The sequence below is a fragment of the Rana temporaria genome, chromosome 6 (assembly GCF_905171775.1).
Source record: "Rana temporaria chromosome 6, aRanTem1.1, whole genome shotgun sequence".
Classification (NCBI taxonomy): Eukaryota; Metazoa; Chordata; class Amphibia; order Anura; family Ranidae; genus Rana; species Rana temporaria.
In genome coordinates, this window is record NC_053494.1 from 169,538,907 (window position 1) to 169,666,540 (window position 127,634).

The 127,634-nt window shown below is 44.6% G+C and overlaps 1 protein-coding gene across 3 annotated transcripts; it reads left to right on the forward strand.

Moving 5' to 3' along the window:
* The first annotated feature begins 22,056 nt into the window (after nucleotides 1-22,056).
* On the forward strand, nucleotides 22,057-98,658 carry LOC120944038 (FAST kinase domain-containing protein 1, mitochondrial-like). Of its 3 annotated transcripts, XM_040357800.1 has the most exons (16): nucleotides 22,057-22,442; nucleotides 25,075-25,264; nucleotides 26,097-26,559; nucleotides 27,045-27,113; nucleotides 31,934-32,059; nucleotides 42,510-42,908; nucleotides 47,711-47,827; nucleotides 51,328-51,459; nucleotides 59,453-59,927; nucleotides 64,771-64,885; nucleotides 69,848-69,976; nucleotides 75,973-76,104; nucleotides 78,517-78,630; nucleotides 83,285-83,426; nucleotides 93,376-93,490; nucleotides 98,501-98,658. In XM_040357800.1, exons 3-16 carry the CDS (start codon nucleotides 26,228-26,230, stop codon nucleotides 98,591-98,593), a joined length of 2,490 nt encoding a protein of 829 aa, XP_040213734.1. In that variant the 5' UTR covers nucleotides 22,057-22,442; nucleotides 25,075-25,264; nucleotides 26,097-26,227; the 3' UTR covers nucleotides 98,594-98,658. The 3 variants fall into 3 exon arrangements, with proteins under 3 accessions (XP_040213734.1, XP_040213732.1, XP_040213733.1); XM_040357798.1 differs by lacking the exon at nucleotides 25,075-25,264; XM_040357799.1 differs by lacking the exon at nucleotides 25,075-25,264 and having other exon boundaries at nucleotides 22,057-22,224.
* Nucleotides 98,659-127,634: the final 28,976 nt, after the last annotated feature.

Below are 127,634 nucleotides of genomic sequence, written 5' to 3' on the forward strand. Positions count from 1 at the left end.
ATGCTCTGTAATTAACACTAAGCATGATTGTTGATTATTGCAAACAAGTTATTCTCAGTTAACAAATTGTAATGCCACCATCCCCTAAATCTTCTTAAAATCAGTGTTCTCCACAATCCTAATATACCTGTTGGTCGTGGTGGGGAACCATGCTCACTTAGTTCATTTGCCAAGTGTTTGCACAGAGATCCACTTTTCATGTGTGGGTTAGCACCCCAAGTGGTTGGAGGCCTAAGCATTACTTTGAGCACCACACCGGAATAGGGTGACCACATGTCCCGGATTGCCCGGGACAGTCTTGCATTTTGCAGGTCTGTCCCGGGCACCTTGATTCCAGGACAATACAGTGTCCCAGAATGAAACTGACACAGCCACCCCCCAAGCCAAACTAATGCCCCAAAAAAGGCTGCCACATCACCGCTTTACTCACTGAAAGTACTTGTCCTGGCCGGGAATGCCTAAAGGAGCACAGTCCCTGCCCCCTGCTTGTGATTGGAGAAATTATAAATCCCACCTCTTGTGTCCAATCACTGTGCTGTGATTCGTTACACCACAAGCTGGTTTTTGGAAAGGGGTGTCCCTGAATGGTAGTTTGGAAATGTGGTCACCCTACATCGGAAGGATAACATCTTTCCACCTGCCAGTGACACCTGTCCCATCACTGACTATGAAGCTATTTTGAGGGAAAAATAATTAAACATTGATTTTCCAAAACCAGTTCCTTAATACATTACACTTTACACTTTGTTCAGCTCAAAGACATGGAGGGAAACTGCTGTATAATTCCCAAGGCTTTGCATACTCATGGTCCAGGACCAGTCCATAGGTTAGCTCTGCTAAACAGGGGGTCCTAAACTAGGTGTCAGGTAGACCATACAGCCACCAATCCACCCCTTTGATGGAGCATCCATTACCAGCCACCATGCCTCCTTTCCCAAATCAGCTGCTTCTCCTTCCTTAGTTACTTGACACTCTCTATTACCCAAAAGGTTAACACAAGATGTATATTTCATTCCCCATTCCCATATACCAGGGATATGCAATTAGCGGACCTCCAGCTGTTGCAGAACTACAAGTCCCATGAGGCATAGCAAGACTCTGACAGCCATAAGCATGACACCCAGAGGCAGAGGCACGATGAGACTTGTAGTTTTGCAACAGCTGGACGTCCGCTAATTGCTTATTCCTGCCATATACTGTAGGATTTCAGACACTTGTCATTCCAGTCAAGTCACTTAACCATTGTAGCCGAGGGCTGGGCTACAGCAATATAGAAAAAAGAGACATTACCTTTCCTTCTTTTCTCCCTCTACTGTGATATTGATGTTGTGCTGCACCATTCTTCTCCAGCCAGCAGGGGGAGAGCTAGAGCCAAACAAGCCCATAGACTTCTATGCAAAGCGCTGAGAATGCTGGGGGTTGTGGTTTGAAAAGACAGCAATATAATGGCAAGAAAGGACTTCTTACAATACATACCCCAATAGGTACTGTGTGGTGGGAGAATTGGAAAGAATATGTTTATTAAACTGCCCAGGAAAGTTCTTCCTCTTTGTGCTGAGAGAACCGAGGAGAGCATATCTGCTGCATGCTGACCACACCTGTAATGGGCCAGACCAGCAGGGACTGAGCCTGAGATCTGGGAGTGGAGAGTAGAGCATTCTATGGAGAGACTGAGCCGGCTCCCTTTCTACAGTGAGAGATCACAGCCGCACCACAGGGACCAGTGGGAGGGCACTGCCCATTGTTCACACTGCTAGCAGCGATAAAGTTACTAGAGGCAGGACATTGAATATAATGCACCTATACCGTACCTTGACTGCATCTTTACCGCTCCTTTACTGCATCTTTTACCGCAACTATACTGCATGCTGGTTTACAGTGTTGTTAAGTGCACCAACGCTTATGAAAAAGGGCCCCAACAATAGCCAGCAGAAGAACAACCTAGGGACTGCTTCTCCAGTAAAACCATCCTGCAAGTCCCCTTCTCTCCTTTTCATTTCTATGGACAGTGCACATCCAGTTGATCGAGGCCTAGCAAAGTCGCAATTATCACACTTTGGCAGTATAGTCTCTTCTATTTAGTAAATCAAGCTTTACTACTACCCATTGCTGCACTTTAGACCTCATGTACACTACAGCTGCTAAACTGACATTTAGGAGCAGTTGGGCTTTCTTTCAGTTCACATGCTGCCATCTAGTGACCTTTTGTATTAATGCATTTGTATTTCTATGTTTCTTTGTCTGATTTATGACACACTTCCATTCTATGTAATGCTCCACCTTTCTTCCTGAATTTTGTACTTCCTGTGTAATGGAGACAGCTATCAGGGCACATGTAACATGGGCATATGTATTCTGCATAGTAAGCTACAGACAATATTATCTTTTGACCGCATAAGTACCACAACCTATTCATTTGTTGTATCCTGTAATCTGCTGTAACCCTGATGTTTCCAGATTAAAGCACCTCTGCGTCTAGAATCGGTACTTGGTGAGTTCAAGCTATCTGATGAAGATTGTCCTCAGTGATTATATCTGCTTATAGAGGTCTCACAAGGGATAGATCGCTTCACAACAATCGGAGTCAGAATACTAATAATAAAGCTCCAGGTGCAGATCGGTTACCAGGTGAAGTCTTTAAGGTTTATCAAGCTAATTTGTTGCCTGTAATATTAGAGGTACTTAATACAGCATTTGAATGTGGCTATCTACTACCTTCTATGAATGAAACAATTATCATAGTTTTGTTAAGATCTACTGCAGTAAATATAAGGCGTTTATTTCTTAAAGCGGTGGTTCACCCTTAGAGTGCACTTTTTAGCCTTAGATTCCTGCTCGTTTTGTCTAGGGGAATCGGCTATTTGTTTTAAAATATGAGCAGTACTTACCCGTTTACGAGATGCATCCTCTCCGTCGCTTCCGGGTATGGGCTGCGGGAATGGGCGTTCCTTCTTGATTGACAGTCTTCCGAGAGGCTTCCGACGGTCGCATCCATCGCGTCACGATTTTCCGAAAGAAGCCGAACGTCGGTGCGCAGGCGCAGTATAGAGCCGCACCGACGTTCGGCTTCTTTCGGCTATGAGTGACGCGATGGATGCGACCGTCGGAAGCCTCTCGGAAGACTGTCAATCAAGAAGGAACGCCCGCTCCCGAAGACCCATACCCGGAAGCGACGGAAGAAGATGCATCTCGAAAACGGTAAGTACTGCTCATATTTTAAAACAAATAGCCGATTCCCCTAGACCAAACGAGCAGGAATCTAAGGGGGAAAAAAAAAATTTTAAGAAATGGGTGAACTCCCGCTTTAATTTGCAGGTTTTGTCTGAAAACCTGGGTAATAGAGATTTATTGTCGATTGATGCGGCAAAAGCTTTTGATAGCCTATAATGGGATTTTTTATGGCATTGTCTAGAAAAATTTGGCTTTGGATGTCAGTTTATAAGCTGGATACAACTCCTCTATGCTAGCCGGGTGGCATGGGCACAGGTAAATAGACATGTATTGGAGCCTTTTTCACTGCAACGAGAAACAAGATAGGGATGCCCATCATCACCTTTGCTTTTCGCTTTGGCCCTTGAACCTCTGGCTGCATCTGTCAGTCAATCATAAAATATTATTGGGTTTCCTAGACTCTTAGGAGAGGATAAGATAGCTTTATATGCTGATGATACACTTTTATTTTTTGTAGACACTTTGTCTTCTCTAGAGGCAGTAATGTCTTTAATTAATACATATGGCTCTTTTTCAGGTTTCTTTAATAAATTGGAATAAATCAGTTCTTTTACCTGTGGACCCCTGGTGACCAATCTGCCAACTTCTGCTTCTCGGATTGCTGTAGTCTCTACATTTAATTATCTAGGTGTACAAGTCACCTCACAAGTGAGTACATACGTAGAGAGGAATTTATTCCCACTATTTAAGTGGTTTGGGCAAGTGGGGAAAATCTGGAGTAAGTGTCAGAAACCATGAATCAGACCGAGATAATAATAAAAAGATAAACAGAGTAAGCTTTGTCCAAACATAGCCAGAGTTCAGGAATCGGATTGGATAGTCGGGGAGCCAGAGATAAACGTAGTAGAACAGCAAGCAGGATCTGGAGCCAGAAGGAATGTCAGCCAAGCAAGTCTTCAACAGGAACATAGGAGATAGTCTCTGTGATGTTGACCAAGGCGAAGGCAGAGATCATCTGAGCTGGACGGCTTAAGTAGGCAGGCCTGATGAGCAGGATCATCAACAGGTGAGTCACTGTGGATATATAGGAGCTGGCAATTAACCGACATCTGAGCAGCCAGCTCAGAGAAGGAAGGGCTGAGCCCAGCCCTGACAGTATGTTGCTTTTAACAATAATAGGTAGAGTCAATTTGATAAAGATAATATGGATTATCAGATATAGTATTACTAATTACTAGATATATTATTACTAATTACTATATCTGTTACACAATTGTTCTGTACGGCTTCCTCGGAAATTTTTTAAACAAATGGATACCTTGTTTAGAGATCTTATTTGGAGATATAAACATCCCTGGGTTAGACTGGAAATTTTCCAGTTGCCTACGAATGAAAGAGGCTTGGCTGTTCCTAATGCCAGGTTGTATTATCTGGCATCCCAACTCCAGCAATTGTATGGATGAAATGTTATAGATTATGAGGGTCTCATACAACAATTTTTTTTTTTTCAATTGCTGATAGACCCACCGGTGCAGTTAATAGTAGCTTACCATTTTTACAGTAAATGGAGCTGTCCCACATTTTATACGATACATAAGATTTCGACTACTATTCAACAAGATACTCATTATGAGGGATATACTCAATATATGCCCATATGGAATATCCTACAATTGCCTGAGGTGGCACGGCTTGAAAATTTAGATTTATGAAATAGGCTGGCATCCTGCTTCTTAGTCCACTTATTGATAATGAGGTTCTGCAATCATTTGATAAACTGAAAGCAGCCTTATAGGGGACTTAGGACAATAATGGCTCATTCACATTTGCGGTTTGGGGGAACTTATTTACATTTGCGCTTTGGGGAAGCAGTAAAACCCCATAGTTGAGATGTGTTTCTAGCACCCCCCCCCCCCCCAAACACTGGTGTAGCATCGGTGTCCATGCTCCAGGGCGCCCATGTGACCTCCTTGTCACATTCTGTTTTAAACTTGGACATGAGGCGTAGCAGGAGCGGCATATACAGGAACCTATCCTCTCCATTTTCCTTCTGCAAACACTGAAAGCCGTACACTTCTCCTCTCCCTCACACTGGCATTTATCAGCTTCAGGAGGAACATGTTCACTATGCTGTTCAAAATAAAAAAAATTTAATTGTGAACAATTGAATTTCATTGTGGCCTGCGACCAGTTACCAAACCACGTGTCTCTCGCTCTTCAAAAGGTTGAGCACCCCTGCTTTAAAGGGGTTGTAAACCCTCTTTTTTTTTTAAATAACAAACATGTCATAATTACCTCCACTGTGCAGTTCGTTTTGCACAGAGTGGCCACGATCATTGACTTCTGAGGTCTCCTGGCAGCGCTGGTAGCTCCTCCCCTCATCGAGTGTCCACATTGGAGGAGGCTCTCCTAAGGTGGACACTCCGTATGGGCTCGCTCCCGAGTCCTGCATTTGTGTACATTCACACAGAATTCAGGACTCGACCCCACCCTCCGCCGTCTACATCATTGGATTTGATTGACAGCAGCTGGAGCCAATGGCTGCGCTGCTATTGATCTACCCAATCAAGAGCCAAGACAACAGGCAGAGAGGAAGAGTGCGCCTCCGCCGAGGGAACAAATGGGCTAAGGTGAGTAAAACAGGGGGGGGGGGGTTAAGGTGAAAAAACTTGGAGGTTTCCAACCCCTTTAACTTGTGAATGTGAATAATAAAGTACACTGTTACACGTACGGAGAACATGGGAAAATATTCCATCACAATCAACACATTGATGAGCCTTGATTAGAATCTTAGTATCTGCCATGTGTCAGTTTCCTGGTACTGGAAGAAAAATCGTGTGTACGTGTTTCATAATCATTCTTGTTTGTACATTCACCATTCACCATTCAAAAGAAAAACAGAGGACAAGGGTTTCAAACAATTAATCTTCTAAATGTCCTGGCCATAATAATCTTCAGTTTTAACTATTTCAAAAACTAAAATAGGATTTATAAAGGGCTTTAACACTAAACGTACACAGGAGCAAGGAAAGAGGGGCACTAGTTCAACTGCCAAAAATAACAATAGGAATGGAATGATAAACAACATAAAAAGAGAGAGTCCTTTGATCCTTGAAAAAAAGTCCATATAAAAACACAGTGGCATGAAGTTTACATCATGGTAGCATCAGCAGTATCTCTTCCAAGCAGGATCTGGGGAGGATCCCACCAGCAAACCAAGTAAAAACAAAAAGAATGAGAGAAAAGTGCCACTAATTAAGTGTAGCAACTATCAAAACATATTTGTGAAATGAAAAACAATATATATATGTAGCGGCCTGCTACTTTTATAGCTGGCACTGCCTTAAATTTAGAGGGTAGTCAGAGATTTAACTACCTCTGACTGTATTGTTTTGTCAAATTTGGGCTTCTGTTCCAGCCGTGGCTGTACTGTGAGTGACCACTATTGTTGTCTGGGGTGTTGGTACCACCCCAGGCCAAGGGTGGCAGCAGTCAAGTCAGGGTGTATTGGGTGTTCTTCCTCGGCAGCCAATCAGTGGGAATTGATCGCCTCGCTGTGCATGCGGAGAGTATTTAAGGGACAGATGTCATTAGTTCTGGGTCGTCGTTGTCCGTTCCTGGTCAGTCGTCCCACCACCCTCCTGGCCGGGGGTGCGTGTTCAAGTGTTCCTGGCTTTGGGACCACGTTGGTCCGGAGCTGTGATCTACCAAGTAGGCCCGGTAGTTAGGCTGGGTCTGCACTTGCAGAGTGGTCCTGTGCTGTCCGTCCTTAAGGGAGGAAGCCACTTAATAAAGCGCCTATTCTGGAGAGCACCGAGCAGAAGGCTGGTACGCTCAGGAGAGGCCTTGAAGGATGCACTAATACTGAGAGTCCAAGTGAAGGTCGCCTGTCAGTTCTGAGTTCACAAGAACCTATTTCAAGAAGAGATCCGGGTGCTTAATCCTGTGCTGAGAGGATTCTGTACTGAATATATCTCCACCTTTGGGAAGGTCTGCGGCAGAGACTTTACCAAGTTCCGTGTGGCACCCTGGCTGCTAGGTTAGTGAGAGAGGCCTATCCAGGTGCACAGTACCCAGAGTGGCTAGAGTGGCGATGAAGGCTGCATGGCTGGGAGCAGGAGTGCTTCCGATCAAAAGTTATACACCTGAACCTACTACTTATTACCCTTCCACCTCTTTAACTGCTATTTTTATTCTTTTACCACGTTTGGTAAATAAAGCACAGAAAAAGAAAAGCAACGTGTGGACATTGAACTCTTTTTTCAGCTCTTATCAAGTACCCTGGACGGTGAAGGAATAGAGGTAACATGCCACCCAAAACAAACCAGCAAACCAGCAGCTCCTTCGGGAGTAGTGCTACATATATATATATATATATTCACTTTTGCAAGATATTAAAAAGCATATGGATAAGTCTCCAGCAGGTGGCAACCTTCCAGGTGGTCAATGACGAGCAAGCCCCTCCAGGTAGATGTGATGTAGCAAGCTTGGAACCAGGAAGTAAACCAGGGAAACGCCAGTCAGAGCCAACAAAAACAGCAGACTATCTGTGTATGTAACATGGTAGATAACCACTGTGGACAGCAAGGAAGTGTTGTAGGACCACAAAATGAGTGTGGTGGTGTCATGTGATATAAATAGGCGTGGTTACATGTTTCAGGACGTGGCACCTTTGTCAAACCCTGCATCCTATGCTCAGCCTTTCCAAGGTATCTCTATAAACGATATAAAAAACCTAGTGTTTTGGTAATGTTGATAAACAAATAGTAACTAACAAGTTTTCAAGTAGCAAACAGTTACAGAATGGTAACAAAGGTGCAGCCTTCACAACACAGCCGATGAATGATACATTTCCGTTTATGTTGTTAAATAGAGATGGCCAGATGTTCGAGTCGAACGTAAGTTCAACTCGAACATCGGGTGTTCGTATGTTTGTAGAACAAACAAACATATGGGTCACTTGCAGGACGTTTGCCTGCCGCGGTGCACCCCATAATGTACTGCGAGATTGCAGTGCATCGAGGGCTGCTGATTGGCCAAAGCATACACCTGACCTGTATGCTTTGGCTAAAAGCAGCGCGATGTGCTGTGAAAATCATGATTGGCCAAAGGCAGGGTGCTTTTGGCCAATGATGTCTCAGGGGCTAAGTCCACGCCACACACTATATTAGGCTGCTTACACAGCGGCCATATGTAGTGTGTTATAGTGGAGAGAGATGAGGCAGGTTAGTTAGTGGATTCAGTGTGCAGTCAGTGTAGAATAAATAATACAGTGCAGTCAGTGTAGAATATATAATACAGTGCAGTCAGAGTAGTGCAGTCAGTGTAGTGCATATAATACAGTGCAGTCAGTGTAGAATATATAATACAGTGCAGTCAGAGTAGTGCAGTCAGTGTAGTGCATATAATACAGTGCAGTCAGTGTAGTGTAGTGTAGTGTATATAATGAAATGCGGAGTATATAATTCAGTGCAATACAGAGTATATAGTGCAGTGCAGAGTATATATTACAGTGTACTGAAGTGGGTAAGGGGAACCCTATGACAGAATTAAGAAAAAAAACGGAATGGGTTCCCCCCAAATCCAGGCCCTTTGTGTCTGGTATAGATTTTAAGGGGAACTCCATGTCAAAAATGTTTTTAAAAATGGTGTGGGGTCCCCCCTAAAATCCATACCAGATGCTTACCCCAGCTGGGGTTACTATTATTTCAGAACCTACCGAAGACTTTTGGATTACCCTTGTATCCTTTGGGTCGTTTGGTTTTCCCACAAAATTGGGATATCTATGCCTAACTGAGTATTGGTCGTGAATAACTGGGTCCAGTGGTTCAGTTCTTGGTTACTTCCATCCAGATTGCCTCAAGGAGTACTCTGAGTTCTTCTTGATTCCTTGGATCATCCGGTCTACCCACCAAATAGGAACACCCATGTCTGATTGATCTGTTGTCGCTGACAGTCGGATCCAACTGTCACCGTGAGTTTCTTCATCCATTTGTGGTGGACATTGTCATTATACAAGCCCCTTTTGTGGACTTAGTTCTCTAATTTGATTCATTAATCTTTTTGTTCCTTCACTGTTTAATTTACCCTGCTGGGTTGATATTGTTAGTGATTTATATATATTTCACTGTTATATCACTTTTAGCACTACAAATTTACTTCCACTAGTATATTTTCTACTCTGCGGTTGTGGTTCATTCTATGTTGGAAAGACAAAAAATGAACCGTGTAAGAGAATCTATAGGCATATATTAAGTATGCAATCCTCCAATCCTGAATTACCCCTTGGCAGACACGTTTTAGTCATGCATGAGGGGATTTTTCTTTGGGTTAAATTCTGGCCTTTGGATCAGATCCACTCCAGCACCAGAGGGAGGGGATTTGAACAAACTTCTCCACCAGAGGGAGCTGAGGTGGATTCTCTCACTTAAAGGGGTTGTAAAGGTAAATGTTTGTTCACCTTAATGCATCCTATGCATTAAGGCAGGGGTCTCCATACTTTTCAAACAAAGGGCCAGTTTATTGTCCTTCAGACTTTAGGAGGGCCGGATTGTGGCCAGCGGGGGTAGAAAATGTCCCGGGCCCAGCATTGGTGAGAATAAATATGGCCTCAGAGTTTGCAGTCAGTAGGATAAGGAGTAGTGCCCCTATTAGTAGGAGTAATTGTGTCCCATCATTGGTATCAGTGAAATAAATGGTGCCCCCTTGTTGGTGTCAGTGGGAAGAATAGCCTTATATCAGTGGGAGGAATAAAGCCCCAAGGGCCGGATAAAGGCTAGCAAAGGGCCACATCTGGCCCTCGGGCAGCAGTTTGGAGACCCCTGCATTAAGGTGAAAAAACATCCGACGGTACCGGCCACCTCCGAACCCCCGTTTTACTTACCTCACCCCTCGAAAGTCCCGCGCGCGTCCCCATGATCCTCTTTGGTTCCCAGCCTGGCCGTTGATTGGCTAGGCTGGACGGATTGAAAGCAGCGCAGCCATTGCTTCCGATAGCGCAGCGCGCCAGGAGGTGGGGCCGAGTGATATGCCCGCCGCTGTATCACGGGAGCGCGCCCGCAAAAGCTTTCCACCATGCAAGCTCGGTCGCATGAAGGTGGAAAGCTCTTGCGAGGAGGAGCCGAGACAGCCGCCGAGGGACCCCAGAAGACAGCGTTTGGAGACACTCTGTGCAAAACGAGCTGAACAGTGGAGGTAAGTAAAACATGTTTGTTATTTTTTTTTTAAAAACATTTTTGCCTTTAGTGTTCCTTTAAGGCCACCAAACATCCAGGCCTCAATGAAGCTGTCAACTACAAGCCCTTTTTGGAGGGCTTTGTTTCTGGAGGAATGGAAAATTTGTCCAGTTTTCTGCACCCCCCTTTTTCACATTCTTCACTTTCCTTGTCATGTCCCCTTTTCTCATATGTATGTGGTTCTGTGATGGCACACATGCCAATTTGTGGTGAAGGTTTATTATTATGTTCTATTATATATATATATATATGTATTATTTTATACTTATAATATACATTTTCTGTCCTCTTCCCTTTTTTTATTTTATTTCATCTTTATTCATTTTTACATTTATTATTTTTTTTTTTTTCAGTCCTCTTCCTGCTTGGCTTGGGGCGACCATATTGGATAGTGAACCCGGCACGCCCGGGCCAGAGAGATTCAGGTGGTCTCTGACGCAATGGCGCCGTGTCCCCCTGTGTCATTCCCGCCTGCATCGTATCAGCCTTTCTCTGTGCCTCCCATTTCTGGGTTTTGTTCTCTGACGCACCCGTGACCTTTGAACATCATTTCCATCTCACTCCCTGCCGTCCAGACGGCTTCGGTGGCCACGCCCATGGGTTGGGATGACTATCGTGTCTGCGGGTCCCAAGTGTGTGTTTTCGCACCGCACACCACGCACTGTTCAGTTGGGGCGGTGCAGGGCGACGCGGTGCACTCCGTTCCTGGGGGATCGACCATGGCAGCACCTCCATTGGTGCTATAGATGGCGGGTAACTGTTTGGGTGAAGCCCCTCTCCTCCTTCCTCATTAATAGCTACTCCAATCGACACGCAGGTGTCTTCATATATAGACGGTCCCTCCCAGGCAGGAAGTGATCCAGGTGTGCAGGCTGCATTACGCAGTGAGGATTCTTTTTAGCCGGTACGTATCCCTTCGCTTTAATGAATATGACCAGTGCCTTCAGCTGCGATTATTAGGAGGAAGGATTTCCATCCTCCTCTTTTTCCACCACTGCACTATGTTTACATTTTATCAAAATGTATATTCTTTATTCAGTGCTATTTGGTGAACCACCGGCGTTCAGCCAGTTCCCTCTTGGACTCTATATAGTGTGGAGGATTTTCCCACTGAGAGCACCATTCAAGCCACTTTGGTCTGTGATACTTATTGACTAAGGGAGCTTTAAAGGCACCAACGACTACCTTCTGAGCTGAGGTTCTTTCCGTCTCCTATGGAGTAATCGACTCTAGGATACGGTGCATGGTTTAAACACATATTTACCCTACTTATATACATGTATTTTTATATATACAGTATACACATACTTTCCCCTCCCTTCCCTGAGTTCTAAGCACTCCGAAACGTGTTGGTTATGGTTTTCTGTATCACCCTCCAGTACCACCATTGAGTAGCTTCATTTTTTGCCTGTCAAAAGAATGTTTCTATGTAATTGTATATATGTAATATTTTACATCTTTTATCGACTTTTGATAATAATAAATACTTTATATTCATATCTTGTTATTTGATGCCAATCATGCAAACAATGCAAGTTTAACCTTAAAGCGGGAGTTCACCCATTTAAAAAAAAAAAAAAAATCTCCCCTTAGCTTCCTGCTCGTTCGGTCTAGGGGAATCGGCTATTTATATTAAAATATGTGCAGTACTTACCCGTTTTCGAGCTGCATCTTCTTCCGTCGCTTCCGGGTATGGGTCTTCTGGAGCGGGCGTTCCTTCTTGATTGACATTCTTCCGAGAGGCTTCCGACGGTCGCATCCATCGCGTCACTCGTAGCCGAAAGAAGCCGAACGTCGGTGCGGCTCTATACTGCGCCTGCGCACCGACGTTCGGCTTCTTTCGGAAAATCGTGACGCGATGGATGCGACCGTCGGAAGCCTCTCGGAAACCTGTCAATCAAGAAGGAACGCCCATTCCCGAAGCCCATACCCGGAAGCGACGGAGAGGATGCGTCTCGTAAACGGGTAAGTACTGCACATAGTTTAAAATAAATAGCCGATTCCCCTAGTAATAACGAGCAGGAAGCTAAGGGGGAAAAGTGCCCTCTAAGGGTGAACCCCCGCTTTAAGAACCGTAAGGATTTCACTTCTTTTTCGACCAACAAATCTTACACCATTAAGAACCTGATTACTTGCATTAGGATGGGTGTGGTCTATATGCTGGAGTGCGATTGTGGACTCCAGTATATAGGCTACACCTCACAGGCGTTGGGAGTTCGACTGGGCGAACATCTTAATAATATCAAGCGGGGTCTACGCAACCACAGTGTCTCTAGACATTTCAGACAGTGTCACAATAGAGACCCAAAAAGTTCTGGGGTATAGAAAGAGTGGATCGACATTGGAGAGGGGGCAATTACATTAGACATATTAGCCAAAGGGAATCATACTGGATCGTAGAGGCTAAAGTTCTTGCCCCTGAAGGACTCAATGTTGATTTCGATCTTAATTGTTTTCTTTCGGACAAATAATTACTTTAATTTTATGATTTTATACTTAGTTTAATAAACAATTTTAATTTTACTTTATGAGATTATTATAATATTTTTCAGGTTATGATTTTTTAGTGTTATATGTAATATCATTTGTATAGATTTTGATTTATTGATATATTGTAATGTTTTTCCAGAGATGGCACCAATTCAATGTTGTGGGATACAATTTTTGAATCTGTCCACAAGATGGCGATATTTTTAACATTTAATATTCTATATAAGTAATTTGATATTGCTATATAATTATTATATGGTTATTTTGGATGAATCGGTAGAAATACTGATTGTTCTTAAGATTATATGTTTACTTTTAGAAAAACGTTTTTTTTGGTCGTGGAAAATCATCGTTTATGCCAATATTATGCGTGAACAATAAAGTTGTCCGCACTTGATTGACGCCAGATGTTGTTTCCGATGGCATTACGTCGTTCCGGGTTTCCTTGGACGACCCGTTTTTTCCATGCCGGCGTAATCATGTCGTTTACTGCGATCGTTCAGACAACCAGAGACTATATTAAGGTAAGCTAGTGACTTATTAGGCCCCGCCCTGCTGAGGAAGTTGCTACAACGTAACGCGTACGGGGGAAGGAGCCTGAAGTCGTTTGCTGCCATCTCTGATAAAACACACGCTGTGTGTATTTTTATTCTGCCATTTATCCATTGGGCTAATGTGAGTAGCCTGTTATGCCTTTAAAATACATTTTAAGCCAATTTAAACAGAGAGCACTTAGATCTGTTTTTTCCTCTTATTCATGTTCCAAATTGGCAGCAAATGCCGGCAATGGAACCGTCCCAATCAGTGTGGCACCATACTGATTAGTTTCAGTACTACTTTTGGTGACTTAGGAGTACGATTTCCATAGACCTCTGTGCAGCAACCCACACAGATGTCTCTGAAATCGCCACCCAAAGTCGGGACTGCTATGCAGGAATGAAATTATGTGAGTTTAGCTGAACTTGCATGATTTTATTCCCATTGTCAGTGTGAACCTGGACTGAAGGAGGGCAGAAAAAGTGTGACCTCGTGAAAGCTATGCTAGAAATCATAGAGCAGCTGCGTGCCATCGGATAGGCCATCAAAGATAACCATATTGTTGCCCTGCTCTTCTTCAGCCTTCCAGAGACATATACTGCTCTCATTAACGCTTTAGAAACCAGACCCAAGCAGGAACTAACACTGAAATATGTCAAAGGCAAATTAATCAATGAATATGACAGAAGGAAAGAAAATACACACCATGATGACACATGATGACACAAGATGTACAAAGGCACAAAGCAAAACAAAGAAAGCAGAACCTGTTTTTGCTGTAAAAGGACCGGTCATTTAAAAAAGGACTGTTCTATCTGGAAAGCCAAGCAGCAGAAGCTACAGCTATCCACAAAAGAAAGAATCAAAGCAGCCACAAAGGAAACTGCAGACACACCATACAGTGGCACCGTTAAATTGACACAGAGCAGTAAGCCTTGCGGCTGGTGCATAGACTCAGGTGCGACGAGCCACATGACTAGCGATGAGACCTTCTTCACAAACATTGATTACAGTGCAAAAGACAAAGTTTTCCTAGCAATCTGGAAAAGCATCACTTCAGAAGGTAGAGGGCAGGGCTTCCTGAACTGCATTACACCACAAGGGTAAACAGAGTATCCTTGTAAAGAAAGTGCTGTATGTTCCAGAACTAGAAGACAACCTTCTATCAGTGAACAGTCTTGCAAACAACGGTCTCACAGTTAAGTTCCAAGATGATGAATGCACAATGAACAATTCACAATAATAAGCGATTCCTCGCAAAGGAAAAACTGGATGATCACCTATACAGGCTCATCACCATAGACCAGCAAGCCAATATAGTCTCTAATAACCTACACAACAAAGTCCAGAAGCTCTACAGGACATTAAAAAGAGAGGCTTATCAGAAGATTTGACAATAATGCCTTGCAACGTGCTCATGAAAAGCAAATGCTGTATTGAAGCAAAAGCCACAGGTGCCCCCCTTCCACAGACATCTCATAGAAAAACTACCCAGCCCCTACAGCTTATACACAGTGACATATCAGGTCCAATGAAAACTCCCACGTCAGGCGGGAACAGATATCTACTGACTTTTATTGAAGATTATTCCAGCTACACAACTACTTATCTGATGAAACACAAGAATGAAACATCAGAGAAACTCCAAAAGTTTGTTGCCATGTCTAGCAACAAAACGGAAACCAGGAATAATATGCACCGACAATGCTTATGTATTTGCCCCGAAAACATAAGCAAAGAAGTGGCCTCATACCTGAAGAGACAAGGAATAGTACACCAAACAACCACACCATACACTCCTGAACAAAACAAAATGGTGTAGCAGAAAGGAAATATTGCACTCTTATAGAAATGGCCAGATGCATGTTGTCGGATGCCAACCTACCTCAAAAGTACTGGGGAGAAGCAGTCATGACTGCTACCTACCTACAGAACAGACTACCCTCAAGAGTCATTAAAAGTACTCCATTCGAAATGTGGCATGGATCAAAGCCTAGCATAGGGCACATCAGAGTGTTTGGATGTAAAACATATGAACAGAGCACAGAGCCATAGAGGGCATTCTAGTAGGCTACAGTGAGCAAACAAAAGGTTACAGAATCCTACACCCAAAGACTGATAGAGTGACAATAAGTCATAGGCCCGGATTCACATACATCGGCACATATTTATGCCGCCGTAGCGTATCTTCTTTACGCTACGCCGACGTAGCGCACAGAGGCAAGCACTGGATTCACAAAGCCAGTGCTGCCAAATCTGTGCTGGGTTTCTTAGGCGTAAGTCGTCGTAAGTGGAAGTGGGCGTGAGCCATGCAAATGAGGCGTGACCCCATGCAAATGATGGGTTGAGTTTCAGACAGATACGTATATTGAATGGCGCATGCACCGTCCCGTGGATGCAACCCAGTGCGCATGCTCAGAATCACGTCGGAACTACTCCCTAATATACGCCGGATTACTGCCTATGGCGTGAACGTAACCTACGCCTAGTCATATTCACATCCTACGTAAACTACGTAAAATACGTCGGCTTGTGTTCCCTGCAGCAGCCATTTGCATGGATGCTGCTGACTTACACCTGCTTTATGGGGCATAACTTTGCGCCGGACGCAAGACTTTACGCGCACTGCGTCGGACGGACGTATATTCGTGAATCGGCGTATCTCCCTCATTTGCATATGTGAATAGAAAATCAACAGGTGCGCCAAGTACGACCAGCGTAAATATGCGCCCACGATTCGCCGGCGTAGGAAAGTAACGTCGGTCGGATGAAGCCTATTTTCAGGCGTATCTTGGTTTCAAAGTCCGGCGCATAGATACGACGGCGCATATTTACACTTATGCGGCGTATCTGTAGATACGTCGGCGTAAGTGCTTTGTGAATCAGGGCCATAGTGTTTATTTTGATGAGAGCATTTTACCAAAAACACCAATCTCTGAAAGCTATGAAGTGGATATGCCAAACAAACCAGAAGAAAAGGTCGATCAAAACAAACATGTGCAAGAGTCAGAGCAAGAAAATAAAACCTGGACACTCTCAGAGCTCTCTCCTAACCACAGAACCATAGAAAGTAAGTGGACGTTCAAAGTAAAGTCAAACACAGAAGGAAATAGCCACAAATACAAAGCCCGACTAGTTGCCATGGGTTACTCCCAGAAATTCGGTAAAGTATATGATGAAACATTCGCTCCCGTTGTAAAACACTCCACCATCAGAGCGCTTCTTAGGCCCCATACACACCCATACCCCATACACACGATAGAATTTATCCGCGAATACGGTCCGTGGATAAATCCTCTTGAGGATTTCAGCAGATTTTAATGCGATGGAGTGTACTCACCATCGCATTGAAATCCGCGCCGAAATCCTCTGGCGATGACGTGTCGCGCCGTCGCCGCGATTAAGACGCGGCGACGTGCGCGACGCTGTGATATAAGGAATTCCACGCATGCGTCGAATCATTACGACGCATGCGGGGGATCCCTTCGGACGGATGGATCCGGTGAGTCTGTACAGACCAGCGGATCCATCCGTTGGGATGGACTCCAGCAGATGGATATGTTCTGCATGTCAGCAAATATTCGATCTGCTGGAATCCATCCCAGGGGAGATATATCCGCGGAAACAGATCCGCTGGCGTGTACACATCATAGGATCTATCCGCTGAAACCCATTTGCTGGGATTTATCTGCGGATGGATTCTATGGTGTGTACGGGGCCTTAACGTTGCAGCCGGGAAGGGCATGCAAGTCAAACACCTAGACATAAAAACTGCTTTCCTATATGGAGACATTAAGGAAGATCTCTACATGGAACAACCACCAGGGTTTGAACAAGGAGACCACCTTGTGTATAAACTTCATATGAGCATCTACGGTCTTAAACAATCTGCAAGGTTGTGGAATGAGAAAGCAAAAGTACTTACCAGAGAGGGATTTTTAAGAAGTAAAGCAGACCCCTGTCTCTACTCCAGAAATCAAAAAGACAGATGGATATACATCCTTATCTATGTTGATGACATTATAACTTGTTTTGAACAAGAAGTCGATTACAATCAGTTTACAAGCTGAAAGGAAATTCTCAACCAGTCTCAGAAAATCTCTTAAATCTTGGAACAATTCCATATGAAAGATGCATAGGAAGTGAAAACGTCTATGGAACCAGGCTATCAAAAGAGCAATGAAGCAGAAAACTTGCTACAATGACATGTATCACAGAGCAATTGGTAACTAAGCTGCTTTATTTTTCCACTGTGACAAGACCAGACATAGCTGCAGCAGTGGACATACTATGCAGGAAAGTCTCAGCTCCCTGTCAGCGTGGCAAGAATGCAATAAAAAGAGTGATGCAATACCTCAAAGGAACATCTCAGATGAAGTTACGGCTACCATCAACATCAGATTCAAAACTGTCGGATATGTGAATGCTGATTGGGCCGGGGGGCTGTACAGACCGCAAATCCACAAGTGAATTCATCTTCCACTATGGGGAAGGAACCATAAGTTGGTCTAATCGAAATCAAGTAACATTGCAGCAGCACACACATTTCAAGAAGCAGTATGGATTTGTCAACTTTTTGTGGACAGTGGGGTATACATGTAAAAACCAATTCCCATTTTGAAAGACAACCAGGGATGTATAAAGCTTACGCAATCAGAAAGGGTCATTTCTAGAACCAAACACATTGAGGTCAAGTGACACCTGTTGAGGGAAAATCAAGAGCAAGATGTTATTGACATGCAATACTGCCCGTCAGAGGAGATGACTGCTGATGCACTTATCAAGCCTTTATTGAAGCAACGTCATAATTATATCCAGCAGAAGCTGAATGTAATTTGACAAAGCACATGCTGTTGAGAAGGGGTGTTGGAAGAGCAACAGAAGAAGCAGTTCGTTGCGATGGTCTCAACAGGGGTTTGCAGGCAATTTGGGATTGGAAAGGCATCTATCTCCAAGAAGGTGAACAGATCTGGCAGGTCAGCAGGGTGAAACAGGGCAAAGGAAGATGGACCTTTCCTCACAGTCAGCGAGATGGTAAAACCCCACCTATATGTACAACTCAGCTGCCCAAGCAGCAATGCCCTACATTGCAGAGTAGCCCTGGACAGACCTGGTAGTATTTTCACAGAGGCCCCATCAAAGTTAATCTTACCTACCTCCCATGCTTTCCAAAGAATAAGCTCCTTGTGAGAGTAGCGATGCAGGTGGCATACAACGTCCCTGGGTCTGTCGGAAATTCCGACAGCAAATGTCTGATGGAGCATACACACGGTCGGAATATCCGACCAAAAGCTCACATCGAACATTTGTTTTGGAAACTCTGTGACTCTGTGACGAATGGAAATCACTCCCAGCACAGGACTTATTGTAGAAGGGTATGGTAGGGGTAAGAAATAAAAAGCTTCTTGGTGCAGTATATCAAAGATAAAACGTCCCTTTATTTTGATATTCAGGGTACTGACATCCAAACAAACTTTTCCAAGTAGTAAAACAGTTTAAGAAACACTGCTGTCATCCAGCCGTGGCTCGAGACAGTCATCTGGGGGCATGGTGACGTCAGATAATGTTGCTCCACCCGACGCTGCATTTCTCCATATGAGGCTTCGACAGGGATAGGAGGCAAAATGGCAAAAGGGACGTTTTATCTTTGATATACTGCACCAAGAAGCTTTTTATTTCTTCCCCCTACCATACCCTTCTACAATACGTCCTGTGCTGGGAGTGATTTCTATTCGTCGGGAGTAATCCTGTCCGTGGTACGATCACATGCACTTGGTCCAGACGCCTTTGGTGGAGGAAGATCGGATCGGATTAGAGGAGAAACGATCGGTTGCTGTGGATCCCTGTGGAGACTCGCTGAGCCTTTATGATCTCTGTGATAGGGATCCAGCAGATCCTCCTTATACACCATTTCTGCAGATTCTGGACGAAGAGTCGCGTGTCGCGTTCCAAAAATAGCCGAACAAGGAATCGGCTATAGCGTATAGCGCCGTATAGAGCCGAGTCCCAGTCCGGCTATTTTCGGAACGCGTGATGCGCCTTAGCCGCACGTCAATCATCTACGCCTCTTCATAGGAACGCCTATTCCCCGCGGGAGTCTGAAAAGAAAAACGATTAAATGGTATGTACAGCGAAAAAAAAAAGAAAAAAGAGCGTACTGTACATGTCGGCAGTATGCTGGATGGAATGGTATATAATTGTTTTAGGGTGAACCTCCGCTTTAAATACCAACAAAAGATAGCTTTGGCTGTCTCAACAAAAATTATTTAGTGGGGTATTAAACCTAGAACCAAAAATGTTATATATTACAGTTACCAATTCCTAAGTCTAGGTTCACATTTATGCAGGCTGCGCTTGATTTTTCCAGGACATTTTTAAACTGCAGTTTGATGCGCTTTTGCATGCAGTTTTCATGCATTTCACCGTTGTTTTTCTCTTTAACCACTTCAGCCCCGAAACATTTTTCCCCCTTCCTGACCAGAGCACTTTTTACAATTTGGCACTGCGTCGCTTTACCTGACAATTGCGCAGTCATGCAATGCTGTACCTAAATAAAATGTGAGTTTTTTCCCCAAATATTGAGCTTTCTTTTGGTTGCGCTATAAACAAAAAAGAGTGTCAATTTAAAAAAATATATATTTTTTACTTTTTGCTATAATAAATATCCCCCCCAAAAATGTTTTTTTTTTTTTTTTTAAATCTTCATCGGTTTAGGCCAATATATATTCTTCTACATATTTTCGGTAAAAAAATCGCAATAAACGAAACTTGATTGATTTGCGCAAAAGTTATAGCATCTACAAACTATGGGAAAGATTTATGGCATTTTTATTATTATTATTATTTTTTTTACTAGTAATGGCGGCAACCTGCAATTTTTATCGTGACTGCGACATTGCGGCAGACAGTTTGGACACTTTTGACACATTTTTGGGACCATTGACATTTATACAGCGATCAGAGCTAGAAAAAGGCACTGATTACTGTGTAAATGTCACTGGTAGGGAAGGGGTTAACACTAGGGGGTGATCAAGGGGTTAAATGTGTGTTCCCTGGATGTGTTCTAACTGTGTGGGGATAGGACTGACTGGAGGAGGAGACATATCATTGTTCCAACTTAGTAGGAACAAACAATATGTTTCCTCTCCTCTGACTAAACAGGGATTTGTGTGTTTACATGCTGTGTCTCATGCCCGCAGGTGGCCGGCGTGGATCGTGCCTGCCTGCCACGTGCGTCGTGTCCCCCGTCTTACCGTCCTACCGGGCGCCCACAGTGACAATGGAGAGTATGGGGAGAAGTGCGGGGCTTCGTCCCCCGCATCGCTGGACTCTGGGACAGTTAAGTGTCCGATTATTAAAAGTCAGCAGGTGCAGTATTTGTAGCTGCTGACTTTTAACCACTTGAGACCCGCGCTATAGACAAAAGACGTCCACAGCGTGGCTCTCAAGTGCCGAGTGGACGTCTTTAGACGTCCTTTTATGTGCATTACCCGCGCGCGCCACTGGGGGGCGCGCAGCGTGTAAACACTGTCCCGGCGCATCGCCGAAGAGCCGATGCGTGTACCTGGCAGCCGCGATGTCCGCCAGGTACACGCGATCGTCGGTTACACAGCAGGGACGTGGAGCTCTGTGTGTAAACACAGAGCTCCACGTGCTGTCAGAGGAGAGGAGACCGATCTGTGTCCCTTGTATATAGGGACACAGCATCGGTCACTAGGGTTGCCACCTCATCCCTTTAAAAAGGAACACATATTAATTACACAGGTTCTGTGGCTAATTAAGGTGGTAATTAGACTCATTTGGTGCCTTACCTGCATTAAATTAACCTCAGAACCTGTGTAATTCATATGTGTTCCTTTTTAAAGGGATGAGGTGGCAACTCTATCGGTCACCTCCCTCAGTCACCCCCCTCCCCCCACACAGTTAGAACACACCCAGGATACACATTTAACCCCTTCCTCACCCCCTAGTGTTAACCCCTTCCCTACCAGTCACATTTATACAGTAATTAGTGCATTTTTATAGCACTGATCGCTGAATAAATGTGAATGGTCCCAAATTTGTGTCAAAAGTGTCCGATACGTCCGCCGCAATATCGCAGTCTCAATAAAAATCGCAGATCGCCGCCATTACTAGTAAAAAAAAAAACGAATAAAAAAAAATCATAATTCTGTTCCCCATTTTGTAGGCGCTATAACCTTTGCGCAAACCAGTCGCTTATTGCGATTTTTTTTTTTTTTCATGTGAGATCAGCAGGTTTGCAGCTGATTTTAAAATTCAACAGCTGAACAGTCCGTCGGATTTCTAAATACTGTATTTCATCTTCTAAGCTCCGTTTACTGTTAAAAATAACTGTGAAATGCAAAACTCCGTTGGGTGTTACAAGATGTCTGCTTGCCCTCCTCTTCGTATATTGTTAGTGTGAAGGATTGCAGGGTGTAGCAAGATGGAGGCAACGAAACGTCCTTGGTGCTAGAGACATGGGAGGAAAGGGAATTCAAAGTGAGGCTTGGCTCTAGACAGGAGAGGAAGGAGAATTCAGAATGAGGCTTGGTTTTGGAAGAGCGAAATGTAAATGCAAAGCGATGCTTGATTCTAGACAGGGGAGGGAAGTAAAGTAAAAATGAGGCTTGGTTCTAACAAGGGGAGGAAAGGGAATTCAGAGTGAGGCTTGGCTCTAGACAAGGGAGGAAATTGAATTCAGAGTGAGGCTTGGCTCAGGAAGTATGCGGTGGTGGAAGGTTTTGAATGCAGTAGTTTACTATTGGAAGTTAGAGGATTCTGCTGTAAGGTATTGGGGATCTCTTTTATTGTTTAGCAGACATTTTTTTAAACTAGTGTTCTGTATATATTTGGAAAGTAACTCTGTGTGACAGTTTGCTGCATGACTTTCAATGACATCAGATGTGGAACAGGAAGTGAATGCCAGACTAGTTAGTGCATGCTTCTGCTGTCAGAGATCCCATCTTCCATGCTACTCTGCAATAACTGGGAAGTCTGCATGTATTTGTAAGTATTCCAAAATACTGAACATAATGAGTGTCTTCTATTTTTTTTATAATCACAGCGCTAATTTAATGATATCCAGGGAAAATCCTATAAAATAATTTTTAAGATATCATAATCCTGTCATGATACAAATTGCTATGCATGGTCATACACTCGTTGTTGCTGTTTTTTTTATGATAAAGCAGCTCCAGTGCCTGATAAACAGACTGTCCTCTGCCAATAAGTTGCAGATAAAGACTACTGCTTTCTGTAGTAAGCTGGCCATACACTATACAATCTCTGTACAATCTCCTTTACATTCACAAAAACAAATTAATAGGACATCTAGGGATAGTGTACGCCATCTAAAAGAAGTACAGAATACGGCATTTCTCTGCACCGAAATGCACTAAACTTGCATGAATGCTCACGTGTGCATGACAATGCAATTTAGTAAATAAAATGAATTGAAATGAAAAAAATTATTACAAAATCGTACCGCAAATGCTTTGCAAACACACATGCTGAAACGCACGGTGAATGCAGAGATTGTGATTTAAATGACCCCCTAAATTACCCATTAAGATTGTTTTAAATAATACAGCAAAGTCACTGGTTGATAGTACATCTTAAAGTGATTCTAAACAAGTTATACTTACCTGCTCTGTGTAATGGTTTTGCACAGAGCAGCCCTGATTGTCCTCTTCTCAGATCCCTGAGGCCTCGTACACACGACCGAACATGTCTGCTGAAACTGGTCCAAAAGTGGAACTTCCGCTTTAAGCACTACTCGCCCCCTGACATGCCATTTTTTGAGGGGAGAGTGTGCACCTTATTTTTAGAGGGACTTCCTGTCCCACTCCCTACTTCCTTATTTTGGCCACCTAGGCAACTCCTCCTCTCGCCCTAGGTGGCCCCTCCCTGCCAGTGATCTCCTGTGACACAACACAGGTCCCAGAAGATCGGCTGGCCAATAGCATAGCGCAGTGCAGATCGCGCATGCGCAGTGCGCGCTCAGCTGTGAAGCCGTAAGTTGTCACGACCGGGTTCCCACAGTTGCTATGATGGCGCAGGTGAGCCTCCGGGTGGCCGCATCGCTGGACCGTAAGTGTCGGTTTATTACAATTCAGCAGCTATGCTTTTTGTAGCTGCTGACTTTTAATAAACGAAAAAACGGGAGGAACTCCGCTTTACTGCATAATATAATGCATAAAGTTCACCTTTTAAAAAATAAATAAATGCACATCTGTTTGCAGGTAAAAAAAATGTGCATATATTATTTTTTTACATGGAGCCTGTAAAGCATCAGCAGATTGAGGGTGCCATGCAGAACTCCTGCAGACTTATCAGTGTTATAGCAGTGGTAACTGCTCATACCTCATACAGGAAGAGCGAACTACCAGAGCGCTCAACAACGCCATGGTCGTTCATTGAGAACTGCAAGCCGCAAAGGCTGTTGGTACTTGTAGTTTCCCATTCACAGAACTCTGTGAGTAAATAACGTGGCCAGGCAGGCTTTAAAAAAATAAATAAAATAATAGACAGCAAGCAGGGGAAGAAGATACCCCACTTGCTGTCACTAGAAGCGGGTAGCGTCTGCGGGAGTGGGAACATGTTCTATTTTCCACCCTAAAAACGGGTAGAACATGTAACATGTTCTCAAGGGTGAACCTATCCTTTAAGGTAAAAAAACCTTATGCCTTCAGAACCAAAGGCAACTTTTTTTTTTTTTATTATCGGTGTCCTGATTACCAGTGCAGTGCCGCCTCATCAGTGCCCATCAGTGAAGAAGAAAAATTGCCTGTTTGCAAAATTTTATAACAAACTATGAAAAGTTTTTTTTTTTTAAACATTTTTGATCTTTTTTCACTTGTTTTGTTTAGCAAATAATAAAAGAACCCAGTGGTGATTTAAATGGCACCAAAAAAACTATGTGTATGAAAAAATGTAAAATTTCATATGGGTACAGTGTTGCGTGACCACGTAATTGTCATTCAAAAGCCTCATGCACACGATTGGACTAACATCAGACTTTTCCGTGGATTTTTGTCCGAAGGGGCGTTGGCCATGAACTTGTTCTGCATACACACGGCAGAACATTTTCAGCCAACATTCACCAAATCACATGGTTTTTCAGCTCTTTACCGCCACCCTTTGGGCAACTTCTGCTATTGTTGTCTGATGTTTAGCATTGGTTCTGAGTATGCGTGTTTGTACTTTTGGATTTTAGTCCGATGAACTTGTGTTCACACGATCGGATGATCAGACGCAACACATTTGTTGTCGGAAAGTTTGAGAGCATGCACAGTGAACATTTGTCCATGGAAATTCCGACAACAATTGTCCGATGGAGCATAGAGATGGTCGGATTGTCCGATAAAACATGTCCGATCGTGTGTTTGGGCCTTTAGTGTGACAGCACAGAAAGCTGAAAATGTGCCTTGGCAGGAAGGAAGGGGGTAAAGATGCCTAGTAGGCAAGTGGTTAAAGGTGACCTTCACTCACTTTTTCTTTTTTGAAAAATCCTGCTTCTTTAGTCCCTCTTTTTAATAAAAAACGTGTGTGTGTGTGTGTAATATTAAATATATAATAATTATTTTTTTGTAATACCTTTTTTGGGACCAAAGCTTGCTCTTCTGGTTTTCTTGTCTAGGTGAGAATAACATCCCTCCAGGTGCCTGAATCCTCTTTAAGGCAATCTAGAACACAGTGTGCGTGCCATCAGTAGGTTGGCTGCAAAGACCCAGAAGAGACAGCTGGCTCCCGATGACACAAGCAAAGCAGATGGTGGCATGGTGGTCTTTGGCAGAGTACAGCAGGACAACGCTGGATTTGCTGGATGTGTAAGTACTGTATTTATCGGCGTATACCGCGCACTTTTTTGCCCTGAAAATCAGGGCAAAATCGTGGGTGCGCGGTATACGCCGATACCCGCTTTCCCGTGCTGAGTTTTGAATACTGCGCCGACATATACCGAGCGCAGTACACTCGGGTATAGTCGGGCAGTCTCGGCTCCTTCCGCGCTCACGTCCAGGACGTCAGCGTGGGTAGCCGAGCATTGCCGACAATACACGAGTGTACTGCGCTCTGTATATGTTGGCGCAGTATTCAAAACTCGGAGCGGGGACGCCGCCGAAGAGGACACCCGACCCGCCGAAGAGGACACCCGAAGCCACAGAAGGACGCCGGACCCGACGAGGCCGCCGCGCAAGACACCAAAACTGTAAGTACAAAAAAAAAACGTTTTTTCCACAGGATTGGGGGCCACTTTAGGGGTGCGCGGGATACGCGGGAGTGCGTTATACCGCAATAAATACGGTATGTGTTTTAAGAGTAACCGAGGATATCGGGTAATAGAGGAAAGAACAATAAAATAACACAGGCAGGGTAAAGTTCCTCTTTAGGAAATTTGGCTTCCTATGTCACCTCTCTGCTTTGGATTAGCTCTGGCGTGGTCAGATCCTGGTTCAAACTCACCTGAGCAAAACCGCCAAGAAACAGTCGCTTACGCGGACGAGGCGTTCCCTGCAGGTTTGTGTGCGGCTGCTGGGCATGGAATGCCTTGGTCATTTATGATTGGCACAGTACAGATGACAGCTTCCTGGCAGGATCGCTCAGTGTTTATTATAACTATTATGAAGCCCATTGAACTCTTCATTATCCTTTTCTTTCCAGGTAGATACATTTGAAGCATTCTCACAAGACCTAAACATATCCATGAATTTAAAGCTTGGAAGATTGCAGTACAGCAAAATGAATGTTCCGTTCTACTGGATCTTATAAGACTGTCTCCCTGTAGCCCAGACATGTTCCGCTGCAGCAGGACTTTGCAATTTTCACTGCGCTTCATTCAGACCCGTAGTAAAAGTTCAGACGCGCTGCTGGAGCAGCTGAAGCATTGCACGCATGAATCTCAGTTATTCCAACTTGTTGCGTTCAATAAACCTTTACTGTCTGTCAATCATGTCAGCTTTGCAATCAGGTTGTTGTGGCAAATTCAGAAAGAAAAAAATGGGAGACGAAACCTCGAGGAGATCCAGAGTCACCCGGAATTTATTGCTCTTCGTGGCTTAGCAGAAAATAAAGTCAGATGTATGAAGGACAAAGACTTGGTGGACACTTTATATTCTGCTGTAAGGTAAAGCTTACAAACATTTGATTCAACTGAGTCAACTTTTAGCGTGTGTTTGTTTTTTTTGTGTGTGTGTGTGTATATATATATATATATATATATATATATATATATGTGTGTGTGTGTGTATATATGTATGTGTATGTATATATATACACATACACACACACACACACACACACACACACATACATACATACATACATACATACACACACACACACACACACACACACACACACACACACACACACACACACACACATATATATGTATGTGTGTGTGTGTGTAATTAATATATATATACACACACACACACACACACACACACACACACACACACACACACACACACACACACACACACACACACACACACACACACACATATATATATATATATATATATATATATATATATATATATATAATGTATGTATGTATGTATGTATATATATTTGCACATAATTTGTTTTTATTTTTATTTCAAGGCTTGGAATGAAGGGCCATCACACTCTGGCGCAGCAGTTGGTTGTGGAAGTTTGGAAAAGACTAGAAAGGTATGTTTTAAAGCAGGGGTCTCAAACTCAAATTACCTGAGGGCCACAAGACAAGTTTTCATATGCCATGGGGGGCCGCATGCAAACTTTCAAACTTCAAAAACAACAGTACTGGTGTCAGCGAACACATTATTAACCCCCAGCACTGGTGTCAGCGAGCGCATTATTACCACCAGCACTGGTGTAAGGCAGGGTTTGACAAATTTGCTTGGAATCTAGGAGCCAGCAAACGCACCCCGTCCCGACGGGCTTGCGCGCAGAAGCGAACACATACGCGAGCAGCGCCCGCATATGTAAACAGTGTTCAAACCACACATGTGAGGTATCGCTGCGATTGGTAGAGCGAGAGCAATAATTATAGCACTAGACCTCCTCTGTAACTTAAAACATGCAACCTGTAGATTTTTTTTAAACGTCACCTATGAAGATTTTAAAGGGTAAAAAAGTTTGTCGGCATTCCACAAGCGGACGCAATTTTGAAGCGTGACATGTTGGGTATGAATTTACTCAGGGTAACATTATCTTTCATAATATTAAAAAAAAAATGGGGATAACTTTACTGTTGTCTTATTTTTTAATTAAAAAAAGTGTAATTTTTTCCCAAAAAAGTGCGCTTGTAAGACCGCTGCGCAAATACGGCGTAACAGAAAGTATTGCAACGATCGCCAATTTATTCTCTGGGGTGTTAGGATAAAAAATATATATAATGTTTGGGGGTTCTAATTAGAGGGAAGAAGATGGCAGTGAAAATAGTGTAAAATGACATTAGAATTGCTGTTTAACTTGTAATGCTTAACTTGTAATACCAACGGCCACCACCAGATGGCGCCAGCTCACATCTGGTGGTAATAACTTGTAATACCAACGGCTCACCACCAGATAGCACCAGCTCAAAAAAAAAAAAAAAAAAATTTTTTTTTTTTTTTTTTTTTTTTTTTACTCTTTGCTCCCCCCACTTCCACCCTGCCTGCGGGCCATTTATAACTGGTCCGCGGGCCGCAAATGGCCCGCGGGCCGGTACTTTGAGACCACTGTTTTAAAGTATCTAAACCCCAAAACAAAAATGTATCATGTTGCGCTTTACCAGTCCATAGATGTGGTGCCTGCATTCTTTTTTAAGGCTAAAGCCCTGTACACACGGTCAGTCCATCCGATGAGAACGGACTGAAGGACCGTTTCATCGGTTAACCGATGAAGCTGACTGACGGTTGGTTAAAAAAAAAGATTGTCAGAATGCGGTGACGTAAAACCCACGACGTGCTGAAAAAAACGAAGTTCAATGCTTCCAAGCATGCGTCGACTTGATTCTGAGCATGCGTGGCCTTTTGACCGATGCCTTTGCATACTAACGATCGGTTTTGACCCATTGGTCAGGCGTCCATCGGTCAAATTTTAAAGCAAGTTCTATTTTTTTTTTTTGACCAAAGGCTAACTGACCGATGGTGCCCACACACGATCGGTTTGGACCAATGAAACGGACCTTCAGTCCGTTTTCATCGGTTTTGACTGATCGTGTGCCTAAGACCATTTTTAGAAAATGCAGAGAATATCTGTTGAGATATATATATATATATATATATTAGGGCTGTGCGTTAAACGCGATATTAACGGCGTTAACGCAAACCCATGTTAACGCCGTCAATATTTTTGTCGCGCGATTAACGCAGGAGCCCTCGGGTGGACATGCAGAGTGTGCAGCGGCGCGGCGCGGCGCGGCTTACCTTTTCGCTGGATTCACAGACAAGTTACTCACCTTGTCCCTGGATCCAGCGATGCCACCCCGCTGTGTGATCGAGCGGGTCCTCCTTGCTTGGCGGGTCCTCCTTGCTTGGCGGGTCCTTCTCGCTCGGCGGGTCCTCCTCGCTCGGCGGGTCCTCCTCGCTCGATTCACAGTGCCTGTGTGCCGCCGAGCTCCGTTCCCTGCGACGTTACGACGCACGGGAGCGGAGAACGGCGCCAAATTTAAAAAAGTAAACAAACACAATACACACAGTATACTGTAATCTTATAGATTATAGTACTGTATGTAAAAAATACACACACCCCTTGTCCCTAGTGATCTGCCCAGTGCCCTACATGTTCTTTTATAAAATAAAAACTATTCTTTCTGCCTGAAAAACTGTAGATTGTCCAAAAGTGTCCCTTTATGTCAAAAATGGTTTTAGATCAGCTAGAAAACAGAGATAATAAATTATAATCACTTGCAGAATTGTGCGATATTTGTGGGGAAATTCGTCATAAATTAGAGCGATTAATCGTGAGTTAACTATGACATTAATGCGATTAATCGCGATTAAAAATTTTAATCGTTTGACAGCACTAATATATATATATATATATATATATATTTTTTTTTTGTCTTGTCATTGCATGTGAGCTGAAAGGACAGTATAAACAATGTTCTCTTTCCTTTTGTAAACTACTGTTCCCTACAATCCACCTTGTCATAGAAATGAACATACACATAAATGATTGAAGTCCAGCCTGGTACACGCAGGCAGTTTTTTTTTTTCTTTTCTTGAACGAAAACAGAGGATCTTGCTGTACTAACTATGCAATATTTGTACAGTGAAAGGAAACAAAGGACCTACGCTCTTATATCATAAATTACATATCACCATAGTGAATTAACATTGTAAAGAAAAGGGAGGCTGTATTGGACTATAATGGCATTGTATGAGCAACTGATAGACAGACAGTCAAATTTATAATGTAAAATATTTTTATTACAAAGTAAAACTCTTACTTTGTAATAAAAATATTTTACATTATAAATTTGACTGTCTATCAGTTGCTCATACGATGCCATTATAGTCCAATACAGCCTCCCTTTTCTTTACAATATTTCAATGGGACGAAGGCATCATTTTGTAACATAAATATACCCTAGCACTTTAATACATAGTGAATTAACAAATACATCTTCGTAAATTCATGGTGTTTAAGATGCATCATTTCCGGTCAGCTGCTGCGCAGGTGGAGAGCAAACCAGCGATTCCTATACAGTACATGCTGATCCCTTTAAATGCAATAGAACCTTCTTTTTAAAATTTATTTGAAATACTGCACCATGAGTGTTCTTTCCTCTCCCTCTCTATATGGCAACACTGGAGCTTTTGAATACGTTATCTACATATATATTGAATTTTATTTTTTTTGCTAAACAAATGGGAAAAAAATCAAAAATTCTGAAAACCAAAAAAAATAAAACATTTCGAAAATCCTGGGATTCATCCCATAATCCTGTTTGATCTCTTAAAGGCTAAATTGACATTATGATAAATGAATGTTTTTCAGCGATTCTACATGACAGAATGGCCTTTTTTGAGAAAATCTGGGATCCCTGGATAAAATGCCTTTCGGATTCCTTTTTTGAGAGAGACCGAAACCTGTGTTCTGGCAGTGATGAGTGCACTTTTTTCTTTTCCCAGTTTCTTCTTTTCTTTTTTTTTAAATTATTTTTATTGAAAATTTTCAATAGTGCAAGAATGGACAAACAACAATAGTCCAGAACATATTTGACAACAAAAAACACAGAATAGAATAAATATAAAGGTATAGTTCACCCGTTCAAGGGGTTGTAAAGGCAGGAAAATAATAATTAAATGGAGGAGAATATGAAGTTGAGGCTGATTAGAGTAAATTAAGGGTTAATAAGAGGTTAAACGAACATTTGTTCATCCCTTTGATCTGCAGATGAAGACATACAAAGATACAAAAAGAAACAGCCTTGGTTTGAGAGCGTTTTGCAAGACGAGTACAATTTTTTTAATATTTTTTGACTTGATATACAAGCGATGTCTTGATATACAAGTAGCGTCGTGTCACAACTGAGTATAAAAGAGAAGAGAGGCGCCTCTAAAGCCTCATACACACGATCGGACTTCCATCTGACTTTTCTGTGGATTTTGGTCCGAATGGGCATTGGCCATGAACTTGGTATGCATACACACGGCAGAACTTGTTCAGCCAATGTTCACCAAATCACGTGGTTTTTCAGCTCTTTACCGCCATCCTTTGGGAAACTTCTGCTATTGTCTGATTTTTAGCATTGGTTCTAAGCATGCGTGTTTGTACTTTTTGGACTTTAGTACACACGACCGTATTATCCTCCATCGGACATTTGTTGCTGGAAAGTTTGAGAGCATGCACAGCGAACATTTGTCCAATGAAAAACTGTCAACAATTATCCGATGGTCGGATTGTCCGACAAAACGCATCCGTCGGACCGTTGTTGTCAGATCGTGTGTATAGGCCTGTAGTGTAGCAATATGGTTACATTTAATGAAGGTACAACATTTAGCAACTTATTGCTACACTAAGAGGCGCCTCTCTTTTATTTAATACTCTGTATCTCCTGCTGGATTTTGCTTCTAACATTTTATGGTTACACAACCTATCGCATTGCTATAATCTTTTTATATGGACTAAAAAACTGAAAGACTTATGAATAAATTGTTGTGGAACGAATCATTTGAGTTTCCATTATTTCTTATGGGGAAATTTGCTTTGATATACAAGTGCTTTGGATTACAAGCATGTTTCTGGAACTAATTATGCTCGCAATCCAAGGTTTTACTGTATTTATTAAAACTGGAGTGTGCAAAATCTGGTGCAGCTCTGCATAGAAACCAATCGGCTTCCAGGTTTTATTGCCAAAGCTTAAGTGAACAAGCTGAAGTTAGAAACTGACTAAGGGTAATAAGTTCACAATACATTTACAGTTGACAAAGCCATTTGCCATTCTAAAGATTTTTTTTTTCCTATGTAATCTGATTAGTATTGTTTTGGATAATTCAGTTGTCTGTTCCTTGTTACAGTTTAGACTTTTGCTCACTATCAAAGTTTTCCGTTTGTTTGGTAAAACATGGCATGTATTCAAGCCCACTGCTCGGACAAATAGCCAGCATTGTGGACAAGAAGCTCAATGATCTGCAAGATCTAAGGTAACCAGTGCTTCTAAATTATGTTTAATTTAACCCAATACTAGCATGCTTGATTTATTGTGCAACACAGTAAAATAGACCTAGTTATCATCTAAAATGTAATGTGTAACCCAATGAAACTCTGTTTTGCCTATTGCATAACCGTAAGCTTCAGATTTAGTACAACAGAAAATGAGTACAGGTCAACCTTCTACAGGTATATGCACATGTACCCCATTAAGCTGTAAGTTCACTTTTTTAGAAAAATTGAAACGGTGTCACCCTACACTCTCCCCCACCTCTTACTAAATCCTGCTGGGCTTACCTTCATGGTTGATGAGCTGTCAGTGCCCATACAGCCAATTTTTGGAGGTCTGAGGTTGGGGCATCTCCACTGATCTCCCCCTCTGTCTGCAAGCTTCTAAGTTGAGTCACAGCAGTTCTGATTGGCCAGCACCAGCACAGAGAATTGCTCTGATCCATCCCAAGAGCCCCGTGGAAAGAATGTGGGAGGAGAGAGCAGTGATTTATTTTCCCTAGACTGCTACACAGGTGGCATGGGCAGTAACCAATTGTGTCACTAATTCGCTTGATAAATGTCCCCCATGTTAATAATTCTTAACACAACATAGTTCTTATAAGCATACTCTGAACCATGAAAACGTATTTATACTGTTGTGTTGTAGACATTTAAACATATGATGGCAGACATGGCATGCTTAGCTCACATTTTATTGCACCTCTTTGTTACTGTAGTAAAAAAAAAAAAATAATCTTACAATAGTTTTTTCTCAAGTCGTCTTCCAGGACGGCACCCTGAGATATGACTGGCTTTACCTGACAGGAAACACAATCAAAAAGAGGTTAAAAACCCCGCCCATCCCCGTGCTCCTCAGTTCTTGATTGTGTTTCCCCACAGCGAAACGATTTGTTATTTTCCAGACCTAAGGCCTGGGGCTGGTGGTCCCCCACTGGGAGCTGGACCACAGTCACTGGGTCTAGTCGGATTGTCCCGCCTAGGGGGTCCCTTCTTACTCAGGGGGGCCTCACTTAGTGAGCTGGAAGAACCCCCCCTAAGTGCTGGAGCCTCCAGGGATAGTGGCTATCCTGGAGCTCCAGGGGCTAGTCTCTCACTCTCACTCTCACTCTCACTCTCTCTCTCACACACACACACACACACACACACACACACAGCAGCTGAGAGAGAGGCGCCCTTGTCCTCCCTCATCATGGAGCGGGACAACCGGCCGCTCTTGGCCCTAGCTGCGGAGGAGGCCACTGGGGGTGAGTCTACCTTTTGTGCAGGGGTATGGCGGGCTGGGACCCAGGGTGTTTCCCCCTGTTATTTATGTGTGCCTTCCTGTGTATCCCTTCTTTCTTAGGGGAGAACATCATTGCCCAGGGGGGTGCTAGCCATTCATCTAAGGACACTAGCCGGTTTAAAAGATGTGGCTATTGCAATTATAAGGACTACCTTCACAGCACCCTAAACCCTTCTGTACCAAGTGCATTCAGAAGTTAACAGGGAAAGAGACCTCTCAGATTATGAAAGATTTTCTTGAGGTGCAATCTCAGATTCTTTCTACACTTAAAGAGTTTTAGTCGTCCCTTAAAAGTAAGGAGCCTGAACCCCCCCCACCGCAGGGCCCTCCTCTCAGGAAAGTTCCTCTTCTTCGCATTTTTTTTAGAGTCCGCCAGGAGTCTCTGGGGTCCTTGGTATCATGGAGGTAAGTTAGGTGTACAGGGTAGTGGCGCTGCTTGGGTGTGGTATTGGTATGTCCTTATGTTTAACCAAACTGGTGATAAATGAGTGATAAAGTGTCGGTTACCTTTTGTGCGGCAGGCTCATATGTGGAGCCTCCAATGGGATTTGGTCCCCTTATAATAAATATTGGTGAGGTGACGAGAGAGTTGAAATAAGCCCTCCAATGGGCTAAAAAATATATATAAGAGTGTGGGTAGGCTAGGAACGTGTGTGACTGGGGCAGGTCAGCCCACTAAGTGTCCCTCCTAAACCTCCACTGAGGTGCAAAATACCCAGAGTACCGGGATTACTACTCTATGTGGACTCCTTCTCTGTTTCCCTCTTACGCTCATCACTTGTAACACTGAACGAGACCTCTACGATCCACTGAGGACCCCGCCTGGTAGCAGCTGGTAAGCGACCAACACGGCCCACTGATCCCATAAGGCTCTACACCCCCTTGGGGGGACTTCGATCCGGTGTGTGGGGACCCAGGTGGGGGGAATACGGATCTCGCTTGATGTCCACAGTTGGGAATTGAGGCGTCAATAGCTGGTCATCCACCATATACTGCACCAGCCGCTGTTTATACATTGGACTGGGGACTGCTATATAATTTTTGGAAGCGTGGATAAACCCTATTTTAAGGTCGCCCAACTACAGGGAATACTGCACATATGAACTTTATATCTGTCTAACCAGCTGAAGGTGGAATCTTGTTGTTTTTTTTTTTCTCCATATTTTTAGAAACTTGATTGCATAATTCATACAAGGGTGATTCTATCTGTTTAACCAGCTGATTGTGGAACATTTTTTGCTGTTTTTTTTTCTCCACAATTTTAGCTACTTGATTGCATAATTCACATAAGGTTGATTCACTATAGTGCACTACTAGGAGGTCTCCTCACATATCCTATTTGTACTTGCATTTTTATTTTTACTTTTACTTTTCACATTGGCACTTACCATTGTGTTTGTTTCAATTAATGTGGCTCACCACATTCACCATTTGCCACTTTTGCACCTCAGTGGAGGTTTAGGAGGGACACTTAGTGGGCTGACCTGCCCCAGTCACACGTTCCTAGCCTACCCACACTCTTTTATATATATTTTTCAGCCCATTGGAGGGCTTATTTCAACTCTTTCTCGTCACCTCACCAATATTTATTATAAGGGGACCAAATCTCATTGGAGGCTCCACATATGAGCCTGCCGCACAAAGGTACCCGACACTTTATCACTCATTTATCACCAGTTTGGTTAAACATAAGGACATACTAATACCACACCCAAGCAGCGCCACTACCCTGTACACCTAACTTGCCTCCATTCTACCCAGCCTACCTTCGGGAGGCCACACAGGGGGCAGCAGCCCATTTACCCAGTCCTAGCACGGAAGTTCTATACTCGGTCCTTGGTATCAGACTCTGAGGACTCAGAGATCCCCCCCTCAGGAGGAGGGTTTGGCAGATAGTCAGGCGGAGGAGGAAGATGAGGATGCTAGGACAGGCAGATATATATTTTCTGCCGACGAGATGGAGAGTCTCTTTGGGGCAATTTATGCCTCCGAGGAGATACCACAGCCAATGGAACAGGTTTCCACACAGGATAAATTGTACCAAGGGTTAATTAAGTCTCAATTTAAGGCTATTCAGGTACACCAGTCCCTCAAGGACATCATCCTTAGGGAGTGGGCCGAACCAGAGAAAAAGCTGTTGAGGTACAAGACTTGGAAGCGGCGTTGTCCCTTTAAGGAAGAAGAGGAGTCTAAATTCTTTAAGATGCCTAAATTAGACGCCCCCCTCGCACAGGTCTCAAAGCAGTCTGACCTCTCCTTTGAGGACGCAGGCAACTTAAAAGATTCTATGGATCGGCGGGCTGAGACTTCCTTGCGTAGGGCCTGGGAGGCTAATGCGGCAGCCTTGAGCCCTGCTTGCATTGCTAGGAACGCAGATTCTTGGATCTCCAAGTTGATGGAACATGTGTCCCAGGTACCAAAATCTAAGGAAATTTTGGATTCCCTGCAACTCATAGGGAGTGCAGTAGCTTATTTAGCTGATGCAGCGGTAGAGACGGTGCGTTCTACCGCAAAGATGGGAGCCCTCATCAATTCTGCTAGGAGAGCAGTATGGGTTAAGATGTGGAACGGGGATCTTACGTCCAAGAACCGCCTGTGTAGTCTTCCCTTCGAGGGCTCCCTTCTTTTCGGTACAGGCCTGGACCAGGCCTTGACTAGGTCCTCAGAAAAGGGGGTACGTTTTCCGTCTAAGCCTAGACAGAACAGGAAAAAACCCTTTCGAGGCCCCCAGGGTGGACTTGGAGGTAGGAGCCGTCCTTCAGAGAGAAGGCCCCGAACAATAGACACGCTGGGGTGTTGGGAAGGACAAACAAAAAGGGGGTATCCTTTTTTCCAACACAAAACCCAATGACAAGGATTCCAAATGACGAGAAGGTCGGGGGAAGACTCTCCCAATTCCTTCCCAGGTGGGAGAGTATTACACAGAGCCCCCATATTCTCCAGATTGTAAGGGAGGGTTACAATCTAGAGTTCCGTCAGCTTCCCCCTCAGAAATGTATTTTGACTCACTTACCCAGAGACCCCCCCCCCCCCCAAGTCAGCAGGCCTTCTGCGAAACGTTGCAGAGCTCGCACAGCAGGGGGTTATAGTTCCAGTCCTTGTGGACCAGAGAGGTTTGGGCGTCTACTCCCATATCTTTGTGGTTTCAAAGCCATCAGGGAAATTTTGGTTGATTATCAATCTGAGACCCCTGAATACCTCTATCCTCCACAAGAGGTTTCGAATGGAGAATGTCTACAGCCTCAGGAGGCTTCTTCCGAGGGAGGTATTCATGGTTTCCATCGATTTAAGAGACTCTTATCTCCTGGTCCCAATTTTTTCGGGTCATCAGAGGTTCCTCAGGTTTGCGATCGCCTCCGCCCAGGGAGTGCAGTATTGGCAATTTGCTGCCCTCCCTTTCGGACTGACATCCAGTCCAAGGGTCTTTACAAAGGTCCTGGCGGAGGCAATCGCTTTCCTGCACTTGCAAGGGATAGCGATAGTCCCCTATCTCGACGACCTGCTACTGTACAACCTGAGTCGGGATCTCCTTCTTTCGGACCTGACCACTGTCTTGACTACCCTGGAGTCCTTGGGTTGCATTATCAACAAAGAGAAATCCTTGCTCCTTCAGGAGAGGAAGCTTTATCTAAGGTTTTCTGATAGACTCCCTGGAGAAGAAGCTCTTTTTGCCCAAAGACAAGTCCGGGGTCTCATGGCAGCGGTCAGGTCGACGAGGGAGAGAGCAGAGTCCTCCTTCAGGGACATCATGAGGGTGCTGGGTCTAATGACTTCTTGTATCCCGGCGGTCCCGTGGGCGCAGCTCCACTCCAGACCCCTTAATTTCTTCCTCCTTTCCTCCTGGGACGAAAGAAGAGAATCCCTAGATGTCAGGGTCAACATCCCAGACCCAGTGAAGCTCACACTAGGCTGGTGGCTTCTCCCACAGAACCTGCAGTTAGGTCTTTCGTGGAGTCAGACCGATCCAGTCAGGATCACCACAGACGCCAGCGCCTGGGGGTGGGGAGCTCACTTGGACGAGCTCCGTGCCCAGGGTTCCTGGAGCCAACAACAGAGGGGGGCCTCTTCAAACTACCTCAAGCTTTTAGCGATTGGAGAAGCTCTAAAGGCATTCGAGGAAAGAATTTTGGGCCGGGAGGGCCAGATTCTTTCAGACAATGCGACCACGGTAGCCTTCCTCAATCATCAGGGAGGCACCAGATCCCGCACCCGTCTGGAGTTGTCGCTAGAGATCCTGGGCTGGGCAGAGCTGAGAATTCCCTCTCTTTCGGCAGTACACCTGAAAGGGACCCTCAATTTGGAGGCAGACTACTTGAGCCCTCCCATTCTCCAGGGGGAGTGGGAACTAAATACAGAGGTTTTCAGTCTGATCTGTCAGCACTTTGGCAGCCCAGAGGTGGATCTCTTCGCCCGCAGGGCAAACAGGAAGGTGAAGAGATTCTTCTCTCTCTCCTGGGAACACGGATCGGAGGGGGTGGACGCATTGGCCCAGGTATGGAAGTTTCATCTGGCCTATGCGTTCCCTCCTCTGAAACTGATTCCGAGAGTCCTGCAGAGGTTAAGCCTAGCAGTAGGGAATCTAATTCTGGTGGCCCAAGAGGACCTGGTTTTCCGCTCTAGAGCGCGGGACGGTGACCCCTCCCCTCCTTCTCCCTGTTCGGGCGGACCTTGTTCGGCAGGGTTCGGTCTGTCACCCAGACCCCAGCTTCTTCAAGTTGATGGCCTGGTGCTTGAGAGGCGGAGCCCGAGGGAGAAGGGCTGCTCCGAGAAGGTTATTGACACCTGTCTGGCTAGTAGGAAGGAGGTCACTAGGCGTATTTATGCCAAGGTCTGGGGTGTTTTTTCTCGCTGGTGTTCGGCGAGACAGGTTTCCCAGCAGGAGACTTCGTCATCCTAGATTTTCTCCAGGACGGAGTGGACCATGGGCTAGCCACAAGGACTCTTAAAGTTCAGGTGGCAGCCTTGTCGTATTTTTTTGGATAGATGCCTATCCCTGGATCCCCCGGTTAGAAGGTTCCTTATAGCCAGAGATAGATTGTCCCCAGTTTGGATTTCTAGGGTTCCGCCCTGAGATGTTTCTTTTTGTTTTGAATCAGTTAACCAAGGCTCCATTTGAGCCAATTGACAGTATCCCCATCAGGTTACTCTCCTTTAAGTTTGCATTCCTCTTGGCAGTTACGACGGCCAAGAGGATAGGTGATATGCAGGCGCTCTCTATTAAGGAGCCGTTTTTTTGTTTGAGGACAGGGTGGTTCTAAGCCAGGACCCCCTGTACCTTCCTAAGGTAGTGACCAAGTTTCACAGGTCACAGGAGATAGTTCTCCCTTCTTTCTGTTCAAACCCCCAGAATGAAAAGGAAGCTTCCTTTCATTGTCTGGATGTTAGACGTTGTCTATTAGTTTATTTAGAGAGGGTTAGTGAGTTTAGACGTTCTACCCATCTGTTGATTAATTTTTCTGGTCAGAAAAGAGGTCATCAGGTGTCCAGAGCCTCCATTTCTAGGTGGATTAGGCAGACCATTTCCTTAGCCTATGTTCAAGCCGGTAAGGCAGCTCCTAAAGTTAAAGCACACTCCACACGGTCACTAGCAACCTCCTGGGCAGAAAGGACCGGAGCTTCGGTGGAGCAGATTTGCAGAGCGGCGACGTGGTCAAGCCAGAACACATTCCTAAGACACTATAGAGTGGAACTCCTGTCGCCACAGGACTTGTCATTCGGTAGGAAGGTCCTACAGGCAGTGGTCCCGCCCTAAGGTAGGCCTAAAGCTACTTGCTTCTCTCTCAGGGTGCCATCCTGGAAGACAACTTGAGAAAGTTCCAGTTACTTACCGGTAGCTGTATTCCTGGGAAGTCTTACAGGGCGGCAGGCCTACTTCCCACCCTTGTGATACATTATTGGTTTATATTTTGGTGTTTTTTTCCCGTGCACTGGTGGGTTCATTACTTTATCTCAAACTGAGGAGCACGGGGATGGGCCGGGTTTTTAACCTCTTTTTGATTGTGTTTCCTGTCGGGTAAAGCCAGTCATCTCTCAGGGTGCCGTCCTGTTAGACTTCCCAGAAATCCAGCTACCGGTAAGTAACTGGTACTTTTCCTCAAATTCTACAAACAATACTCCATAATGACAACGTGAAAAAAGTTTGTTTGAAATCCTTTGCAAATTTTATTAAACCAAAAAATCCCATTCACATAAGTAGACACAGCCTTTGCTCAATACTTTGTTGAAACACCTTTGGCACTAATTACAGCCTCAAGTCTTTTGGCACACCTATTTTTGGGAAGTTTCTCCCATTCTTCTGTGCAGGACCTCTCAAGCTCCATCAGGTTAAATGGGGTGCGTCGGTACGCTCCCCATTCAACCTGATCTCTCCAGAGATGTTCAATCGGGTTTAAGTCTGGGCTCTGGTTGGGCCACTCAAGGTCAATCAGAGTTGTTCTGTTGGCACACTTTTTTTGTTATCTTGGCTATGTATTTAGGGTTGTTGTCCTGTTGGAAGATGAACCTTCACCCCAGTCTGAGGTCCAGAGTGCTCTGGAGCAGGTTTTCATCAAGGATGTCTCTGTACATTGCTGCGTTCATCTTTTCCTCGATCCTGACTAGTCTTCCAGTTACTACCGCTGAAAAACATCCCCACAGCATGAAACTGCCACCACCATGCTTCTCTGTAGGGGATGGTGTTGGCCAGGTGATGAGCGGTGCCTTGTTTCCTCGAAACATGACGCTTGCCATTCAGGCCGTTTTGTTTCTCATGGTCTGAGAATCCTTCAGGTGCCTTTTGGCAAACTCCAGGCGGGCTGCCTTGTGCCTTTTACTATGGAGTGGCTTTCGTCTGGACACTTAACCATACAGGCCTGATTTGTGGAGTGCAGCAGAGATGGTTTATTCTTCTGGAAGGTTCTCCTCTCTCCACAATGAAATGCTGGGGCTCTGTCAGAGTGACCATTGGGTTCTTGTTCACCTCCTTGACGAAGGCCCTTCTCTCTCGAACGCTCAATTTGGTCGGGCAGCCAGCTCTAGGAAGAGTCCTGGTGGTTCCAAACTTCTTCCATTTACGGATAATGGAGGCCACTGTGCTCATTAGGGCCTTCAATGCTGCAGACATTTTGTTGTTGTTGTACCCTTGCCCAGATCTGTGCCTCCATACAATCCTATCTCGGAGGTCTACAAACAATTCCTTGGACTTCATGGCTTGGTTTGTTCTCTGACATGCACTGTTAACTGTTGAACATTATAAAAACAGATGGACTCAATCAAGTTGTAGAAACACCTTGAAGATGATCGGTGGAAACAGGAGCTCAATTTTGGGAGTCATGGCAGAGGCTCCAAATACTAATTTTATGTACATTTTTTTTTTTTTTTAATATAGATATATTTTTTTATAAATTTGCAAAGATTTCAAACAAACTTCTTTCATGTCGTCATTATGGGATATTGTTTGTAGAATTTTGAGAAAAATTATGTTACAACCTCATTTAAAAAAAAATGTAAATCATAACAAAATGTGGAAAAAGTTAAGTGCTATGATACTTTCCTGATGTACTGTTTATATCATAGGCAGCGCGTCCTGATGCATTAGGTTTTACATTTTTTTTTTTAAATGATGTATGTGTATTAAGGGGATGATTTATGGCAAATTTTTGTTTACTGTGTTTAAATAAAGATTTGTATTACCTTTTTTTTTGGTGATTTGAGTATAAGTGATTTCTCTTTGTGGTTTAGCATCCCAGCTCATTTGTCATTAAATATAAAAATTTCACAAGATTGGAGGAGAAAGCCACTGCATAGTTAAAGTGGAGTTCCACCCATTTTTTTATGTTTGTCTGTGCTGCATGCTCTAATCTCATAGTGTTCAGAATGGACAATTTTTATTTAATTTGTTGCTTGTAAATACCTTTATTTTGTAGTCCTTCATTACTTCCTCCTCCTTATTTGCCTAGGCTATTTGCAAGGGTTTTTGGGATAGGCATCATGTTACCCAGTAGTCCTTGCAAACCTGACTGAAACCTATTACATTGCTTGTGCACTGAGCATGTGCAAAGCTGAAATCCAGGAAGTCATACAGTCTGGCTTCATGATGCCCACACTTAAGATGGCCACGGTCTATTTCTAGATTATAAACTATCTAAATGCTGTAACAACCTAACAAAACGGACCTTAGTTTACAGACTAACTTTTACTAGAATACATTAAGCTTGTGTATTACAGGGGTATTTATATTTAAAAAGTGAAATTGTGGGTGGAACTCCCCTTTAAAGCGGAGGTCCAACTAAAAAAAAAAAAATATTAAAAGCCAGCAGCTACAAATAGTGCAGCGGCTGACTTTTAATAAATGGACACTTACCTGTCCAGGGTGCCCACGATGTCGGCAGCTGAAGCCGAGCAATAGCTTGGCTCTTGGCTGCCCCTGCTGCCATCCTCGGTGAGGGAATGAGGAAGTGAAGCGTTGCGGCTTCACTTCCCGGTTCCCTACTGAGCATGCGCTAGTCGCATGTCCTAATTGGTCCCTGCTGTCTTCTGGGACCTGTGTGTTTCCCAGAAGACAGCGAGGGGAGGGGGAACGTGACCCCCTTCCTTCTTATACGGGTATCTGCACCCTCTCCCCCTGAAAGGTACCAAATGTGACACTGGAGGGTTCCCGAAAAGTGGAGGTTCGATTTTTGTGTGGACCTCCGCTTTTAAGTCTGACCTAGAGTGTTTCCTATTTTTCTTTTTGAACTTGTGGGATTTTGTGGTGTGAAATCACAGCAATAATACTGTGATAATACTGGGATGATGGCATGGGTGTGACTATGGGTGGCCCATAAGTCAAAGTATCTGGCAATACAGGAAGGGTTGATCTCTGCCTAACGAAATGGATAACTTCTTAAAATGGATTAAAACTGATGAATTTGCCTATTTTCGTGGCAGGGTCTCTTTAATCATCAGTATTTTATAACAGTATACCAGGTTGTAGTCTTAAAAAACCTACATTACTTTTCTATAGGCACGGAAGGTGGTACTTTACTTTAAAAGCATTTATAGGATAGTATAGCTATGATATCTATTTGCCTAAAAAAAAAAAAAAAAATGGAAGGTGCCGTCGATCTTTATTGTTTTTTTATTTTTGCCTGACATTCAGTATGTACTGAAAACTCTCCCCTCTTTTTCAGAATCCTCTCCATTTTGATGATCCGCTTACAGCCTGTCTGTTCAACAAGCCTACAGCATCGACTGATCACAAAGGCACATTCTCTAATGGGAGAGGAAGAACCAGTTAGTGTAAATACCTTGGAAAGAATTGTTCGTTTTGCAGAAGGAATGGATTCTTTTAAACCATCCATAAAAGAAAAATGTTTTGGAATTATTGTACAGCAGATGAAGCAAGCAAATTTAAGATCCTTTTGTGTTCTCTTTGAACTGTACCAGTCTCTAGACATTTACCACCCTGAAGTTCTAGTAATGTTAAAGTCAAGATTGCTGGAGTTATCGGAGCTGGATTGCAATACTCAAGGTTTCACCAGAATATTTTGTATATTGCTACCTTGGACTTCACAAGAGACAAGAGAAAGGTGGGGGTTTAAAGCCAAGGTTACAATAGTTCAAAATGCCCTTCAATTTAAAATTGCCCCAATTAATGATGATTTTTTTTTTTTTTTTTTCATACTTTCCAAAAAATAATAATTTTTCTTGGGAGAGAGTTACTAAAACTGTTGCACACAAAATCTTCAGCTTCTGACTTTATCTTGTTCAATTACACTTTGACAATCAAACCTCTAAACTGATTGGTTACTATGCACAGCTACACCAGTTTTAGTAAATCTCCTCTGTGTCTAAGCAGCTAGCTAAAGAATTACATTTTTATTTGGGGGGGGGGGGGTTTAGAATCTTCACCCCTGCTGTTGTAATTGCTATGCACAGAGCAGTGTGTTATTGAAGCTTTTAAGCACTAGCCAACCAGCCGCCGCAGTTTTACGGCGGCTGGTCGGCTCGGCTCGACTGCGCGAAATCAGGTAATATAATGTGATTTCTCATTTCAGCCACTAGGGGCGCGCGCGCCCCCTGGTGCCAACGCGTGTGATCACCGCCGGGCACCCACGATTGCTCGTTACAGAGCGAGAACTGGGGGAGAAATGACTGATCGCATGTTCATACAATGTATGAACAACGATCTGTCATTTCCCCTAGTCAGTCCCCCCCCTTCAGTTAGAACACACCAAGGGAACATAATTAACCCCTTCCTCGCCCCCCTAGTGTTAACCGCTTCCCTGCCAGTGACATTTTTACAGTAATCAAAGCATTTTTATAGCACTGATCGCTATAAAAAATGCCAATGGTCCCAAAAAATGTGTCAAAAGTGTCCGATGTGTCCGCCACAAGGTCGCAGTACCGATAAAAATTGCAAATCGCCGCCATTACTAGTAAAAAAAAATAATAAAAATGCCATAAAACTACCCCCTATTTTGTAGACGCTATAACTTTTGCGCAAACCAATCAATAAACGATTTTGGGGGATATTTATTACAGCAAAAAGTAAAAAATATTCTTTTTTTTTTTCAAAATTGTCACATAGTTACATAGTTAGTCAGGTTGAAAAAAGACACAAGTCCATCCAGTTCAACCACAAAAAATAAACAAAAAAAATAAAAAAAACACAGTATAATCCCATACACCCAACTTCATACCCACAGTTGATCCAGAGGAAGGCAAAAAACCCCAGCAGAGCATGATCCAATTTGCTACAGCAGGGGAAAAAATTCCTTCCTGATCCCCCGAGAGGCAATCGGATTTACCCTGGATCAACTTTACCTACAAATCTTAGTACTCAGTTATTTTATGTACATTTAGAAAAGTATCCAGGCCTTTATTAAAGCAATCTACTGATCTGGCCAGAACCACATCTGGAGGGAGTCTGTTCCACATTTTCACAGCTCTTACTGTGAAGAAACCTTTCTGTATTTGGAGGTGAAATCTCTTTTCCTCTAGACGTAAAGAGTGCCCCCTTGTCCTCAGTGTTGACTGTAAAGTGAATAACTCAACACCAAGTCCACTGTATGGACCTCTTATATATTTGTACATGTTGATCATATCCCCCCTTATTCTCCTCTTCTCAAGAGCGAATAAATTAAGTTCCTCTAATCTTTCCTCATAGCTGAGCTCCTCCATGCCTCTTATCATTTTGGTTGCTCTTCTCTGCACTTTCTCCAGTTCTCCGATATCCTTTTTGAGAACTGGTGCCCAAAAATAAACAGCATATTCCAGATGAGGTCTTACTAATGATTTGTACAGGGGCACAATTATATCTCTGTCTCTGGAGTCCATACCTCTCTTAATACAAGAAAGGACTTTGCTGGCTTTGGAAACCGCAGCTTGGCATTGCATGCCATTATTGAGCTTATGATCGACTAAAACCCCCAGATCCTTCTCCACTACAGATCCCCCCAGTTGTACTCCCCCTAGTATGTATGATGCATGTCGCTCTATTTTTGTTTATAGCGCAAAAAATAAAAACCGCAGAGGTGATCAAATACCACCAAAAGAAAGCTCTATTTGTGGGAAAAAAAGGACGCTAATTTTGTTTCGGAGCCACGTCGCACGACCGCGCAATTGTCAGTTAAAGCGACGCAGTGCCGAATCGCAAAAAAAGGCCCGGTCATTGACCAGCAAAATGGTCCGGGGCTGAAGTGGTTAACCCAAGAACCTAAAATGTAATATATTGTAGCTTACAAGTCCTTTCACACAGATAGATCGTTCGGGTCCACCTGTCAGTTTTTCAGGCAGACCTGATCGGACTATCAATTGCTTTCTATGGAGCAACGGATGTCAACGGACATGTGTTCGTTGACACCCGCCAACATCAGATCTGCTAAAAACAGACGGTTGGGGATCCGTTCCCTGTCTGGTGGATCAGATCAGATTATGGCCAGATGGAAATGGACAGACGGTCTGTTTCCATCAGATAGCCCTTAGAAGACAGCAGGTTGTGTCAGTGTTTGCTCTGCAATCAGCGGAGCAGACACGGACCTGTCATCTGCCTGATCACCAGAGAAATCCCCTGCTGAGCCGGCGGATATGCTGGCGTACTCCCCCGGGGTGAAAGGGGCCAAAGTGTTGTGTCTGCATGAGTTTCCTTTTTCCCTTTCTTGATTTTCACCTATTGATCTTGCCAGTAACACACTTCCGGTTCTAGGGTGACAATACTATACTTACCTTTCCTTCACTTACATTTAATCCTCCCAGTGATCCCCACCTGGTATTAATCTCTATCAAGCCCCTTCATCCTTCTCCCCTCTGCTCACATCTATCCCTCCCTGACCACTTTTTACTCCACCACTGACATCCAGTTATACTCAAACACTGAATATTGATCCCTCCCTGACCCCTTCATCGCCCACTCCTCCTCACATCCATTCTTCCTTCGACATCTCATCTTTACTTCACTGACATCCATTGCTACCTCACTGCCCTATCCGTCTTCCACTTCACCTACCCCATCCACTGACATCTACGCTGTGTCGGCCACCTCCCCTTTTTGCTGATATGATATATAACCTCCCCCTTGATGCAATCGATTCCTTCACCATCCTTTCCAAGTCGATTCATCTTACCCCATTGACATACTTTCCTCCTTGATTTGTCACCCAAACCCTCCAATAACCTTCATCCCTTCCCAGCCACTTCACTACCACTCCCCTCCCCTTTTACTGGGCATTCATTCTCCCTTCTATCCCTCACGACCACCTCATCCCTGGTGACGTCCCTTTCTCCCTGAGCACCTTACGTCACCCTCTGCACTCCTCCCTGCTGACATCCCTTTCTCCCTGAGCACCTTACGTCACCTTCTGCACTCCTCCCTGCTGACATCCCTTTCTCCCTGAGCACCTTACGTCACCCTCTGCACTCCTCCCTGCTGACATCTCTTTCTCCCAGAGCACCTTACGTCACCCTCTGCACTCCTCCCTGCTGACATCTCTTTCTCCCTGAGCACCTTACGTCACCCTCTGCACTCCTCCCTGCTGACATCCCTTTCTCCCTGAGCACCTTACGTCACCTTCTGCACTCCTCCCTGCTGACATCCCTTTCTCCCTGAGCACCTTACGTCACCCTCTGCACTCCTCCCTGCTGACATCTCTTTCTCCCTGAGCACCTTACGTCACCCTCTGCACTCCTCCCTGCTGACATCTCTTTCTCCCTGAGCACCTTACGTCACCCTCTGCACTCCTCCCTGCTGACATCCCTTTCTCCCTGAGCACCTTACGTCACCCTCTGCACTCCTCTCCTCATCCCTGGTGACGTCCCTTTTTCCCTGAGCACTTTACGTCACCCTCTGCACTCCTCTCCTCATCCCTGCTGACATCCCTTTCTCCCTGAGCACCCTACGTCACCCTCTGCACTCCTCTCCTCATTCCTGCTGACATCCCTTTCTCCCTGAGCACCCTACGTCACCCTCTGCACTCCTCCCTGCTGACATCTCTTTCTCCCTGAGCACCTTACGTCACCCTCTGCACTCCTTTCCTCATCCCTGCTGACATCCCTTTTCTCCCTGAGCACCTTACGTCACCCTCTGCACTCCTCTCCTCATCCCTGCTGACATCCCTTTTCTCCCTGAGCACCTTACGTCACCCTCTGCACTCCTCTCCTCATCCCTGCTGACATCCCTTTCTCCCTGAACACCTTGCGTCACCCTCTGCACTCCTCTCCTCATCCCTGCTGACATCCCTTTCTCCCTGAGCACCTTACGTCACCCTCTGCACTCCTCTCCTCATCCCTGCTGACATCCCTTTCTCCCTGAGCACCTTACGTCACCCTCTGCACTCCTCTCCTCATCCCTGCTGACATCCCTTTCTCCCTGAACACCTTGCGTCACCCTCTGCACTCCTCCTCTCCTGCACATCTGATCTGTTAAAACTGTTCTTGAACATTATTTGTAATATCTCCAACCTTGCCTGTCCTGTAATGAACTTATTTTTGCTAGTGACATTTTAAGGACTACCTAAACCACATGGCTTTTGTGATCTTTGGTTGTGGGCTGTTGGTGCTACATAGCGATTTTAGAATGTCCCTGCTGGGTAATGCCATCTAGACGTACGCACCTCCATCCCCATTCATATCTTTGTAAGGATCGCTTAAAGATATTAAAGGTAGTGAAGTGTGGGGCTAGTAACCCACATGATGAACACTGGAGCCATGTGGTTTGTTAATTATTTGATAAAACGGGTGTTTGCTTATCCTGTGATGTACTGGTGTTTGTTGATGACAAATCAAGTTTAAAGGGCAAATAAGCGGATTTGCCTTGAGCAGTAATTCAGCTTGTAGTGGTGTTTTTTTTTTATTTTTTTTATGATGTTTTTATGTTATTTTCTTTCCCCGCCAGACTTGAAAACAGTCTTTTGGGTTTGGCAGATGATGATGAACTTCATTACAAGCGGTTATTGGAAATTCTAATAAGTATGGCTGTAGCCAAATGTAGACATCCCATCCTGATTCACAAGTAAGTTTATTTTCAGCTAGATCCTCTGATGCATTTATTTATTTATGTATTTATTTATTTATTTTATTATTTCTGTTATTCATTTAACCACTTAAAGACCTTAGGTGTTTTTCAGATTTGGTGTTTGCAAGACTAAAACATTTTTTTCTGCTAGAAAATTACTTAAAACCCCCAAACATTATATATATATATTTTTTCGAACACCCTAGAGACTAAAATGGTGGTCATCGCAATACTTTTTGTCACACCGTATTTGCGCAGCGGTCTTACACTTTTTTGGGAAAAAATTCACTTTTTTGAATTAAAAAATAAGACAACAATAAATTTGGCCCAATTTGTTACGCCGAGTAAAATGATACCCAACATGTCACGCTTTAAAATTGCGCCCGCTCGTGGCATGGCGTCAAACTTTTACTCTTAAAAATCTCGATAGACGACGTTTAAAAAATTCTATAGGTTGCATTTTTTGAGCTACAGAGTAGCTCTAGGGCTATAATTATTGCTCTCGCTCTAACGATCGCGGCGATACCTCACTTGTGTGATTTGAACACTGTTTTCATATGCGGGCGCTACTCGCGTATGCGTTCGCTTCTGCGTGCGAGCTCGTCGGGACGAGGCGATTTAAAAAAATTTTTGGGGGGGTTTTCTTATTTATTTTTATTGATTTTATTAATTTTTACACTGAAATAAAAAAAAAAAAAAAATGATCACTTTTATTTCTATTACAAGGAATGTAAACATCCCTTGTAATAGAAAAAAGCATGACAGGTCCTCTTAAATATGAGATCTGGGGTCAAAAAGACCTCAGATCTCATATTTAGACTAAAATGCAAGAAAAAAAAAAAGGAAAATTTGTTTAACCACTTAAAGACCCGCGTATTGTAAATGTACATCCTCTTTTTAAATATGGATATCTCAGTAACGGCAGCAGCCGTGTAAACGATAACAGCGGTCTCCGCAGCGGATTCGCCGCGAGATCACCGTCTCTTTAAGAGGCTGGGCGGGACTGACGTTTTGACGTCACTTCCGCCCAGCAGAGCTATGAGGACGGGTGGGGGCCATCTTGCCCTCACTCAAGTCCTCACTCTCCAGGCGGCAGCATCCGATCTCCTCCGCCGCTACCGACGGCTACGGTAAGCGGCGGAGGGCGCGGAAAAGCGGTGGGAGGGCCCTCTCCCGCCACCGATAACGGCGATCTCGCGGCGAATCCGCTGCGGAGACCGCTGTTATCGTTTACACGGCCGCCCACACAAAATATGGATACCTCAGTTGTGGCAGCGGCTGCTGCCGTTACTGAGATATCCATATTTAAAAAGAGGATGTACATTTACAATACGCGGGTCTTTAAGTGGTTAAACAACTCTACTCTCCAAAAGACCATACAAAGGTGTATAAGGGAAGCTTGTTATAGAGCTGTTCAATTTTGAATTTTTTTATGTTCTTATGACCTGTGAATTTAATTATTTTTGCACATGTGTTTTGTGTGTGTGTGTGTGTGTGTGTGTGTGTGTGTGTGTGTGATGAGGTTGATTTAAAGCGATACATCAGTTAAAACTACAAATTATACTTTTAACCACTTGAACCCCCCCTGGCCAATTCTGACATTTTCGCGCATACATGTAAAAATCTGCATATTTTTTTCATTTGCTAGAAAATTACTTGGAACCCCCAAACATTACCTATTTTATATATATTTTTTTAGGCAGAGGCCCTGCAGAATGAAATGGTGGTTGTTGCAACTTTTCATGTCACATGATAGTTGTGCAGCGGTTTATCAAAAGCAAATTCAGGAAATACACTTTAATGAATTAGTGCTCACAAACATGATGCACTACCCAATTTTTTGGTAAAAATTAAAGATGCGGTTAAAGTTTTACTATCCAAAGTTAAAACAACAAGGGCAGTAAATTTAATAGATGGAAAGTTGACAAATTGTGTTGGTAAAAATGCAGGACAGTGTCTTCTTGGGTCAAGTAATATCCTCCGAGTATATATCCAATTATTACCTGTCCAATCTAGTGGTCACAATGTGGTGTATTTTTTTTTCTGAAATGTCTCAATCAGAACACATACTGCATTAAAGTGTTTGTAATCCCTCACATATACCCAGTGTAGTGAACAGCCTCAGATGATACACTGAGATGACACAAATCTCCCTAAATAGGTTTTACTTGTTTATCTGCAATATACTCTTCCATACACCCCTTCAAAAGTGATGCTAATGGTAAAAATCTTTCTTAATCTGTCAGCAGCACAGAGGAGGGGGCGGAGAGGCTGTCGTTACAGTGTGTGTGAGCTGTTTGGAGGAAAGGCACACCCTTCTCCACACAGTGGAAGAACTGTGTTCTAAATAGACCAGCTCAGTTCTCAGCTCTCCCCCCCTCCCTCCCCGACACCAATGTATCTCATGTGTCAGAACTTGGCAGAAGTGACTTATGCTGATGACAGAGGAACGAAGCACCAGAGAGAAATGACACTAGGCGAACTGTGAAATGATGCAGGAATCTAATCTGTGTGGTTCAAGTTAGAGCTGTCTCTAATGTATGTTCATTTCATGCCTTCATACAACTGCTATGTGCTCACAGAACTCTCACCTTAAAACAGTGAATAACCAGCATCAAATTATAAAGACGTATTCAGCTTTAAAATATTTCACTCCAGGATCCTCTTGCTGGTATATTATCGTCTTCCTGAAACCCATAAGGTAAACCAGCACCCGGACTCAAAACACCAGGTTTAAGCTGCTACCAAATATCTATAGGCTCCAGTTAGTATAGGAATCTAGGGGGGGGGAGAAAAAATACTCTCCATAGTGTAATAAATTCAAATAATGGGATATTTATTACAAATAAATGGACTCTTGCATCAAAAACTGTTTTAAAATCGCATAAAGATAAAAACGAGGCATTTGCGCGCCTCCTCAATTCACTTCCGTCCTTTGTTCACGTCAGTCTCCGGCCACGCCCTATGCATTGTGACACTACACATGACTTTATCAGAGGTTCCCTGATGAAGTCACGGTTTGCGACGTAATGCTGAGGCGGCTGCTCCCTGCCCCTCCACAGCTCAGAGCTCCAGTAAACGTGGAGGAACGAGCAGGAGAGCTGCTTTTTGACAGTCGGCAGCTCTCCCCTTGGGCAGCTGAGAGAACTGAGCCACCGGCTTGGTTCTCGGTGCAGACGCCGGGGAACCCGATACAGCATCCACCTAGGTAAGTATGATTATTTATATATACATACATACATACATACATACATACATACATACATACATACATACATACATCATTTTTTTTTTTTTTATCAACCCCAAAGTATATGTCAATGCAGCATAATATTTATTAAAAAAAAATAAAGAAATTCCATCCACAGAGGTGCAATTTTTACATTGCTGGTGTTAAACTGATAAAGATTTCTTGTCTACAATACTACTTTAATAGTTTGGAGATTATGAGACATTTTGCTGTGTTTTTTAGTTTTTCTCCTAATCTGTTCTTTTAGGATTTTTTCCTTGGCAATGAAAAAATTGGATCGCTACGGGTCAAAACATCTATGCACAATGGCAAGGACAGTGGTATTTTTGTCTTGCCAAAATTATAACTTGTTTGCAGATTTACAACGTCACTTATTATGGTATGTATGTTTTTTTTTTTTTTTTTTGTCTCAGTTGTAGTATAAAATTGCAGAATGGTTAAAGAGGAGCCTAACTTTTGGAGCACTGTAAAAAGAAAACCCTATTTAATTCATTTTTAATATTTAAGTAAACTCATCCATCCATCCATCTCTCCATACTTTTATTGTGTTAGGAGATCACTTCGAAAAAAACGCTCTAGCATTTCTAGCCATGGCTATATTGAGTAAGGGCAGATGATACATTGACTAGTTGCTCCCTGGAATTCATCTGCCCTTAGCTCAGGCATGCAGGAAGGCGGGTGTGCTTAGTTGAGAGAGCCCCTCCTCTTCACCCCCTCCAGATGAAAAAATAAAACCACAAAGACTCCTGGGATGAACCACTGTAGAGAAAAGACTTCACCACTCCAGGTCCAGAGCACATTCCTCCAGCCCCCCTCTGCTGGGTGTTGGTTTTAGCAGCTCATTCTGCTCAGTACATATAGTTAAAACAAAGAACAAAGCCACAGTTCCATAAAGTCTCACCATGATGTTTAATCAAAGCAGTTGGCTTCCAGGCTATGCCCTTCTGATGTGTTTCACCATAATTAGGCTTATTCGTAGAGGCCTTGACCAGAAACAAGAAAGTAACTGAAGAAATAAAAAAAATAAAAAAAATTAAATCAAGTAAAAATAAAGTACTTTCCTAATTCTAGCATTCTAAGGTTGGTAATGTTGATTTAGAAAGTTTACTTTAAAGGGTAACTGTGGTTTCAGTGCAGATACTTTAATTCTCGGTGACCCAGCAGGCTAAACAACAATACATAATGGGACTCTTATTTAAAATGATTGTTCCCTTACTCCCTCCCACTCCTGTCCCCATCAGTGTGGCCAGCTTTATTTTTCCTGGCTTAGGTTCAGTTGAAATATGTTAAAGCGGGGGTTCACCCTATTAAAAAAAAAAAAAATTTTTTTTTTATTCTACAATTACATTCGGCATCGTAGCGCGAGCTACAGTATGCCGGTCTTACATTTTTTATCCCCGTACTCACTGTGCTATGGATCATTGAAGATTCCGGGGGAATGGGCGTTCCTATGGTGAGAGAAGGTGATTGACGGCCGGCCCTGGCACGTCACGCTTCTCCGGAAATAGCCGAAATAGGCTTGGCTCTTCACGGCGCCTGCGCATAGCCTGTGCGCAGGCGCCGTGAAGAGCCGAGACCTACTCCGGCTGTCTTCGGGGAGCGTGACGTGCCAGAGCCGGCCGTCAATCATCCTCCCTCTCCATAGGCACGCCCATTCCCCGCGGGAGTCGGAATCTTCAATGATCCATAGCACAGTGAGTACGGGGATTAAAAATTTAAGACCGGCATACTGTAGCTCGCGCTACGATGCCAAATGTAATGCTATAATGATGTTAAGGAGGGTGAACCACCGCTTTAACTAGTTCCGGACCGCCCCTCGTATATTTACTGCAGCATGGCGGCCCGTCTGCAGGAAATCACGTACCTGTACATGATTTCACTCTTCCGTGGCTGGGGCATGCATGCGCGACTCTGGCAACCTGCCCCCGCTGTGATTGGACACAGCAGGAGACATTCAGCAGGTCAGGCAAACTCGATGTCTGCCAGCACCTGGCTATCGTTCCCGAGAGAGGCAGAATGGTGGTCTGCCTATGTAAACAAGGCAGATCTCCGTTCTGCTAGTAGGGAAGATGGAGATCTTGTGTTTCTGCTAAGCAGAAACACGGATCGCTGTCTTCCCAGAGTGCAACTATCCCCAAAACAGTTAGAAAGCACTATAAACAAATTTAACCCTTTGATCGCCCCTGATGTTAACCCCTTCCCTCTTATTAATACAGTGACTGTGCATATTTTGTAGCACTGATCACTATTGTGGAAAAAAAAGTTTAAAGTAATGCAGTGCTGTATTCCAAAAAATGGCCTGGTCGTGAAAGGGATAAAACCTTCCGGAGCTGAAGTGGTTAAAGAAGATGTAATAAAAATCCAAAGTTCTTCATGTTACATTTATTTATAACAGTATTCTGTTACATGACAGTTTTAGATACTAATCATGCTTAACCACTTCAATACCGCACACCGTCATATGACGTCCACAAAGGCGATCTCCTATCCTGGGTGGACGTCATATGACGTCCTGGACTTTGTGCGGGGATATCTGAATGATGCCTGCAGCTAGAGGCATCATTCAGATATCATTGTGTTCAGGCGGCGATCCTGCACACCATAAGAACGATCATAGCGGCGGTTCCACCGCTTGATCGTTGTTATAGGCGGCGGGAGGGGACATCCCGCCGCCATCCGGTGCTTCTCCGGGCTCCCCCATCGGGGGCCCGGAGACAGGATCGCTCTGCGCCGGATAGGAAGCATAGAGATGACTGGTGACCAGATGTGATGACGTAAATTGCGGCTAGTAAGAATGAGATCTGTGAATTTTTTTCACGATCTTATGCTTTCCAGCCTGGAGGAGAGATGTGGGGTCTTATTGACCCAGCATGTCTCCTTAAAGAGGACCTGTCACACACTATTCCTATTACAAGGGATGTTTTACATTCCTTGTAATAGGAATAAAAGCAATCAAAAAAATAAAAATGGAAAAAAAAGTGTAAAAAATTAAATAAGTAAAAATAAATAAAACGCCCCTGTCCCAGGTAGCTCGCGCTCAGAAGCGAACGCCCAAGTATGTAAACGTCGTTCAAACCACACATGTGAGGTATCGCCTCGTGCATTAGAGCGTGTGCAACAATTCTAGCACTAGACCTCCTCTAAATCTAAACTGTTAACCTGTAACATTTTTCAAAGCGTCGCCTATGGAGAGTTTTAAGTAACGAAGTTTGGTGCCATTCCATGAGTGTGCGCATTTTTAAAGCATGACATCTATTTACTCGGCGTAACATCATCTTTCATATTTTACAAAAAAATTGGGCTAACTTTACTGTTTTTGTTATTTTTTTTTAATTCATGAAACCATTTAAAAAAAAAAAAAGCGTTTGAAAAATTATTGCGTAAATACCGTTGCAATGACCGCCATTTTATTCCCTAGGGTGTCTGCTAAAAAAACATACCGTATTTATCGGGGTATTGCGCGCTCCGGTGTATAGCGCGCACCCCTAAAGTGGACCCGACATTCCTGTAAAAAAAAAACATTTTACTACTTACAGTTTTTGAGTCTTGCTCGGCGTCCATCGGCGGCCTCGTCGGGTCCGGCGTCCAGGACGTGAGCGCGAGAGGGGCCAAGCCTGCCCGATTATACCCCAGTGTCCTGCTTGGACCAATGTAACTTTGCATATACCATACCTAAGCAATGACCCTGGGAAGCTGGAAACCACTGAAGTAAACACCGCTACTCCAGTGATGTCCACTTGCTTTTGGATCCCAGGGTAAGAAACTTCCCTGCTGCTTTCTGAACACAGGAGGCCTCACTCCGCATGGGCGTCATTCAGAGAATACTGTGCGTTTTCTGAATGAATGCAAAGTGTCCTCTAATTGGAAGAGGTGGAAAGCATATCATCGCAGCCCTGCCTCTCCACCTGGTCCAATCAGAGAACGCCTTGCATTCATTCAAAAAAGGAAACCATTCTTTGAATGGCGCCTGTACCAAGTGGACGACCTCCTGTTATGTGACTGCAGCAAGACAGTCACTCCGCATGGGACAATATAAAACTGTCATATAACAGAATGCTCTTCTAAATAAATGTAACATAGAAATATGAAGTTTGATTACTTCTTCTGCAACATATTTTAACTGAACCAAAACCAGGAAAAATAAAGCTGGCCACAATGATGGGGACAAGTGTGGGAGGGGGAAGGGAACAATTGTGTTTAAGTACAGTACAGAGTCCTATTATGTTTTCTTGTGTAGCCTGCTGGGTCACCAATAGTTAGTGGTTGTAAAGCCTTAAGGTTTTGTCACCCTAAAGTGGAGTTCCGCCGAAATTTTATTTATTAAAAGTCAGCAGCTACAAATACTGCAGCTGCTGACTTTTAATATTTGGAGACTTTCCTGTCCAGGGCGCCTGCGATGTCGGGTCCCGAAGTCGATTTTGTCCTTTGGATCTCAGGTGCTGGTGACGCCAATTTCAGTAAGGGAATCAGGAAGTAAAGCCTGGCGGCTTCACTTCCTGGTTCCCTACTGCGCGATTCCACTGGGCCATGCTGTCTTCTGGGATCTGTGTGTCACCCAGAAGACAGCCGGGGGGACAGAGTAAACGCTGGATGAATGAATGAATGAATGAATGAAAAACTTATATAGCGCGGCACATGCGAACTGAATCGCTTCTGGGCGCTGGTTGTTAGTGTCTCATGCCATCAGAAGAGCAGGGTTTTGATCTGCTTTCTGAAAGACAGGTGGTTTTGCTCCAACCGAACGCTGGTTGGTAAAGCATTCCATAGCCTGGGACCTTGGAAAGCAAACCTTCTTTCTCCTTTGGACTTGTATTTGGTTTTTGGAACCTTGACCAGATTTTGGTCGGTGGATCGCAGAATGCGGTTGCAATTGTGAGGTTTGATCTTGTCGCATAGATATCTTGGAGCCTTCCCATGGATGCACTTATGTGTCAGGCAGAGTGCTTTGAATGCAATTCTGTCTTTCACTGGCAACCAGTGAAGGGATCTCAGTGAAGGTGAGATTGATTCCCAAGATTTTTTCCCAGTCACCAGTCTTGCGGCCGTATTCTGTACGACTTGTAGACGAGCGATTTGGTACTTGGGGAGCCCGAGGTACAGGGCGTTTGCATAGTCCAGTCTGGAATTCTGGATGTGGCGTAGGTCATCGCAGTGATCTATGCCTGGAAGTGGGAGAAAATACCTGTATTACACAGGTATCTGCTCCCTCCCCCCAAAAGGTGCCAAATGCATTCTATGCATTAAAGAGTAACTCCAAACAAAAAAAACATTCCCCTCTGAGTGATCCATGTACAATACAAGGATTTTTACCTTTTTGTTATTCTGAAGAATTTGCTGTTTTTTCCTCTGTGCCCATATTCCGAGTGAGTCTAATGGGAGTGCTTTCATAATTATCAACCAGCTGCTGCAGCTGTAGGGCTCTGAGGAAAATTGCAGGGTCTGCATCTCTTTAGATGTTGCAGGGGATGCCAAAAATCAGATGTATTTTAGTGCAGGTTTCTGGGGAAATCGGTGAGCCAATCGAACACCTCCAGGTAGCCATATTGTATTGCATTTAAATTATAGAGCTGCAGATTGAAAATAAAAGGTAATTTTTAATAACATTCAACTACAATACATGTGTCGCAATTGTATATTCTAAAAACAAAAAATTTTTTTTTTTTTTTTTTCCCCATGAAAGTGAAGTTACCCTTTTTAAGGTGAAAAACCTTGTGCTGAAAATGGTTATGGGTAACCTCAGGTATTGTGCCATGTTTAAACTTCTATACCTTATGACAAAAAAAAATGACAGTTGAAATCTGATAATATTTTTTTCTTAATGATCCTGCTTGTTGTGTTTGGCTTAGAGGTCTATTTTTAAGATTGATTATTTATTTATTAGACCAGGGATATGCAATTAGCGGACCGCCAGCTGTTGCAGAACTACAAATCCCAGGAGGCATAGCAAGACTCTGACAGCCACAAGCATGACACCCAGAGGCAGAGGCATGATGCAACAGCTGGAGGTCCACTATTTGCATCTCGCTGTACTAGATGCATATGTTGTATGTCTGACGTTTTCATTGTCTACACACTGTGGATGTAATGACTTGTTTTTGTTTTTGCCCATTTTGGGTGTCAATAAAAACTATATTTGGGGGGGGAACGTTTGTGCTGCAGAATTACCCAGGACCCCCTTTTTTTCGATCGATCCAGCAATGTGCAAGAGCGCAGCCACTGTCTCTCTCTCCTCATTGGACAGATTGATCGCAGCAGGAGCCATTGGCTCCCACTGCTGTCAATCAAAAGCTGTGACAACGGGGGGAAAGTGTGGCCGCGTCCTGCTGTCTGTATTATTGGATGCCGCAGCAGGACTAAGGAGCAAGCCTGCACGGGTGCCTGCATGAAAAGCGGCTTTCCGTGGGGGCACCCAAAAGGGAGGAGCCAGGAGTGCCAATGGGGGACCCCAGAAGAGGAGGATCAGAGTTGCTCTGTGCAAAACCATTACAGAACAGGTAAGTACAACATGTTTGTATAAAAAGAATCTATGTATAAAAAGTATCTGCACTGAAAGCACACAGTTACTTCTTAAAGCAGAGTAACTGTGCGTAGTAGCGGCGTCTACTTCAGTGGCACCAGCCAGATATTGTATATGCATAGTTTTATTGAATGCATCACAAGAGTGACACGTGTTTTTCACAAGTTTCATAAATGCGTGCAGAAGTGATTTTTTTTTTGCATGTGCTTTTAAAAAAAGCTATAGTGTGAATACAGCCTTTAGAATGGACTTTCAGAAGTGTTTGTGCTCTTTGGGAATGAATCGCTACACAATACAATCAGCTAGAGCAGGGGTCACCAAACTTTCTAAACAAAGGGCCAGTTTATGGTCCTTCAGACTTTAGAGGGGCCAGACTAGAGCCATTGGGAGTACAAAATGTCCAGGTGTCCAGTGGGAGTAAATGATACCATATCTTCGGTGACAGTGGGAGGACTAGTGCCTCATCATTGGTGTTAATGGAAAGAATTGATGGTGTCAGTTGGAGGAATAGTGCCCCTTTGGTGTCGGCAACAAGAATTATGCCCCATTAAAATTGGATGAAATAGTGCCCAGAGGGCCGCATTAAGGCAAGCAAAGGGCCACATCTGGCCCCAGGGCCGCAGTTTGGAGACCCCTGAGCTAGAGAGGTCAGAGACTTGCATCAAAGCTTTTTTAATTCTGATCAAGAATATGTAAATGACGTAATGTCCTTGGCCTGAAAATAGGTGCCCTTTAACCACTTAACGCCCGCCGCACGACTATTTACGTCCGCAAAATGGCACGGACAGGCAGATGGGCGTATATATAGGTCCCTGCCTTCTAGCGGGTGGGGGGTCCGATCGGGACCCCCTCCGCTGCGTGCGGCGGGCGGATTCCCTCGGGGAGCGATCCGGGACGATGGCGCGGCTTTTCGTTTATAGCCGCTCCGTCGCAATCGCTCCCCGGAGCTGAAGAACGGGGAGAGCCGTATGTAAACACGGCTTCCCCGTGCTTCACTATGGCGGCGTATTGATCGAGTGATCCCTTTTATAAGGGAGACTCGATCGATGACGTCAGTCCTACAGCCACACCCCCCTACAGTTGTAAACACACACTAGGTGAACCCTAACTCCTACAGCGCCCCCTGTGGTTAACTCCCAAACTGCAACTGTCATTTTCACAACAAACAATGCAATTTAAATGCATTTTTTTGCTGTGAAAATGACAATGGTCCCAAAAATGTGTCAAAATTGTCCGAAGTGTCAGCCATAATGTCGCAGTCACGAAAAAAATCGCTGATCGCCGCCAATAGTAGTAAAAAAAAAAAGAATTAATAAAAATACAATAAAACTATCCCCTATTTTGTAAACGCTATAAATTTTGCGCAAACCAATCGATAAACGCTTATTGCGATATTTTTCTTTTTTTTTACCAAAAATAGGTAGAAGAATACATATCGGCCTAAACTGAGGAAAACATTTTTTTTATATATGTTTTTGGGGGATATTTATTATAGCAAAAAGTTAAAAATATTGCATTTTTTTTCAAAATTGTCGCTCTATTTTTGTTTATAGTGCAAAAAATAAAAACCGTAGAGGTGATGAAATGCCACCAAAAGAAAGCTCTATTTGTGGGGAAAAAAGGACACTATTATGTTTGGGAGCCACGTCGCACGAACGCGCAATTGTCTGTTAAAGCGACGCAGTGCCGAATCGCAAAACCTGGCCTGGGCATTTAGCTGCAAAATGGTCCGGGGCTTAAGTGGTTAAAGGGGTGGGGTAACGGTAAAGAAAAGGTGTAAAAATGTGGGTTTGGACTTTAACTTTCATAACATCAAATGATCTTTCTAAAATGCTTTTATTTTGTCTTTGCACAGCAAGTTGAAGACATGTGTAATCATAAATCCTATAATAAAGATCACCAGTGTCCTCTCCCTGATGTCCCCCGGAAGTGTGGACAAGGCCATCCTTTCTAAGCTGGATGATATTGTTCTGCAGTGTGATCTGTATCAGATAAATCAGATGGCTAATGGGGTCATATTATGGTTGTTGAAAACCCCCCCAAGACGTAGCTATACGAAGTTGTACAAAAAAATGAACACGTATGCACTGGAAAAGATCAGGAATATGGAGAACATTGACGTTCTCCTAAAGGAGATGACGAATGTGGTGACGGGACACTGGTTTCAGGATGTCCTTGTGGAAGCCACCTTGGAGACCTGCCAGCGTTTGTTGCCTCAAGTTACCTATAAGAATGTTTTACCTTTGTCTAGAATGATTACTTTGAGCCTTACAAGGTGCACTCCGGTTCTAGATAAAATTGCAGCGGAGACTATGGGGAATGTTGCAGAGGTAAGGATTACAGTCACTTTTTCTGATCTTTTGCTATTGGATTTGGTGTCGCATGAATATTTACAAAACACAATGAGGTTTCTTTTTCTGATCATCACAAGAAGAACATAATCTAGAAATTGACTGACTGATATACCCAAAGTAAATACCGTATTTATCGGGGTATAGCGCGCTCCTGTGGAAAAAATGTTTTGTACTTACAGTTTTGGTGTCTTGCGCGGCGTCCATCTGCGGCTTAGGGTGTCCTCTTTGTCGAGTCCGGCGTCCTTCTGCGGCGTCCTCCCCGCTCGTTTCCCACGCCGAGTTTGAATACTGCGCCGACATATACCGAGCGCAGTACACTCGTGTATCGTCGGGCAGGCTCGGCAACTCTCGCCGAGACTGCCCGAAGATACACAAGTGTACTGCGCTCGGTATATGCCGGCGCAGTATTCAAACTCGTGGCGGGAAAGCGGGTATCGGCGTATACCGCGCACCCACGATTTTGCCCTGATTTTCAGGGCAAAATAGTGCGCGGTATACGCCGATAAATACGGTAGTTAGAGGAGCCTGCGTGTTCATCTGTTTAGGTTTCAGAATGCCATGTAATATCTGCTTTTATTTTTGAAGCAAAATCTCACCCATTGTGCATCGCCCAATGAAAATGTTGAGCCTTTCTAGTTGATAGTCATATCCTGCATTAGCTCAGTGTCTCTCACTGCAGAGCTGGAAAGTTTGAGGTAGGCTAAGTTCACACTGCAGCACACTCTAAAAAGCAATCGAGGGATAGTTTTTCAGAGGGTGGCTGAACAGCAGCTTCCAGACAGGAGACATGTTTAACGTTAAACACCCTAAAACCCAAGGCAAGAGATTGTCTTGCAGCCTTGTTGATTTGAATGGGTGAGTTTGACAGGTGTTGCAAAGCATCGCAGTCAAGGCATGTGTACAGAAACCCCTCCAGCTGTAAGCTACACTACTTGCATATAGATAGTACATTTAATGATGTGTTAACCACTTAAGGACCGGACCAATATGCTGCTAAATGACCCAAGGGGTTTTTACAATTCGGCACTGCGTCGCTTTAACATACAATTGCGCGGTCGTGCGACGTGGCTCCCAAACAAAATTGGCATCCTTTTTTTCCCCACAAATAGAGCTTTCTTTTGGTGGTATTTGATCACCTCTGCGGTTTTTATTTTTTGCGCTATAAACAAAAATAGAGCGACAATTTTGAAAAAAATTCAATATTTTTTACTTTTTTCTATAATGAATATCCCCCAAAAACATATATAAAAATTTTTTTTTCCTCAGTTTAGGCCGATACGTATTCTTCTACCTATTTTTGGTAAAAAAAATCGCAATAAGCGTTTATCGATTGGTTTGCGCAAAATTTATAGTGTTTACAAAATAGGGGATAGTTTTATTTTTTTTATTTTTTTATTACTAATGGCGGCGATCAGCGATTTTTTTTTTTTCATGACTGCGACATTATGGCGGACAATTTTGACAAATTTTTGGGACCATTGTCATTTTCACAGCAAAAAATGCCTTTAAATTGCATTGTTTATTGTGAAAATGACAGTTGCTGTTTGGGAGTTAACCACAGGGGGCGCTGTAGGAGTTGGGGTTCACCTAGTGTGTGTTTACAACTGTAGGGGGGTGTGGCTGTAGGTCTGACGTCATCGATCGAGTCTCCCTATAAAAGGAATCCCTCGATCGATGCAGCCGCCACAGTGAAGCACGGGGAAGCCTTGTTTACATACGGCTCTCCCCGTTCTTCAGCTCCGGGGAGCGATCGCAAGGGGGCGGCTAGAAACGAATAGCGGCGCCCTCGTCCCGGATCGCTCCTAAAGCCACGGGAACCGCCGCATGTACGGGGGCGGGGGTCCCGATTGGACCCCCGACCCACATCTAGGCAGGCACGTACAGGTACGTTGATGTGCCTGTCCGTGCCATTCTGCCGACGTAAATGTACTTGCGGCGGTCCGGAAGTGGTTAACAAATAATGGATAAGTTCACCTTCCCTTTTTTTTTTATTCCAGCTCCCCTATGTACCAATTTAGCCTTAATGTACTTATTTTGCAAAAAAATATATTTCCATTAATTCTTCACAGGCTTACCTCACTCTCTTCATAGCTGCCGACCGCCTTCCGCATGTATACTGTGGCAAGAAGGCTTGGCTGCGCAACCCGACGTACCTGTACGTCGGTCTGTGCATGTGGTACTGCGGTTGCGTGCTGCGGGAGCTTGCCCGTGGGTCCGGTGGACTCGATGTCCGCCGGCCACCCTCGATCGCGGTGAACAGAGGCAGAACGGGGATCTGCCAATGTAAACAAGGTGGATCCCTGTTCTGACAGTAAAGGAGAGAGGGTTCATCTCTCTCCCTCTCTCTCTCAGCTGGTCAACTCCTTCTTGTGTCATGACCTAAAGTCTGACCAGCAAGTAAGGCAGAAGTAATGGAGCAGTGTGTTTAAACAGCTATGAAGGGTGGGGTAGGTCGGTGTAGAAGTAATGGAGAGCTGTTTTATTTTAGCTAATTAAATACATTTAATGCTATATTGGTACATAGGGGAGCTGGAATTTAGAAAATAAAAAAAGGTCAACTTGGCCTTTTAATCTGTGCATTTTATATCTGTTTGGCGCACGGCCTTGAACAAATATACATATAGGAACCTGCAGATGCCTACACGAGCAGTCGTGCATTGCTGCCTGTTGTGAATGATTTTTGTTTCACTTGTTATATAATTTTATATAGGATTTGTGAAGGTCTTTTCCTAACTAATGTGAGGGAAAGCCTAAAGGTATTTAAGATTTTTTTGTGGTTACATTTTAAACTTGCCCCAGTGAAGGGAATTAAAGAGTTTTCTTTATTGCCCATTGAGGGACACATGGATTCTGAAAAACTGGGTTATACTGCCACTTACTTTCCAACTCTGAGTATGTTTTCTCAAAGTAAAAACCCAAGTGCCAGCCCAAGGTCTCCAAGCATTCTTAATTGTGACATCTGGTAACTTTTCATAAACATAATGAATTTGAATCCTGTCACGGTTTCAGATGGGTTGGGTGCAAGATTTTGTTTCCAATGCCTAGTTATAGTCAACCGTGCTGCTAAAAGTATGTGGGTAACAGTAAATTTTGCAGCCAGACCCAATCCGACCCTCTAGTCTCCTCTATGGAGCGGTGGGTGTTTTGCATCTGTCTGACAGATCGGATCAGATATCAGTTAAGTGTAAATGGACAGACTATCCATTTTATATCCGACCGCCCACACAGGAGAGCGGGCTGTGTCTGCATGACCGACATGGGCCAACCATCTGCCTGCTCTGCAAGGATTAGCAGACAGAATTTCCTTCTGAGCATGCAGACTCCAAAAAAAAGATTTCTGCCAAAAAATATATATGATTAAAATTCGGCAGCTACAAATACTGCAGCTGCTGGCTTTTAACCACTTAAGGACCCCTTCACGCCGATATACGTCGGCAGAATGGCACGGCTGGGCACATCAACGTATAGGTATGTTGTCCTTTAATCCCAGCCGTGGGGTTGCGGGCGCGCACCTGCGGCACGCTCCCGTGACCCGGTCTGAAGCTCCGTGATCGGGACCCGCGGACCCGATCACCACTGGAGTCCCGCGATCGGTCCCCGGAGCTTAAAAACGGGGAGAGCCGTGTGTAAACACGGCTTCCCCGTGCTTCACTGTGGCGGCAGCATTGATCGTGTCATCCCTTTTATAGGGGGACACAATCGATGAAGTCACACCTACAGCCAAACCCCACTACAGTTGTAAACACACTTCAGGTCACACATAAACCCAACAGCGCCCCCTGTGGTTAACTCCCAAACTGCAACTGTCATTTTCACAATAAACAATGCATTTTAAATGCATTTTTTGCTGTGAAAATGACAATGGTCCCAAAAATGTGTCAAAATTGTCCGAAGTGTCCGCCATAATGTCACAGTAACGAAAAAAAACGCTGATCGCCGCCATTAGTAGTATAAAAAAAATAAAATAAAATAATAAAAATGCAATAAAACTATCCCCTATTTTGTAAACGCTATAAATTTTGCGCAATCCAACCGATAAACGCTTCTTGCCAATTTTTACCAAAAGTAGGTAGAAGAATACGTATCTGCTTAAACTGAGGAAATGTATTTATTTTTTTATATAGTTTTGGGGGATATTTATTATAGCAAAAAGTAAAAAATATTGTTTTGTGTTTTTCAAAATTGTCGCTCTATTTTTGTTTATAGCGCAAAAAATAAAACCTGCAGAGGTGATCAAATACCACCAAAAGAAAGCTCTATTTGTGGGGAAAAAAGGACGCCAATTTTGTTTGGGAGCCACGTCGCACGACCGCGCAATTGTCAGTTAAAGCGACACAGTGCCGAATCGCAAAAAGGGGCAAGTTCCTTCAGCTGCATTTTGGTCCGGGTCTTAAGTGGTTAAAATACAGACACTTACCTGTCATGGCCACACGTGATGTCTTCCCCTGAAGCCGACCTGTCCCTCGGCTCCCACGTGTAGGCTCCGACATCTTCAGTAAGGGAATCGGGAAGTTAAGCCTTGAAAGGTGCAAAATGTGACACTGGAGGGAGGGATACAAAAAGCTGAAGTTCCATTTTTAGGTGGAATTCCGCTTTAGGATCTCTCTCTCCCACTTTAGAAAATATGTTATTTTGCTAAAAATCTATTTATCTTGTAATATAGTAAAAAATAGAGACCTCTCTTTAGCATTGTTTCTTTTTTATTTAAATTACTTTACACTGTCAAGTAGAAACTGCAGTTTATGAAGTATATGAAATAATAATGCTAAACTATAAAGTGTTATGCTATTATTCACGTATATAATTTTTTTTTTTTCAGTTTTCTTTACAAGAGCTGTACACAATTCTAAGCCCTTTCAGCTATCTGACATACGAGCCCCCCAATGCAGAGGAGTTCTATGATGCGTGCATACAGCAGTGTCTAGCAAATCTTCGTAAGTACATATTTCTGTTGGAAAGTATAAGAGGGTTGTTGATGACTAAACATACCAATGTTCATGAGAGAAAGCCTTATAGGCTTACCTATAGCTAAAAATAAAAAAAGCAGACTTTATTACCGCTTTAAAAGGCCACAGGGGGACATCATTAGAGGGTTGAAGGGCCACTGGAGCAACAAGTCAAATTACTCACCAACAACCCTAAAAACAAGGGCCCAGATTCACAAAGCACTTACGCCGACGTATAACACGTTATGCCAACGTAAGTGCAAATGTACGCTGGCGTATGTGTGCGGCAGACACACAAACCAACATGCGCCTAAAATCAGGCTACACCCCGCGGACGTAGCTTGCACACGCCGGCGTAGGGTGGGCTCACAGATGGGCTGGGCGCATGGTGCTGCTCCCATTGATTAGCCATTCAAACATGCAAATGAGGGAAATACGCCGATTCACGAACGTGCGTGTGCCCGGCGCATGCTACGCGAGATGCGCGTAAGTTGTACGTCCGGCGTAAAGTTATTCCCCATAAATGAGGTGCAACCCGGCAACAGACATGCACAGGTCTGCACCAGGGAACACAAGCCGGCGTATTGTGCGTTGGACGTGTGTCTGGCTGGGCGTACGTTATGTTCACGGTGTAGGCAGTGATCCGGCGTAGCTTAGGCAGTTGTGCCGGCGTGGTTGTGAGCAGGGGGGTGCTCTGCATGCGTCCACGTCACGGCGCATGCGCAGTTCGTGATACGTACCTGTCTGGCGCTCGGTCCATCATTTGCATGGGGTCACGCCTCATTTGCATGGGTTCATGCCCACTTCCACCTACGCCGTTGTGCGCCCTCGAAACCCACGCTGGCGCAGTGTTGGGAGCACTGGCTTGCTGAATGCAATGCTTGCCTCTCTGCGCTACGTTGGCGTAGTGTACAGTGTTTGCTCTACGGCGGCGTAATGTGCGCCTTGCTCTCTGTGAATCTGGGCCAAGATGTTCTGCCATCATTTTTGAACAGGAGAATCTCCCTGTTCCTTTCTGCAAAAAATAAATAAATAAAACCTACCACAGGGATAGTGGGAACTCTGCATAATGGCGAAAGCAGGTGTGCAAATATCTCAACAATAGAGTCCCAAAACTGTGAAGTGGTTTTGACTTTCCAGCTTCTGCCAAAAACTGAAATGGCAGTCTTTGGTTAGGTGAACCTTTTGAGTTTAATATCCGGTTTCCTTCTGCTGCACATGTTGCTTTCTGTACACTGAAGTGGCATCAATTAATCCCTGAATGATTAAAGATCTGCATAATTGGATGAAAGTGAGGCTTTGATGGGTGGAAATAAAGCTGACCATATACTGATCAGTTTTTGTCTGTTTCTGATGAATTTTGAGCAGTGGGTGGCTTGGTTAGGTACCTCCAGCGCAACACCTTCAATCCAAAAATCAGAAGAGCCAGGCAGATAATTCTCAGCTGAACAGTGACTGCTGCCAATTGACTGTCACTGTTGGAAGTGCCCACTGTACTCTGACAGCCTCAGGTGCTCACTAGCAGAATACAAATGATTTGGGACATTCGTCCATCCACACTGTTTAGTTGGATGGAGGAATCTGTCAGATTTCTTTCGTTCAGGCCAGTTTAAGGCTCCTGATCTACAAAATCAATATCCTTGTAACCTGAAATCTGCCAAATCTTAAAACAAAGTTAAACCATTGCATTAAAAAATGGTCCCGACCCACCCTGAACAGGTAGACAAGCCAATCCGATGACTTCTTACTCTCTTTTCCCCCTATCTCTTTCCTTTCCTTTTACTATGAGTCCCCTGGTGACTCCCATTTTCATTTATGCAAGTTGAGATATCTTGTTGATAACTATATTAATGCACTTACTGTGTTCTAATAGCATCCGATACGCAACTACTGTTGTGATTGTGTAACGGCAAACGTTGCCTGCTGAGATCTGTACTTTCCCATTTATGTGTACATGTCATGCATTGCGTATGTACATGACAAAAATTTATAAATTACAATTTTTATAAAAAAAAAAAGTCCCCAGGAACTTCATACCGTAATTTACTAATATGTTCAGCATATGTTCAGGTGCCCAAAACTCTACAGCTATTGGGTGGAGATAACTGAGAGGATTAATAGGGTTTTTGGGTCTTCCCTCGACCCAGTGGCGCTGACCTGCCTGCTAGGATGCATGGAGGACAATCAAGTTCCACCTGGCAACCTGGAAGCAATATTAAGATGCCTTTTTCAGGCACGCAAGATAATAGCTCAAAAATGGCAAGCACATGCCCCCCCGTCTGTAGAAAATTGAGTAGTGACCATTAACTTAACCATTTCTAGCGAGAGAGTGTTCTCTACCAGACAAGGGAACTATGGGAAATTTGTGAAACTCTGGGGACCCTGGATGAGGGCTGTGGGGAGATCCCTCATAGGGGGACCTAGTGGCGGAGATGCTCTTGTCCATTGGGATTTCACCTCCTCTGGCAATAAGGGATAACCACAGCCCAACCGTTCTCAATGGGGAGACCCCCGGGGGAGGGGCCTAGTTAGAAGGCTTGTCAGTCAGTCCTTTCTCGTCAATGACTCATGGAGGTAGTGAGGCTACTAGACCGACCCGTCCACTTCCTAGGTAAGGAAACGACGAGGGTGGCACGCTCCTTAGGATTGGGGGAGGGAGGGGGGGGGAGGGAGACACAAGGGAGTAGATACAGGGATGAAGAGTTGAAGGAAGTTAGTTTTTCCTCTTTATTTTTTGCTAAGTGCATTTGTATACTCTCTCCTTATAGTACAAGGTGGTTGTTTTCTATACTATGTTACTTTGCACCAATGTAAACTGTACTTGTCAATTACTGAATTAAGAAAAACAAATAAAAATAAATGATTATAAATATGTTCAGCATATTAGCACATTATGGCCGAATTGCTTGCCAAACTATCCGCTCCTGTTGTGTCAGCGCTCTATGCTGTCCATGATGCTTCAATCTTGTCTTGGTCTACCTCCCAGGTTCGGGCTTTTCAGCCACTTGATTGGCTAGGCTGCGATGATGTCATTCCCGTGCAGTGGCAGCTGGTGGTAATTTTCTTTGAGGGGGCGGCAAACATTACCAGTCACCCTGCTGTTGTTGTAACACCTGTTATTCAGGCGCCCAGCGTCCTGAAAGGGGCCGGTGATCTGCCGAGAAAGTTCCTTTAAGGACTGCACAGGCGCAATCCTTGCCGACGGAAATCTCCGAACCTCGGCCGGCATCCAGGGCGACGTGGAATTTGAGGAAAGTGGCCAGTCGGCCTCGCTTCGCTCGGACAGCTCGCTCCGCTCGCTCGGCCTCCTGCCTCTTTTTTTTAACATCTTCCAATCCACTGGGATGTTAAAGAATGAGCCTGGATGCCGGCCGAGGTTCGGAGATTTCCGTCGGCAAGGATTGCACCTGCGCAGTCCTTAAAGGAACTTTCTCATTAGGGGAACCTTAACGACAAGTCACCGGACGCCTAAATAGGCGGTGGCAGCAGCGGCTGTGGATAGATTCATACTATGCATAAATCTATCCATTAGTCATATAGGGGGTGGCACACCTAATGGACGGGCCGCAGCTGTTCCCACGCATACGCAGGAGAGTTGCATCATGACACCGAGCAGTGCCATAAATATACGCTGAGCTAAGTATGTGTACATTAAAGCTAACAGACAGGGATAAGCAGTTATGACAAAAGAGATCGATGGCTCCTCCTGCTATCAATCTGCCCTGTGAGGAGGGAGAGAACATCTGGCTCAGGTGTAAGTATAGGGGGGCTGGGGGGGATCATGTGGCACAGAAGGTGTTGTGTGTTTTTTTTTTTGTTTTTTTTTACCTTAATGCAGGGAATGCATTAAGATCTAGAAAAAAAAAACCTGAAGCCTTTAGAGCCACTTTAAATGATGCATGCAAAATAAAACTGGTCCACACAAATTAAATGGGAAATATTTTAGCTTTTCCTGACCTGAAAAAGTGTATGGTTTAGAACTTTACTATAATGCCCCGTACACACCATCACTTTATGTGATGAAAAAAAACAACATTTTCTGTGAAGTAAAAAACGACGTTTTTGAAACTTCAATTTTTTCACAATGCTCTAGCAAAGCGAGGTTACGTTCACCACGTTTTTCCATTGAAGCTCGCTTCATAACTAGCTTCTGCGCATGCGCGGGTGTAAAAACCTTGTTTTAAACTTCGTTTTTTGCTACACACGGTCAATTTCTGTAAAGAAAAAAACAACGTTTTGAAAAACGACACATAAAATTGAAGCATGCTTCAATTTTTTTTTTGTCGTTTTTTACAAGACACAAAACAACGTTTCCCCCCACACACGGTCATTTAAAGTGACGTTTTTAAAAATGTTGTTTTTTTTCATCACATAAAGTGATGGTGTGTACGGGGCATATGTATAAGGGGGGCTGGGGGGGATCATGTGGCACAGAAGGTGTTGTGTTGTTGTTGTTTTTTTTTTTTTTTTTTTTACCCAAGATCTAGAAAAAAAAAACCTGAAGCCTTTAGAGCCACTTTAAATGATGCATGCAAAATAAAACTGGTCCACACAAATTAAATGGGAAATATTTTAGCTTTTCCTGACCTGAAAAAGTGTATGGTTTAGAACTTTACTATAAGAAACAAATGGTAGGAACCTCACCATAAAGGCTGGATGATGGAAGTCTTACTATGTAGATATAGTCCCTTTTTTATATTATGTAGTTTTTATATACTATGAGGGACATTTATCAAGCCACTCCGCAACCAGATTAGATGCAAATAAAACTGGTAGTAAAGTATTTGTAGAGGTGTTTTGTGTAATTGTGACCCCTGTGCCTGGAATCCCGGGTATCAGACTGAGAACGATTTTAGCACTGAAGAGGAGACATGTTTACTTTCTGCTCCTGTTTAGCACTGCCTTGTGTGACAGAATTGACAAATGCATCACTGTATGTCTTCTTTACAGATTCAGTGAGGCCTTACCGCGTGGTAATGCTGGCTTATATATTAACTTTGGCAGAACGCTTGCCAGAAGGCTTGGTAAAAGCTATATTCAATGTTGACTTCCTAAGCAGATTGGATCTAGAACTTGATGGTAAGTTGCAAGCATCTGTATGGCAATAGAGAATTGTTTTAGCTGTGTGTCTGAAATTAGGAAATTCCACATTTCTAGGGGTTAATATGCTGTATATGGATGCCCAGCCCACAGTGCAATGTTGCCAACCTACCAGATTGAAATTTACTGGCACGATACCCGAAATTTACTGGCGCAGCCACGTTTTTACTGGCATTTCACAAAAGTTACGAAATTCCATTTTTAGGTGCAAATTTCAGTATTTAGGCTACAAACAAGTACACTAGGCAAATAGCAATGTGATTTAAGGTAGATATTAAGGTAAAAAAACATATTTGTTATTTTCGATATAATAAGGGAAAATTATTTCGTCACATCACCCCCTGCCTTCACCCCCCCTCTGCGGTGCCACAATCTCCCCCTGCCTCCAATCTCCCCCTGCCTCCATCCCCCTCTGCGGTGCCACCAACAACCTTTGTCTTCTTCCCCCACTCTCTGTGGTGCCACCATCCCCCTCAGCGGTGCCACCATCACCCCCTGCCTCCAATCACCCCCTGCCTCCAATCTCCATGCGCAGTTCCAAGCCGAACCGGTCTCGGCTATTTTTAGTGGCACATTCCCGCAACCACAAACTTTTACGAACGGGGGAAAAAAGTGCCCGTTTTTACAAACTGTCCGTAAAAATACGGACAGTTGGCAACACTGCCACAGTGCTTTTATTATTTAGACTTGTGATTGTCAACTTATGAGTAACAGGGGGCTCAAATGCAGCATACTAGAAGAAATGGTCAGACTGTGCTAAGTGAGTGGTTTAAGACCAGAGACGTGTTACATACAGGGAGTGCAGAATTATTAGGCAAGTTGTATTTTTGAGGATTAATTTTATTATTGAACAACAACCATGTTCTCAATGAACCCAAAAAACTCATTAATATCAAAGCTGAATATTTTTGGAAGTAGTTTTTAGTTTGTTTTTAGTTTTAGCTATTTTAGGGGGATATCTGTGTGTGCAGGTGACTATTACTGTGCATAATTATTAGGCAACCTAACAAAAAAAAATATATACCCATTTCAATTATTTATTTTTACCAGTGAAACCAATATAACATCTCAACATTCACAAATATACATTTCTGACATTCAAAAACAAAACAAAAACAAATCAGTTACCAATATAGCCACCTTTCTTTGCAAGGACACTCAAAAGCCTGCCATCCATGGATTCTGTCAGTGTTTTGATCTGTTCACCATCAACATTGCGTGCAGCAGAAACCGCAGCCTCCCAGACACTGTTCAGAGAGGTGTACTGTTTTCCCTCCTTGTAAATCTCACATTTGATGATGGACCACAGGTTCTCAATGGGGTTCAGATCAGGTGAACAAGGAGGCCATGTCATTAGTTTTTCTTCTTGTATACCCTTTCTTGCCAGCCACGCTGTGGAGTACTTGGACGCGTGTGATGGAGCATTGTCCTGCATGAAAATCATGTTTTTCTTGAAGGATGCAGACTTCTTCCTGTACCACTGCTTGAAGAAGGTGTCTTCCAGAAACTGGCAGTAGGACTGGGAGTTGAGCTTGACTCCATCCTCAACCCGAAAAGGCCCCACAAGCTCATCTTTGATGATACCAGCCCAAACCAGTACTCCACCTCCACCTTGCTGGCGTCTGAGTCGGACTGGAGCTCTCTGCCCTTTACCAATCCAGCCACGGGCCCATCCATCTGGCCCATCAAGACTCACTCTAATTTCATCAGTCCATAAAACCTTAGAAAAATCAGTCTTGAGATATTTCTTGGCCCAGTCTTGACGTTTCAGCTTGTGTGTCTTGTTCAGTGGTGGTCGTCTTTCAGCCTTTCTTACCTTGGCCATGTCTCTGAGTATTGCACACCTTGTGCTTTTGGGCACCCCAGTGATGTTGCAGCTCTGAAATATGGCCAAACTGGTGGCAAGTGGCATCTTGGCAGCTGCACGCTTGACTTTTCTCAGTTCATGGGCAGTTATTTTGCGCCTTGGTTTTTCCACACGCTTTTTGCGACCCTGTTGACTATTTTGAATGAAACGCTTGATTGTTCGATGATCACGCTTCAGAAGCTTTGCAATTTTAAGAGTGCTGCATCCCTCTGCAAGATATCTCACTATTTTTGACTTTTCTGAGCCTGTCAAGTCCTTCTTTTGACCCATTTTGCCAAAGGAAAGGAAGTTGACTAATAATTATGCACACCTGATATAGGGTGTTGATGTCATTAGACCACACACCTTCTCATTACAGAGATGCACATCACCTAATATGCTTAATTGGTAGTAGGCTTTCGAGCCTATACAGCTTGGAGTAAGACAACATGCATAAAGAGGATGATGTGGTCAAAATACTCATTTGCCTAATAATTCTGCACTCCCTGTACTTGCTACTGACTGCTGGGGCCAGGGGCCCACTGCAACCACCAAAGGCTGCATGTTGAGCACCAAGAACTCGGACAACCATCAGATGGTACAAGAGAACCTCCTTTCCTCTTTAGTGATTGGGGTTTCACAGAGGATATGTTTGCACTAAATGTTGGCAAGTAGCAGGGCATAACTGTGTTTAAAGTGGTTGTAACCCCCCCCCCTGAAAAAAAAAAGCAAGACAAAGGCATAATGAGCTAGTATGCATGGCATACTAGCTCATTATGAAATAGTCACCTTAAATCGAAGCCCCCGCAGTGGTTTCAGAACACAGCTCCGGCTGGCGACATCGCTTCTGGAGTTATTTCTGGGTATCATGGGCTCCGACGCAGTGATTGGCCAAAGCTGCGATGACGTCACTCCCAGGCATGCGTGCGGGAGCCGCCGGTAACTGCACACTAGTCAAAAGTGGATTGTAAGGGTTTACAACCACTTTAAAATACAGAGGTGGTTCCATTGATTGTCCCTTGTAGCAATATATTAGGGTTGATTTAATAAAGGTAAATAGACTGTACACGTTCCAAGTGCAGTTTGCACCAATTTTCCCCAGTGCTTAAAGTGGCTGTACAACCACTTTTCCCTACAGGTAAGCCTATGATACGCCGGTGCCGACATAATCGGCACATGCGCACTGGAGAAAGGGCACGATCCGTGCCGTTTCTATAGTGCTTGTGCTGGGACGTCACGTGACTCCGGCCAAAAGCAGAGCCAGAGTCCACGGCCCCCGGAAGGAAGAGGGGTTGAAGATGGACGTGATTAGACAGCGGGGACAGGGCTGACATCGTGGGCTTCTTCTGAAGGTAGGTGGCACATAATGGGCTAGTATGTGATGCATACTAGTCCATTATGCTATTACTTTGCAGGGAACAAAGAGGAAGTAAAACCCATCAGGGTTTACTTCCTCTTTAATAAATGTGGAAAAACTGTGCTGTTTTCCATCATACAGTCATATGCATAATTTTTTTCTTTTTTTTTTTCTTTCTTGCATCTGATTGGGTAATCGTTACAAAGACAAGCTTTACCACAGTACATTTACTAAGGAAAATGAGTGGTACTGCACTTTCAAAGTACACAGTCGATTTGGCGTTAGTAAATCATCCCCATTGTTTCCACCCTTTTAGGAATCGGATACATTTTTGATTATTTCAACAACACAGTATAACCATGCAGATTAAAGCGGAGCTCCACCCTAAAGTGGAACTTCCGCTCATCGGAACCCTCCCCCCCTCCGTTGTCACATTTGACACCTTTTCAGGGGGGAGGGGGTGCAGATACCTGTCTAAGACAGGTATTTGCACACACTTCCGGGAGTCCTCTCTGCGGGTATTCTGCAGGTAGTGCGTCACTTCCCGTCCCGCTCGTTGTGTTCTGGGAAACACTCGGCTCCCAGAACACAGCGGGGACCAGTGAGGACGGCGCTGCGCGACTCGCACATGCGCTGTAGGGAATCGGGCAGTGAAGCCGGAACGCTTCACTTCCTGATTCCCTCACCGTGGATGGCGGTGGGGGCAGCAGATGGACTCCAGGACAGGTAAGTGTCCATATATTAAAAGTCAGCAGCTGCAGTATTTGTAGCTGCTGGCTTTTAATAATTTTTTTTAACGTCGGAGCTCCGCTTTAAGGTGGGGAAACGGCTAAGGGAATCAAAAAGCCCTCCAACTGAATCGGCATTTAGCTCAGTAAAGCCTTGGAACAGAAGGTATGGTCATGTCTCATTCCATTACATATAAAAAAAGGATCATTTCAGGACAATGGTTGGAGCAATGCAGATTATTCCTTTATTCCCCATCAGCACACTCAGAACTGCTGGTGTATAGTACAAAGTCCTAATAAATATTAAAGAGCTATTTACAGTAAAACCTTGGTTTGAGAGTAACTTGGTTTAAGAGCGTTTTGCAAGACGAGCAAAATGTTTTTAATAAATTTTGCCTTGATATACAAGCGATGTCTTAAAGGGGTTGTAAAGTAAAACACTTTTTTTCATAATAAGCATTCTTTACCTGCAGACATTCCTCTTTTCACTTCCTCATTGTTCGTTTTTGCTCAGAAGTTGCTTTATTTCTTCTCTGTTCGGTTCACTTCCTGCTTGTCTGATTGTTACTGACCACCGTGAAGGGAGGCTTTACTGCGGTGGTCAGTAACGTGCTCACCCCCTCCTGGGAACTACATCTGTGCGGCAGGACGCTCTCTACGTGTTAAAGACTTCAAGGTGGTGTGAATTACTGGGCGTGCCGCAATTCATACTGGGAAATGTAGTTCTTGCATGAACGAGCACTGCAAACCAAGAAGTGAATGAGAGAACAGAAACTAGAATGTCGAAGGTGATCTAGATGAAGGAATTTAATAGGTATTTACTCTTTTTTTTAACAGAATCATTACACTATTCTGTCTGTCTACCTTAAAGACATTAATTTTAGCCAAAAAATGTTTTCCTTACAACTCCTTTAATATAAGAGTAGCGTCATGTCGCAACTGAGTATAAAAAAAGAGGATCCTCTAAGTGTAGCAATATGGTTACATTTAATGAAGGTACAACATTTACCAACTTATTGCTACACTTAGAGGTGCCTCTCTTCTCTTTTTTTTTTTTATACCCTGTAAAAAAAATGCTTTGATATACAAGTGCTTTGGATTACAAGCATGTTTCTGGAACGAATTCTGCTTGCAAACCAAGGTTTTACTGTACATCCAAACTGTAGACAGAAGTTTCAGGGTTTTTGCCCATCAGTGCATGTCTTCTAAGGAATAGGGCTTGGAACACAAGATATTAACAGTAATCCATGCCATTCTTTTTGCTATAATATCTAACAGTACCTGTGCATGAAGGCTATTGTAAGCTCCTTTTTTTACTTCCTTTATAATGTTTCAAGCGGGAGTTCACCCGAAAAAAAAAATGTAAGATTAGATTCATGCTCATTTTTGTCTAGGGGAATCGGCTAGTTTTTTAAAAAACTAAGCAGTACTTATCGTTTTAGAGAGCGATCTTCTCCGCCGCTTCCGGGTATGGGTCTTCGGGACTGGGCGTTCCTTCTTGATTGACAGTCTTCCGACGGTCGCATCTATCGCGTCACGAGTAGCCGAAAGAAGCCGAACGTCGATGCGGCTCTATACGGCGCCTGCGCACCGACGGTGGGCTACTTTCGGAAAATCGTGACGCGATAGATGCGACCGTCAGAAGCCTGTCGGAAGACTGTCAATCAAGAAGGAACGCCCAGTCCCAAAGACCATACCCGGAAGCGGCGGAGAAGATCGCTCTCTAAAACGGTAAGTACGGCTTCGATTTAAAAAAATTCCCCCTAGACAAAATGAGCCTTAATCTAATGTTAAAAATTGTCATTTCCGGGTGAACCTCCACTTTCAGCTTTCTAGACAGCAGCTATGTAAAAATTAGAAATCAAACCTGATGAGTCTTGGTACCAACAGTCTGATTAAATACAATGACATCATGCCTCCTTTCTGATGCTTTTTTTTCTTGAGAGTCTTTTAAAAGCTCGGGTTCACATCAGATGGGCATTAGGAATTGTAGATCTGTGACTTTAATTACATCGACTTGCCTCTTTCTTGTTTGTTTTTGCAGTCTCTAAAGCTGAGACACGTATGACGGTAAGGAGACGTCTAATGGAAGTAAACCGAGCTTTATGTATCGAGTGCCCAGAATATCAGATTCCGTGGTTCCATGACCAGTATTGTCAACAGCTGCAGCAGACAGGTGAAGTCTTGGTTGAGTTTGGTATTTAACCACTTCCCTACCGCCTCATTGTGAAATGACAGCGGCAGGGACCCCTTCTCGATCCGGGTGGACGTCATATGACGTCCTGCGTTCCCGGTGATCTAGGGCGCGCGCTCCGCCGGCTACGCTCGTGACCCGGCGCGGGTGCCCGGCGGCTGCAATCGCAGCCGCCGGGTGCCCGTGATTGTCGGTAATCAAGGCAGGAGTGTGTGTGTGTGTGTGTGTGTGTATAAACACACAGATTCACCTCCTGTCAGCGGTGAGGAGACCAATGTGTGTTCCCAGTACAGAGGAACACACATCGGTCTCCTCCCCTTGAGAGTCCCCTCCCCCCTACAGTTAGAACACATCTTAGGACACATATTAACCCCTTCCTTTCCCCCTAGTGGTTAACCCCTTTCCTGCCAGTCACATTTACACAGTAATCAATGCATATTTATAGCATTAATCGCTGTATAAATGTGAATGGTCCCAAAAACGTGTCAAAAGTGTCCGATGTGTTCGCCGCAATGTCACGGTGACAGTAAAAAAATCGCAAATCGCCGCCAATACTAGTAAAAAATTAATTAAATAAAAATGCCATAAATCTATCACCTATTTTGTAGACGCTATAACTTTTGCGCAAACCAATCAATATATGATTATTGCGATTTTTTTTTTTACCAAAAATATGTAGAAGAATACGTATCGGCCTAAACTGAGGGGAAAAAAAATTTTGTTTTTAAAAAAAAATTGTGATATTTATTAAATTAAAAGTAAAAAATATTGTTTTTTTTTTTTTTTAAATTGTTGCTCTTCTTTTGTTTATAGCGCAAAAAATAAAAACCGCAGAGATGATCAAATACCACCAAAAGAAAGCTCTATTTGTGGGAACAAAATGATAAAAAAATTGTTTGGGTACAGTGTAGCACGACCGCGCAATTGTCATTCAAAATGCGACCGTGCTGAAAGCTGAAAATTGGCTTGGGCAGGAAGGTGCGTAAGTGCCCGGTATGGAAGCGGTTAAAGAGAAGCAATGACCAGGATATGGGCTGCAGTTAGTTTAGTCACTTGCCTACTGGGTGCTTTCTCCCCCTTCCTGACAAGGCCAATCATGCTTGTTTTCTATTACAAGGGATGTTTACATTCCTTGTAATAGGAATAAAAGTGACCCATTTTTTTTTTTTATTTTTTTTAAACGGTGTAAAAATAAATTAAATTAAATAAGAAAACAAACATTTTTTTTTAAAGCGCCCCGTCCCGACGAGCTTGCACGCAGAAGCGAACGCATACGTGAGTAGCGCCCGCATATGAAAACGGTGTCCCAACAGCAAAAGTGAGGTATCATCGCAATCGTTAGAGCGGGAGCAATAATTCTAGTCCTAGACCTCCTCTGTAACTCAAAAGATGCAACCTATAGAATTTTTTTAAACGTTGCCTATGGAGATTTTTAAGGGTAAAAGTTTGACGGAATTCCACGAGCGGGCGCAATTTTGAAGCGTGACATGTTGGGTTTCATTTTACTTGGCGTAGCATTATCTTTCACAATATAAAAGACAATTGGGCTAACTTTACTGTTGTCTTATTTTTTTATTAAAAAAATTGATTTTTTTCCAAAAAAAGTGTGCTTGTAAGACCGCTGCGCAAATACGGTGCGACAAAGTATTGCAATGACCGCCATTTTATTCTTTAGTGTGTTAGAAAAAAAAAAATATATATATATATATATAAATGTTTGGGGGTTCTAAGTAATTTTCTAGTAAAAATTTTTTTTTTAATTTTGTAAACACAGAGTCTGAAAAACAGGTAAGGTCCTTAAAGCAGGGGTTCTCCCTAAAAAATGTTTTTTTTTTTTTTTTTCTAGCATCTTATTCAGCATAGTAGCTACAGTATGCCTTCAGAGGGCTCGTGATTGCCGGCCGGCTATGGCGCGTCACGGAAATAGCCGAAATAGGTGTTTGCTCTTCACGGCGCCTGCGCAGTCAGCTGTCTGTGCGCAGGCGCCGTATAGCACCGGGAAGAGCCGAGACCTACTCCGGCTATTTTCGTGAAGCGTGACGCGCCATAGCCGGCCGTCAATCACGAGCCCTCTGAATAGGAACGCCCATTCCCCGCAGGGAGTCTGGAATTTTACTACGCGATATAACAATGAGTGAGGCGCCAAAAAAATATATAAAGGCATACTGTAGCTCGCGCTACTATGCTGAATGAGATGCTAGAAAGTTGTTTTTAGGGTGAAACAACGCTTTAAGTGGTTAAGAAAAAACAAAGTGGATTTTTTTTGGGGGGGGGGGGGGGGGGATTTAATACTGTTATTTGGTATAGGGGTCTGTGCTGGTGAAAAAAATTTACTTTGCAAATGATAAGACGTAGAGTTTTTTTCATTTATTTTTTTTATTTCCCCCTCTTTAGACGGTGACTATAAAAACCCCATACTTAACCAGATTCGGCACCTGTTGGGAGAGGCCCTCGGTGGAATACATTATACGAGAATGTCCATTGTTACACCATATTATTACTCTGTAGGTAAGACGTGACCAATTGGGGACTTTAGACGTATGATGTACGTCCTTAGAAACTTCAATGGGCATACTGCAGGGACATGCCCTGTATCACCGCAGTGACTGCCCTGTAAAACAAATGTCCAAACAAAGCATAGAAAAACTCCTAGACGTACTGCCCAGACCATTCAGAGACTTTCAAAGTGCTTACATGTCTCTGATTAGAGAGAGTGTTTGTCTATGTATGGGAAGTGGGGGATGAATAAGCTTTTCTTTGTAGTAGCTGTTCAGAAGCTTCATGGAGAAATATTATGCAACAACATTATTATGATCTGCATATGATGTTGGTTAAAGAAAACTTCATTCACACCTAGGCAATTTAAATCACGGGTGGAATCGCCCTGATTCTGCCCGCGATTCCAGAATTGCAGCAAAACGCGTATTTGCGATGCCATTACTTGTTACTGCAGAAGCTTCTTTTGAGCCTTGTGATTTTGCTTCGATTGCAGCGTGACAACCACTGCAAAATCGCACCACGATTGGGGTGCTATTAACCACTTAAGGACCGCCTCCTGCACATATACGTCGGCAGAATGGCATGGCTGGGCACATGTACGTACAGGTACGGCGTGCCCGTGACCCGGTTCGAAGCTGCGGGACCAGCGGACCCGATTGCCGCTGGAGTCCCGCAATCGGTCTCCGGAGCTGAAGAATGGGGAGAGCCGTGTGTAAATACGGCTTCCCTGTTCTTCACTGTGGCGGCAGAATCGATCGTGTCATCCCTTTTTAATAGGGGGACACAATCGATGACGTCACACCTACAGCCACACCCCCCTAACGTTGTAAACACACTTCAGGGAACACACAAACCCATCAGCGCCCCCTAGCGGTTAACTCCCAAACTGCAATTGTCATTTTCACAATAAACAATGCATTTTAAATGCATTTTTTACTGTGAAAATAACAATGGTCCCAAAAATGTGTCAAAATTGTCCGAAGTGTCCACCATATCGTCGCAGTCACGAAAAAAATTAATAAAAATGCAATAAAACTATCCCCTATTTTGTAAACGCTATAAATTTTGTGCAAACCAACCAATAAACGCTTATTGCGATTTTTCTTTTTACCAAAAATAGGTAAAAGAATGCCTATCGCCTAAACTGAGGAAAAACATTTTTCTTAATATATTTTTGGGGGATATTTATTATAGCAAAAAGTAAAAAATATTGGCCCAGATTCAGGTAGAATCGCGCAATATTTGCGTGGGCAAAGAGCAAATTTTTTTCTCTGCGCCCACGCAAATATTGCGCTTTGCCCGCGATTCACGGAGCAGTTGCTCCGTAAATTGCGCGGGCAATATGCTAAACAGCCGGGCGCAAGGCTGCCTAATGTAAATGATCCCGCCGGGGGCGGGAATCATTTAAATTAGGCGCGCTCCCGCGCCGAGCGAACAGCGCATGCTCCGTCGGGAAACTTTCCCGACGTGCATTGCGGCAAATGACGTCGCAAGGACGTCATTTGCTTCTAAGTGAACGTGAATGGCGTCCAGCGCCATTCACGGTTCACTTACGTAAACGACGTGAAATTTAAATTTCACGGGCGGGAGGCGCAGCTATACTTTAGCATTGGCTGCGCCTGCTATTAGCAGGAGCAGCCTTATGCTAAAGGCGCCGTACGGAAACTCCGTACCTTGCGTACGCAGGGCCCGCGCAACTTTTGTGAATCGGTGGTAGTATGCAATTTGCATACTATACGCCGATCACAAAGGCCGCGCCCCCTAGCGGCCAACGCAAGAATGCAGCCTGGGATGTGAAGGCATAAGGAGGCTTATGTTTGTCACATCCTAGGCTGCAGTCGGTGTAACGAGGTTCCTGAATCAGGAGCACTCGTTACACCGGAGCAAGTAAGCCCTTGCGCCGCGCAACTATGGTTGCGCGGGCGCAAGTGCTTCTTGAATCTGGGCCATTGAGTGTTAAGTGGTTAAGTCATGGCATCGCAAAAGCGAGTGTTTCCTATGGGGGCACTGGAGCCAAGTCACAGCTCAGTGTATCCATTCAGACACGGAGCCCTGACCCAGCTCCGCCTCCTCTCTTCCCTGATTGGCTGGCTGACTGACTTTGACAGCGCAGGAGCCAATGGCGCCACTGATGTGTCTCAGCCAATCTAGAGGAGTGTCCCCGACTAGACATTCGTGGACATTGCTGGAGAGAGACGGGGCTCAGGTAAGTAATTAGGGGGGTGCTTGGGTGGCTTATACACACAGAAGTTTTTTTTTTTTATCTTAATGCATAGAATGCATTAAAATAAAAAAACTTCTGCCTTTTACAACTCCTTTTAAATAAAAAAAAATGTATCTCTGAGTCAGATTTTTACCAGATTCAACCTCTAATGGTATATACAGTATATCTCTTCTGTCTGTTATTCTCAAAGTGGATTTAAGATTTTTCTCCCCAACCATATAGTTACATTTTCCATATAGATATTTAAGAAGAAATTGTCTTTCATTTTAAACTTTACATATTAACTAAATTACACACCACACTTTTTTTTAAGGTGATTATCTGATTAATCAAAGCAATAACCGGCCAACTTATCGATTATGAAAATAACCATTAGTTGCAGCCCTAATGTCTTTATAGACCTTGTTTGTGCAATGGTGCGCAGTCACGTTGGAAGAAGGGGCCACCCCCCAAACTGTTTCCACAAAGTTGGGAGCATGAAATTGTCCAAAATGTCTAGGTATGGTGATCCCTTAAGGCCGCGTACACACGGTCGTTCCAAACCCATGAGAATGGTCCGACGGGCCATTTCCATCGGTTCACCGCTGAAGTGGCCTGATGGTCTGATGTGCGTACACACCATCGTTCCAAACACCGATCGGGTCAGAACGCGGTGACGTCAAACACACGATGTGCTGAATAAAACGAAGTTTAATGCTTCCAAGCATGCGTCGACTTGATTCTGATGCTTTCTGTACTAACCATCGGTTTGGACCGATCGGGCAGCGGGCCATCGGTTTGATTTTAAAGCATGTTTTAAAATTTTTGACCGAAGGACAACAGACCGATGGGCTATACACACGGTCGGTTTGGACCGATGAAACTGAACCTCGGGCCATTCTCACCGGTTTTGTCCGACCGTGTGTACGCAGGAGTTCCCTTCACTGGAACGAAGGGGCTAAGCCCAACTCTCAGAAAAAAAAAAACCCACATCATAATCCTCCATCCACAAAATTATTTGGACCAGTGCACAAAGCAAGGTCCATAAAGATAAGGATGAGCGAGTTTGGGGTGGAGAAACTCGAGCTGACCTCAACCCAGTAGAATACCTTTGGGATGAGCCAGGCCTGCTCGTCCAATATCGGCGCCTGACCGCACAAATGAGCTTCTGGAAAAATGTTCAAACATTCCCATAGACACACTCCTAAACCTTGTGGACAGTCTTCCCAGAAGAGATGAAGCTGTTATAGGTGCATAGGGTGGGCCAACTCAATATTGAACCCTACAGGCTAAGCCTGGGATGCCATTAAAGTTCATGTGCGTGTAAAGTCAGGCGTCCCAATAATTTTGGTAATATAGTGTATTTTGGTTATAGATTGTATTGAAAATAATAACCTCCACTGCTCCCCTCAAAAAAAAAAAAAAACTGAAAAAAACATATGTATTGATTTCATTGGCCAAAATTCTGGCTATTTAAATAAATTGGCCGCTATGCACGTTTTAGATGCATCTAAACGCGTCAATCACTTTTTCTGTCAAAACACAGCTGCTCCTGAATGCTTGCCAGTGTTTTTTTTTCTGCCTCTAAATACCTGTGTGCATGAACAAATAGGTTAACATGGAGGCAGAAAAAAAACGTCAGATGCCCCAAAACAGCATTAAAGCGGAGTTCCGGCCACAATTTCACTTTTTAAATATAAATACCCCTGTAATACACAAGCTTAATGTATTCTAGTAAAGTTGGCCTGTAAACTAAGGTCCGTTTTGTTAGGTTGTTACAGCATTTAGACACTTTATAAAATAGAAATTGACTGGGGCCATCTTAAGTGTGGGCATCATGAAGCCAGACTGTATGACTTCCTGGATTTCAGCCTTGCAGAGGCTCGCACATGCTCAGTGCTGCACAAGCAGTGTAATAGGTTTCAGATCAGGTTTCAGCACCTGTACTGTCCAAGTCACATGATTCTTCGAGACTGGGGAGTGCACAGACTCCTGGAAAGTTACACCCACTACATTCCCAGGAGTCTGTGCGGTGTAGGTTAGGAAGCATTAAGCACCTAGGTGCAGGAAGTGGGAAGATTAACTATTCTGCCTAGCAACAACACTTTGAAGGCATCTAAAAAAAAAAAAAAAAAATCGTAAAGGACTAATGACATTTTTTTAAAACTACTGTTGTAATGTTATATTTATGGGTGGAACTCCACTTTAAAAACGTTGTGCGTTCATGAGCTCTAAGTAAATTATTTTAACTCCCTCCCTGACTGTCATAATTTTTTTTTTTTTTTATTCTGTCAGTCGAGATTATTATAGAAAAACAAAATGTCAGATTTTTCTCATGTCTGTTATTGCAATTTTCTAAAGCTGTCCCTCTGACACAGAAAGTACTAGTAAAGTAGTTTATAGAAACAGAGAAATTTGACCTCCAAGCCTTTGATATGGTGTTATATTTGTCATCTGTAGACTTTGAATGTATACTGGACAAGAATAAAAACCCAATTTCCTACACGGACCTAAACCTGCCTTCTGCGGATGTTTCCAAACTGCAGTCTGAGATTGACGGTACGATGCAGGAAGATGAACCTTTGCCACCAGGAGCGCAAAGGTCAGTATCCAGAGAACTTCGTTATTTGTTTCCTTCATAAAGATCTCAAGTCTGCCACTTTGAAGGACAATTCCACCATTTGCAAAACATAAAAATCCTAAATACACCCATATTGCAAAACTCTGCCTTTTTTTTTATTATTTTAATTGGAGCCTGCAAAGCATTGAATCACAATCAGTAGATCATGGGTCCACTGGCCTCTGCAGGGATCTTTCTCTACCTAGGTGAAGGCAGGGCGCGACAAATCCCGGGCGCCAGGTCGCCATGGCGACTAGAAATAGGGTCCTGGCGACTTGGCGCCATCTGGTGGTGAGCCGTTGGTATTACAAGTTAAGCATTACAAGTTAAACAGCAATTCTAATGTAATTTTTCACTATTTTTCACTGCCATCTTCTTCCCTCTAATTAGAACCCCCAAACATTATATATATTTTTTATCCTAACACCCTAGAGAATAAAATGGCGCATCTTCTCCAGATGGCAAGAAAACTCCAACTCTCTTCACACCTTGCTACTGTTCTTATGCCTGTCAAAGGTTTCAATCAAGAGTGAGAGGCAATGCTGACCATGACAGCCATGAGAAGAACTAAGCATTTTATTTTATTTTTTACAGAAAAGTTTATTGGACAAATCAGCATTACAATACAATCAGTTACAGCGTGTACATTAGAACATAGATCAAAACAGGAGAATACGATACATCCTGGGGTCACGCCCCTTCTAACAAGTGCAAAAATGGCCCAAAACCGGTCGTGCAAACTGAACAGTTCTTGCCAACATTGCCAGACAACCCTTAATAGTAGTATAGTCGTAGGACTAGAGGGGGGAAACATCGAGCGGACGGGCGCATATCGGTCACACTCGGCGAGGGAGGGGGGGGAAACAACATGGAGCGGACGGGCGCATATCAGTTACACTCAGCCAGAAGGGGGGGGGGGGGGGCTCAAGGTCAGAGCGGGTGTCTTGCCAGGTGGACCAAATTTTGTCGAACTTTCCTGGTCACTGTCCACTCTCATAAGTCAACCTGTATAAGGGCAATACCGAAGTTACTGAGCATTGCCAAGAGGCACAAATAGGGGGATCCTCCGATCTCCACTGCAGCATAATTTCTTGCCTAGCATAAAATAGTGAGAAAGTCAGACATAATTTGCAATACCTATCCCCGTCCACGACTTCCATATGGCTCAACAGCAGGATTTTCGGGTCAACCGGTATGTTTGTCCCAGTTTTCGAGTCGCATGACATGAAAAACACCCTTAGGTAGATTCAGAAAGAGTTAGGCCGACTTATCTACAGATAAGCCGACCTAACTCTGAATCTGCACCGACCTATGTTTAAGTGTATTCTCTAACAGAGATACACTTAAACATATCTAAGATAGGACGGCTTGCGCCGTCCTATCTTAGATTGCAATTTTTTGGATGACCGCTAGGTGGCGCTTCCATTGCAGCCGGCGTAGATTATGTAAATGAGCTTGTACGCCGATTCACGAACGTACGCTCGGCCGCCGCAGTCGTATTACGTCGTTTCCGTAAGGCCTTAGGCGGCCTAAAGTTATTCCACCTATAAGGTGGAATAACAATGTTAAGTCTGGCCTCCGTTCCCGCCGCGAGGTTCGAATTTTTTACGTCGTTTGCGTAAGTCGTCCGCGAATTGGGAGTTGCGTCGTTTACGTCCACGTCGACATCAATAGGCCCGTACGGCGTACTTGGCCGCAATGCGCACTGGGAAATGTAGGCGCCCGGCGCATGCGCAGTAGCAAAAAACTTCAAAAAACGTGAGGTCAAGCCTCATTACCATACAACACGCCCCCCTCCAACCAATTTGAATTAGGCGCCCTTACGCCCGCTCGTTTTAGGCTACACCGCCGTAAATTCGCAGGTAAGTATATTGAGAATCATTACTAGCCTAGCTAATTTACGGCGGTGTAGCCTAAACAGGCTAGGCTACGCCACCCTAAAGTTAATCCATGGTACCTGAATGTACCTACCTGTGTGAATAGTGAAATCATGGTAAAATCGCAGCAACATCATGGCCAAAACGTATGTGGTTTCGGTGCCATTTTTGGCACCTTTTTCTCTTATCGGCAAAATGCCAATAACACCATTTTCGGCTACCAAAATGTTGGTGTATCTCTCCAAAATGCGTTGCAGTTTCAAATGCGTGGGGTACTATTAAGATTAAATGGCAGGGGAGTGGCCAACGACCATGATGTGAGGAGGTGCTTTGCCTGAGCTCTGTCCATGCTGCACACAATCCTACCTCAATCCTGCTGAACCGATTGCCATCCGAGGATTCCACCGATCCCTACAGCTTCCAGGAAGCCTTGTGCCCGTCGGGAGATGGTCAAATACGGCCCACCGATGGAGGAAGCCTCAGGATTCGTCCTGCAGCCCCCACCATGTGAAACTGGGAAAGATGGTGCTGGTCACCATGCTGCAGGCACATACAGCCAGCCATCCTCCTCCAGGGCTACACCGAGGCAAAAACCAGCAGGGAAGGGTGAGTCACACTGTTCACCCCCTATTCTGAGCCCAGAAGACCCCTTTCTCATATCACCAGCCAGGGACTCTGACCATGAGAACACTGACATGGATGCTGCTGATGTAGGCCCCACAGAGCCATCCCTGTCTCAGATCATGGCTGCCATCCAGCATAGCCATGCATCCCTGACCACTCAAATGGATTCTATTAAAACCGACTTATCCTTTCTGAAGCAGGATGTCCACAACCTCAGCCATAGAGTGTCTAATGCTGAACAACGCATCAGTACACTAGAGGATGAGATCCGTCCATTGCAGGGCTCTGTCAGGGAGCTGCACCAGGCCCAGGAACACACTACAGATAGACTCACTGAAATGGAAGACCGTTTACGGAGGAGTAACCTTCGCTTCCTGGGGTTCCCAGAGGGTTCTGAGGGTAGGACCCCAGAAATGTTTATGGAAAGATGGCTGATCTCCACGTTTGGCGCTCCCACCTTCTCGCCACTATTCGCCATTGAACGGGCACACAGAGTCCCCATGCGCCCCCTTCCTCCTGGGGCCCCACCACGGGCCATGATTATCAAGCTGCTTCATTTCAGGGACAGGGAGGCTGTTCTCAGAGCTGCCAGGGAGAAGGGAAGAGTGTCCTTTAATGGAAGCGGAATAACCATTTTTCCTGATTTCTCAGTAGCCACACAAAAGCAACGGGCCACCTTCATTGCCATTAAACGCAGGCTCCGTGAGCTTCAGCTTCCCTACGGCATGCTGTATCCTGCTCGTCTGAGAATCATCTACCAGGGCAAGGCCTACTTCTTTACTCGTCTGAGAATCATCTACCAGGGCAAGGCCTACTTCTTTACTGATCCTAAGGAGGCATCCCACTGGGTGGACACCCTGGGACGTCCGGAACGCAGGAACCAGGACCGAAGGTCGCCCCCACACTGAAAGTGAACATGCTGAGTGTACTTTCCTTGACAACCCTTCTCTCAAATATTTTGGGGTGGTGGGGTACTCCCCTGTGCCATTGTTTGCACACTATTTGTCCAGCCTGGAGGGCTGTGGTCATCCTGTTCCTGCTGATGCATTTACTATTATTTTCTTTGCCTTTTCTACCCCCATTTTTTGAACACCTTACCTGCTGTTTTTTGAATCCTCCATCCTGATTCGGGATCACCTGATATGTTTGTTCTGTGCGGTTGCGGACAGCAGCCAGCGTCTAAGGACCTCTACCACTTCTCAGGGATTGTTGTTGGGGGGTTTGAGTCATGGCCACCCCGCCTTGCAATTTTGGTTTTGGGAACAAAGCTCTCATATGTTTGGGTTTGGGAGCCGGGAGGGTTAGGGTGGGTTGGGGTGTTCAGGGACTTTTGTTCGGGACTGTTTTTGTGTTTTTTGCACTTTTTCTGAAATGCTGGTACTTGTTGTTGCATGTCTATCTATGGGCCGGACTAGCTGGCCTTGCTACTATGCACCTGATATTATGTATTGCTGGAGCATTGTTATATGTTTCTGACTTACTCCTTAGTGTACGCATCCCTCGTGGTGCGTCGGGCGCCAGTTTCTGGCCACTCCCGGCGTGCGGCGAGGAATGGGTTCCTCCAGCCATACACTACATGCTTTTTCATGTCTAAATTACGTTTTGTGTCGTGGAATGTACGGGGGCTTAATTCAAAAGTGAAAAGATCGTTGATGTTTGAATATTTGGCACGTCATAATCCGCATGTGATCCTACTCCAGGAAACCCACCTCCAGGGCTCTAGAGTAATGGCCCTTAACCACTTCCAGACCTTAGGTGTTTTTCAGATTCGGTGTTTGCAAGACTAAAACATTTTTTTCTGCTAGAAAATTACTTAAAACCCCCAAACATTATATATTTTTTTTCTAACACCCTAGAGAATAAAATAGTGGTCATTCCAATACTTTTTGTCACACCGTATTTGCGCAGCGGTCTTACAAGCGCACTTTTTTTGGAAAAAATTCACTTTTTTGAATTAAAAAATAAGACAACAATAAATTTGGCCCAATTGTTTTATATATTTTGAAAGATAATGTTACGCCGAGTAAAATGATGCCCAACATGTCACGCTTAAAAATTGCGCCCGCTCGTGGCATGGCGTCAAACTTTTACCCTTAAAAATCTTGATAGGCGACGTTTAAAAAATTCTACAGGTTGCATTTTTTGAGTTACAGAGTAGGCCTAAGGCTAAAATTATTGCTCTCGCTCTAACGATCGCGGCGATACCTCACTTGTGTGGTTTGAATACCGTTTTCATATGTCGGCGCTACTCGCGTATGCGTTCGCTTCTACGCGCGAGCTCGTCGGGACGGGGCGCTTTAAAAAAATTTTTTTTTGCTTTTCGCATTTATTTTTATTTATTTTAGAATTTTTAACACTGAAAAAAAAAAAAAAAAAAAAAATTATCACTTTTCCTATTACAAGGAATGTAAACATCCCTTGTAATAGAAAAAAGCATGACAGGTCCTCTTAAATATGAGATCTGGGGTCAAAAAGACCTCAGATCTCATATTTGGGCTTAAATGCAAAAAATAGAAAAAAAATAAAAAATGTCATTTTTTCAAATGACCAAAAAAAAATTTTGTCTCTTTAAGAGGCTGGGCGGGACTGACGTTTTGACGTCACTTCCGCCCAGCCGAGCTATGGGGGACGGGCGAAGGAGATTTTTCCTTCAGTCTCGTCCCCGCTCACCAGCCGACAGCATCCGATCCCCTCCGCCGCTACCGACGGCTCCGGTAAGTGGCGGAGGGCGCGGGAGAGCGGCGGGAGGGGGGGGGCCCCTCTCCCGCCACCGATAACGGCGATCTCGCGGTGAATCCGCCGCGGAGACCGCCATTATCGGATTCCAGACCGCGCACACTAAAGATGGATACCTCGGTTGTGACAGCAGCTGCTGCCGTTACCGAGATATCCGTCTTTAAAAATAGGACGTACATCGTCGTGCGCAGGTCTGGAAGTGGTTAAGCGGGCAAAAATCGCTTATGCTCTCCACTCCACATACTCTACTTATGCCAGGGGCACTTCCATTCTTATTGCCAAATCTGCACCAGTTAGCATTAAACATGTTAAGCTTGATCCTAATGGTTGCTTTGTGATTGTCGTTATGGAATTCATGGGTAAACCATATACGTTAACTAGCTCCGCCCCCATTCACTAAAGTATTCTTTGAGCGGGTAATGAACTCCATATTGGCGATAGCGGAGGGTCCCTTATTGATAGCGGGTGACTACAATACAGTATTGGATAATTCCATAGATAGGTTGCGTTGCTCTACACTACCTCCCACCCCCTTGGGATCCTTTTTAACTCAATTTGACTTGGTGGAGGTCTGGAGGTGGAAGCATGCGGATGGGAGGGAGTATTCTTGTCATTCTGAGTCTCACGGTACTTTATCCCGTATTGATTTATGTTTGGTCTCGTCAGATCTGTTGAATTCGGTGACTGAGGTCAAGTACCTCCCTAGGGCGGTGTCTGATCATTCCCCTTTGTTGGTGGACCTCGCCCTGGGCACCTCTCCCTCCTCCTATCGAGTGTGGCGACTGAGCCCGTTATGGTTGGCGGATGAGGTTGTGGTGAACCAGTGTATGACAGAGATGGGTTCTTACTGGGTGACTAACAGGCAGAGCGCCTCGGTTCCGATGGTGTGGGACGCCTTTAAGGCCACCACACGTGGCTCTTTTGCTGCGGCCATTGGTCAGACGCGCAAGGCCTCGCTATCGAGACTGACAGATGCAGAGAGGTCTCTCAGAGAGGCAGAGGCCGCTTATTCAGCGACCCCCTCTCCTGAGACACACGCCGCTTGGAAGCATGGGGCCAGGGAACTGGACCTGGTGCTTTTGGAGCGTACTCAGAAGAAGCTGCTGTATCAGAATCAGCGGATCTTTGAGTTTGGAGATAAAAACAGTCGCCTCCTGGCGTATCTATCTAGACCGGACTACCAGCCTTGTAGTATACCTAGGATTAAGGATTCCGGGGGAATTGTAGTAGAACAGAATAAGGAGATCATGGAGGCCTTTGTCACATTTTATTCTTCCCTTTATGCTACTAGAGCACATTACACAATTGTGGAATTGGATGACTATCTTTCTGAAATCTCACTGCCTAGGCTTCAGGCCCAACAGGCGACACTCCTTGACGCTCCTCTGACGGCTGAGGAAATTGGGGAGGCTATCCAATCCTTTTCCAGAAACAAAACACCGGGATTGGATGGTTTCCCCATCGAGTGGTATATGCAGTACAGGGATCTGCTTGTGCCTCATCTGGGCAGGGTGTATGATTTTGCTATCAGGACGGGGCAGCTGCCGCCTTCTATGTCAGAGGCACTGATTGTCCTTATTCCTAAGCCACACAAGGATCACCTCCTCTGTGAATCTTACAGGCCGATCTCACTCATTAATTCGGACGTAAAAATTCTAGCAAAGGTACTTGCCCGGCGACTGAACACGGTCATTACTACCATTATTGGTGCAGACCAAACCGGGTTCATCCCGGGGCGATCGACCTCCATCAACCTACGTAGATTATTCACTAATCTGCAGGCAACCCATGAAGAGATGGGCTCTAGGGCCGTTCTGTCCTTAGATGCACATAAGGCATTTGACTCGGTCGAATGGCCTTACCTGCTGGAGGTCCTGGCGAAGTTTGGATTCGGCAATACCTTTATCAGGTGGGTGCAACTACTGTACTCGAAGCCCACTGCTAGACTAAGAGTAAACGCAGCCATATCTGATCCCTTTCCAATAAAGAGGCACCAGACAGGGGTGCCCTCTGTCGCCGCTGCTCTTTGCGCTGGCAATAGAGCCTCTGGCGGCGTTGGTGAGGTCCTGTGGGGCAGTCGCGGGGCTGACGATCGGGGGTCTAGAGGAGAAGGTATCTCTCTACGCTGATGACATGTTAATATACTTGTCGGACCCCCAGTCGTCCCTCCCGGCCCTGCTGGATCTCATTGGGAGGTTTGGCCACTTTTCGGGATTCCAGGTTAATTGGGACAAGTCCATTCTGTTTATGATGGACCAGGCGACGTCGGTCCGGCTACCACCATCTTGTCCACTACAGATAGTCAGCTCCTTCCGGTACTTGGGAGTCATAATACAACATCCCATGGCCTCCTATGTCAAGACTAATTTAGACCCCCTCATAGGGCGCTTGAAAACTACTTTCAAAACCTGGGCTAATCTTCCATTAACATTACTGGGTAGAATTAATATTTTTAAGATGATTTTCTTGCCACGATTTCTGTATGTTTTGGGTAATTCGCCAGTGTATGTCACAAAAAATAAATTCAAAGAGATAGATTCCATCCTCACCTCCTTTTTGTGGGGAGGGGGGGCGGTCAGGATTGCCAAGGACACCCTTCAGTTACCAGTACTGGAGGGCGGATTGGCCCTCCCCTGCCTTCAAATGTATTGTATTGCCTCTCAATTGGCCCACGTACACTGGTGGTTTTACCCCGAAGCCAACAATGCAGCCACTGCATTGGAGGCAGCCATCCTCACCTCCTATGAATCCCTGCAAAATTTGATTCATCGTATGTCCCTTGGGGGGCGGGAGGGAACGAGTATTATAGCTATGACTCTACGGATTATTAAACTCACTAAATTGCAAGTCCCCTCCAGCAGTAATACATACTCACCGAACACTCCACTGTGGGGGAATCCGAACCTTCCGGAATTTTTCCGTAGATCGGATGGGGGATACTGGTTGAAAAGGGGGGTAAAAACTATTTTACATCTGTTCTCAGGCAATGTGTTTCGTACTTTTGAGGAATTTCGTAGAGACTATAATCTGCCACGCACGGCTTACTTCCTTTACCTACAGATACGCCACACTGCAGCAACGCAGTTTGGCCTTCGTAACATAGTCATCCAGCTTTCTCGGCTGGAGCGACTACTAACTGACCCCTCGCACACCAAGTTAGTCTCCACATATTATGGGTCTCTCCTGCACACTACGACTCAAAGGCTGAGCAAAGCGGCTGCTAGCTGGAGAGCCGACATCCCTGAACTGACGGAGGAGATCTGGCAGGAGGTATTGCCCCTCCAGGTCCCTTCTGTCATTTCGTCCCGTGACAAGGTAATACAGACCAAACTGTTATACAGATCCTACTTCACACCATGCTTACTGTTCAAACTGAGCAGAATCCCCTCAGCGCTATGCTCCCGAGGCGGCGCGGCCGATGGCACGTTCTTTCATATGATGTGGGAGTGTGCTCCGATTAGAAAGTTCTGGTCGGAGGTCACGGCCTTCATTAGCTCGCTGACTGAGATACCCAATATATGTAATCCTCTGAGGTGTTTACTGGGCCACATTGATGACGAGACTATATCTAAGAATATGCAAACCTTCCTGCGGATAGTACTGTTCTATGCTAAGAAGTCTATAACCTTCCACTGGAAGTCTCCATCCTTACCTACCATTACCTTTTGGCTCACCACCATCAATCGTGCTATACCGCTGTATAAGATGACATATGAGGCCAGAGGGTGTCCAAAAAATTTTTTGAAGGTCTGGGGCTCTTGGGTTGATTCCGAGAGCACCATACCTCCTGCTCCTTGAACTCTGACTGATGACTGATACCTCTGCCCGTTGTACCATACCTCCTGCTCCTTGAACTTTGACTGATACCTCTGCCCGTTGAATAGATCTAAGTGAGTAAATTAACGATTCTGTTGTTTTTCTCCCACCTTTCTCTGTGTGTTTTTATGAAAATGCTCAATGTGTACCAGCTACCAAAGTTTTGTAAAATGATGTACCGGGCGATGTTCGCCTAGGATGTGTGTTTCTTGTATTGTCTGTTTTGTATGTACAAAAATTTCAAAATAAAAATTTACCTTTAAAAAAAAAAAAAAGATTAAATGGCAGCCCAGTGCAGTTTGGCGATGCGGGAACAGGTGCGATTTACCTGCTGTCCTGCACCCACAACAATGTGAAACTCCACATGCTCTGTTCTGTAATAGATTTTCTTACAAAGAATGTACTTTCTGGTGCAGCTTCTCTCAATCGGGATTCTCAAAACCCTAGGATTCCTCCAGAGAACGTCTTACTCTTCCAGTGAACACAAGGGTATTGGGGCCTTTTTCCAATGACCACTAAGCTGGGAAGAGGGCAGATCTTCAATGACCACTAATGTAATCGAGCACTTTACTGACCACCTGTGTATTGGGACACTACACTGACCACCAGGGTACAGGGTCAGGGTGTCAAATACAGAGTAGGCGATTTCCTTATGATTTTATTCCTCTATTGACAACTTGCTCTGTACTCTGATGCCCTGTGAGCTGTAGTTATAATAACTGTTATCAGGAATCCTCTAAGATCTGAAAATTATTTAAATTTCTCCTCCTTTTTTGAAAAGTTTTAAAAAGGCTGCCCTAGTGGCTACACATCTGTACGAGAAATGTTATTAAAATATGACCGCCACATAAATAACACATTGTTTTTTTTATTGTCAGGGTTGCTGTGAATTTTCTTTATCCAATAGAATACTGCAGAAACTCTTTACATCCCACGGGACTGACAGGCATGAAGAAAAGACATCTAGAAATGCTAGGATATCATGTGATTCAGGTAAACAAAACTTGCAATGGTCTACGTAAACAAACTTTATCCTAAAAGATGTCCACTAAAACTTCAGCTTAATTTTTTTTTTTTTTAGCAGAAAGCCTATTTATTGCAGAAGGAATGGGGGGGGGTCACTAAAACCAGAGAATGCAAAATCTGGTGCAGCTCTGCATAGAAACTAATTGGCTTACAGGTTTTATTGTCAAAGCTTAACCACTTCCATACCGCGTCATAGGGAAATGACGGCGGCAGGAACCCCTCGCCGATCTGGGTGGACGTCATGACATTCTGTGTTCCCGGCGATCTAGGGCGCGCGCGCCGCCGACGGCGAGCCCGCGGCAGCGCTCGTGACCCGCCGGGTGCCCGGCGGCCGCGATTGCCGGTAATCACAGCAGGAGTGTGAATCTGTGTGTGTAAACACACAGATCCACCTCCTGTCAGCGGTGAGGAGACCAATGTGTGTGTTCCCAGTACAGAGGAACACACATTGGTCTCCTCCCCTTGTGAGTCCCCTCCCTCCTACAGTTAGAACACACCTTAGGGAACATATTAACCCCTTCAACACCCCCTAGTGGTTAACCCCTTCCCTGCCAGTCACATTTACACAGTAATCAATGCATATTTATAGCACTAATCGCTGTATAAATGTGAATGGTCCCAAAAACGTGTCAAAAGTGTCCGATGTGTTCGCCGCAATGTCACGGTCACAGTAAAAAAATTGCAAATCGCCGCCAATACTAGTAAAAAAATAAAAAAAAATTAATAAAATAAAAATGCCATAAATCTATCACCTATTTTGTAGACGCTATACCTATACGCTATACCAAAAATATGTAGAATACGTATCGGCCTAAACTGAGGAAAAAATATGTTTGTTTGTTTTTTTAAATTGTGATATTTGTTAAATAAAAAAGTAAAAAATATTGTTGTTTTTTTTTAAATTGTCGCTCTTCTTTTGTTTATAGCGCAAAAAATAAAAACCGCAGAGATGATCAAGTACCACCAAACGAAAGCTCTATTTGTGGGGGGAAAAAACATAAAGATTTAGTTTGGGTACAGTGTTGCATGACCAAGCAATTGTCATTCAAAGTGCAACAGCGCTGAAAACTAAAAATTGGTCTGGGCAGGAAGGGGGTGAAAATGCCCTGTATGGAACGGGTTAAAGGAGAAGTACAGCCAAAGCTCATTTAGCTGTACTTCTCCTGTGGATCACAGGATCTGCACTCCTGTGACCCGTTTTCAGCAGACAGCGGGCTAAAGCCTGCTGTCAGCTGAAGTCACAGGGCAGGTCCAGGCTGGGAAAAGATTGCAACCATTTGACCAGGATCCACCCAGATGCCTGGACCAGCACCAGGCTCAGCTTCTCTGAAAGCCGCTGAGAGCCTGAGCCAGCCACTCCCAACCCTTCCACAGCCCAGCGCTCCAGTGAGCGCAGGGAGGGGGCAGAGCAGAGAGCCGGTGACTGACAGTCCCTAGCTCTCTGCTCACAGAGCTGTCTTTGATCGCTCAGTTCTAGAGCCGACGTGGACAGATGCAGCATTGGACCAATGCTGCATCCACCTAGGTAAGTAAAAAAAAAATGTCTCTCCTAATTGAACAAGCTGAAGTTTGAAGCTAATTGGCCACCACATAGCTGCACCAGATTATGAGTGCTCTAGTTTTAGTCAATCTCCCCCAATATGTCTCTTCTGCAATATTGTTTTATCTTTCTGCTCAGTTTTTTACAACTTTCTTTAGAATGTACACTGAGCTGTGCATGTGGAGCTCAATGCACATTATTAGCATGTTTTGATGTTGGGAGCAGTAAACTGTTGTGTGCATGCATTGGAGTTGCATAATCTCGGTTTGTGACAGATCAGCGGTAGCCTGTTGTAAACAAACACAAGTCCATTTTATATCTGGCAGCCCATACATCCAACATGGGTTCACTGCAGTCCACTGTAGATATAAATACAAAACACTTTTGTGACATCTATGCCTTTTTTCTGTGATTCAGTTTGTGGACCCCCTGCAGAACATTTGTGTGAAAGGACCCTTTTTTTTTTTTTTTTTTGATCCTGCAACTTTTTAATGTTTTTATTTAATTATGAAAAAGTTAGTGTAACTAAACCCAGGACCCGGCATTCACTATATCGGGTCTCCCACAGTACACAGAACATTGGAAATGCAATAATTTTAATAAATACAAACTGCTAAATACCTTTTCTCAAAAGCAGTGTATAGCAGTCTTGTGACTTCTATCAGTGTCTGGTTAAAGCTTGTAGTAGAAGTTTTCATTCTCCCCAGAATTGTCCTATGAGGCTGCAGGACCCCTGACCCTCTGCTTGGACAGTGCTAACTGGCCCAGTGCTGATCACATGCACCATTCCAAGAAAAAAAAGCTCTCTAGCAATACACACCAAACCAAGCATGTGCAGAGTAACTCCAAAGGCTCTGTACTATCAGAAGATGGATTGGGGACAGTGGAAGAGGGGGAGTATCAGAGGAGACAGGATCAAACAGACTTTACACAATGCAGAGGCTTAACTCCTTAGGTTCTACAGTGAGTATAACAAGCATGCTTTTCTGCATATACAGACTGATTTTACTGTTGTGGGTTTAGTAACTCTTTAAAGCAGAGGTCCACCCTAAAAAAAAAAAAAGCCAAAAGGCTACAAACATTTATTTTTTATACTTGCCAGAAGTGGCTGTTACTAGGCAGATCATCCTAATCTCCCACTTCCTCGTCCGCGGTGGTCTTCTTTCTTCTCCTCCTTGTGCTGCCTCCTGGGAAATGGGGAGCGGTGTCTTCTGGGACCTTGTGTGTCCCAGAAGACATCTGTCCATTCACATAGCTCCGCACGACTCACGCATGCGCAGTAGGGAACCGGGAAGTGAAGCCGCAATGCTTCACTTCCTGATTCCCTCACCGGGGATGGCGGTGGGGCAGCCGAGCCCCCGAGCGATTGCTCGGCTTTGGCTGCCGACATCGAGGGGGCACCGGACAGGGGAGTGTCCTCATTAAAAGTCAGCAGCTACGTTCCCCGGGGCTTGCCCACCCGTTCCAGATTCTCCTTAAGGATTTCACAGGTAGCTGGGCAACCGTCGGGGACTGCTATACGGCCATTGTAAAACCTGGGACGTAGTGAAGCGTAAACTGAAGGTGCCACCTACACATTTCCATACGCCTCTGTGGGATAACCCTAGCTTACATGAACTGTTGACTGTACCGGACCATGCTCTCTGGCTCAATCAGGGGGTAAAGTACGTGTCTGATGCTTACCATGGTACCGTTCTGAAATCGTTCCAACAACTTAAGGACAAGTTCGCTCTCCCTAATTCTATGCATTTTCGTTACCTCCAGCTCCGCCATGCCCTTCAGACGCAATTCCAGGATCCCCCCCCCCCCCAACTTGGAACAATTGGATATCCTTTGTATTATAAAAGGACAAGACTCCCGTAAACTCATCTCAGTATTTTATGATTCCCTTCTTCGTCCTATTGCGGCAACTCTGGCTTATAGGGTGAAGGATAGGTGGTCTGGGGATGTGGGCGGACTGGAGGATGACGAATGGGAAGATGCACTTGATGCCTGTAAACAGGTGTCTACCAGGTTGTCTGACGGTCTCGCGCAACTTTACATATTACACCGCTCATACCTGACCCCAATCCGGCTGGCCAAATACAAACCTAATTACAGTCCCTTATGCCCAAGGTGCAACAGCCCCTCCAGTACGTTCTTTCATCTGTTGTGGTCGTGCCCAGCAATACAAGACTATTGGACTCATATTGTTGGGTTCATTCATGATGAGATGGGGTCTCCCCTGACATTATGCCCAAAACAATGTATACTGGGGATATTCCCAGATCCGGATTTGGATAAATTCCATAAACTATTCCTCCAGGAGTCTCCTTTTTATTGCCAGGTTACTCATAGTGAGAAAGTGGCTTCAGGTTGCGCCCCCGTCAATTCGGGAGTGGATTGGTGCAGTTAACAAGGTCCTGCCATATAAAAAGGAAATGTATGTCCACAGGGGCTGCCCAACAAAATAGGGCAAGATCTGGGACGATTGGCTGGGTAACGCTGCTACTTGCAATGAAATACTTGACTGACACCCTCTATAATATGTTTTTATATTTCCTCCTCACATTACGCTGGGCCTACAAACCCGTCGTATGTTAGACTCTGCATCCACAATGTTTTGTTTTGTGTACTCACCTACTTAAAGGGGAGTTCCAGCCATTTGTATGTTTATTAAAAGTCAGCAGCAACAAAAAGTGTAGCTGCTGGCTTTTAATAAACAGGCACTTACCTGCTCCAGCGCTCCAGCGACGCGCCGGCCGGGGCTCCGCTCCTCTCCCCCCCTCCCCGGCCGGCGTCTTCATCTTCAGTGTGGGCACCCGGCCGTGACAGCTTTCGGCTTCACGGCCGGGCACCCACTGCGCATGCGCAAGCGGCACTGCGCGAGCGGCGCGGCACGGCGCCGTGTAATTGGCCAGGAGATCGCCTAGGACCTGTGACGTGTCCTAGGCGATCGCCTACAGCAGCCACTTCCTGAAGGCGATTAAGCTTAGTCGCCTACAGGAAGGAGGAAGTGGGACAGGAAGTCCCACTCGTGCTGAAGCCCCCACTCCCCCCCCAAAAAAATTACATGCCAAATGTGGCATGTAAGGGGGAGAGGAGTGGGTTAAGAGGAAGTTCCAAATTTGGGTGGAACTCCGCTTTAACCCCTGTATGGTAGTAATATGTATGGAACACTGATATTTTTATATCTCATGTATGACCCACTCATGTACGTTTTGTATATCATGTTAAGACTATGCAAATGCATATACTGTACATTGCCTTTACTCTTTTCAATAAAGCACCATGTTGTTTGTAAAAAAAAAAAAAAAAAGTCAGCAGCTACAGTGTTTGTAGCTGCTGACTTAAATTTTTTTTTTTTTTTAAATGCCGGACCTCTGTTTTAATGTACAGTGATACATTGACTGTTTCATGTGGTTCCAAGACTAATTCATTTTGTTTTGTCTTTCTAGATCCCTAGTACTGAATGGAATTCAATGGAACTGGGAACAGCTGAGCGCTGGATAAACTACCTCAGGGAAAAGATATTTTCTGATGAATTTTGATGTTTTATATAGTTATAAATATATTTTTTATTAAAATAAAGTTCTACCTTTTTACAATAACAGAACAATGTTTACTCTTCGGAACAATTCTTCTGTATTAGTGTATGGTATTTTTAGGGTAGCAGATGTTTTTATTAGGAGTTGCCTAGCTCTGTTCTTTTCATTTTAAGTCAATGGGCTGTACCACTGAGTCTCCTGCTCATTAAGTGTTTTTCAGGCCTTGTTCACATGGGCACCGAGGCTTGTATACCATAAATGGGCTGTTTTGTTTTTTTTCCCCCAGCTTCTCAAGACTCCAGGTGCTGCATGCAGGCAAACTCATTAAGTGTATTAGGATGCAGTTTCTGCACAGACAGGTGGGCAGGTGACCAGCCCCAAACGCACAATGTCTGCATTCAGGCTCCTGTTCTCGCACATGCGCAGTGGGAATGAATCGCGGTCCACTGTGTGTCTAGCAGGTTGCCATAGCGACCACCTAGCATTGCATCTTTGCGGTTGCGAAATAACGCAATGCTAGCAGCGGGGGATGCCCACTGACCAATGGAAATACTGACGTGCCAAAAGAAAAAATCTGCCAGGGAGACTGAGATTTATTAAAATGGCAGCAGGTAGCCATAGCTGGGAGTTATGGTGCAGAACTCTACCAGCTGTGGGGTTGATTTACTAAAATTGTAGAGTGCAAAATATAGTGCAGCTCTGCATGGTAGCCAATCAGCTTCTAACTTAAATGGATTGTAACGGTTTGTTTTTTATTTTCCAAATAGATTCCTTTAAGCTAGTGCATTGTTGGTTCACTTATCTTTTCTTTCGATTTCCCTTCTAAAAAAATGTTTTCTTTGTTTGAATTTCTCCTCAGTAAGCTTGCCCCCATCATCCGAGCTGTTCTGCCTGGGGGTTAGTCGGTGTGCTCGCCCCCTCTCTTGGGACTACATCCCTGCGGGGAGACGCTGTCGCTAAAAAAAAAAATGGAAGCTGACTGGTTTCTACGCAGAGCTGCACCAGATTTTTCACTCTCCAGTTTTAGTAAATCAACCCCTGTGTGTTAAGAAATTTGTGGATTATTCAATGTGCCATCGCCTACCCAACACATCTATTTGGGTGAAATGACCCCTTAAACGTACACTGATAAAAACTTCCTGAAATAACTTAAAGCTGAAATCCAGCTGTAAATAAAGCTAGCCATTAACTCCAATGGCTCCTTCTGCTCTTTCTACTTTTGCCTGCTTGGATAACACAGTTGCAAATTGTGTACATTAAGCCTCGGTTCACACTATGAGCCGCATGTGAATTGCACAGGAACTGCACCGCATTCTTGATCAATTCACATGCTGTTCAGGGATGTGCGAAACTGCATCACACCAAAGTCATGCATGCATCAATTTTGGAACCGAACTGCAACCTGATCACATGGTACTTTTGTACCAATTGATATGGTGCAGGCAAACACAATGCATTTGGGGTGCTGTTAAGGTGCAGCAAATCACAAAGGGCAGTGTGATTATAATTCGGTGTGAGAAACGTACTCGGATCACAGGGTTTCCCGCACCGCGTAAGGGTGAACTTGGGCAAAGTAATTATCAGTTTCTTATCTGCAAAATTAATACAGTTCTAGAACATCTTCACAAGACCCATGTGAAAAGCAGACAATGAAGATGAGAAACAAGCAAGATAGAAGAAAACTGGTATTGTGTGTCCTGTAGAGACATGGAGGTCAGCAGGAGGAGCCACATCGTCCAGCAGGGAAACCAAGTATCTGGCACACCTGAATGTGTCAAAGCATCAGTGTTGGCAGATTTGTAACAGAGTGAAGATCTCAATTACAGGCTGTTGAACAAGGATAAAATAGGAAAAAAAAAATATTAAATGCCATAATTTTTCCTTCCCGGCACCCCGCTATGACCAGATAACCCACAATAAATTAGTAGCAGATGTCTCGTGTTGAGGGACTAATCTTTTAGATTAAGAAATTCCAGCTAATCGAGTTTATCCTGGTGTTCTGGGGCCCTAGTATGCACATTGCCAAGAACACCTTAAGACAAAGCTCCACCCAAGCAAAACTATTTGTTGCGTGGTTCTCTAGTAGTCTTGGGAAAAGTGATTCTTTTTAGTGGTTCAAATCATTTGGATCAGTTTAGTGAAATGATTCAAATCGCTGAATCAAATCGTGACTCATTTCTTCCAAGCTAAGCTTGGATCATGAACTCCAGTCCTGTGATATACTCAGTCAGTGGCGTCCTTACCCTCCCGCTAAATTAGCATAGTTGCCAACTGTCCCGATGCTGAAGTGCATTCAGGCATGCTGCTCTAAGCGCTGCTGGGCGGGTTCATGAACACATGTCCGTAAAGAAAACTATAATTCTAGATGAGCAGCGTAGCAACCAATAGCGCTGCTCATCTGGGTCATAGGGTGGAGCTGCTGATGAGTTAATCTGCCTGCTTAGCCAATCTGCAAACATCTATAACCTGCCCCTTGCGCAGCCCGCCACATTTGAGGGGTGGGGTGGTAGGTACTGTGGTGAGGAGGTGATTTGGGTAGGAGGCACTGTGGTGGAGGAAGAGATGCCTATCCGGCACTTTGACCACAGGGTTGATGAGGGTGGCAGGAGCTGTAAATGGGAAAGGGAGGGGGGTTGGTGGTTGAAGGGTGAGCTGAACTTGGTGTTAGGATCTGTAGTGAGAGGGGAGATTTGGTGGAAGGGGAGCTGTATTGGGGAGGGGAATTTGAGTTGGTGGGGTGAGTTGTCAGGAGCTTTGGCTGGGTGGTTGAACTAGAAGGGAGGTGCTGCAACTGAGAAAGAGGAGATGTGGGGGGAGGTGGTTGAGCGGCGCTGTAAGGTGGGTGGTAGGCACTGTGGTGAGGGGGTGAATTGAATGGAATGCACTGTAATGGATAGATGTGGGGCTGGGAGAGGCTTTGATCAGGACGTTGAGGTGGATGGGTAAGGGGCAATGTGAAGTGGTTGCTGTGGAAGAGGGATAGTGAGGTGGTTGGGTTGGAGGGGGACTGTGGCAAAGCAGGGGACTATGGTGTATGGTTGAGGGGTGCTACGGGATGACGTGGACGTAGACCTTTTTACAGGGGGATGATTTGAGACAAAGGCATTGTGTGGACAGGAAGGTGTTGAGTGTAGACCCTTTGATTGGAAGGGGGGGTTTTGAAGTGGGTGGGAGGCACTAATACCGGAGGGGGTTGTGGCAGGGAAGTGGTGAGGTGGGGGGATTGGAGGTGCTGTGGTAGAGTATGGAGGGTGAGTAGGAGGCACTGCTTTGTCAGAAGCTTTGAGCAAAATAAGTGAGGTGGGTAGGAGGTGCTTTGGCAGAAGGAGGAATTGTATTTGGGGGGGGGGGGGGACGGACTGTCAGGTGTTTTGATCGGGAGGGATGATATGGGTGGGAGAAGTTGCAGATGGGAAAGGGGGTTTGGTGGTTAAAGGGTGCTGTGAAGTAGGTGTCAGGCTCTGTGGTGGGTAATTTGGGTGAAAGGTGCTGTGGAGGGGTTAGGTGGATGGCAAATGTTTTTACGAGGGGGTAAGGTGACTGAAAGACCACGTGACTAAGGGGGTGCTGTGACAGGGTCTTGTGGATTGCTGTAGGAGAGGGTGCTGGGAGGTACTTTGGCCAGGAGGGTGAGGGGCCCTATGAGTTTGCATCTATGGGAGGGGGTGCTGTTGTGATAGAGGGGTGATCTGGGTGGAAGGCACTTCTGAGGATGTGGGAGTGAGGTGGCTGACAGGCGCTTTGAGCAGGGGGATAAAATGGGTGGGGGAGTATCTACCGTGAGACATACACAGTGTTTTCCTTTGGCAGCATTTTTGAGGAGGGTGGTGTCGCCACTAGGCAAAGGGGAGTTAGGGACATTATTAACCAGTGGGGGGAGGGGGTGGCGACCCCGCCTCTGCGCAGTGCTGCTGCTGCCTTCTCCACCCTGGGCCAGGCCTGGACTCCCCATAATGATTTCACTCTTCTGCAGCTCCCCGCTTCTTCCAGCCCACGTGCAGTGGTGGTGAAACACATCAGCCTCGCCTCTGCCCGCTGGGTGTAGACAGTGGCTAGCGCCTATAGCCGCCGCTTGCGATAGACGCAAGTGAATACGGCAGGCTGGTTGTATTCAAGTTAGCCAAGATTCGAACCATGTATGGCCGGCCTAAGAGACAGTTGTGAGCTATGCTTAATCTCCTACAGTGCTTACATATGAGGATCTTCTCATTTAAACATTTATTTGCCTGATCTAACAGCAAAATAAAATGAATGAATTTCCGAACCTTCACAATCTAATGTGCAATGGATGCTGCCTGAGTGATTATTTACACACCATACAGAGTACACTGTAGTTGTTGCAAGACATGCCCCATCATTGGTTCCACATGTGACCTGAATATACACTTCCAAATCTGGTCTCCAGATCTGCTGATGCCTAATAGGTGCCTTGATTTTCAACAGATTTCAACAAATCTGTATTAACTGGTCATTCGGGACCCTACACAAAAGTAAATACAGCTAAACACAATGGCCCAGATTCACAGAGAGGTGGGCGCACATTACGCCGCTGTAACGCAAACGCCGTATGCCACGCTGGCGTAGCGCAGAGAGGCAAGCATTGAATTTAGCAAGCCAGTGCTCCCCACACTGCGCCAGCGTAGCATTTGAAGGCGTAAGCCGGCGTAGGTGGAAGTGGGCGTGACCCATGCAAATGAGGCGTGACCCCATGCAAATGATGGGCCAAGCGCCAGACAGATACGTATCATGAACTGCGCATGCGTCGTGACGTGGACACATCCCCCTGCGCATGCTCACAATCACATTGGAACAACTGCCTAAGATACGCCGGATCACTGCGTACGCCGTGAACGTAACCTACACCCAGCCAGACACACGTCCAACGTAAAATACGCCGGCTTGTGTTCCCTGGTGCAGACCTTTGCATGTCTGCTGCTGGGTTGCACCTCCTTTATGGGGCTTAACTTTACGCCGGACGTACAACTTACGCGCACCTCTCGTAGCCTGCGTCGGGCGCACGCAGGTTCGTGAATCACCGTATTTCCCTCATTTGTATGTTTGAATGAATAATCAATGGAAGCGGCACCATGCTCCCAGCCTAAATGTATGCCCACTCTACGCCGGCGTAAGCAAGATACGTCGGCGGGGTGTAGCCTGGTTTTAGGCGCATATCTGTTTGTGGGTCTTGCGTACAGATACGACGGCGCACATTTGCACTTACGTCGGCGTAACTTGATATACGTCGGCGTAAGTGCTTTGTGAATCTGGGCCAATTATTTTCAAAAATAAAATCTACCCCACCCAAACAATATCCAAGTGGATAGCATTTTGGGTAGGGGAGTTGTGTCCTTCTGAAATGCATGTTCTTGTTGCCAAATTGAATATAAAATTAACTAAATTGTGTATCCACACTTCATCCTTTGATTAGTGACTTGATATAATAGAGCATACAGACAATGATAGGCGGTCTGCTAAATCCAATCTGCAATCACCAGTTTAATAAATGGAAACGACTTTGCCTTGCCTCTGTCTTATGGGACATGTAGGGACATGTTAAGGCTTCATGTATACGGGATGTTGTTCAACCTCTCCTGAATGATTTAACTTGACAGCTAGAAACTGGCATCTGAAAACATCAGTTTAGCCGCGTTTACTCGCATTTTGGTTAAAATTAAAAAGTCTGAAAATGAAACGCTCCAAAATGCGAGTTGCCGCTTTTAGCGCTTGAAATGCCTTTAACCTCTTGCCGACCGCCTAACATCTAAAGACGTCCTCGGCTTTGTGGTAGTATATCTGAATGATCCCTGCAGCTACAGGCATCATTCAGATATTGCCAGTTTGATCGTTCTTACGGGCGGCGAGAGGGGACGTCCCCCCCCTCCTGTCACCCTTCGGTGCTTCTACCGACTCACCTGTGCAGTCGGTGACAGGATCCGCCGGCCCCGGTTCTTGACCATAGAGATTTCTGGCAGACCAGATGGTCGCTGGAGTCTCTATGATCGTCAGAGGCTGGGCGTGATGTTATGACGTCATGCCCGGCCTCTGCATTCAAAAATATGGCGTCGCTTTGGTTAGGAAGCGTGATCTTTATTTTTATTTTTTTTTAGGCTTCCCTGCCTAGAGGTGAGATGTGGGGTCTTATTGACCCCATATCGCACTGTAAAGAGGTCCAGTCATGTCATATTCCTATTACAAGGGATGTGTACATTGTTTACAAGGGATGTTTAAATTGTTGCGCAAATACCGTGCAACATAAAAAGTTGCAATGACCGCCATTGTATTCTCTAGTGTCTCTGCTAAAAAAAACATATACAATGTTTGGGGTTCTATGTAATTTTCTAGCCCAAAATGTTTTACATGTAGGAGCAAAGTGCCAGAATTTGCCTGGTTGTCAAGTGGTTAAAGCAGAGGTTCACCCTAAATATACACCTTAGCTCATCCAGATCAGTTCAGTATATACATAAACATGTGGCTATTAATTTTAATAAATTTTTTATTGTGTTTACCGTGAATCTGGAGTATTTGGAGACCCTTCCTGGTATCCCTCCCGCGGGAGTGGGCATGTCTTTTCGCTTCCCCAGTGCCCCAATGTCTCCTGGGAGCACAGTGTCATGCATGCCAGGAGACAATTCACAACGCCGACTGTCGCAATCTCGCGGGATGTCACTCATCACGTGACTCGTCAAGCAGGTCACGTGACGGGCATTCACCGCTTCCCGGAAGTATTTGCTTGTGGGCTTCACAATGCCCACAAGCAAAATGGCAAATTTCCGACAGCGATTTTTATAAGTTTACGTTTTCGGCCAATTCAGACTGGGGATGATTAGAAACCTCAAACACGTGAGTACCAAATTGCTAAACATTAAAAGAATCAATGCAATATTTAAAAAAAAAACGATATACCGCGGAACCTCCGCTTTAAACAGCTTCTGAACGCATTTTTTTGGGTTCCAGAAAAAGCCTCTAAACTCCACTACCTAGAATCTATAAGTGACCCTATGTACGTGTACTGATAAGTTATTTTCAAAAATTCAGACGCGCAAAAAAAAACCACATACTCGTAATCATTGAACTTAATTTTTCACGTCACTGCGTTCTTCGGAATTACGGTCGAATTTTGTGTGGCCGTGTGTATGCAACACAAATTTGGGCCAACATTCCGTTGGAAAAAGATCCACGGTTTTCTTGTCAGAATTTCCGATCGTGTGTACGTGGCATTAGTCTACAGGTATCTGACACTTGTAGTTTATGCCAGATTTAGATGTCACACTGTCGGTGTCCACAATAGGAATAGATATCGGAGAAACCTCTAGCAGTGTCATGTGCAGACAAACCCCCATCATGGTCCATGTACAGAACAACTCTTCTGGCTGTGAAGTTTTTATATTTTCGTTAGTAGAGCTAAATGTCAAGTGATAAAATGTGCAAAAGAAGAAATACAGCGCTATCTGGTAATAAATAAATGGAGCAGCTAACACAGCAAAGAAGATCGAAATTGCTAAAAAATATTGTGGAAAAAGTGTAGCGCTAATAATGAATAAAATCTAGTGAAAAACTCAATAAAACTTAATATACAACACCACATGTGAAAATGGTAGTGACAAAATATACTAAATATAGTCCATATATCCTCCAATATGTGAGTAATAATGGTAATAAGATCTGATCAACACCAGAAATACATTAATAAAAAAAGAAGTCCAGTGAATGAGTGAGTGAACGGTGATTTCTTAAATAGGAGATCCACCACCACTTATGACAAGGAGCTTACCGGATGGATTGGACCCAGAAGGGTATATACCCGCTAGGCCAATCAAACTTGTGTAGATCGGTACACTTTAAGGGGTGCACCACAGATGTCTCAAAATCGGGTACTCTTGATAAGACCTTTAGACAGAAAAATCCAGACGTTCAGGCCAAGTATTGGTATACAGCAAATCCCAAAGGAAGCATATCAAATATCCAAACAATAGGTATGGAAAAGAAGAAATTGGAGTGCACATAGCATAATTCCATATAAATATCACGAAATGTATTTAAAAGAAAAAGAAACTCACATTTGACAGTGAGAAAAACAAGCTCGTAAAATCTGTGTAGCAATGACGACAGCAGTCCTTCCCGACATATTTCGTTACAAACAACTTCATCTGGGGTGCTGACATCTTGCTACACTTACCCTCAAATACATAAAAGAACCCCCATGTTCAAATCATGGCTCCAATAGGAGAGCTGTGGTCAAGCTACACGACAGTAAATGTTTGGATTGGCTATGGACCAGCTATTGTAAGTTTATATGGTTTAACTAATGACCTGAAGAATAAACTGCACATTAACCTATATATGTGAAATATATGTAGCCAAACAAGATCTCGCTAGAGTGTGGTGATCATCTACCCCCAAAAGGCTGAGAGCGCTGATCGGCAGACATTTATTGGTCATGCCCGGCTGCATAACACACGGGCCGAATGTCGGACGGTTTTTACTGAACCGACATTTGGCCCGTGTGTACTAGGTTTTAAGGTTTCCAGCTACCTGTCAGATGCTAATGTCCAGTCTTTTCTAGCATCCACTAAAGTCTCCTCCCCATTAGCATCACTAATTAGTGATTTGTGTTTTTAGCACTTATGGTCTGTTTTTTGGACACCTGATTCACATAAATAACTTTCAATATTAATGGAAATACAGTATTTCACAAAAGTAAGTACACCCCTCAAATTTTTGTAAATATTTTCTTATATCTTTTCATGTGACAACACTGAAGAAATTACACTTTGCTACAATGTAAAGTAGTGAGTGTACAGCTTGTATAGCCGTGTAAATTTGCTGTCCCCTCAAAATAACTCAACACAAAGCCATTCATGTCTAAAACGCTGTAAAAAAATGTGAAAATGTCCAAATTGGGCCCAAAGTGTCCATATTTTGTGTGGCCACCATTATTTTCCAGCACTGCCTTAACTCTCTTGGGCATGGGGTCCTCTTCCACTCCTCAATGATGACATCATGGAGCTGGTGGATGTTAGAGACCTTGTGCTCCTCCACTTCCATTTGAGGATGCCCCACAGATGCTCAATAAGGTTTAGGTCTGGAGAGATGCTTGGCCAGTCCATCGCCTTTACCCGCCGCCTTGCTTCTTTAGCAAGGCGGCGGCCGTCTTGGAGGTGTGTTTGGGGTCGTTATCATGTTAGAATGCTGCCCTGTGGCCCAGTCTCTGAAGGGAGGGGGTCATGCTCTGCATCAGTATGTCACAGTACATGTTGGCATTCATGGTTTCCTCAATGATCTGTAGCTCCCCAGTGCCGGCAGCACTCATGCAGTCCCAGACCATGACACTCCCACCACCATGCTTGACTATAGGCAAGACACACTTGTCTTTGTACTCCTCACCTGGTTGCCGCCACACACGCTTGACACCATCTGAACCAAATAAGTTTATCTTGGTCTCATCAGACCACAGGACATGGTTCCAGTAATCCATGTCCTTAGTCTGCTTGTCTTCAGCAAACTGTTTGCAGGCTTTCTTGTGTATCATATTTAGAAGAGGCTTCCTTCTGGGATGACAGCCATGCAGACAAATTTGATGCAGTGTGCGGAGTATGGTCTGAGCACTGACAGGCTGACCCCCCATACCTTCAATCACTGCAGCAATGCTGGCAGCACTCATACATCTATTTCCCAAAGACAACCTCTGGATATGACGCTGAGCACGTGCACTCAACTTCTTTGGTCGACCATAGAGAGGCCTGTTCTGAGTGGAACCTGTCCTGTTAAATTGCTGTATGGTCTTGGCCACCGTGCTGCAGCTCAGTTTCAGGGCCTTGGCAATCTTCTTATAGCCTAGGCCATCTTTATGTAGAGAAACAATTCTTTTTTTTCAGATCCTTAGAGAGTTTATTGTCATGGGGTGCCATGTTGAACTTCCAGTGACCAGTATGAGAGAGTGAGAGCGATAACACCAAATTTAACACACCTGGGGCCAGATTCACAAAGAAGCGCCATTCTTTAGGCGGGCGTAGCGTATCTCAGATACACTACGCCGCCGTAACTTAGAGCGTCAGGTCCCGTATTCGGAAAGAACTTGCGCTCTAAGTTACGGCGGCGTAGTGTTAATGGGCCGGTGTAAGCCTGCCTAATTCAAACTAGGCTGGTAGGGGGCATGTTGTATGTAAATGATTCGTGACCCCACGTAAATGACACGCTTAATGAACGGCGCATGCGCGCGCATGCTCAGTATCACGTCGAATTTTCAAAGTAAATTACACCCGCTCAATGCTTAGTCGACGTGAACGTAACCTACGCCCAGCCCTATTCACGGACTACTTGCGCAAACGACGTAAAATACGACGCTGTTCGAATGTTTCCGACGTCCATACCTAACATGACTTACCCCTGCTTTATGAGGGGTAACTTTACGCCGGTCAGACGCCTTATGTAAACGACGTATCTTGATACGCCGGGCGCACGTACTTTCGTGAATCGGCGTATCTAGCTCATTTTCATATTCAACGCGGAAATCAACGGAAGCGACACCTAGCGGCCAGCGGAAATATGCACCCCAAGATACGACGGCGTAGGAGACTTACGCCGCTCGTATCTTGCCCAAATCTATGCGTAACTGATTTTATGAATCAGGCGCATAGATACGACGGCTCGAATTCGGACTTACGACGGCGTATGTGGAGATACAGCGTCGTAAGTCCGTTGTGAATCCGGGCCCTGGTCCCCATTCACACCTGAGACCTTGTAACACTAATAAGTCACATGGCACGGGTAGGAAAAATGGCTAATTGGGCCCAATTTGGACATTTTCATTTAGGGGTGTACTCACTTTTGTTGCCAGCGGTTTAGACATTATTGCCTGTATGTTGAGTTTTTTTGAGGGGACAGCAAATGTACACTGTTATAGAAGCTGTACACTCACTACTTTACTTTGTAGCAAAGTGTAATTTATTTAGTGTTGACACATGAAAAGATATAATAAAATATTTACAAAAATATGAGGGGTGTACTCACTTTTGTGAGATACTGTATATCAACTTCAAAATGTGAGCAGGTACACTGGTGTTCATTTCTAAATATGTAAAAATGATGGGAATGTGGTGGTGGTAGGAACAACCAACCAGTAGTTAGTTTCAGTGGCGGTGCGTCAATAGGGACGCAGGAGCGCCGCCCCCTCTGGCTCGCTCACAGCCAGTAAAATATACAGATTCATACACTGTATGAATCTGTATATTTTCGCCGCTGCCGCCCACTGTTCAGCTGACCGGACATTGAGCGCCGGTCAGCTGAATAGCGGCAGCTGACTGGCTGTGTGGAAGTGCCTATCAGGGCCAGCGGCCCTGAGGCTGTAGTCGGCTTCCTGAAGCTCATCCTCGGGACGTACCGGCCGTGCGTCCGAAAATAAGACTGACAGGCGTCTCAGCCAATCAGGTAACCTGATTGGCTGAAGCGTCATCGAGGGCAGGACGAGGGACATCGAGGGACGTAGAAGCCATAAAGGTAAGTGCCAGGGGGGGTACTGGGCACGGTGGCTACAAGTGGGGGCACACTGGCTACAAGTGGGGGCATAGTGGCTACAAGTGGGGGCACAGTGGTGACAATTGGGGGCACAGTGGCAACAATTGGGGGCACAGTGGCTACAATTGTGGGGAAACAGTGGCGACAATTGGGGGCACAATGGTGACAATTGGGGGCACAGTGGCGACAATTGGGGGCACAGTGGCAACAATTGGGGGCACAGTGGCAACAATTGGGGGCACAGTGGCAACAATTGGGGGCACAGTGGCGACAATTGGGGGCACAGTGGCTGTGTTTGATGGCATAGTGGTGACAATTGATGGCACAGTAGCTGCGTTTGATGGCATGGCACAGTGGCCGTGTTTTGATGGCATGGCACGGTGGCTGCGTTTTGATGGCATGGCACAGTGGCTGCGTTTTGATGGCACAGCGGTTGCGTTTGATGGCACAGTGACTGCATTTGATGGCATGGCACAGTGGTGACAATTGATAGGTACAGTGAGGCTGCAATTGTTTTTTTTTTTTTTTACGTTTGCGCCCCCCCAAAAAATTTGAGCACCAGCCGCCACTGGTTAGTTTTCACTTTGTAAAAACTAGAACATGCCCAGTTGCAACAAAAGTCTGTGAAATATTTTATAGTATAGCAATCACAATTTATAAGTACCGATACATTTGATTGAATTTAAGTCTTTTTTATTAATAAATCGCACTTATTTGTTTTGCCATTCTGATTTTCTTATGGCTATTTTCTCTTTTATCTATTATGTTGACTCTTTGGATGTGTATTGAGTTGTCAGTGTCTGTAGACAAGTATGCTAAATAGGGGTGTTCAGTGAGTCTCCCCTACTTGTGTATTGTCTTGCAGCACAAAACATAGGCAAAGAAGGTAGACATTCATATCACTGTTAGTTACAGACCCTTCCACACCTTGTTATGAATAGGCCATCAGCAGACACATCCCATTCCACATTTACATATTTTAGCTGGAAGGTTGAGTGTATAAAAGCATTGGTCCTCTCCTTCCCTGTCGGATTTATCGGAAGCATCTCACCTGGGTATCCTCTGCTGGCATCAAAATGACAGAACTGGAGAAGACTATTAAAGGTAAGTGGCACCATAAAGCCTTGTTTTAGATTCTTACCCAAACCCAGGGCTGGACTGGGACAAAAATTTGGCCTTGGACTTCAGCTAGACTGGCCCACTTTGACAGGTCTCTCCCATGGCGGCCGGACAACTCCCGCACCCCCCCCCCCCCCGGCCACCCAAGCCCCATCTTTCCCCCTTCACTAGCCATTCTACTTTATTAGAATAGAACGGCTGGTACTGGTACTCTTATAGGCAGTACCAGTGGGGATGATAGACATTATTTCACCCGGGGGAAAGAATCAGTTTGGTGCCCCCCCTTATGGGAGTCAGCTGTCTGTCCCCTCCCCCATGCTCCTCTGTTGTCCCCCCTGCTGCTCCCCCTGTTTCTCTGCTCCCCCCAGTTGAGCGCTGCGGGGAGGGAGAGGAGGTGAGCGCTGCGGGAAGAGAGAGACAAAGGAGCGGAGGGGGGTGGCGGTCTGCTGTCACTGAAGTCGGCCCACCGGGAAACTCCCTGTAGTCCCAATGGCCAGTCCATCCCTGCCCAAACCTCTCAAATACTTGATACAAATGAAGGTGAATCTGGTTTCCAAATTATAACTTTTCCATAAACTACTGTGGCTGTACACACATCAAAAGTTTTAAAAAAACATGGGCAGCCCTCTTGCCGTTGTGGTACCCTGTGTCCTAGTATGACATGACAGCTGTAGCTGGACAGGTCCTATGTGTACAATGACAGTCACCGAAAGTTCATCTGCATTGGCCCATGTTAATTATTTCTCTGAGTATCTTGATACACTTACAAGTAGATCTTCTGGGGACTGTAGATTTCTCTAGATGGATTTTCCCAGCCAATGCTACCGTTTGCCTGAGATAAGATTGGCGCTAGGGTATTCTGCCAAGCATATAAATGTGCAAAATTAAACAATATGACTATGCATGCTTATAAATATATAAATATAGCTATTGTTGGAACGTGAACTGTGGCAGCGCACCCAACCCATCTCTTATGTTTATGGCTATGGGGCTAGCTTTAGGGATCGCTCATACCAAATGCTTTTCCATGCATTTTTCAACTCAGTAAAATGTATGGGAAAGAGAAAATAGTTTTTGTTAGGGCCTGTTTACACCAATGTGTAGAAGTGCACTATTGAAAAAAAAAATGTTTGTATACAAAAAAAAATAAGAATACATATAAAAGACATTTGGATAGAACTTTTTTTATATGTGACTAATTAGGGTAAGTTAAGTGCAGAAATTAATGTTAAATATATCAAAAATCCTATTTGTCCGAACAGCTTGTATTTATATTTATCAGTGGCAGCTAGTGCGCAAACAAACGGGAAAAAAAATCAATTGCAGCCACTGTGCCAGTCAAAGGCAGCTACTGTGCCCATCAATTTCCGCCACTGTGCCCATCAATTTCCGCCACTGTGCCCATCAAACGCAGTCACTGTGCCCATCAATTGCCACCACTGTGCCATCAATTGCCGCCACTGTACCCATAAATTGCCGCCACTGTGCCATCAAACGCAGCTACTGTACCCATCAATTGCTGACACTGTGCCCATCAATTGCTGACACTGTGCCCATCAATTGCTGATACTGTGCCCATCAATTGCTGATACTGTGCCCATCAATTGCTGCTACTGTGCCCATCAATTGCTGCCAGTGTCCCCATCAATTGCTGCCAGTGTGCCCAACTGCCGCTACTGTGCCCATCAACTGCTGCCACTGTGCCATCAATTGCCGCCACTGTACCCATAAATTGCCACCACTGTGCCATCAAACGCAGCTACTGTACCCATCAATTGCTGACACTGTGCCCATCAATTGCTGACACTGTGCCCATCAATTGCTTGACACTGTGTCCATCAATTGCTGACACTGTGCCCATCAATTGCCGCTACTGTGCCCACCAATTGCTGCAAGTATGCCCATCAATTGCCGCTACTGTGCCCATCAAATGCTGCCAATGTGCATCCCCACCCACCTGGCACTTACCTGTCTCGTGGGGCAGTGGGTCACGGTCCTCCTCCTGATAGGCGGCATCCAATCACAGCGCCTGTCATTTCAGCCAATCAGGTGACAGACCCGAGCACCTGATTGGCTGAGAGGCGGTTCAGTGTTAGGAAATCGATTAATTCGCTTTCCTAACACAACACTCAGTGAACAGCGAACGCACAGCATGGTGCCCGCTGTTCACCTTTCTGGATGCCTATTAGAGCCTACGGCTCTAATCAGGTGCTTCCAAAAAATACCCTGCTGCTGTAATTCAGGTGCCCGGTGACCGAAAAGGGGCCAGGCACATGAATAGGGGGTGGCAGCAGCGACCATAGATAGATTCATGCAATGCATGAATCTATCTATTGGTGAGAGAGAGGGGGCGGCACCCGTGCGCCATTTATGGATGCACCGCTACTGGTATTATTGCATGCAATTTACATGTACATGAATATCACTTTTTTTCTAGTGTATTGTATATTGTAACTAACTTGATATTTGCTTGGTTTTAGATAAAGAATGTGTTCTGGCAAATGGCACCAGCTCCATCACTGCAAAAGTCAGGAGACGGCGTACTGTCTACAGCCGATCCCATCTGGAATTGTTGCTTAAAACCTTTGAAACCAACCCTTATCCAGGCATTTTAGTGAGGGAGAAGCTGGCCCAGCTCACCGGTGTACATGAATCCAGAATTCAGGTATGGAGCTCATATTTATATCCTCATTAGTACAAGCTCAGGAATACTATCTGTTTCTGTTTATGGTTAGTTTGGCAATCAGGCTGCATGTTACAATGGCAATATTTGTAGCTACTTCGATTTGCGACATTGTAGGTTTAGCTGATTGGATAAAATCTACCATTTAGCTAAAGTTTGTCTAAGGGCCCAAATGCACAGCTTCCTTTTGTCAGATGTAGCTTGCTACCAACTTAAAAGAAACTTGTGCAAAGCTAAATATGGAAGTTGCCATTGCCAACTTTTCCTGAAAATGAAAATGTTCTGGCTGACATGCTACTCTACTGGTTTCCATATGTTAAGTCATTTACCCAGAATCAGGGCTGTCTTAATGAGAGGGCACGCCTGGGCACTGCCCAGGGGCCCCAACTGCATGGGGGGCCCCTGTATTTTCCCCAAAGCAGCTGGTCCTTAAGCCCACGCTGCCCCAAAATTAGGGGCCCCATGATGGCACTGAGAGTGATAGATACACAGGGGAGGCAGTCTGATTCCTACCTACTTGATGTCTGTTTACCTACACTGGGGTAGATTCAGGTACCTTTTGCGGCGGCGTATCTCCAGATACGCCGCCGTAATTTGAATTCCGCGCCCGCGTAGCGTTACGCCGATTCACAAAGGCAGTTACGCTGAAAAAATAGGCTTCCTCCACCGACGTAACTTGATTGCGGCGGCGTAGAATTGTGTGCAATATAACTTTGGCCGCTAGGGGCGCTTCCGTTGTTGTCGGTGTAGAATATGCTAATTTCCTAGATGCGCCGATTCACAAACGTACGTGCGCCCGGTGTTCGTTTTTTACGTCGTTTACATTAGGCTTTTTCGGCGTAAGGTTGTTCCTGCTATTAGGAGGCGCACGCAATGTTAAGTATGGACGTCGTTCCCGCGCTGAAATTTGAATTTTTTACGTTGTTTGCGTAAGTCGTACGAGAATAGGGCTGGACGTAATTTACGTTCACGTCGAAACCAATACGTCGTTGCGCCGTACTTGGAAGCAATGCACACTGGGATATGTACACGGACGGCACATGCGCCGTCCGTACAAAACGTCAATCACGTCGGGTCATCCATTATTTACATAAAACGCGCCCCCCCTTCCACATTTGAATTACGCGGGCTTACGCCGGCCCCATTTACGCTACGCCGCCACAACTTACGGAGCAAGTGCTTTGTGAATACAGCACTTGCTCCTGTAAGTTACGGCGGCGTAGCGTAAATACGATACGCTGCGCCGCCGTATCAGTGCGCGCCCCTACCTGAATCTACCCCACTGTCATCATTGTAGGGGCCCCAGAGCATTCAATTGCCCAGGGGCCCATGATGTTATTAAGACGGCCCTGCCCAGAAAAAGTCGGTAGGTAATGATTTCTGACTACTCTCTGACTCAAGTGAATGACTCAGAGTATTCTATGTTAGAGGCTAGCATTTTCAGATGAATAATGGGAATAACAGCAACCTCCATATTTTTTTACAGTATCAGTTTCATTTATGTATACAGTGCTGATGCTGGCTGCCATGTAAAATAAAGCCACCAGTGCTGGAAGACACTTTAATGGACAGAAACACACAAAGGCGCATGCCTCCATCCATGAATTTTCCTACAGTTCTGTCTCACCATGGATTTTCATTACAGCCTTCTATTGGAATAACCAAGAATCAGGCTGTCATGAAAATAATGAGAATAATTGGGCTAGTGCTGTAGCATTTATCAGATCTGAGCTAGTGCACATGCTCCATTTATTAAATAATACATTTGATGTTTTATGATGTATGACAACAGTCCATGATCGTTGGTCTTTTATGAGTAATAATAACTTAGTGCAGGTGTTTCATCAGATTTGGCAACTAGTCAGAATTTGTAACGGAAGTAATGTTGGGTCGCTGCCATCTTGCTACACCCTGCACTCCTCCACAGAAAGGATACAGTGAGAAGGCGGCAAGTGGACATCTTGTTACACCCATCGGAGTCTTGCATTTCACACTTTTTTTTAACTGTAAAAAGAGCTTATATGGTGAAATACAGTATTTAGAAATCCGTCAGACTGTTTACATGTTGAATTATAAGCTCCTGTTAAAAATAAGTTTAAAAAACTGTTAAAAAAAAAAAATACTGTTAAAAATAAGTGTGAAATGCATGACTCAGCCGGATGTAACAAGATGTTCGCTTGCCGCCTTCACACTGTATCCATACTGTGGAGGAGTGCAGGGTGTAGCAAGATGGTGGCGACGTAACGTCACTTCCGTTACAAATGTTGATGGGTCACCTAATCTGACGAAACACAGGCTTTGACATTGTATGTATTTATTTTATTTCCCTTACTTCCTGTCCCAGAGGCAAAACAGGATGGGGTCATCCTACCTTCCAAAGCTAACCCATTGGAAAAGTTGCCTCTATTTCTGTAAAGATTAAAGTGGAGGTTCACCCAAAAAATCTATTTTTAACATTAGATTGGGCCTAATTACGGGAAGCAGAATCGGGTGTTTTGATTAAAATCAATGCAGTGCTTACTGTTTTAGAGATCGATGTTCTCCCGCCGCTTCCGGGTATGGGCTGCGGGACTGGGCGTTCCTATTTGATTGACAGCCTTCCGACCGTCGCATACAGCACGTCACCAGTTTCCGAAAGTAGCCGAACGTCAATGCGCAGGCGCCGTATAGCGCCGCACCGACGTTCGGCAACTCGTGACGCGCTGTATGCGACCGTCGGAAGGCTGTCAATCAAATAGGAACGCCCAGTCCCAAAGACCATACCCGGAAGCGGCGGGAGAACATCAATCTCAAAAACGGTAAGTACTGCATTGATTTTGATCAAAACACCCGATTCTGCTTCACGTAATTAGGCCCAATCTACTGTTAAATTTTTTTTTTTTCGGGTGAACTCCCGCTTTAAGGCCCCTTTCACATGGGGCAGCGGAGGTGCGGTAGCGGTATAGCGGCGCAATTTGTACGATATTCGGCTGCTAGTGGTGCGGTTTTAACCCCCGCTAGCGGCCGAAAAAGGGTTAAAACCGCCCACAATGTGCCTCTGAAGAGGTGCATTGATGTCAGTATTACCGCGGTTTCCCATTGATTTCAATGGGAAGGAGCGATATAGGAGTGGTAAACACCCCGCTCCTATACCGCTCCAAAGATGCGGCTAGCAGGACTTTTGGAGCGGTCCTGCTAGCCCACCGCTTCAGTGTGAAAGCCTTCGGGCTTTTACATTGAAGACAGCAGGGCACGATTTTTTCAGGCGCTATTTTTAGCGCTAAACCGCCTGAAAAACATGTCAGTGTGAAAGGGGCCTTAGATTTCCCCCTCACTTCCTGTGCTGGTGACAGTGGTAACCATTGAGTCTTTCTAATAGTGACACATGCAGTGGCAAAAATCTGACAGGTGTTCCAGACTTCTTCCACACTATCCAAGAAAAAAAGAGTTGTGACTGTTCTTTAATTTTAAGTATTGACTGTTGACTTTCCCCTAATGCCCTGTACACACGATCGTTGTTTCCTTTGGAATAAACTCTGACGGGTTTTTCCGACGGAATTCCACTCAAGCTGTCTTGTATACACACTGGGCTGGATTCAAGAAGTAATTGCGCCTGTGTAACCATAAGTTACACAGCGCAATTGCTTACTTGCCCCGGCGTAACGAATGCTCCTGATTCAGGAACCTCGTTACGCCGACTGCAGCCTAAGATATGCGCGGCATAAGACTCCTTTGCCCGCATATCTTAGGCTGCATTCTTGCGATGGCCGCTAGGTGGCGTTCCCGTTGTGCTCAGCGTATAGTATGCAAATTGCATACTAACGCCGATTCACAACGTTGCGCGAGCCCTGCGTACGCAATTTACGTTGTTTCCGTGCGGCGGTTTTCACGTAAGGCTGCCCCTGCTATTAGCAGGGCAGCCAATGTTACGTATACCCGTCGTTCCCGCGTCGCGAAATTTGAAATTTACGTAGTTTGCTTAAGTGAATCGTGAATGGCGCTGGACGCCATTCACGTTCACTTTGAAGCAAATGACGTCCTTGCGACGTCATTTGCCGCAATGCACGTCGGGAAAGTTTCCCGACGGAGCATGCGCTCTACGCTCGGCGCGGGAACGCGCCTAATTTAAATGATTCCCGCCCCCTACGGGATCATTTAAGTTGCGCGTGCTTACGCCGGGCATTTTGCCGGCGCGCCCACGCAATTTACGGAGCTACTGCTCCGTGAATCAAGGGCAGCGCAGTAAATTTGCGGGGGCGCAGGGCAAAAACGTTGCCCTGCGCCTCCGTAAAAATAGCGCAATTCTACCTGAATCCAGCCCACTGTCACACCAAATTCCGACCGTTTAAAACGCAGTGACGTACAACACTATGACGAGCCTAGAAAAATTAAGTTCAATGCGTCCGAGCATGCGTTGAATTGTTTCCGAGCAAGTGTGTTTTTTTCTCCGTTGGAGTTCCATACAGACTACAGGGAATATTCGAAAGACATTTTTTCCGGTGGGAAAAAAGAGAACTTTCTACGCTCAAAAATGCTGATGTCGCCCTTCCTTCTAAATTGCAGCACTGCTCAGCGCTTAGGATGCACGCTGAGGTATTGTTGAGCACAGGTAATTAAATAAATAAATAAAGCAAGATAAAAGCTGCTGCTTAAAACGGGAGAAGCAATGATATAATATACAGTAAATATAAAACTTCTAAAACCTAAAAGTCCAAAGTTCAATAAAACACTGTAGCAGCGCTATTCCCAGACCAGCGTCTGAAACACTTCTATATGTCCATAATAATATAGGAAATCGGATGATAGTGCTGATAGATAGACAGAAGGTAAATCTTCAATTAGTGCTCCTTTCACCAGAGGGGGCGTTCACCACGTGGGGGGATAAACCCCTTAAAGGGTCACTAAAGGAAAAACTTTTTTTAGCTGAAATGACTGTTTACAGGGCATAGAGACATAATAGTTAACTGATTCCTTTTAAAAATGATTAAAAATTGATAAAAAAACAATCATATAATGTGCCTGCAGTGTAGTTTCGTTTTTGCTGTTGTTTTCTGGTTCTCTGATGTACAGAGAGCCACTAGAGGGCAGTCAGCCAATAGAGAGCAGTGATACTTTGTCTAAAACTCCTCAGCACCAATCCAGTTTCGTTTTACACACAATAATCACATTAGTGACCACCGTGAGAAATCTCCCAGCACTGTGGTTATCAGGAAACAGGCAACCAGCAAGTGTCCAGAACAGAGAGGATTTACAGCAACATGAAAGCAAAAACGAACAATGAGGACATGAAACCAGGACTGCAGTAAGGTAAAGGAAGCTATTTAGCTAAAAAAAAAAATTCCTTTAGTGACTCTTTAAGGGGATGCACTCACCACAATTAAGTAAAAGTAAAGCCTTGAGCATGTATCTCTGTATATCTCCTGGATGTTGCACTCTCCACCAGCCAATGTGTTTATGTTCAATCAAACTGAAATAATGTGTAATAAAGGACCGTGCATAACATGCACGGTCCTTTATTACACATTATTTCAACTACACTTTTAAGCCATGTGGATTATTTTTATTCTTTATGGATTGTAAAGTCATTTTTTAGATACAGGTTTTATTAATATTAGGCTTTTATATGTATTTAGAGAATGGAGGGTACATCTAGTGACCCAGTTTTATTGATTTTATTATACTGGCAATGCCTGGCGTCAGTGTGGTATTATTGCTGGGTCAGCTATTTTATGCACAATATATATATATATATCTTTAGGGCATCTTATGCCAGAGAGTTTATGACCTACCACTATTGTGGAGGCTCTATTACCCAGTTGGGAGTGTCTTAATATTAATTGTGCATTTCTAACTTGCCCATCTCTAATGTACGCAACATGTTCTTTTGCTGATATTATATACTCTGGTTATCATTTCAATTGAAAATGTCATTTAATGTATAAGTTTATTTTATCAATTTTGAACGCCGTTTTTCATAACTGTACCCATGTTATTATAACCACGATGCTGCTGGATGTAAGCGCATTATGGTGCATGGGTATCTCGTTTGTAGATACGGCCATGCTCCGCTTTGATTTACCAGCAATATGATACATCCTTGAATGTATGGGCTGTGTTTGTATAATCAGCGGAGCCCCTCAACTTTGTTGATTATTGCATCAAGCTCCGCTGTAGTATGTGCGCATGCGTAGCGTGACGCGCTCACGTGACTCGAGGTGACCAATGGGCGAGGAGATGCGCTCCATGCGCTGATGCTCCACTTCCGCCCTGTGTGTTCTCCGGTCGTGTGGGCGCGTGTGCGGCATGACGCGCTCACGTGACTTGAGTCGGCCAATAGGTGAGGAGTCACGCTCCACTTGCTGGCCAAATTATCTCTCCGCCCAGGCTACTCTAGCGGATCGCGGGTGCGCATGCGCGGCATGACACGCACACGTGACCGCGAGTAGCCAATGAAAGCAGAGATGCGCTCCATGGGCGAATATTTATAGAAGGTCATGGATTAGCTTAGTCACGCCCTCAGAAGAAGTCAACCAATGACGAAACGCGTCAGGGCGTGACGCTAATCCAATGACCTGACACCTTGTACAGCCCTCGAACCAGGAACAGGGAAAAAGTCTGCTTCTAGCAACTACACTGTCCGGCCAGGAGAGGCATACAGGCACAGTACTGGCATCAATTGTTTTCTTTGCTTGTCACTTTTATATTTATGGTACGCAGAATGTATTAGGGGATGTGTTTTGGGGCTCAATAAACTTATATTTATTTAAACAATATCACACTATCTGAGATCCCTCTGTTTCCATGTGATGGCGATTTGATTGAACATAAACACATTGGCTGGTGGAGAGTGCAACATCCAGGAGATATACAGAGATACATGCTCAAGGCTTTACTTTTACTTAATTGTGGTGAGTGCATCCCCTTAAGGGGTTTATCCCCCCACGTGGTGAACGCCCCCTCTGGTGAAAGGAGCACTAATTGAAGATTTACCTTCTGTCTATCTATCAGCACTATCATCCGATTTCCTATATTATTATGGACATATAGAAGTGTTTCAGACGCTGGTCTGGGAATAGCGCTGCTACAGTGTTTTATTGAACTTTGGACTTTTAGGTTTTAGAAGTTTTATATTTACTGTGTTCTCTTTCTAACTCCGTCGGAATTTCAGATGGAAAAAGTCCGATGGGGGCATACACGCAGTCGGAATATCCGATGAAAAATATCCGTTAGACTTTTTTCATCGGAAATTCCGATCGTGTGTACGAGGCATAAGAGCTGCTAGAAATTCTCGATACATTGAAAATGTTCCACACCACTGCTGATGCATTTTGTGTTGAAGGAAGAAATAAACCATTTCTCTTTATATTTGTAGGTCTGGTTTCAGAACCGAAGAGCCAGGAAAAATACAAAAATGACAGCAGAAGAAGAGAATCGGCTACATGATACTGCAAGTTCACTGTTTACTCAGATCTCTCAAGAAGGCCAAGTAGCCCTGTCAGAAATAAAACTTTATGGGATGGAATATACTAAGAAATCTGAAGATATCTACAAGACATGTGCCCTTCCTCTGCAGACACGGAGCCACTTACATATGAACAATTTGGCAGGTCCCCAACCTTTCAGTTATGTGTGGCCAAATCATTGTCAGCCAACAGGGGTGGTAGGACCATCCTGTTTTCGGAATTCCTCTGATATCACACAGCCACAGCTCCAGCCATATATGAAGCCACAACCGTTTTCCAGCAGTAACCTACCCCCTGCCACGAGCCCCCCGGAGACACATAGCCCAGAGTGCACATGTGCTTGTGCCTCCGCCCCTGAGCCGGGTACAAATGCAGATCAGAACTTTTCATTGCAAGACATCCTAGAAGAGTTCCAACCATGCTGGACAGAAGCTGCCACCAATTCCATTGACCTGCTTTTTTGATTTATTTTAGTATTGAACATTTTTTTAACAATATATTGAGCAAACAAATTGTTTAACCTGCCAAATGATCTGGTTGATGTGCTGCGCATCAATACTTCCTTAAAGGGGTTGTAAAGGAATTTTTTTTTTTTCATAATAAGCATCCTTTACCTGCAGACATTCCTCTTTTCACTTCCTCATTGTTCGCTTTTGCTCAGAAGTTGCTCTATTCCTTCTCTGTTCTGTTCACTTCCTGCTTGTCTGATTTTACTGACCACCGTGATGGAAGGCTTTACTGCGGTGGTCAGTAACGTGCTCACCCCCTCCTGGGAACTACGTCTGTGTGGCAGGACGCTCTCTACGTGTTAGAGACTTCAAGGAGGTGTGAATTACTGGGCGTGCCGCAATGCATACTGGGAAATGTAGTTCTGACATGAACGAGCACCGCAAACCAGGAAGTGAATGAGAGAACAGAAACTAGAATTCCGGACGTAATATAGGTGAAGGAATTTAATAGGTATTTACTCGTTTTTTAACAGAATCATTACACAATTCCAATAGGTAGATTCAGAAAGATTTAGGCCGGCTTATCAGTAGATAAGCCGACCTAACTCAGAATCTACGCCGACTTATGTTTAAGCGTATGCTCAAACAGAGATACGCTTAAACATATCTAAAATAGGACGGCTTGCGCCGTCCTATCTTAGATTGCAATATTTTGGATGGCCGCTAGGTGGCGCTTACATTGCGGTCGGCGTAGAAAATGTAAATGAGTTGATACGCCGATTCTTGAACGTACGCCCGGCCACCGCAAGCGATTTACGCCGTTTCCGTAAGGCATTAGCAGGCCTAAAGTTATTCCATCTATTAGGTGGAATAACAATGTTAAAGTATGGCCGCCGTTCCCGCTGCGAGATTCAAATTTTTTACGTCGTTTGCGTAAGTCGTTCGCGAATCGGGGTTTACGTCCACGTCGAAATCAATAGGCCCGTGCGGCGTACTTAGCCGCAATGCACACTGGGAAATGTAGGTGCCCGGCGCATGCGCAGTAAAAAAAAATACGTAAAAAATGTGAGGTCAAGCCTCATTACCATAAAACACGCCCCCCTCCAACACATTTGAATTTGGCGCCCTTACACCCCCCCGCTTTAGGCTACGCCACCGTATATTAGCAGGCAAGTACATTGAGAATCATGTACTTGCCTAGCTAACTTACGGCGGCGTAGCCTAAACACGCTAAGCTACGCCGCCGTAACTTTAGTCCTATCTACCTGAATCTACCTAGTAGTTCTTACATGAACGAGCACCGCAAACCAGGACGTGAATGAGAGAACAGAAACTAGAAGGTGATATAGATGAAGGAATTTAATAGGTATTTACTTGTTTTTTAACAGAATCATTACACTATTCTGTCTGTCTACCTTGCAGACATGGGGCCAAATCCTCAAAAGGGATACGCAGGCGGAACTGCTGTTCAGCCTGCGTATCCCTGTGCCTATCTTTGGAACTGATCCACAGAAGCAGTTTTCCAAAGATAGGCAGAAGATCTGACATCTGTAAGACACTTACACTGTCAGATCTTAGGATGCAGTACCGCATCCGCCGCTGGGGGCATTTCGCATTGAAATGCCGCTTTGCGTATGCAAATGAGGACTTACGGAGATCCACAAAGCTTTTCAGCTTTGTTTTTTCTGCGTTAGTTTACGTTTGCATACGTAAAATTAGGGCTGCTTTTACAAGGTGTAAACTGTTTACACCTTGTAAAACCAGACCTTTTTTTCGATCGCCGCAATTTATTTTTAATTTTGAATTTTATTTTTCGGCGCGTAACTTTTTTTTTACCCGACGCAACTTTATTGTCTCGTCGCAATCCACAAAGCCCGGCGTAACGTAATTTCGCGCGCTGCCCGTCGGGAAAATGACGTCACGAGCATGCGCAGTACGGCCGGCGCGGGAGAGCGCCTCATTTAAATTGTCATCGCCCCCTGGATAACAGGACCGCCTTGCGCCGGGAGAATTTAGGTTACACTGCGTTAAATTTCTAGGTAAGTGCTTTGTGGATCGGGCACTTAGGTAGAAATTTCCCGCCAGTGTAACTTAAATGGGAAAAATTAAGTTAGGCTACGATTTTGAGGATTTGGCCCATTAATTTTAGGCAAAACATTTTTTTTAACTCCTTTAAGTTTTTAACATCTTAGACATACTAGCTCTTTATTTTATTACTACATACATTTTATTATGATTTTTTTGTATGTTTTATTAACTATTTTGTATGTCACTAGTGCATTGACAATAAAAGCTTTTACATTAAACCTTCTTTTTCACATAATCATTACATTGTGATGCACTTAGATAGAGAATAAAGTCATTAGACATATTAACTGGTAATTAAATTTGAGCAGCAAGTTGTGTATTCACACAGAACTTGCGCTGAAACTTACGGCGGCGCAGTGTAACTGTGCCGGCGTAAGCCCGCCTAATTCAAAATAGGCTGGTTGGGGGCGTGTACTATGCAAAATAGTAGTGACCCCACGTTTTTGACGTTTTTAACGAACGGCGCATGCGCCGTCCGTGGACGTATCCCAGTGCGCATGCTCCAAATGACGTCGGCAAATCGTCATGCTTTCGACGTGAACGTAAATTACGTCCAGCCCTATTCGCGAACGACTTACGCAAACAACGAAAAAAATTCAAATTTAGTTGCGGGAACGACGGCCATACTTAACATTGGCTGCGCCTCATAGACCCAGGGGTAACTTTACGCCGGAAAAAGCCTAACGTAAACAACGTAAAAAAAAATGCGCCGGGCGGACGTACGTTTGTGAATCGGCGTATCTACCTAATTTGCATATTCCTCGCTGAAATCGACAGAAGCGCCACCTAGCAGCCAGCGTAAATATGCAGCCTAAGATACGACGGTGTAAGAGACTTATGCTGGTCGGATCTTAGGGAAATCTATGCGTAACTGATTCTAAGAATCAGGCGCATAGATACGACGGCGCCCAATCGGACTTATGACGGCGTATCTGGAGATACGCCGTCGTAAGTCTTTGTGAATCTGGCCCGTAGTATTTTGCACATTAAAGTGGAACTTTACCCATTCCTTTTTCCTGCCTCCTTCCCCTCCCTCTTACATTTTTTACTAATGTAGCGGATGGTTGCTACTAGTTACTAACATCCACCATATCACCCTGCTGCCAGACTTCCATATATCACCAATGAACAGTCATTTTGCTTTGTTTTGTTTTTATTTATTTTGGGGATATAACTTGGTTGAGGAAATGGGATATGGGAGGCCAATAGAACAGATCACTTTGCCATCATATTTAAAGAATCAATAAATGGATTGAGCCTTGAAGAACTGATGGACTCTAACATTTGCAGTCACTTCCCTGCATCAACTCAGCTGTTACTCCTCCTCTGCACCAACTCCTGCAGGCTGTTACTCCTCCTTTGCACCAACTCCTGCAGACTATTGCACCCAGGACTCTTCTCCTCCTGCACAAAATGTCACTGTACAATGCTAGATTCTCCACCACATCATCTTCACATTTACACAAGGAATCACTCTGAATGGTCCCAAATGCTGGCTGAACTGGCTGACTTGTTAATAGGCCAGGGGCCTGCAGTACCCCTTCTTGTGGCCTAATTGTTTAGCAGCCTAAACTGATCCCAGCTAGCCCGACTTGCAAATCCTGCGCCCGCAGGTCACATCGATTTGACACAAAACCCCACAGTCTCTCCTCTGGCCTTGCACCCAGCTCCCCTGGCATGCCTCTTCCAGATATCTACTGTGCCTCACTCACGGACCTTCTCCTACCCTGAGTCCATAGTGAAGAACTTAACTGGACATGCGTACCAATCGCTTTTCCAGACCCTCTGTTCCAGGATACCTCCTCTGTGACCAAGTAAAGACGAGGCTCCCTCCCAGCTCCCGGGCTCCTCTGCGCATCCCCCCCCCCATATGGGGATAGGCCTCCTGCTGCGATTAGACACTCCATCTTTCACATCTCCCAGCTGACAACTCCCCTCCAGTGGGCTGGACCTGAGCGTATGAAGAAGGCCTGCCCCCTGCCAATTCCATTAGGGGATTGGTCAGGGCTCCTCACGTGAGCTCCCTGTAACTCCAGCTCCCAGCCCTGCCCCTCTTCCAGACCATTCTCCTGGAAGCAGGTGAGGCGCTCAAGGACTGAATCACAGGTGGTCACACCCACTTCAACACTAACCACTCCATACCCCCAGATCAAAAACAAGCAGGCCTAGCATGTAGCATAGGCCTACCTAAATTTACCTGCTCTGGACATCTAGTCTTACAACCAGCCCTTTGAGGGCGACCATAATGCTGATGTGGCCTGCGATAAAATTGAGTTTCACACTGCTGGTCTTGACAGACTCAATCTTTAAACTTTGAATGCAAAATAATAAATGTAATTGTTTTAAAGGGGTTGTAAAGGTTTGTTTTTTATTTTCTAAATAGGTTCCTTTACACTAGTGCATTGTTGGTTCACTTACCTTTTCCTTCGATTTCCCTTCTAAAAATTGTTTTCTTTGTCTGAATTTCTCACTTCCTGTTTCTCCTCAGTAAGCTTGCTCCCATCATCCAAGCCGTTGTGGCTGGGGGTTAGTCAGCGTGCTCACGCCCTCCCTTGGGACTACATGCCTGCGGGGGAGACGCTGTGTTATAGTCTCATGGGAGGGGGCGATCACGCTGACTAACCCCCAGCCACAACAGCTCGGATGATGGGGGCAAGCTTACTGAGGAGGAACCGGAAGTGAGAAATTCAGACAAAGAAAAATAAAACATTTAGAAGGGAAATCGAAGGAAAAGGTAAGTGAACCAACAATGCACTATCTTAAAGGAACCTAATAAGAAAATAAAAAACAAACCTTTACAACCCCTTTAAGTGTAACATAAGTCTGTATCCACTTGTAAAGAGGACTGGAAGTGCAACATTCTTGCACATCCTATAATCCAGGACATTTATATTTAGAGTAGAAGCAGAAACCTTGGTTTTGTAAAAAATATATATATATATTTTGGAGAAAGACTAGAAAACTTCCAGAACATCTCCTCTAGCAACTACTAATGAAACCCATCAATCGCTAATGTTCTCCACCCAGACTTTTGAAAAATGCCGTGCCTCAGCGGGGGACGTCTCAGAATGGGGGAAGGGGCTGGTAAATGTGTAATTTACTGGCCCCTTCCATTTCTAAATGAGCACAGTGGACACACTCACTGTGTTCATTTATAACTGAAGCATAGGAAACTGTGTTCACTATGCTTCAGTTTGTGAATAAACAGGAATCCGCGTCCCATTCAAGGCTGGTGCAAGGATTTTGACACCCTAGGTGAAATCTCATTTGGCCCCACCCCCTTGGCTCCACCCCTAACCCCCTTCCCTTTTGCCTGCCCATGTATACCCCACCTTTTTAATGAAGTGCCCTTCAAATGCAGCCTACCAGCATCAATCAAATGCAGCCTCACCAGTACCCATCAATGCAGCCTCACCAGCACCCATCAATGCAGCCTACCAGTGCCCATCATTTAATGTTTGCTTGTTTACATTTATTCAGGAGTCAGGACACACACACAGTCCTCTGATGCCGCTGTACCTCTCACACTATGTGCGAACGCAGCTGCGGCTGCCTGCTGATGCTGAGATTTAGTTGCTTGCTGGAGAGAGAAGAGAGTAGGAACACCAGTGGCCATGTTCCCTAGGCGGCAGCGTTTCCCAGTGGTATCACCGGCCCTGTTCCCATTCATTCACTGTCCAGTGCAGCTGAGGCTGCAGAGAACGGTGTTCTATCGATATGTGCCCGCCGTAGAAGAGTGCCTGCGCATG

Coding starts and splice junctions, on each gene's coding strand:
- LOC120944038 (XM_040357800.1), top strand. CDS start 26,228: ATGTTCCGCTGCAGCAGGACTTTGCAATTTTCACTGCGCTTCATTCAG. Junction 26,560..27,044: donor ACTTTATATTCTGCTGTAAG/GTAAAGCTTACA, acceptor TTTTATTTCAAG/GCTTGGAATGAAGGGCCATC. Junction 51,460..59,452: donor TTACAACGTCACTTATTATG/GTATGTATGTTT, acceptor GTCTTTGCACAG/CAAGTTGAAGACATGTGTAA.